The 144,179-nt window shown below is 35.9% G+C and overlaps 11 protein-coding genes, 1 long non-coding RNA gene and 1 other non-coding gene across 19 annotated transcripts; 9 read left to right on the forward strand and 4 right to left on the reverse strand.

The window, feature by feature from the left end:
* Nucleotides 1-18,455: 18,455 nt before the first annotated feature.
* On the forward strand, nucleotides 18,456-20,816 carry LOC110802041 (probable inorganic phosphate transporter 1-3). Its single transcript, XM_022007477.2, has 2 exons — nucleotides 18,456-18,633; nucleotides 18,744-20,816. Exon 2 carries the CDS (start codon nucleotides 18,811-18,813, stop codon nucleotides 20,404-20,406), a length of 1,596 nt encoding a protein of 531 aa, XP_021863169.1. The 5' UTR covers nucleotides 18,456-18,633; nucleotides 18,744-18,810; the 3' UTR covers nucleotides 20,407-20,816.
* A 10,297-nt stretch (nucleotides 20,817-31,113) lies between these two features.
* LOC110802026 (uncharacterized) lies at nucleotides 31,114-32,022 on the forward strand. Its single transcript, XM_056838800.1, has 2 exons — nucleotides 31,114-31,351; nucleotides 31,433-32,022. The coding sequence occupies exons 1-2, from the start codon at nucleotides 31,114-31,116 to the stop codon at nucleotides 32,020-32,022; spliced, it is 828 nt and encodes a 275-aa protein (XP_056694778.1).
* A 9,284-nt stretch (nucleotides 32,023-41,306) lies between these two features.
* LOC110802038 (probable inorganic phosphate transporter 1-3) lies at nucleotides 41,307-44,511 on the forward strand. The gene is made up of 3 exons (XM_022007473.2): nucleotides 41,307-41,403; nucleotides 42,063-42,813; nucleotides 43,368-44,511. Exons 2-3 carry the CDS (start codon nucleotides 42,089-42,091, stop codon nucleotides 44,248-44,250), a joined length of 1,608 nt encoding a protein of 535 aa, XP_021863165.1. The 5' UTR covers nucleotides 41,307-41,403; nucleotides 42,063-42,088; the 3' UTR covers nucleotides 44,251-44,511.
* Nucleotides 44,512-48,652: 4,141 nt separating this feature from the next.
* Nucleotides 48,653-48,725, forward strand: TRNAR-CCU (transfer RNA arginine (anticodon CCU)). The gene has a single exon. It is a non-coding gene; the product is annotated as a tRNA-Arg (tRNA).
* A 2,225-nt stretch (nucleotides 48,726-50,950) lies between these two features.
* LOC110802036 (probable inorganic phosphate transporter 1-3) lies at nucleotides 50,951-53,653 on the forward strand. The gene is made up of 2 exons (XM_022007471.2): nucleotides 50,951-51,004; nucleotides 51,714-53,653. The coding sequence occupies exon 2, from the start codon at nucleotides 51,791-51,793 to the stop codon at nucleotides 53,387-53,389; it is 1,599 nt and encodes a 532-aa protein (XP_021863163.1). The 5' UTR covers nucleotides 50,951-51,004; nucleotides 51,714-51,790; the 3' UTR covers nucleotides 53,390-53,653.
* Nucleotides 53,654-54,592: 939 nt separating this feature from the next.
* On the forward strand, nucleotides 54,593-58,535 carry LOC110802035 (probable inorganic phosphate transporter 1-3). Its single transcript, XM_022007470.2, has 3 exons — nucleotides 54,593-54,717; nucleotides 56,567-58,236; nucleotides 58,320-58,535. The coding sequence occupies exons 2-3, from the start codon at nucleotides 56,625-56,627 to the stop codon at nucleotides 58,361-58,363; spliced, it is 1,656 nt and encodes a 551-aa protein (XP_021863162.2). The 5' UTR covers nucleotides 54,593-54,717; nucleotides 56,567-56,624; the 3' UTR covers nucleotides 58,364-58,535.
* A 7,345-nt stretch (nucleotides 58,536-65,880) lies between these two features.
* LOC130470657 (uncharacterized) lies at nucleotides 65,881-69,042 on the reverse strand. The gene is made up of 3 exons (XR_008931375.1): nucleotides 67,466-69,042; nucleotides 66,271-66,345; nucleotides 65,881-65,906 (listed from the first exon to the last, which is right to left on the reverse strand). It is a non-coding gene; the product is annotated as an uncharacterized lncRNA (long non-coding RNA).
* A 10,739-nt stretch (nucleotides 69,043-79,781) lies between these two features.
* On the forward strand, nucleotides 79,782-83,953 carry LOC110802002 (probable inorganic phosphate transporter 1-4). The gene is made up of 3 exons (XM_022007428.2): nucleotides 79,782-79,940; nucleotides 81,560-82,349; nucleotides 82,962-83,953. Exons 2-3 carry the CDS (start codon nucleotides 81,573-81,575, stop codon nucleotides 83,793-83,795), a joined length of 1,611 nt encoding a protein of 536 aa, XP_021863120.1. The 5' UTR covers nucleotides 79,782-79,940; nucleotides 81,560-81,572; the 3' UTR covers nucleotides 83,796-83,953.
* A 13,429-nt stretch (nucleotides 83,954-97,382) lies between these two features.
* Nucleotides 97,383-99,547, reverse strand: LOC110802014 (phosphoenolpyruvate carboxylase kinase 1). The gene is made up of 2 exons (XM_022007441.2): nucleotides 98,624-99,547; nucleotides 97,383-97,815 (listed from the first exon to the last, which is right to left on the reverse strand). Exons 1-2 carry the CDS (start codon nucleotides 99,414-99,416, stop codon nucleotides 97,742-97,744), a joined length of 867 nt encoding a protein of 288 aa, XP_021863133.1. The 5' UTR covers nucleotides 99,417-99,547; the 3' UTR covers nucleotides 97,383-97,741.
* A 2,413-nt stretch (nucleotides 99,548-101,960) lies between these two features.
* Nucleotides 101,961-102,877, forward strand: LOC130469466 (kxDL motif-containing protein LO9-177-like). Its single transcript, XM_056838801.1, is given in 4 exon segments — nucleotides 101,961-102,158; nucleotides 102,160-102,360; nucleotides 102,456-102,562; nucleotides 102,868-102,877. Coding segments are annotated over 4 exon segments (516 nt in total).
* Nucleotides 102,878-111,372: 8,495 nt separating this feature from the next.
* On the forward strand, nucleotides 111,373-117,015 carry LOC110781400 (uncharacterized). 5 transcript variants are annotated; one of them, XR_008929898.1, is made up of 6 exons: nucleotides 111,373-111,590; nucleotides 113,247-113,746; nucleotides 113,829-113,955; nucleotides 114,966-115,246; nucleotides 115,487-115,588; nucleotides 116,301-117,015. XR_008929898.1 is itself a non-coding variant. In XM_056838654.1 (6 exons), the coding sequence occupies exons 4-6, from the start codon at nucleotides 115,232-115,234 to the stop codon at nucleotides 116,673-116,675; spliced, it is 492 nt and encodes a 163-aa protein (XP_056694632.1). In that variant the 5' UTR covers nucleotides 111,373-111,657; nucleotides 113,247-113,746; nucleotides 113,829-113,955; nucleotides 114,966-115,231; the 3' UTR covers nucleotides 116,676-117,015. The 5 variants fall into 5 exon arrangements, 2 of the variants coding, with proteins under 2 accessions (XP_056694632.1, XP_056694633.1); XM_056838654.1 differs by having other exon boundaries at nucleotides 111,373-111,657; XR_008929896.1 differs by having other exon boundaries at nucleotides 111,375-111,657.
* A 10,465-nt stretch (nucleotides 117,016-127,480) lies between these two features.
* On the reverse strand, nucleotides 127,481-132,147 carry LOC110787388 (cryptochrome-1). Of its 3 annotated transcripts, none has more exons than XM_056838657.1 (5): nucleotides 131,991-132,147; nucleotides 131,218-131,578; nucleotides 130,306-130,527; nucleotides 129,128-129,834; nucleotides 127,481-128,455 (listed from the first exon to the last, which is right to left on the reverse strand). In XM_056838657.1, the coding sequence occupies exons 2-5, from the start codon at nucleotides 131,528-131,530 to the stop codon at nucleotides 127,745-127,747; spliced, it is 1,953 nt and encodes a 650-aa protein (XP_056694635.1). In that variant the 5' UTR covers nucleotides 131,531-131,578; nucleotides 131,991-132,147; the 3' UTR covers nucleotides 127,481-127,744. The 3 variants fall into 3 exon arrangements, with proteins under 3 accessions (XP_056694635.1, XP_056694636.1, XP_056694634.1); XM_056838658.1 differs by having other exon boundaries at nucleotides 131,218-131,532; nucleotides 131,991-132,136; XM_056838656.1 differs by having other exon boundaries at nucleotides 131,218-132,099.
* A 7,953-nt stretch (nucleotides 132,148-140,100) lies between these two features.
* On the reverse strand, nucleotides 140,101-143,090 carry LOC110787387 (actin-depolymerizing factor). The gene is made up of 3 exons (XM_021992011.2): nucleotides 142,930-143,090; nucleotides 141,429-141,694; nucleotides 140,101-140,607 (listed from the first exon to the last, which is right to left on the reverse strand). The coding sequence occupies exons 1-3, from the start codon at nucleotides 142,942-142,944 to the stop codon at nucleotides 140,457-140,459; spliced, it is 432 nt and encodes a 143-aa protein (XP_021847703.1). The 5' UTR covers nucleotides 142,945-143,090; the 3' UTR covers nucleotides 140,101-140,456.
* Nucleotides 143,091-144,179: the final 1,089 nt, after the last annotated feature.

A 144,179-nucleotide genomic window follows, 5' to 3' on the forward strand; every position in this document is an offset into this window, starting at 1 on the left:
AAGAACATGCGATATAATATTTCACTTTTTTGTTACAAAAATTGTTTCTGCGAAGAAAATGCTTAAGTATGAAAATAGGGGAAGCCTCGTCAACCAGGCTGTTGTTTCCCTCCAATCGGTCGCGGTTTGTCCTACAAAAACGAAAACGTAAACTGGCTCGGGGGGGTTCCCGAGAAAACCCTCTCCGACGCTCAAGTCAGTCCTTGTAGAGAGAGAAAACAGTGAGAGAGTCAGTGTGAGAATAATTGCATACCTGAATAATGATTAGGTGAGACATATTTATAGTAATGCAGGATGTCATTATTAGTAAATATGGGCAAGTGTAGGGGTGTGAAATCTTGGACCTGTAGGAGGCTGAGATATGGGCCCTTAAGTTCTGATCTGAGCCCATCAAGAGGTTTGTGTTTGAGGGAATTTGAGTAATTTTCCTTAGGAGGGGTATTTTGGTAATTTATGTAAAAGTGGGTCCCATAGGGGGCCCGAACATTAGCCCCACGCTAAATATACGAGACAGGTCGTTCGAGGCTTGTGTGTTTGGCGGAGTTAAATATAGTATCTGATTTTGTAAAACGTGGCTGATATAAATATAGTGCTTTGTTATACCATGTGTTTGGTGATGTCATACTATAGCTTGACAAAGTGGACAAGGAATATTGTTTAATTTGATGGCGTGAAATTGCTAAGTATATAAGTGGCGAGTAGTTTGTTTTTATTGGCGAGTAGTTACCTTGTAGTCTTGGCGGTTACTTCAGCGCATTTAGGCGGTTGTTATTCACAAGCAACATATGGCAAGTGATGTATGGGTCTGAACGTTAAGTCATCAATGCATACGGCATACCCACCGTAAATAAACGCCCAGTGCCCACATTCAAGGAAATCCCACCATTCCCACGTGGCTGCCATTTCTTGGATGTGCACCTTTTTGCTTGAGTGGAAATCTTGGTTGGCCAGTAATTCTTGGCCAATCATTTGGCTGGGCTGTCGAAATCGTAAGCGCGTGATGTTGGGCGATTAAAACCAACATTTGCATTTTTGGTCGGGTATTATTGGCGTTGGGCTGCTATTCCTCGCACAGGTCGTGTGGGACATGGCGCGCCAGGGCTGTTGTTCATCGCACATAATGTGCAGGACGTCGGCACGCTTGGGCTGCAACTTGTTGTACACGGGGTGCGCTGGCGATTGTCTATCGCACATAGGGGGCGTTGGCTGTTGTTTATCACCTTTAGGGGCGCGCTTGAAAACGACTAATGCAAGGACGGATCAGGCCCAAAGTTGGGCGATTGATATGCGGTTGGGCTGTCATTCGGAGCTCGCGCACGTGGCTATTGATTAGCGTACATGGGCTGTTAGTTTGCGCACATAGTGCGCTTGTCGCTTGCGGATTGTTGGACAAGCTAGGCCCAATTGCTTACGCGAGGCTCGCATGGTTGGCATGCACTTGAAGGTAGTAAACTCGTGGGCGGCTGATGTGCATCATTGCAGTCCGCGTGGGCGGGGCTGCTAATACCCGCATAGCTATGGCTGGGCATTGGTGCTTGGCGAAGGGCGCACGCACGTTATGCGTTGATCAATCTGTTGATGCGCGCTAGTGATTCATGTACATCATGAGTGCCTTGTTGGGCGTTTGGTTGTGGTCAATCTTACGGTGATGGTTGGTGTTTATCGCGCAGGAAGGCGTGCTGAACCCTAGCTTATGAGGTTGGTTTGCGTGCGAGGTAAGAGCAGGCCAAGGCCAAGGCTAGGTGGCTTCTACTTGTTGCACAGGATGGTGTCATGGCTTCTACTTGCTGCATATGATGGTGCCATGGCTTCTACTTTCCGCACATGATTGTGCCATGGTTTCTACTTGCCGCACATGATGCATGGTTCCATGGCTTCTACTTGCCGCACATGATGGTGCGATGGCTTCTACTTGCTGCACATGATGGTGCCATGGCTTCTACTTTTCGCACATGATGGTGCCATGGCTTCTACTTGCAGCACATGATGGTGCAATGGTTTCTACTTGTTGTACATGATGGTGCCATGGCTTCTACTCGCCGCACATGATGGTGCCATGGCTTCTACTCGCCGCATATGATGGTGCCATGGCTTCTACTTGCCGCACATGATGGTGCAAGGGCTTCTACTTGCCGCACATGACTTAGATAATTTTGCTAAGTATGGGAATGGGCTTCTGTTTTACAAAGGGACTAATGAGCCCCATGTTTGTGCGAACGATGATGCACCATTCTTGAAAATGACTTAGATATTTGGCTAAGTATGGGAATTGGTTGTTGTTCTCCAAAGGAGCTAATGAGCCCCATGTTTGGGCGAACGATGATGCACCATTCTTGAAAATGACTTAGATTATTTTGCTAAGTATGTGAATGGGCTTCTGTTCTCCAAAGGGATTAATGAGCCCCATGCTTGGGCGAACGACGATGCGCCTTTCTTGAAAATGACTTAGATATTTTTGCTAAGTATGGGAATGGGCTGTTATTCTCCAAAGGGACTAATGAGCCCCATTCTTGGGCGAACGAGGATGCACCATTCTTAAAAATGACTTAGATATTTTTGCTAAGTATAGGAAAGGGCTGCTGTTCTCCAAAGGGACTAATGAGCCACATGCTTGGGAGAACGAAGAGGCGTCATGCTTGGATAGACTTAGATAATTTTGCTAAGTATGGGAATGGGCTTCTGTTCTCCAAAGGGACTAACGAGCCCCATGTTTGGGCGAACGATGATGCACCATTCTTGAAATGACTTAGGTATTTTTGCTAAGTATGGGAATGGGCTGTTGTTCTCCAAAGGGACTAATGAGCCCCATGCTTGGGCGAACGATGATGCACCATTCTTAAAAATGACTTAGATAATTTTGTTAAGTATGGGAATGGGCTTCTGTTCTCCAAAGGGACTAACGAGCCCCATGTTTGGGCGAACGATGATGCGCCATTCTTGAAAATGACTTAGATTATTTTGCTAAGTATGGGAATGGGCTGATGTTCTCCAAAGGAGCTAATGAGCCCCATGCTTGGGCGAACGATGATGCACCATTCTTGAAAATGACTTAGATTATTTTGCTAAGTATGGGAATGGGTTGTTGTTCTCCAAAGGGACTAATGAGCCCCATGTTTGGGCGAACGATGATGCACCATTCTTGAAAGTGACTTAGATGATTTTGTTAAGTATGGGAATGGGCTGTTGTTCTCCAAAGGGACTAATGAGCCCCATGCTTGAGCGAACAATGAAGCACCATTCTGGAAAATGACTTGGATTATTTTGCTAAGTATAAGAGTGAGTTCATGTGTTTGAACTTGGCTTGTCTTTTCCTTTTGATGTATGCTGAACTTGCTTGGCCAATGTTTGGCTTCTACTTTACAACATTCTAAAAAGACAAAAAAATTCTTAAGTAATATCCGTCGAGCTCTTTACTATTGCCTTGAAACATTGAAAATTCGTTTACAATGATGGAATGTTATTTAGCCTATGGCGGGCTTACATATATCTTACCCCCACTTTCATCATTGAAAATTATGGCTGTGAGCTATAAAGCTAAGTACTTTGGAGAAAGGGAGAAATTCTTAGGAGATTGAACATAAAACCTTTTAAGGTTGTCGGCGTTCCATGGGAGAGGGAGGGGCTTGCCTTTAGGAGTTTCGAGTCCCTTCTGGCTTGGCTTTCTTGGCCAGTGGTTGAGGGGTACTTGTCCCTCTCTTGAGGCTGTTAACATAGCATCGCCTGCCCACTTGTTGATCCCCAAAGATTTTTTCCACGAAGCCATCTTCCAACTCAAACTGCATGAGAAGTTGGTACACAGAGATTGCGGCTTTTATTTTTCTTAGTAGAGGTCGGCCTAAGATGATGTTGTATGGTAGAGAGATGTCCACGACAAGAAAGTCTACCAACAACCGTCTTCCCTTGTTTTTAGGACCCAACCTCCAAATCCAATGAGTGGCTGGGAGATGGTTTTCAGATCATCTTTGGAATACTTGAGCCCTTCTAGACACTTTAGAGTAATGATTGTTAGGTTATGATTCATATGACAGTTCATAAATCATGCGGAAAAACCATAAAGCCAGGAAACATATTATTTACACATAATCATTTAGCATAGTTTAGATGCATACTCTTTGTTGCGTGCCTTCCCTAGCTGCGCCCGAACCGAACAAGAACAAGTCTTTAGGACTCCAAGTGTCGTCCCTCCGTAGATAGTCCACAGCACGTCCGGATCCGCCTTAAGATTGACCAACTAGAATCGCCCTTAAGGTTCTAATATTTTCGGTTAGGTAGGCAAGAATATTGGCTGATTTTTCTGCTTAAAAATCTTAGTTTTGAATACTTAAAACTTGTTATATAAATAATGACCCCTAGGCCTTTATTTATAGAGTTATGGAAAAGGAATCGTAATCCTAGTAGGATACGAATTAATTGAAATTAGAATCCTACATGAATTCTATTTAATTAATTTATCCAATTAGGAATAGAAATTTAATCATACACTGACTCTTGTAGATTTAGGAATCACGCATGAGCACAAACTCACACACACACGGCAGCCACAAGGGCTGCCCATGCGCGTGCGAGCAGCAGCCCACGCAGCGCGGCCCACGCATCCGTGGCCTTGGCGCGCGCTGGGCCTGCCTTGCGGTAGGCCTGGGCGCTGCCTTGGCTGGGCTTGTGGCGCACGTGCTTGCTGGGCGATGGCCCGGCTTCGTGCTGGGCCTTCGTCCGGCAGGCCTCGTCCGATGCTAATTCGTACGATACGCTTCCGATTAAATTTCCAGTTCCGGAATTTATTTCCGATACGAACAATATTTAATATTTCCGATTCCGGAATTAATTTCCGTTTCGAACAAATATTTAATATTTCCGTTTCCGGAATTATTTTCCGATTCCGGTAATATTTCCGATTCTGACAATATTTCCGTTTCCGGCAATATTTCCGATTCTGGTAATATTTCCATTTCCAATAATATTTTCCGATACGTACCATGTTTCCGTTTCCGGCAACATCTACGACTTGGATAATATTCATATTTCCGATACGATCCATATTTCCGTTTCCGGCAATATCATCGTTTCCGGAGTATTCATTTCTTGCCTGTGACGATCTTAGCTCCCACTGAAACCAAGATCCGTCGGTTCCGAATATTCATAGATGGAGTATTTAATGCCATTAAATACTTGATCCGTTTACGTACTATTTGTGTGACCCTACGGGTTCAGTCAAGAGTAAGCTGTGGATTAATATCATTAATTCCACTTGAACTGAAGCGGCCTCTAGCTAGGCATTCAGCTCACTTGATCTCACTGAATTATTAACTTGTTAATTAATACTGAACCGCATTTATTAGACTTAACATAGAATGCATACTTGGACCAAGGGCATTATTTCCTTCAGTCTCCCACTTGTCCTTAGGGACAAGTGTGCATTTCCTAATTCCTTTGTCGCTCGATGCTTGCTCTTGAACATAAGGTAAGAGTTGTCATCCTTATTATGTCCAGAGGCGTTCCTCGGTTTCAGAGTTCAACTGATCAAATAAACAGATAATCATAGCCTATGATTCATCCGAGCACGGCCATGCGTTTCACAGTTTCTAGCTCTCCGAGTGGCCTTGTACAACTTTTAAGCATCTCATCCCGATTTATGGGAGGACAATCCCAATCTTGCGATCTTGAGATTAGACTTCGTTTGATAGGTGATTACCTGAGCGTTGCCTTTATAGCCTCCTTTTACGGTGCGACGGTTGGTCAACGTCAAAGCAACCAGTTTTCAAACAAGTAATCTCAAATCACTCAGGTATTGAGGATTTAGTGTCTAATAATTTAATGAAATTTACTCATGACAGATTTTCATCTCTTACAGTAAAGTTTCATAGGTCTTGTCCGATACTAGTCTTCCCAAAGTAAGTATCTATGCAAATGATTATAACATTGCCATGTCCACATAGTTCAAGAAACAGAACTACTAGTCATCTTGCATTCTAATCGTCTAATGTTTTCTATGCGTCCAATTTTATAGAAAACTCCGATTAGGGACCATTTTCAACCTTTGACATTCAAGTTCACTTGATAGACATTTCTTAGTCACAGGACTGGTCCTGACAGTCTATCTTGAATATATCGTCAAATTTGAAGGGACTCATCATTTAATACTAAACCAAGATTAAATGGAATATGAAAATACATTTCATATATGATAAATGTTCAACCCCAATGTTTTACAAGCATGGGCCTCAAACCCATCTTCTAAAACAGTTCATGGAATTCAAAGCTATGCTTGATTTCCAGTGCTACAATGTGAGTGTTGCTTCTCACTTGTTGCATAGGTTTAGTTATCATGCTTTGCCAATCTTTAATATCCTTTTCATCGAATGTTCTTCGAGATATGATAATAAGATCTTTTCGAGTTTGTTTATTATGTGATCTAGTCTTTCTTACTTCGATGGTGGTTTTACTCATTTTGCAATGAAGAACCATCAAGTTAGCAGACGTTTTTCTTGCTTCAAGAGTGGTTCTACGCATTTTTCAATGAAGAATCATCAAGCCAGCAGATAGGTGATCTACCCAAGTTCAGTGAAGAACTTTAAACAACCCTGTTTTATTGCTTCTTAGGCAATAATTACTTTTACTTCAACTGTATAGGTTGCTAGTGATGCTTTGTTTGGATTTACCTATCCAAGCCGTTCATAGATATGTGGAAGACTCTCCAACTATATCTTAGAACATATAAATTAATATTTTAATTTCCCACGCAACAACTCATGGTCTCCAACCCATGTTGCCATTTCAAAACACGATGCTCTATAGCTCGTCCTTGTCAATGGTTAACTCCAAAGGGGTCTTGCTTGATCCTTTGCCAGTGTTTCTGCGTGTAGCATCAATATTTAGCATATCTTTATTTCCTTGAATCAAGAACTATTCCTATGTACCTTTTCAAGTACCATAAGTATTCTTGATCTCAATCTAGTTGATCTTCACTTAGATCAATAGAGATTGGTATATGTTCGTCATGGCTAAAGTCATACGATACATTTTTGGCGATCCTCATATTATATCATACATGATAAATTCTTTTGCAGAATAATTCCCAATTGAATTCTATTCATGTAACTTTAGCTTATTCAATTTCAGCAGATACTGAATCCAGCTAAATTCTTTGACATATAATATAGGTTAAGAATCTCATTTAGACTCTTTGATGTTTAACTTAGTAAATGCTTATACATAGTTCAAACATCCTTTACTTAGATTTATTCACATGGGTCGAATATCTCCAATGGAGACTTTCGTGTTTGATTTAGTAAATGCCATTACTTAATCCAAAACAATATCATAAGATTTTTGTAAATAGATCTTAATACCCAGTATGTACTAAGTTTCGCCATGGTCCATCATTGATGAATAATTTCAAATCTAAGTCATTAGCATTTGAATGTTATTTCACAATAGAGAGATATGTGTGTAATACACATAGGACCAATTAAGTTTTAAGTACTCCCACTAAACTTCTTATATATCTATAAGAATCATGTATATTTTATGAAACTAAAATACTTATTAGCTTCACTAAAATACAGTTCTAATTCCCAATTGCTTGCTTAAATCTGGACTTAGATTTCATAAGCTAGCTTTCCTTTTCAAGCATTTATTTGGATCCACAAATCCTATGACATACCATGTACATAGTTTATTCCAACATTTGATTGAGGAATACGTTTTGTCATCCAATTGCCATATGTACCAATATGCAATCATTGCTTGAATTATAGACTTAAGCATTACGATTTTGCATGAGGTTTCAACACAATCCATGCCATGAATTTGCTTGCAACCTTTAGCAACTAATCTAGCTTTGTGTGTGAACACAATTCCATGTTTGATGGTTTTTATCCTTAAAACAAACTTGCAACCAATAGGTGTGAAACTATTCTTGCAAATCAACAAAATTTCAATTTTGTCATCAAAACATTGAGTATGTTTTATGGCCTCTAACCATTTAAAACATTTGAGTCTATATATGGCCTCTAACCATTTTAGGGAATCTAGGTTTCGTCATAGCTTTCTTTACAAGTCATAAACTCATTAATCTACATGATAATAGTTTGACTGCAAGTTGTAGGTTTCTTCACTATCGAATAGAAGAATCTCATAGTTTCATTGACCAGAACTCTATGTTTCCTTACTATCTAATAGAAGAATCTCATAGTTCCAGTGACTTGAACTCTATGCCTACTTGGGTATAGAACATCAAACAATAGAATATCAACAGGCACTTTGAGAGTCCTTTGAATATTCTATTCTCCTTGAAGCACTTGTAAAGTCTTCTAAGAGATGTCTATTCTTTAAAAGCTACTTCTAAAGTCCTTTCAGAATAAGTTCGGATTTTCTGAAGCACTTTGAAAAGCCTCCGGAATGTCCGTTTATGTTTGTTGTTCGCCTCGAAAACTTTCGAGGTCTATTTTCTCCCACTTGTCATTTTGGAAACGAATCTCCAAAAGGACATTATTTCGAGCAAACAAACATTATGTTCTCAAAAATTCGTGGTAGAAACAATACCCTTGTGTCTCATTTGAATAAATCATAATGAAACATATATCTAGACTTGGGCCTTAGTTTGTTGAATAACAAACACTAAGCTCCCACTGAGTTTAGCAACTTTCTAGATATGAAAAGTTATTCTGAAATTACTTTTCAATAGCTTTGACGAATTTGGTTTAGTTTGGTGGTAGTTGAGCATTTTGTTTTAGAAATTATAGGAAAAGTCTTTATGATCCATCATTGATCGAATCAAGTACTAATTGACTTCGATTATTCCAACTAAGATATGCCATATCTTATGGACCTAGATTGTGAAATTACAACACACAATCATTGATGATCATATTTGGTCTCAAGTAATCATCAACATGATCTAACCTAGATCTTTATGATTTCTTGCCAAGTGGATTTTATACTTCTGAATCTTTGAACTAGCCAAACAGATTCAACTTATATCACTTTTGAGTAAATAAACCTATATTCACTCATATCCATGTGAAATAATAAAGTCATAAAATCTTTCTTTAGCTTTGAACTCTATTGTCTAGGCGTTCTAACAATAGTTCATATCTTTTGTTACTTTCAACAAGTAAGACTAGTTGTCTTAAAATGATCTAGAAATCAATCAACTTTCAAAAGTCCATCAAAATAGAGCTTTTGAATGTTAACTTGTTGATATGGTCTAAGCAACAATGCCAAAGATTAGTGGAACTCAAATCAAGGGGTTGATTTGAACCTAGTGAAGTTCTTTAAAGAGTTGTTTGTTTTAATCAAGCATATTGACTCAACCTGTAATTGACCATTTCATTCAAATAAACAAACAAACATTGTTTTTGTTTTTCTTGAATGTGAGTCTTTCTGTGTTTGAAAACAGAAATTTAGGTATGTTGATTATGGAACAAAATAGCCATTAAGTTCCAGCCTTTGAAAGGACTTAAAACAAACTTAGATGACCCTACAATTAATGTAGCATTGCCATGCTTCATTTCCCACTTGTAGGTCATTAGTGTATCCTAGCTTCCATTGTTTGAGTTATTACCGAAGTAAGAACCTCAAGCGGTATATGATACCAAGGAAGTTTGATTGCTAGGTCACTTCTCTTTAAACTTATAGGTAGAACCGGAATCGTAAATTCCTTTCATTGTCCTTTGTTTTCCTATTTCTTGTACCCTTTCTTATAGTCTTAAGAATTGAATTCTTTAGTGTTGACTTTTATACTTTGTTAGACATGTCCAATGTCACCCCAACAAGGTTCTTTACCATTTATGTTGAATATTTTGTTTCAACTAGATGATCTTACCAGAAGCTTCTAAAGTTCTCTAAGCATCGATCTATTCGAATGTCTAGGGACTAGACTCATTCGAGAATTAAATGGAAAAAGATATTAGGTTGTTAACCATTGGTAAAGCTGAGCGTGTTAAACTCAATGCTTCATGATCTCAAAACTACAGTGTATTTTGAATTCACAAGCACCAATTGGTTTGCCATTCGATTTTGATATTCGAAAACAACCATAAAAGTCGCTATAAGAAACGTACATTTTAAATTGCTCACTTTCTCTCATTTCCGTGAATCGTTCTTGGATTCACTACCAATCGAGGAAATTTACTGTTACCTTTCTAAAAGGATTTATTGCAGTGCAAGATATTTAATTATAAACAATAATTAAAACATACATTGAAGCATGCAAAGTCTAAACATTTATCATGAATAATAACTTGAAATTAAAGCAACCATGCAATTCAAACAAGTTATTAGCATTTTATTCGATTTTATTGTTCCGGCAGGTGTGAATAAAATGATTCCAAGATCCTAAAATCATTGAAGAACTAAGCACAGTTTGTCGACTTAATCCTAGAACATTTTAGGTAAGCAAAAGCCTTTTGCTAATAGTCTAGAAACTATTCTTGGTTGATAGGTACGTCTAAGAACTTATTAGGTAAACCTATCGAATTTGCCACGACATAAAAGGACTCCTTACTTATATCGTTGAGTTTCACCAAAACTAACATGAAGTCACAATTATTTGTGTACCTTGCCCCTTTAGGACCAATAAGTAACACCTCGCTGAGCGAAAACTATTACTAGATTGATGTAAAGGATATCCAAGCAAGTGTATATTTTGGCATGGCACCTTTTAACTCAATTTTTAAGTTTGGAACTTAAGGCTCTTACTATGTTGGTTAGATTTTAAGTGAACTAAAATCCGTAATCATGCAACATAATCAAGCTTTTGATCTCATGCATTTTAAGACATATTTAAAACAATAAATAACTTAAAACATGCATAAGATAAATGTGATCTAGTATGGCCCGACTTCATCTTGAAGCTTTGACTTCAAAGTCCGTCTTGAAAATCTCCGTGGGAGGCACCATTTTCTTCAAATAGGATAAGTTATAACTAATTACAACTATTTGATGGTTCGCAGACCATATTTGAATTGAAAAATAACTTTGGTACTTTAGACCAATTACATTCAAATTAATGGTACGCAGACCATATTTTCTATCCTATTTGGGCCATACTAGTCACTTCATAACCTGCAAAACAGTACATATACAATATATACCATTCACCCATTCATTATCATGAATGGCCCACATAGCTGGTTAGTAAAACACATTATGCATCACGTAAACATTTGCAGCAATTAATCAAGGGCACCAATAATCTACCAATTATTCAGTCCTTATTAATTCTAATCAAGTTGTTTTAACCTTAAGGATTTGTAGACCTAATCAAGAGTTTATGACTAAAAAGCGCTCCCACTTAAACCAATAAATTCATATGCTTTACCAATTTTAAACATAAAAATGTATTTCTAGTCTAACCGGAAACATACAAATTTAATTAAAATTTAAAGCTCATATCAATTTATAATTGAATCCAAAAATTTAATTCAATTTCAGTCGTATTTAAATTAATTCATGATTTTAATTTTAGTAAAATAATTAGAATAAATAACATTTATTATAATTATAATATTCAAAATTAAAATCCAAGAAAATAATTCAAATTATTAATTTTAAAATTAATTAAAATTACGTGAACTGAAATTTTCAAATTAAACATTCAAAACGATCTAATCGTAACGCAAACACCCTACGCGTTGCACGCCCATGGGCCGTACGCACACAGCCATTGCTGGCCATGTGCGCGCAGCCCATGCGCTCGTCGCATAGCTGCTGCTTCCCTATCGCAAGCCTCCGCACGCACTGATGCTCGCTGCGCGCGCCAGCGCTCATCGCACGCGAGCTATCGCTCGCAGTGCGTTCGCGCGACATCGCTCGCTGGGCGCGCGACATCGCTCGCTGGGCGCGCGACATCGCTCGCTGGGCGCGCGAGCCATCGCTCGCTGCGCGCGCGACATCGCTCGCTGCGCGCGCGAGCCATCGCTCGCTGGGGCGCGACATCGCTCGCTGCGCGCGCGAGCCATCGCTCGCTGGGGCGCGACATCGCTCGCTGGGCGGGCGACATCGCGCGCTGTGCGCGCGAGTAATGCTGGGCGCAGCGCTCGTGGCACGCGAGCTTGCGCTCGCTGCGCGCGAGGCTGCGCGCCCTTGTGCGAGGCAGCGCGCGTTGTGGCGCAGCTCGCTTGCTGCCCACACGCGACTGCCTTGGCTCGCCCTTCGCCCATGCCCATTCGTTCATTGCTTGTGGCACACGACACAAGGCAGGGCTGCTGCCTTGTGCTCGTGCACTACGCCCTTGCTCATTGCATTCGTGCCGCACGGGCGACGAGCTCCCTTGCTCGTCGTCGCATGCCCGCATTATACAACACCCCTTAAGGGTAACACGAAGCGTCCATTGCTTCGTGCGTGCAAGTTTTATGAACGAATCGCATAAAATTTTAAAATTTATATTTAAAATTAATGACAAATTAATAAATAATATTAATTTCATAATTTTAGGGCGAAAAATCGAAAATTTATTATCCAATTGATTTCCGATTGTTATGGATTCAAGTCTAGGTCATAAAAATTTAAAATTTATCGTAAATTTACAATTTTTATGGTGGTTTTTAATCATAGGTTTCTAATTAAATTACAATTAATTATGAAAATCAAATTAATTCTAAATTATTCTAATTTTCAACAAATTAATCATAATTACAAATTAGATTGCATAATTAACAAGACTAGGCATTCAAACTTGTTAAACATATGCAGTAGGTCAATCAAAAATTCAAGATTTATCAACAAGAATCGCAAATATTTAATTTAACATCTTAAATTTACGAAATTTTGCATTCGAAAAACTAAAACCTTCGAAAAGTCATAGTTAGGCTTCGAATTTGAGAATTCTGGGTTCGGCAGAAAAATACTAGTTTTGTCAAAATTTTAGAATGCCTTTTACATGCGGAATTGACACAAAAATCACTCAATTCGGATGAGTAACGAAGAAACTGCCGAAAAACTGCGTACGTATAATTAAATAAACGCAATTTGCAATTAATTAACAATTACGAAAATTAATCACCCCTTTTAATTCTTGCAAATTTGTAATTTTTAACCATGTTCATGCAATTTAGATTATGAAAATAATAAGGGGCTCGTGATACCACTGTTAGGTTATGATTCATATGACAGTTCATAAATCATGCGGAAAAACCATAAAGCCAGGAAACATATTATTTACACATAATCATTTAGCATAGTTTAGATGCATACTCTTTGTTGCGTGCCTTCCCTAGCTGCGCCCGAACCGAACAAGAACAAGTCTTTAGGACTCCAAGTGTCGTCCCTCCGTAGATAGTCCACAGCACGTCCGGATCCGCCTTAAGATTGACCAACTAGAATCGCCCTTAAGGTTCTAATATTTTCGGTTAGGTAGGCAAGAATATTGGCTGATTTTTCTGCTTAAAAATCTTAGTTTTGAATACTTAAAACTTGTTATATAAATAATGACCCCTAGGCCTTTATTTATAGAGTTATGGAAAAGGAATCGTAATCCTAGTAGGATACGAATTAATTGAAATTAGAATCCTACATGAATTCTATTTAATTAATTTATCCAATTAGGAATAGAAATTTAATCATACACTGACTCTTGTAGATTTAGGAATCACGCATGAGCACAAACTCACACACACACGGCAGCCACAAGGGCTGCCCATGCGCGTGCGAGCAGCAGCCCACGCAGCGCGGCCCACGCATCCGTGGCCTTGGCGCGCGCTGGGCCTGCCTTGCGGTAGGCCTGGGCGCTGCCTTGGCTGGGCTTGTGGCGCACGTGCTTGCTGGGCGATGGCCCGGCTTCGTGCTGGGCCTTCGTCCGGCAGGCCTCGTCCGATGCTAATTCGTACGATACGCTTCCGATTAAATTTCCAGTTCCGGAATTTATTTCCGATACGAACAATATTTAATATTTCCGATTCCGGAATTAATTTCCGTTTCGAACAAATATTTAATATTTCCGTTTCCGGAATTATTTTCCGATTCCGGTAATATTTCCGATTCTGACAATATTTCCGTTTCCGGCAATATTTCCGATTCTGGTAATATTTCCATTTCCAATAATATTTTCCGATACGTACCATGTTTCCGTTTCCGGCAACATCTACGACTTGGATAATATTCATATTTCCGATACGATCCATATTTCCGTTTCCGGCAATATCATCGTTTCCGGAGTATTCATTTCTTGCCTGTGACGATCTTAGCTCCCACTGAAACCAAGATCCGTCGGTTCCGAATATTCATAGATGGAGTATTTAATGCCATTAAATACTTGATCCGTTTACGTACTATTTGTGTGACCCTACGGGTTCAGTCAAGAGTAAGCTGTGGATTAATATCATTAATTCCACTTGAACTGAAGCGGCCTCTAGCTAGGCATTCAGCTCACTTGATCTCACTGAATTATTAACTTGTTAATTAATACTGAACCGCATTTATTAGACTTAACATAGAATGCATACTTGGACCAAGGGCATTATTTCCTTCAATGATGTCGGCGGATGATCCACTATCCACTAACACTCGCCCTACCGTTGAGTTAGCGACTTTCATCTCGATGACCAGCGGATTGTCATGGGACTCTTGAATTGGATGGCTAGTGTTCCCACCAAATGTCATCACCGGGGCTGTTTGAGAAGCCGATGCCACTTTTAGGACTTGATGTTCCAGTGCCCATAAGCTATCCTTCGCCTTGCTCACAAACCCGCCTGTTGCCAAGCCTCCGGCTATCACTCCAATGTAGTCTCCCGTATCATCACTAAGGGACTCCTTTTATTTGGCTTTTGCTTTTGGGGGAGGATTCTTCCTTAAGTAATTATTCAGCTTGCCCTTGTCAGCCAAGTGATCCAGTGCCTTTTTCATCTCCCTACAGTTCTTTGTGGTGTGCCCGCACTCGTGGTGAAACTCACACCAAAGTGACTTGTCTCGCTTTGCTTCGGGCGTACGGATTGCAGGTGGCTTAGGGATGATGTCTTTTCCTTTGAGATCAAGGTAAATCTCCCGCCTATTGCGGTTGTACCTCGGATCCTCACCATGGTCATCAACCATAACTGACTTTTTGAGGGAGGGCTGAGTTTGGTCGTGGCTGCCGTTTGGTCTTGGCTTTTGTTTTTGCCTTGTTCCACTCTCACCACCCCAATTGATCTTACAAATATCTGTGGCTTGAATGTGCATTTGGGCCTTCTCCATTGCTTCCTCGAGGTTGGACACCCCGGACTTGATCAATTCAAACTTGAAGTCATCTGGCTGAAGACCTGCCAAGAGGGCTGCGAACTTGGTTTCGTCCTTGAGATTGTGTATCTTTAGGACTTCTTCATTGAATCTCTTAATATAATCGCGAAGGGTCTCCGTTTCTCCCTGTCTGACTGCCATTAAGTTGACACTTGTCTTTTGGTGCCTCCGACCCGCCGCGAATTGGCTGATGAAAACCTTTTCAAGCTCACTGTAGCTCTTGATGCTTCCCTTTGGTACGTGCTTGTTGAACCATATAAGGGCAAGACCCTTCAAGGTGGTTGGAAAGTACCTGCACCAAGTAGCTCCGCGTCCAGTCTGAACGTTCATTTGAGCCGCATAGGCGGCCATGTGTTCTTCTGCATCCGTAGTTCCATCGAAAGGCTCGATGGTAGGGACCTTCACTTTGTCTCGGCGAGGGGTGTTCATTATTTCTTGGGAGAAGGGAGTGAGAGCCTCTTGCAATGAGCAGGTATGCCTGTGCCTATCAGTTCTTGGTGGAGGGGAGTCCCATCTTCCCCTTGGGGAGGTATGCCTACCTCTACTCTCTAGGAGAGGCGAGTATGTTCGCTCACGGCGTGGAGGGCTCCTTCCTATTCTTAAGAGTGAACGATACCTAGGGCGATGAGAGGATGAATGAGCCCCTGGCTGTTGATCGGGGAGTAAAACCCTTGTCTTGGGGGAATGGCCTCTATCCCGGCTAGGGGGTGAGTGACGTCTCCTTGTGGGAGAAGGTGAGTGCCTCCTGAGAGATGTCCTTCGGGAGCTGACCTCGATCGGTCCGATTGGCTTTGAAGGAGTGGGGTGGTCTCGTGCGGAGGCTGTAGTCTTGACATTAGAGGGGGGTAGACCTCGGATGATCCTATCATTCCTTATGGCTTCTCTGGCTTGTTTGAGGCGCCTCCTGTGCAAGAGGTCTCGAACATCAAGGTCTCCTCTGTGCAGCTGTCGATCTTCAATTACCCGGCGTGCATCTTGACTGGCCCTTGATTGGCGAGGGCGAGGTTGTGCCCCATCCCTGTCACCTAGCCTGTCCATCACACTTCGAGGCTGTGCCCTGTTGATGGTATGAGATGTTGTGCTCACCTTTGAGCTGGTAGGGTGGTTGGATGTTTCCTTGAAGGTCCTTCTCCCATTCCTTGGAGGTTGTGGATAGCCTCATTGACTTGAGCAGCCAAATGCTCTAGATCCTTTCGGGTGACCAAGTTCTCAGGGTGACCTTCAACATGAGGTTGTTGATTCTCATGGTCCTGATCACCATCGTGATCATCTCCGTTCCTCGAAGTAGGCATCAACACGTAATTGGGATGGGACTCTGATCGATGGGAGGAGGAGTGTTGCCTGGTTCGTCGAGTGTTAACCATGGCTTGTAGTTGACTTCCCCACAGACGGCGCCAACTGTTTCTGCGAAGAAAATGCTTAAGTATGAAAATAGGGGAAGCCTCGTCAACCAGGCTGTTGTTTCCCTCCAATCGGTCGCGGTTTGTCCTACAAAAACGCAAACGTAAACTGGCTCGGGGGGGTTCCCGAGAAAACCCTCTCCGACGCTCAAGTCAGTCCTTGTAGAGAGAGAAAACAGTGAGAGAGTCAGTGTGAGAATAATTGCATACCTGAATAATGATTAGGTGAGACATATTTATAGTAATGCAGGATGTCATTATTAGTAAATATGGGCAAGTGTAGGGGTGTGAAATCTTGGGTCTGTATGAGGCTGAGATATGGGCCCCTAAGTTCTGATCTGAGCCCATCAAGAGGTTTGTGTTTGACGGAATTTGAGTAATTTTCCTTAGGAGGGGTATTTTGGTAATTTATGTAAAAGTGGGTCCCATAAGGGGCCCGAACAAAAATAATATATTATTTTACTATTTATTAAAAACCTAAATAATAGGTGGACCATGCTCTGTGTGCATCATGGTCCACCTTCTAAATTGCGGTAAGTTATCCACCGTCTCCCCATAGCAATTGCAAGTTCGGTTCGAAAGACAGTTATTTGGTGCAGACGTGGTTGCAAGAGATTCAAGTGCTTTTCCTAGATACTGAAGGCCAGTTGTATGCTACAGACGTGTTATCGGCAAGTAGCCAAGTAAACTACTCCAACAACAAATGGTTGACTTGTTTTGTGATTAGAGTATTATAAAGTGGATTTAACGTGATAACATGATTTTTAATTAGAGTTAGGACTAATTAAGCCTAATTATTATTTAATCAATATGCTTACCAACTGGCTTAATGACCAAAACTTTTGCAGTATTTTTTCTCTTTTGCAGTCTTGCGTCATACGAATTGAAGTATGAAGTACTTTTATTTCTTCATTGTAGCATATTTCCTTCTTTATCGCAAATGAATTTATTCATAAGGTATTCAAAATCTCCGATCAAATCTATTCGTAACAATAACCTTAAATTTATGACATTTCCATCTATTGATATATGGTCTATACCCAAAACAAATTACTATTGAGATAGAATTCAAATTACATCTTTGATATTTAATTAACGAAAATGATAAAGGTCGCAACATGCGACCTTTAAGTCGTGTCACAATGATGACATGGCATGCTTATGTGTCATGGTTTAAATAGGAAATTAAAATAATTTACTTATATAACATATTATATATGTTATAAAAAACTGTAGGAAAATCTTAATATTCTAATTTGTTTCCTTCTTTATATCGACTACCTTATTTACAAATTTTCATAGTAAAAATATTGAATTGATAGTAAAAATATTTCTCTGACGCATAACCTACATGGCGCATATATGTACCAATTAAACTACGACACGTACGATTGCGACAACTAAATGTTGTCGCAACTTGCGACCTTTATCATCACCCTTTAATTAATTCACTATAAAAAAATTAAAAAAAAAAAAAAAACTATATTCATATCGTTTTATGTTTTCAGTTTCTTGTTTTTTAGAAAAATAAACGAAAATATGAAAATCACAAAAATAGTCACTGAAAATTGGGTAGTGATACCGAATGAGCCCATAATTTTTAGTTTTGTGTTGTCAGTTTTCAAGATTAAGATGACTATTATTATATGAATTACAAATTTCGTGTTCATAATTCAACCTGCATATATTGATCATATGACTTTAAAAATCATAAAACCAAAAACTAAAACGGACAAAAATCTGATTAAAAAAATTGTTATTATGTTAGTCCTATTTAATTTCTTAAATTTTAAACTGTTAACCCTTTGATATATCCAACAGTTAGCTAGGTTCTTTCAGTTTTTTTTGTCCTTTTCATTTAACTAAATAATTCCTAGCTAATTAATTAAGGTCTAAAGCATTGACCTAAAATATAGCAGAACAAGCATTGCCATCCCAATTTCTTCAATCCCTGATCAACTTCTTTCTTCTTCTGTTCTTCTTTAATTGATGAACTACAATCGATCTTGATACTTTAACACAGGTTATTTCTTACCTCTTTCTCTCGTCGATTTCGCCACGTCATTATAGAAATTGCGTGTTTGAATTAAGTTCATCACCAACCAGACTGTTAATTAGATTTCATTATTGCAGGGAAGATATTATGTACGGTCAAAAAATTAAATTAGGAGATTAATTAGTGAAAATTAACACGTACAAGATGTTAAGAACACAACTGGAAGTTCTTAATGCGCTTGATGTGGCCAAAACACAATGGTACCATTTCAAAGCCATTGCGATTGCTGGAATGGGATTCTTCACAGATGCCTACGACTTATTCTGCATCTCCATGGTAGCGAGGCTGCTCGGGCGTCTGTACTACACCCTTCCTGGCGCGGAGAAGCCCGGGACTTTGCCTATCAATGTTGCAGCTGCTGTCAATGGTGCCGCACTTTGTGGAACCTTACTTGGCCAGCTTTTCTTTGGTTGGCTCGGAGATCGTATGGGGCGAAAGAAAGTGTACGGTATCACCTTGATTATAATGATCTTCTCATCTTTCGCCTCGGGACTCACCTTTGGTAAAACAGCAAAGGGGGTGATGACTTCACTTTGCTTCTTTCGGTTCTGGCTTGGGTTTGGTGTTGGAGGAGAATACCCTCTTTCAGCCACCATCATGTGTGAGTATGCTAACAAGAAGACTCGCGGGACATTCATTGCCGCGGTCTTTGCTATGCAAGGGATGGGTATCTTGGCGGGTGGTATAGTGGCCTTATTGGTTTCGGCCACTTTTGAAAATAAATTCAAACCTCCTCCCTTTAATGTGGACCCAATAGCCTCTATACCCCGGGAAGCTGACTACATCTGGCGTATTGTCTTCATGTTCGGGGCTTTCCCTGCTGCTCTGACGTACTACTGGCGCATGCAGATGCCTGAGACTGCTAGGTACACCGCTCTAGTGGCTAAAAACCCTAGACAGGCGGCTCAAGACATGTCAAAAGTCCTCAACGTTACTCTAGACGCGGAGGAAGATAGGGTTACGAGATATGTGTTAAGTGAAAGGCACCAGTTTGGGCTATTCTCGCGTGAATTTGCTCGCCGGTATGGTATCCACCTCCTAGGAACCACCAGTACGTGGTTCTTACTCGACATTGCTTTCTACAGTCAAAACCTTTTCCAAAAGGATCTATACTTCTCCGTAGGGTGGATCCCACCCTCGGGTGAGATGAGTGCTATCAGGGAGGTATATATGATAGCTAGATTCTCAACCCTGATCGCTCTTTGTGGGACTGTCCCTGGATACTGGTTTACTGTCGCCTTCATAGACGTAATTGGACGTTGGTGGATCCAAATGATGGGATTCTTTTTCATGACGATATTCATGTTTGCCATTGCCTTACCCTATGAGCATTGGAAAACAAAGGATCATCGTATTGGTTTCCTTATATTGTACGGTCTTACCTTCTTCTTTGCCAACTTTGGCCCTAATGCTACCACCTTCGTCGTTCCGGCTGAGATCTTCCCGGCTAGGCTCAGGTCTACTTGCCATGGTATATCAGCCGCGTCAGGGAAGGCCGGGGCTATAATTGGGGCGTTCGGGTTTCTCTACGCCTCCCAAGAGAAAGACCCGGCTAATAGAGGTCATAATTATCCAGTAGGTATTGGGAAGAAGAAGTCCCTGATAGTTCTTGGTGTCATAAACTTTCTTGGAATGCTTTGCACATTCTTGATTCCGGAACCAATGGGGAAATCTCTTGAAGAATTGGCTGGAGAAGTTGATATTGATGATGCTGAATATGACCGAAAAGTTTTTGCTTGATTAATTAATATAATTACCACTTACTATATCTCCGTTTCATAATTTTCTTAACGTTTTCCGGTTTGTTCAATTTCAAAACGTTAAAAACATTATGAAACAGAGGTAGTATAAGTGATGATCCACTAGGCTTTGTTGGCTTGTTTAATTACATCTTAACATATAACTCAAAATTAATTGGTTTTTATATATTTTTTGGGATTTATTCTCTCTTAAATTGATTTAATTTGTTGTAAATCTTAGCTTGGTTTTGTTGTTTGTATTGAGACTCAACCGAGCTTTGGATCACATTGATATAATTAATAAGGTATTTGGGAAAATCAAAATACCTTGTATTCCCTTGTACTTCATTGTAAATATACAAACTCAAAATTTTGTGTGATATGGATAAATTTTAGTTAATTGGAGGTTGTGTGTTACGTATTTGCCTATTACAGTTCTTATTTGTTTTTCTACCAAAGGTAGTTGATTGATTATACATGTACTAATTATTATACAAGCAAACCACACATACCCACAATTTGTGTACTATTTGTGTGTCACTTTTTTTCATTGGTTAATATTAAGTGCACTTTTAGATATGTGAATAAAAGTTTAACACCGGTTAAATCATTGTTAAACATCAACTTTTTTAGGTAAGAAACAACGTATTGAGATTTGAGACTATTATTGAGTAATGTTGCTAATTAATTTACATTCTCAAACCCCCAAACTTCAACTATACTTCTCTGTTTATCTAAATTCTTCAAGAAGATGGTGAAACTATTTTGAAAATGTACATTGAGGCAAAGTCCATAACATTTTATGACGACCTAATTACTCATTAACTACTTTGATTTCATTTGTTTGCTCTAAACTCAATGGACCAGATAATTTACAACTTAAAGTATAATTACTTTAATTTAGGGTTGAACTTTAATTCATGAAACATTTTGGTTTTGGAATTCAAGAAAGAACTTGAAAAAGACGGATTTTAGTATTGTTTGTACTATTTGTCATTACCACAAGAAAGAACTTGAAAGAAGTTGAGTTTTCTTGATACTGAATTGCAGTATTGTTTGTTTGTGCAAGATAGTTGGATTTTAATAAGTTGGAAAATTAATGTAGTTCATATTTTAACAAAAATAAATTTTAATGAGATAACAACTAATCAGTTTAATAATATCGGGACGATTGTATACTACGACGGCGTTTTCGTGTTACTTTTAACGTGGGGGTACGCGGTAAAAGAATTATTTATTGAAAAACTTAGCAGTTGAGTTTGAGGAATATGTAGGCTGGAAGATGGAAATAACAAGAGTGATTATAAACAGAGATGATCTGGAGAAAGAAATTATCTTAGTTTCTTGTGCTGCAAATCCATTCCTGGTAGGATTAGATAAAGTCTGATATTTGGAGATGTAAATTATGTCTTACATTAAGACTTATATATGATATCTCATATTGGCAGATATGATCGAAAACATATGTCCAATGAATATTACATTCTTACGAGCTACATGGTAAAGATCAAAAACTTAACAATGTAACGTCTCAGTGGAATGTGATCTCGATGCGGCCTTGAGCAGGTTGCTTCGAGGTCATCCTTGTTGACCAAGAATGTAAAATAGTTGTTTTTTTCCGGTTCGAAAAACGTTCCCTTCAAGAACACATAACTTAAGATGGACTTGAAATTTTTTTAATCAACTCATGGTGTACGACTCGTTATTCCTATCGAGATAATATTTGAGATACTCTTAAATTTATATGGAAAAAAAATTAGGAGGAGCTGAGAAATCTCAATTCGTTGAATATTAGTGATGCTATGAAAGATATTGCAAGTACAGTAGTTTATTCTTCGTATTCATCCACCACTCTTGCATACGAACAACCTTAATCGTCACACGATTAAAGCGTTTCAGAAAAATTTTAGTTATACTTCCATAAAACAATCATGGTGTTTTATTTCTACATGCAATCCCAATGAATATGTATATCTACATCTCAAATCATTGTTAACATTTTACAATTTGACTTATAAACTTAGTAAAAAATTGTTGGTGTGATGTTTTTAATTTTTTTTTTTTAATTGTGGTAATGATAAATTTTTTCCAATCCCTTTTAAAATAATACTACAATTTGTTGAATTAAAAATGATTCATGTAACAATATATTTCATCACTTTGTATCTTGTAAATAATTTAATATAATTTGTTTTTTTTAATTTTCATCCTGCAAACGAATTCATTTAAATGAAAATTTTAACAAAAAGGCGTAGTTTAAACAATAAACTTTTACCCCATGTCCGCACGTTAAAAATAATATGAGAATGTCATTGTTGTATACAATTGTCCCGACACTACCAATCTGATCAGTTTCTATCTTTTTTAAAATTTTCTTGTTAAAATATGAATTACATTCTTTTCCAACTTACTAAAATTCATCTATATTCTACAAACAAATAGTACTGCAATTCAGCTTCAAGAAAAAACACAACGTCACCCCTCTTTTAAATTCTCTTTTGAAACTCAAACCCAAAATGTATCATAAATTAAAGTTAAAATTCAACTATTCTACTTTTTTCAAAAAAATTGACTTTTTTTCCCCGATTTGAAGATTTTTGCTAGTGTCAATTATCATGAATGAAATATGATAGTATATTTACACTACGTAATTCTTATATAGATTACTATAATTTTACCTATAAATTTATAATCTTGATTTTATAGCTATCAAAAACTTTCTAACATTAAATGAATTCGTTAAAGAGTGAAAATTTAAAAACAACAAATTACACTAAATTATTTACGAGATACAAATTGATATAGATAATTATATATTTATGAAATTGAAAATAACAGGATGACTTGAAACTATTTACGAAATTATAATAAGAAAAAAAAATCATTAATAAAATACCGATTATAAGAAATCATTCACGGAATAAAAATAATACGTGTCCTAGATTATTTTCTTTAAAATACAACCATAAGTGTTTTTTATTTTATAATCAAAGAATTTATTATTGTTTGTTATTGCAGGATAAATGGATTTTAGTAAGTTGGAAAATAACGTAGTTCGTAATTAGATAGGAATTGATGAGTTCAGAAGCACCGGGACGATTGTATACGACGATGGCGTTCTCATGTTAATTTTAACGTACAGAATCGCGGTAAAAAATTATAAGAATTTCAACTCAAATGACCTGCGATGAAACTCTCTACGTAGTGAAAGTTTTTCAGCCTTCTTTTTCAGAAGATCCAACATAAATGATGTGTGCTATTTCAGGTACTTTTATTATCTTGTATATAGTTTTTTTTTTGTATTTGTAATTGATGTACAAATGACACAACACAAACTGAAGATGGATTCGAAATTTTTTGCATTGAATATGGATTACATATTTCTACCTATAAATTTATAGTCTTGATTTTATATATATTAGAAAACTTTCTATTATTAAATTAATTCGTTTACATATTGAAAATTTAGAAATAACAAATTACATTAAATTATTTACGTGATACAAATTCATAATATTGATAATTATATATTTATATGAAACATTTTTCAAATTAAAAAATTACGTGAAAACATTTATGAAATTGAAAATTAAATGATGACTTGAAACTATTTACGAAACTATAATAAGAGAAAACCATTATTAAAATACCGATTATAAGAAATCATTCACGGATTAAAAATAATATACTACAGAAAGCCAAAGTGTCTAGAATTATATTTTTTTAAAATACAAACATAAGTGTTTTTTATAATCAAATAATTTATTATTGTTTGTTATCGTAGGATAAATGCATTTTAGTATGTTGGAAAATAATGTAATTCGTAATTAGATATGAATTGATGAGTTCAAAAGCACCGGGACGATTATATACGACAATGGCGTTGTCATGTTAATTTTAACGTGCAGACACGCGGTAAAAAAATTATATGAATTTCTACACAAATGACACGAGAGATTGTCACAAAACCTGGATGTTTAAAGAAACAATTTTTTTCCCGACAAAGATGTTAGGATACGACTTTTGTTTAATCAAAAAAAGATGGGTAAACTAACAATATTGACCGAATATAGATTCTTTTTAGACTATTTGACTTACGAACTACTAATTTGCTTTTGAAATTAGGGAACAAAATTTTTGAGAAATTTGGTACATTCGAAGTGACTCGTGATGAAATTCTCTATGTAGTGAAAGTTTTTCAAACTTCTTTTTTAGAAGATGCAACACAAATGATGTATGTTATTTCAAGTAATTTTATTATCTTGTATATAGTTTTTTATATCTACAGAAGAAAACTGAAGATGGATTCGAAATCTTTTTTCATTAACAAATTCATTTAATAGATTCTTTACATTATCACTTTTTAACATTAAATGATTTCGTTTACAGAGTGAAATTTAAAAACAAAACAAATTATATTAAATTATTTACGAGATACAAAGTGATAAAATATATTTTTACATGAAACATTTTTGAATTAACAAATTGTAGTACTCCTTCCGTCCCGAAATAATCGAAACGCTTTCTTTATATGGTCATCTCGGATTATTTGCAACGTTTCTAAAAATGAATTTTTTTATTAATATTATATCAATTTCTCACTTTTTCAAGGACCCACATACATCCTTACTCCCTAAAAAAACATTAAAAGTTCCTCTACCCCAACCCCACCCCTACCCCTTTAATACACATCTCATTACCTATATTAAAAAAATACCCCACTACCAACTAATATCTAATTAAATAATAAGTCAATTACAATGCATTAAACTCTATGCCGGTCAAACCGTTTCAAGTATTCCGAGACGGAATGAGTATTATTTTCTAGATCTGATGAAGTGTCTATTGCTCTTATTTATCAAGCCTTTTTGAAATTCTGTATTGTTTTTGGGTTGGAAGCAAATTTGGAAAAGAGTTGTGCATACTTTAGTGAGATTGAATCTTCATTGCAAGATCCATATTGCTCTATGTTACATATGAGTAAAGGGGCTCTACCGTTTAGATTTTTGGGTGCTCCCAGGCGTGCTAACGAGACAGGCAGACAGCAGCTGAGATTTGGATGACCTGGCTAGGGGTTGCCATGGCTCTGGGTTGAGGCGTTTCTTTTTGCAGTCCGACACTTTGGGGCATGCCGAATTGAGGTATTGTGGTGGGTCTTTGGTTGTTTTTGGAAGTAGGTGGTTCTATTTGCTGGATTACCAGCTCACTTGACTCTGTCATTGTGTGAGGGGTTGGGTGTTTTCAAAGAACGAGGCCTGGAGGTCCCCTCCTTCTAGCGCCACTTGTTCCGAGTGTGGAACCGCGGAGATACTCTTGGTGGAGACGCTGTCCTGTCAGACAGAACAAACGTAGGCTAACCTCGGGGGTTTAACCGAGGAAACCCCCTCCGATGCCTAAGTCAGCAAGTAAACTAATATTCTTAGAGAGAGAAAGTAGAGAGGGTTAAGAATTGTACTTGTATTAAACGTGTCCGCAAATGAATGGGGACGATAGTATTTATAGGCGTACTATTTAGTACTTTTGCCTATTCAGATGTTGCCGCGTGTACGTTGGCGATGTTCTTGTTATTTGTCCTTTTGCTTAACGACATGCCTCTGTTGTCGTCTAGCAGATCGTTGTCCCGCATACCTATGGGTCCGCGCGGTCCTTTAAGTGTTTGTATTGCTTTCACCAACTACCTTTGCGGCTGCTCCGCTAGGAGGTTTGCCAAGCGGTTCACTTTCTCTGCTAGGAGTTGAATGGTCTGGTAGGTTATTTTTACTCTCGTACAAGATGGAATTCTTTGAGATAACATATGTTCCTCCCCTCCTCGTTCAGGGCCAGGGTAACAAACGTAGTACGTATCAGGGGCCATGTAGCGGGCAACTGGCCTGCCATGTTCATATATACGGAGTATATCTTAAATTATAAACAGCTAGATAACTGTTGTTAGAATCCTATCCTATAAAGTCAACTAATAAGTATACACTCTCGGGTACACATTGTTAACAATGAATAATTATCTCACACTTGAATCATTCAAACAATGATCAAATAATTTATCAATAACCATAAATTAAGTTAGTTGCACTCATGTAGTTAAGTTAATTAGTTCCTTGTCGTGGAAACATTATACTCCGTATTATTATTAGTCTACCAAGTATATAAAGTCAACTCTAAAAACAATTGCCGTTGACTGGTTTAGTGACAGTATATGCTTAAATAGATGCCGGAAAAGATTCCGGCACAAATTATAGTATATGCTTATTAGATGCCGGCGAAATTTCCGGCGGAATGTGTAATGATGAAATTCTTGTAAATATTTATGTTGCTTCACTCCATTACCTTCACTAGTTTCCAACTCCCTCCCATTTTTTTGGACCACCTTGAGATGCAACTCTTGCTCGTTTTAGACGGGTTAGATTTTCTCCCACCTCTCTCTCCATTTGGCATTTGTGTCCCCTGTTTTTCTTACAAAGTAACGGAGTGTTTCCTTAGTCCCATAATACATTTATGTATAGCATGTGATCTAGATCTGATACAGGTTAGTAGAGCTGGTGGGAACTCATTTTGTAACTTGGAGGTAACAAGATCGAGCCCTGACTCAAGCGAAAACCTGCGTGACTGAACTTATTAACATTTGATAGGTGTTGATTCAGTAAGGTTCTTTTTCTTTACCTAATAAAAAAATTATAATCGCGATCTTATTAGATTTGTCTTGATATACATACTTTAAAAAATATAAGTCAAAATTTTAATTTTTAATTTTGCGTATCAATTTTTTTTTTGAAACGAGTATTTTTATTATTTAATTAGAAATTAAACTACTCCCTCGTCCCTTAATACTCGACCTGTTTTGACTTTTTGCACTATTCATATAATTCTCTTTGACCCTATTTTATTTCTAGTATATGAAAACAAATTATATAATATATTGTTGGCTCATCTTAATATATATTTTCAAAATATTAATATTTTTATAAGTTTTTATAATATGTAGTTAAAGAAATAGATGGTCAAAGTTGTGCATCGACAAGCGTATCCGGTCAAAACAGGTCGAGTATTAAGAGACAGATGGAATATACAAAGTACAAGTACGTATATACATATAGAGACCAACATGCCTATATAAACTTTCTACTTCCTTTTATTTAAAAATAGCAATGTTTTAAGAAGGATCCGTTAACCTGGGTGGCTAGGTCTGTTCCTCATGGATTTTTTTTCATCCTTGTAATTGCATCGCTTTCATGTTACGTACTTACGCAGTGAATCCATTTGAATGTTTCGAAAGTGGCGTTACATTTTCTGTTGAAGAATGTTTTTTTATGTAGTGTTCAGAAATATATACTACCTCCGTTTCAGAAAGTTCTTTACGCTTTGGAAAATGTGTCCAAAGTATAAAAACTTTGACCTTAAATTCGCACCATTATATACATCAAAACGTTACATGTAAGATCTAGTTAGATTGGTATTAGGATGTATTTTCAGAATATCAATTTTTATAATTTTTTCACATACGAAATTGGACATATTAAATAGTTAAATATTGCATTGGAGTTCGTGCAAATAGTAACTGTAAAGATTTTTTTGAAACGGAGGTAGTAAATGGTAGAGAATGCGTGGCAACGTCCGTAGTGCAAACTGCAAAGCCTCAAAGTTGCGGCGGACAACTCCGATCCGACTAGTATGTCTCCGAGGCTCTGCTACTTGTTGCACGCTTATGTTGAAATGTCATGAGGAAGAAGACATGCCATGTACTTACGGTACGTGGTCTAGAAGCGAAGAATCATGGATATAATGCATGCATGTAACATGACCAACATCACAACATCTGTCATGCACCGGCCTAGTTGTATAAGATGTACTCTCTCACATTTTCCTACTCACACACTGCATGTACATATGAACACATGGGTTTTTTTTAATGCATGCACTGATCGATGCACATGTGATGATGTGAAAGGTGCATCGTATTTCGGTTGCAAATATAAGAAGCTTCACACCAACATAGCCTCATAAAAACATCAATTAAGGGTTTTTTCTATAAAAACAACACAATATATAAATCACGTACACAAGGAGTCAAGGATAATTATTACGTAGTAATTGAGAATACAATGCAAGTCATGCCAATTTAACGTTACAAAGTTTTGGAAGAAATGTGGCATATAAATGATACTGGTTTTCGGCCGTAAAATCTACTTTGGCCCTATATATTGTGCAAGTTAACGTGTGGTCTGACAGGGCCGGTCCTGACTTTTTTGTGGCCTATGGGCGAAAAAAAAATTGAGGCCCTTTTAATGATACGTGAAAAAAAAATCTCATAAACGTGTTGTACTTTATGATTGAAAAAATGTATGTAAATAATTGACATTTCACTTTTTAAGACTTAATACTACTCTATTCTAATTAAACTCGCCAAGAAAAATTTACTCTAATTACGAAATATAAAGGCTTGAATATTTTCGAACTTGTGCCTTAAACATGAATTATATTCTAATATTTCAAACATTTAAGGTAACATAAGACAAAGTCTACAACAACTTGACCTCTTCAAATTTCAAAATTGGATGAAATAAATATTTTGAATAACTAAAGGATAATGAAACTTAAAATTGAAAACTACAATGATTTAGTAATTAACAGACCATTCAGCAAGTCGGTAATAATTTTTGAAGTACAATAAACTAAAAATCAATTATTTTTTTCTAAACTCCAAAGTAAAACAAAGAGTGTGATTAGATTAACAAAAGAAGAAGAAAATATTATGATTATAAGGATTGTATATGGCTCTACTTTGTGGTGTTAGCAAATGAGAAATAACAAAAAATGGGAAAAAAAAATAAAGCCTAGTAGGGATCGAACTTGGGTGGACATACCGAAATCATTTGTACACAAACAACTGGGCTGCGTCTCCTAATGTAAACAAATGGGCATGAAATATTATACATACACACTTAGATTAGATTAACTGATATTGGGCTTTTTTCCTGGGGCCCAGGGCGACGGCCCCTTATGCCCTGCCCCAGGGCCGGCCTTGGGTCTGAGTTGTGCATGAGTCGGCCATATGAAATTCGTGGCATGACATTGCATATTTCTTAGGCCGAGACTAGCAAACCTAGACATATAGACTCGACCTAAAACACAGAAGCACAATCCTATGCCATATTTAAGATACGTACTCAAATTATGGAAATTTATAAAGAGTAATGATTTTAAAAGGGGTCATAATCAGTATCCATATATTTATTTTGTTCTCTGTACAGCTGTACTTATCTAGAATAAATATAGATTTTTTTTCTAGAGGGAACGAATTTAGTTTATCTGATAACATGTCTACCATTTAAAATTTCATCAACTACGTGACCTCACGTCATACACCTGAGGATGACAGGAATAAAATAATCGACGTAATTATTATTATTATTATTATTATTATTATTATTATTATTATTATTATTATTATTATATTATTATTATTATTATTATTAATGAAAAATGGTAAATTTGACTTTCGAGGGAGATCCCGTCAAGTTCATGGAGTAATTAATATTACAGCCATGCATATATGCAATACAGATGATTATGGAGACATGAGTAATTTATACGTACTTCTTCCATTTTGTTATTTTTCTTTTTGATTCATTTTTCTTTTGATTGGTATTTAATTAGTGATGCATTGATTATGGTCGTTGCTCTTTTCTACACGAAGGAACACAAATGAGCCAAGATGTTCGCTAATAGCTCGCGGACAAGCTCTGTCAAAGTTCCTTCATTAAGCAATTGAACGAGCTCGAGAAAATATTTAAGGCTCGTTTACTAAGTGAGCTTTACTGATTGGAAAACATCACGTTCAACTCGTTAGTGTTCACAAACAACTCATTTATAATTCGTTAATAGCTTATAAATATTTTAATAGAATACTATAAAAAAAATTGTAATTTAATTATAGAATATACGTACATTATGTATTAGTATAATGGTAAAATCCAAGTTTTGTGTGGTAAAATATATAAATTTTACCTATTAAATAGGTCTTTATCTTCATTAAAAGGTTGAGTTGCAAATCTCGTTGGATTCGAGCTAACTTGGAACACAAACGAGAAAGCTCAGGCCGATTCGGACAAATATTTTATTAAACAAGCCCAGCTCAAACAATTTTTTTTTTTTTCTAAAAAAAATAGCTCGTTCAAGCTCGAGCATGCTCGAACATGCTCAAACACGTTGACTCATTTACATTCTTAACAAGCTTAACTCGATAACACTATTACTCGACTTGACTTGACTCATTTACATTCTTACTTGCATGCCAACTTCATCCCACAACTTGGACGTTGCGACTTGTGTTCGTTAGGTTGACTTAGTTTGTAATGTGGCTAGATCTACTTCGTAAGTTTCATGTAGTTTTCCATTCCATGCACTAGCTAGTTGTAAACTCCGCCTGTGAGTGTCGCGTATGCGACATTCACTTGTGAGTGTCGCGTATGCGGCATTCACTGCCGGTCCCAAGTCCGGAGAAAGGAGGAGGGTGCGGTAGGTTGGTGGCGGCCAGCATTAAAACTAAGCCACATATCATGACATGAATCGACAATGGAATATCGTGGGGGCGTCCCCTTCTCAGCGACGCGCTACACCTCTTAAGCCCGGGTGTAGTGAAAAATATTTGAGGGTTGCTAGGTCGTCGCCCAGAAGCGGCGCGCCACCCCTACACCTGGGGGTGGTGTCAAATATGCAAGGGTGCGCTACACTTCCTAGGCCCGGGTGTAGTGGAAAATATGCAAGGGTTGCTAGGCCGTCGCCCGGAAGCGGTGCGCCACCCGAGGGTGGTGTTAACTATCCAAGGTTTCATGGTAAGGGCAGGGGTAAGGGTAGTAGGATGCGTTTTGGGACTTGGAACGTTGGCTCTTTGACGGGGAGATTAGTCGAAGTAGTAGAGGTTATGAGAAGGAGGAGAATTAACATATTATGTTAATTTGCAAGAGACTAAGTGGGTTGGAAACAAGGCAAGAGAAATAGCTCCATGGGGTTATAAGCTTTGGTATTCGTAGGTATCCTTATTGACAGATATTATATTGATGATGTAGTGGACGTGTCCCGAAAGAGTGATCGAATTATGAGTATTAAGCTTGTGTTAGGGGATGAAGTTGTAAATATTGTGAGTGCCTATGCACCACAAGCAGGACTAGATGCATCAACTAGACAAGAATTTTGGGAGGATTTAGAAGAAGTGGTGCAACGTGTCCCTAGAAGTGAGAAACTGATCATTGGTGGGGATCTCAACGGACATGTAGGCTCAAGTCGCGATGGATTTGAAAGCATTCATGGTGGTTTTTGGTATGGGGAGCGGAATGAAGCGGGAAATGCTATTTTGGATTTTGCATTGGCATATGACTTGGGTATAATGAACACTTGGTTTGAGAAAAGAGAATCTCACCTAGTAACCTATAGGAGTGGAGATAATGCGAGTCAGATTGGCTTGTTTTTAGTAAGGAATGCTTTGAGACAGTGCTACACCAATTGTAAGGTGATTCCGGGTGAGAGTACAGCAACCCAACATAGACTTGTGGTACTTGATTTTCGAGGTAGAAGTTATATAAGAAGGAGAAGACCACTAGTGGAGCCTAGGATCAAGTGGTGAAAGTTCAAGGGGAGCAACAACTAAAATTCGTGGAAAAGGTGGCAAGTGAAGGTATTTGGGCCGGGGATATGAATTTGGATATAGACTCATTATGGACAAGAATGGAGCACACCATAAAGGGAGTGGCGAAAGAGGTCCTAGGGGAATCTAAAGGAATCATGCCACCAAGTAAGGACACATCTTGGTGGAACGAAGTTGTGCAACAAGCTATAAAGACTAAACGAGAATTCTATAAAGAGTTGGGAAAATGTAGAAGTGATGAGAACTACGAGAAGTACAAGGAGGCTAAAAGGGAAGCAAAGAAGGCCGTAAGAGAGGCTAGAGCAAAGGTGAATCAGGATCTTTACGTAAGATTGGATACAAAGGAAGGTGAAAAAGACATCTATAGACTTGCTCGAATGAGAGATAGAAAGACGCGAGACATCGGGAGGATTAAATGTGTGAAAGATGTTGATCAAAAAGTTTTGGTGGGAGATAAGGAAATCAAGGATAGATGGAGGTTCTACTTTGATAGCTTGTTCAACGGGGATCAAGGGCGCGATATTGGGGATACAAATATCCCTAGGGATATGGTTAACCTAGACTTTATGAGAAGAATTCAAAAGGGAGAAGTCGAAATGGCACTGAAAAAGATGGGACGCAAGAGGGCAGTGGGGCCCGATGGTATACCTATCGAAGTCTGGAGATGCTTGGGAGAGAGAGGGGTTGTATGGTTAACAACTCTTTTCAACAAGATTTGGGGAAGTAATAAGATGCCATTAGAGTGGAGGAAGAGTACCATCATCCCCTTGTACAAGAATAAGGGTGATGTCCAGGATTGTGCCAACTATCGAGGAATCAAACTAATGAGTCATACTATGAAACTTTGGGAGCGGATTATTGAGCAAAGACTGAGGAAAACTGTGAAAATTTCGGAGAACCAGTTTGGATTTATGCCTGGGAGATCGACTATGGAGGCCATTCATCTTATAAGGCAACTAATGGAGAATTATCGAGATAAGAAGAAGGACTTACATCTGGTTTTCATAGATTTGGAGAAGGCGTATGATAAGGTACCAAGGGAAATCCTTTGGTGGGCATTAAGTAAGAAAGGAATTCCGAGGAAGTATATTGATATCATCAAGGACATGTATGAGGGAGTTAGCACGAGTGTGAGAACTAGTGTCGGTAAGACCGAAGAATTCCCCATTACGATTGGAGTACATCAAGGTTCCGCACTTAGCCCGTTTCTTTTTGCTATAGTCATGGACGAATTGACGAGGTCAATCCAAGATGGTATTCCCTGGTGCATGATGTTTGCAGATGATATTGTGTTGATTGATGAAACAAAAGAAGGAGTGGAAAGTAAGTTGGAGTTATGGAGACAAACTTTGGAATCTCGGGGTTTTAGGCTGAATAGAAACAAGACGGAATATATGGAGTGTAAGTTTAGTGGAGTTCAAGGTAGAGGGACAGGGGAGATTACCTTGGATGGGAAAATTGTCCAAGGCTCTGAAACGTTCCGTTATTTAGGATCTATTATCCAAAAGGATGGAGAATTGGATGGCGATGTGGCCCATAGAATTAAAGCAGGTTGGTTGAAGTGGAAAGATGCCACGGGGTTCCTATGTGATTCAGGCATGCCCCAAAGATTGAAGGGAAAATTTTACCGCACGGCAATTCGACCGGCTTTGTTATACGGCACAGAATGCTGGGCAGTGAAACATTGTCACGTGCACAAGATGAATGTGGCGGAGATGCGCATGTTACGTTGGATGTGTGGGCATACAAGAAAGGATCGTTTGAGGAATGAAATTATTAGGAAGAAAGTAGGGGTTGCACCGATTGAGTTTAAGATGATGGAAAATCGTTTAAGATGGTTTGGACATGTAAGCAGAAGATCAAGTGATGCCCCGGTTAGGAGGATAGAAGGGTGGCAAAGTGATAGAACTACAAGGGGTAGGGGAAGACCTAAGAAAACTTGGAGGAAGGTGATTGAGTACGATATGAGCTTTCTTGGGATTGAGGAAAATATGGCGTTGGATAGGACAGTGTGGAGGGAGAGAATATACATTGATGACTTCAGTTGATTTATACAGCTTTCATTTTTCTGTTTGTTTCTTTTTTTTATTTATTTATTTTTAGAATTCTTTTAATTTTTTTAATTTACATGCTATTTTGAAATATACTTATTTTACTTATTCATTTATTTTAAACTTTACTTATTTTTTATTATCTCTTACAATATTTCTTCTATAATATACATACATTTTTCCCTTTCTTACTTTCATTAATTCCACTTTCTCTTCCTTGTTTTTCTTATTACTTCTTGCTCCTTTTTTGTTTGATTGGTGACAATGACGATATTCTACGACGATTCATGTTAGCCGACCCCAAATCATTTTGGGACTAAGGCTTTGTTGTTGTTGTTTGCACTAGCTAGTTGTAATTGTATAGTTTTCTCTCAATAAGATCAAATATTTATATGTATATATTTGTTGTATTTTCGCTCGTATTTTAAGTTTAATATATTTGGATTAATTAATAATGGTAACAAGATGGATGCTATCTATATCTACAAGCCTACAACCATGCATGGTTTCATTGACAAAGATTTCGTTGAGACGATTGATGACATAATCAAGAGCTAATTATTGATATTTAATTCGATACATACTAGTAACACTATTAAACTACTACTAAATGTTATTAACAAAGGTTAGTGTCATCCTTAATTAGTCCATTTAATTAGTTTCGTTTAATTATTGTGGCTAATATGATAATCCATTTATCGCTATTTTTGGTTAGAACATACCATCCCTTTTGGATTATTTGGAACTAATTAATTATAGTAACGTGCACCTTTTGCATTGACTTTATATCATACCCAACCCCAACAATTGGCAACAAAACTATTAAAAGTCAACTAATTAAGCGAATCCCCTAATATGGCCGACAAAGTTTGGGAGGGGATGATTAGTTGTCAAATATTGTGTAATCTCGTATCATTCTCATTAATAACACACGTATATATAGTACAACTCAGTTACCTAAACCCTAGGTACACATTAGGTAACTTACCATAGTTAGGACTCTACAGAATATTCACAGAATAATATCTAATATCTTAACATATCTTAACATCCCCCTCAAGGTGGAGCATGTAGATCTCGAATGCCCATCTTGTTCAAAAAAAACTCAAATTGCGCCTTCCCCAACGCTTTGGTGAAGATATCTGCTAACTGAACCTTCGTCGACACGTACGACGGACTGATGATCCCTTCCTTGATTGCATCTCGAATGAAATGACAATCTGACTCGATGTGTTTTGTCCTTTCATGGAACACCGGATTCTGTGCAATATGCAACGCAGACTGACTGTCGCAATACATCCTCATGCCTTGGTCGTGTGTCACCCCCAAGTCGCGTAGTAGTTGTTTCAACCACTTCAACTCACACGTCAGAGCTGCCATCGATCGATATTCTGCCTCAGCAGACGACCGAGAAACAGTATGCTGTTTCTTGGTCTTCCAAGAAACTGGCGACATACCAAGTGACACAAACCATCCAGTCACCGACCGACGCGTCATTGGACACCCTGCCCAATCCGAGTCGCACCACCCCTCCAACTGCAACGCACTGTCCGACCGAAGTAGTATACCTTGACCCGGACACTTCTTCAAATATCTCACTACTCGCAAAGCTGCTTCCCAATGTGCCTCCTTTGGTGCTTGCATAAATTGAGATAGGACATGTACAGAGTAGGCAACGTCTGGTCGCGTGACAGCCAAATAAACCAGACGTCCGATCAGACGCCTATACTGCTCACCGTCCGACAGGTCTGGCCCGTCTGCCAATGCCAACTTATGATTCTGTTCCATGGGAAAGTCCACAGGCTTTGCTCCCAACAATCCGGCCTCTGAGATGATGTCGAGGGCATATTTTCTCTGACATACATAGAACCCTTGACTACTTCGTGCCACCTCTAACCCAAGGAAGTACTTCAGAGCCCCGAGGTCTTTCATTTTAAAACACTCCTTCAAGTATGCCTTAAAACTCTCAAGCGCAAACTTGTTATTGCCTGCGATAATCATGTCGTCCACATAAATGAGCACACTCAGCTGCAACGTACCTTTAGACAGAGTAAAGAGCGAATAATCGGACAGCGACTGTCGAAATCCATAGTGCGTCAATAACGTCGACAACTTCTGTAACCAACATCTAGGTGCTTGTTTCAACCCATACAACGACTTTCTCATTCGACACACTTTGTCAAAGTGATTCTTCTGGAATCCAGGAGGAATCTTCATATAGATCTCTTCCTCCAAGTCACCGTGCAAGAACGCATTGTGGACGTCCATCTGATGCACGTCCCACTGTTTGACAGCTGCGACAGCTAGGAAAGTTCGAACTGTCTCCATCTTCGCGACGGGAGCAAATGTCTCATTATAATCTAACCCTTCCTCCTGATGATTCCCTAAACATACCAATCGAGCCTTCAGTCTCAACAAATTCCCATCCTCATCACGCTTCTCAGTATACACCCATTTACTCCCCAGTGCTTTCTTCCCTTCCGGTAAATTTTCCAACGTCCATGTCCCCTGTTCCTCCAACGCGTCGATTTCAGCAGCCATTGCCTGACGCCACCCCTCATGCTGCATCGCTTGTTTAAAACTCTTAGGAACTTGCCCTTCTTGCAATGCTGCTATATAATGCCTGTGCTTTGACGAAAAACGCTCATAATTAACAAAATATGTGATAGGATAAGGAGTACCTGAGAGTGATGACGCCGTAGGTGTTTTGTCGGAAGTACTATATTTTTCCCGTATTGTATGTATCACACAGTCTTTCAGCTTTGTCGACGGAAACTTCGCACGCTTCCCCCTTCCTAACTCCGTATCCTCCACACACTGCCTTGTCTCACTCTCGTCACTACCCGTCGTCTCCTCTACACCTGTCTGTGAGGAGACGACGTCTGAATCCACTCGACTAGGTGTTTCATGTTGTTGTTCCTCCCTCACAGGCGACGACACTCCCCTGTCGTCGCCACTGGTCAATGACACCCCCTCATCAGCTCCCGGATGCGACAACACTCCCTCAGTATCACCTGTAGGCGGCGACACCCCAGCAGTATCACCTGCAGGCGACGACACGGTCTCAGGACCCGTAGTCCCACTCTCATCCAAACTCCAATGGTCAATCCCCCCATGACCATCATGCACCAGTGGCAACACATCCGATTCATCTACAAAAGGAAACGTCCCTTCATGAAACTTGACATCCCGTGAGACGAAGAACTCATGTGTCTCTAGATCATAAAGTTGCCATCCCTTCCTGCCAAACGGATAACCCAAAAACACACATCGGCGACTCCGAGACTCAAACTTATCCCCTTTACACCGGAGATTATATGCATAACACAGACACCCAAACACGCGGATAGGCACATACGATGGTGGTTTACCAAACAACATCTCATAAGGTGTTTTATTGTCAAGGATCGGGGTAGGTGTACGGTTTATCAAGTAACAGGCGGCCAAAATACATTCCCCCCAAAATGTTATTGGAAGATTTCCTTGAAAACGTAACGCCCTCCCAACATTCAAAATATGTTGGTGTTTTCTCTCGACTCTCCCATTTTGTTGAGGCGTCCCAACACACGACGACTCAAACAGAATCCCATGTTGACGAAAATAATTTTGTAAGCAATTGAATTCAGTACCATTATCACTGCGTACTACTCGAAGGGATCTATTAAACTGACACTTAATCATGGCAACAAAATTAAGAAATGTCGATGCAACTTCCATTTTATTACTCAGTAAATAAATCCACACACCTCTAGAATAATCGTCAACAATGGTAAAAAAATACTTTGCCCCACAAGACGAGGGAGTCTTGTAGGGTCCCCATAAATCAAGATGAACCAATTCAAATGTGCGACTAGCACGACTAACACTAACTGGAAAACTCTCCTTACATTGTCTCGCCCGCGGACATACATCACAAATTGTTTTATTCTTCCTAATCTTATGACTCACATGAGGAAGTAACTGCAACACTTTTTCCGACGGATGCCCCATCCGTTGATGCCACAAGTCGACCACACACTCCACTGCTAGCACACGAACCTTTGGAGCCCCACGGAAAAAATATAGTCCTTCCTGTCGATCACCTACGCCAATCACCATCCTCGTCGAGCGGTCCTGAAGAACACACATTTTGTTAGTAAATTGAGCAGCACAATGTAATTCGTCACTTAATTGAGTTACAGAAATTAAATTGCAGTTCAATTTAGGCACAAATAGAACATTATCGAGCACAAAACCATCCTCCAAGACCACCGAACCATATTGGTTTGAATTTGCAGGTTGACCGTCCGGCAACACAACCTGTTGATTTCTTGATGTCTTGATATTTCTCAGGATTGAAATATCACCCGTCACATGACGTGATGCCCCACTGTCTACAATCCATCGTAAATCAAGATTACCTTGCAACTTGTTTGAAGGTCGTGACAAGATGTCAACTATTTGCTGGACTTGCTCCTTCGTCACCCCAACAAGCTCATGATTGGTTGTCGTCACTGCACCCTGCGATCCGTCTCCACTCGTCACAGTGGTTGTCGCCCCTCCTGTGGCATTGCTCACGGCATTGGCACGAGCGACACCACTGGTCGACGACGCTGCCCCACGAGCTACTCTGCCTCCTCTAATCGACGTCCTGCCTCCTCGACCAGGCCCTCGTCCACCTCGTTTCTTCTCATCCCACCATTCAGGAAATCCAATCAGCTGATAACAAGTTTCTTCCTCATGACCCTCACGATTGCAATGACCACAAAATCTGCCACTGACATCTCCCGACCTCGACCGAGCCTTAGTCTCGACCTTGAACGCCATGACACTCTCCGGACCTCTCGCAGCCTTGGCGCGCATGGTCTCGGTATTCATAACCGTCTGGTACGCCTCGTCGAGTCCTGGCAACGGCGATCGTGCTAACAGTTGTGCACGAATGGCTTCATAGTGATCATCCAGGCCAATTAGGAAATAGTGCAGACGATCTTCATCGTGAATGTCCCCCACCTGCTTCGCTATATTACACGTACAACCCGCACATACACACCTGGGAACTCGTGCATACTGTACGTACTCCTTCCATACCTTCGACAAGCGGCCATAGTACTCCATGACGCCCTCAAACGTGCCCTGCTTGCAACCACTCAGAGCCATCTTAATATGGCAGACCCTGGTGCCCGACACGACGCAGTACCGCGTCCTCAAATGACTCCACAACTCGTGAGCAATATCAAAGTCCTCCAGATTCGAACGCAAACTCTCGTCAATGGTGTTTGTGATCCAAGACACCACCATCGAATTGACCGCAATCCAATGTTTCATCTTCGTCTCGTCCGTAATGGGCTCCTTCACAGACCCATCAAGAAAACCAAATTTGAATTTTGAAATCATCGAGCGACGAACCGCTTTGGCCCACTCATCGTAGTTCGACGCTCCTCGAAGTTTTACAGGGGTGATGACAATACCGGGGCCGTCACCTGACCCAAGATAGTAGTCCAGATCGACGGCGGCGGCGATTGTCTTTTGTGGTGGCTCCTCGTCATTACCCATTGTTATGCCCTAGGAATTTGTAACTCCTCAGAACGCAGTACTCAACAAGCGAAGGAATTCGCTGTTCTCAAACTCTCTCAAACTCGTGCGGAAAAAAATCTAGGGTTTTTAACCTAGGCTCTTGATACCATGTCAAATATTGTGTAATCTCGTATCATTCTCATTAATAACACACGTATATATAGTACAACTCAGTTACCTAAACCCTAGGTACACATTAGGTAACTTACCATAGTTAGGACTCTACAAGATATTCACAGAATAATATCTAATATCTTAACATATCTTAACATTAGTTGATATAATTAAGTGCAATACTTATTAAATTGATGATAAGTAACCGATGACAAACACCCTTTTACTAAGGCTTTAATTTTATATAAAAGGTCTTGCCCATACAAGGTGTACGTACATTAAATTTATTGTACACTAAGGTCATGTTCTGTTCACCTAATTTCCACTTATTTCAGAAAAAATAAGTTCAAATAAGTTCAAATAAATCCAGATAAGAAAAGTTCAGGAAAATAAGGGTTGGCCAAATATAATTTATAACTAAAATAAGTTTTGATAAGTTTGAATAAGTTCAGATAAGTTCAGTTAAGTTCAGATAAGTTCAGATAAGATAAGTTTAGAAAAAATAAGGGAAAATCAGGTGAATAGAATGCACCCTAACATAATTTTTAACCAGATTTTTATAACTTTTACCTAATTTTCTTATAACTTTTAATATGTTTTGATTAACTTTTATATTATAAAAATAAAAGTTGCTAGATAAATATTGTAAAGGTTTAAATAATTAATTTTATACGTAGTACATTATTAGTGATTTTGAATAAATAATTTTTATTAAATTGAAAAAAATTATCACTAAAAGAAGATAATATATATAAGGGTGACTTTTAAGCATTTTGAGTTAATTTACTTTGGTGTACAATATTTATTACACCACTTGTAAATAAGAATTTGTGAATTTAATGACTTTTTCTCAAAAACAGCTTAATTGTTGAATCACTACTTAGCATTTCTTGTTTAACAAATTTATCTCGTTTATAGATGAATCGTATGAATAAATTGATGCGTCGTGGAATACCACTGTCCTAAAAGACGATCATGCGCTACCTCCCAGTATAAAACGGAAGCGGGCACGTTCCTTGATTAGCACATCTCCGAATTCGTGTGCATTTACAAATCCGAATGGAGTCAGACTATTTGTGGACTTATAGAGAAATATCGGATTTTTGGTGTACAACCCCACAAAAAATGTTTAACGAATAATGATACATACATCGTTCAATTTCATGTTTTGGGTATCATCGATCAGTGAAATTTTAATTTGATTTTTCCAAAACTATTTGACATATCGCAGAGACTAGAAAAATGAGGAGTAAATTATAATGATCATTAGATCAATAATAGCACAATAGACAAGAAAAAAAGAATGTTGACTTGCACATTAAAAAAAAATGTGGATCGGCCCTAATTAAGCTTGCCCACAGTATAAGAAAAGGCCATGTAAGGACTTTACAGATTTCAGAAACGACAGCTTAGCAAGCAAATACAACTACAAATATAATTTTTATAATAATACAAAATAATTTAATTATTTAATTAATGCCACGAAAATTAAGCTGGCATCATATTCATGCATATAAATACTTTGCATCTTCCCCCGTTATTTCCCACATTACTTAGCTTCATCTCAAACATTCTTCTTCTCTAAGTTTAAGGAGCTTCACAAGCTCCTTTCCCCATTCTTCTCATTCGATCAATTCATCAGGTTTGTCTTAATAATTAGTACATTTTGTCGTTAAACACTATACCTCTGTTTTTTTTTTTTCTACTCGCTCACTTTCAATTAATTACTCTTTATATTTCTTATTGATCTTCCTGCTTTGATTGTGCACATTTGTCTATGCACGTTTTTTACCATCAAATTTTTTAATTTGGTGTTTGAATAAATTATTAAATGGTATTTTTAAAACACCCATATTGAGGTGAATCAAGTAATACCTCACTTGACTATGTCTTTTTTTAATTATATGAGAATAAATTAATATAAATTATTTCGAATTCTATATAGTTGCAGAATTCAAACATAACGATAATTAAGAAACGGAGGAAGTAGTATATTAACTTTTTATTTTTTCCTTCATTGTTTGGAAATGAGACATTACATTTTGTCTACTACTAATTGAAGATGTATATAAGTATATTACATATATATATTCATAGTTCTTGGTTATGTGCTAGCTATATTAGTTCTAACTCGAGACAGCCTGCATTTTAACCTAGCTTCTAGTATAATGGTTAAAAGAATTGAAATAGCATGTATTGTAGTTGTTGAGGACGGCCTTGTAGTATTATATAAGCGTTACATTAGCAACCATACAATAAAATTATAGCTGACATTATTTTATTTTATTTTCTTCCCTGTAGAAAACAACGATAAAGGTAACGTACCAATGGCGAAAAACCAACAATTGGAAGTGCTTAATGCACTCGACGTGGCAAAGACACAATGGTATCATTTCACGGCAATTATCATCGCCGGTATGGGCTTCTTCACCGACGCCTATGATCTTTTCTCCATTTCTTTGGTAACAAAACTCTTGGGTCGACTCTATTACACCCAACCAAACCCTACACACCCGGGATCCCTCCCCATCAACGTCTCTGCCGCGGTTAATGGTGTGGCCTTGTGCGGTACTCTTGCCGGCCAACTCTTCTTTGGGTGGTTAGGTGACAAACTAGGAAGGAAAAAAGTATATGGTCTTACCTTAGTCATGATGGTTGGCGCTTCCCTAGCATGTGGCCTCTCCTTTGGCAGCAGTGCTAAAAGTGTCATGACTACCCTTTGCTTCTTTCGGTTCTGGCTTGGTTTTGGTATTGGAGGGGACTACCCACTCTCCGCCACTATCATGTCCGAGTATGCTAATAAAAAGACTCGTGGAGCTTTCATCGCGGCTGTCTTTGCTATGCAAGGTGTCGGGATTTTAGTAAGTGGTGTTGTTTCCCTCATCGTGTCAGCTGCCTTTGAGAATAAGTTCAAGCCGCCTTCCTTTGAGGAAGATGCTATTAGATCACTTACCCCGGAAGCTGATTACATCTGGCGAGTTATCTTGATGTTTGGTGCCTTCCCTGCCGGTATGACCTACTATTACCGTATGCAGATGCCTGAGACGGCTAGGTACATCTCTCATAACCCTTATAAATTTGATATTTTATCGAACTTTTATGTATGTCTGTTGTCAGATGGTCTGACCAAAACTGCTTGATTTCTAATTAACTTCACCATTTCTATTTTTTTTGTTCAAAAATAATAAAGGCCTTAACATGCGACCTTTAAGCCGTGTCACAATGATGACATGACATGCTTATGAGTCAGGATTTAAATTGGAAACTAAAATATTTAACTTATATAACCTATTATACATGTTTTAAAAAAAAAAAGTTAGAAAAAGCTTAATATTCTATTTTGTTTTCTTCTTTATATCGACTACCTTATTTACATATTTTTAAAAATATTCTGATGACACATAACCTACGTGGCGCCTATGTGTACCAATTAAACTCCAACACGTAAGATTGTGACAACTAAATGTTTTAGCAACTTGCGACCTTTATTATCAACTTTCTTTTTAAACTACTTATACTTGGTCTGACAAATTAGAATCAGTTAGACCATCTTTTACGAGAGTTTCCTAACACTATATGCTAATCAACTAAATTTTCTTCCAAAAGGTACACTGCCTTGGTTGCACAGAATGCTAAGCAAGCAGCCGCGGACATGTCTAGAGTCCTACAGACAGACATTAATGCTGAGGAGGCTAAGTTAGCAATCATGATGAACGACAAGAAGAAACAATTCGGGTTATTCTCCAAGGAGTTTGCAAGAATATACGGTGTACGCTTGATAGGAACCACAACTACTTGGTTCTTACTCGACATTGCTTTCTATAGCCAAAATCTCTTCCAAAAAGACATCTTCACCTCCATTGGCTGGATCCCTAGCGCAAGCAAGATGAGCGCCATAAGGGAGGTCTACAAGGTGGCTCGAGCACAAACATTAATAGCCCTTTGTGGAACCGTTCCTGGATACTGGTTCACTGTCGCCTTCATTGATATTATAGGTCGATGGATTATTCAAGTTGTAGGGTTCCTTATGATGACTATCTTCATGTTTGCCATCGCTTTCCCTTACGATTATTGGAGTCAGAGGGAGCATCGTATAGGGTTCATCATTATGTACGGACTTACATTCTTTTTCGCAAACTTTGGACCTAATGCTACTACTTTTGTTGTTCCTGCCGAGGTCTTCCCGGCTAGGTTGAGGTCGACTTGTCATGGTATATCAGCCGCGGCAGGGAAGGCTGGGGCTATTGTTGGAGCCTTCGGTTTTGTGTACGCTTCCCAAGAGAAGGACCCGGCGAAGAGGGACCCTGGCTACCCAGCTGGTATTGGAAAGAAGAACTCTCTAATTGTGCTTGGTGTGATCAACTTCATCGGTATGCTTTTTACATTTTTGGTTCCGGAAGCTAAGGGTTTGTCATTAGAAGAGGCAGCTAATGAGACAACCGAAGATCAAGAAGAAACTAATGTCGAGGAGAATATTTCTTCAGTATGATTTTGTTGAGCATAAAAAAAACTTGCTCTTTTTTTTTTTTTAGAAAAAGAAGAAGAAACGACCCTACTATGGAGGTTAGACTCTTAAGAAAATGAGATAAGGATAACCCTGATCCCCAAGAACCATAACCGTTTGAGAATGAACCCATTACCTTAAGGTCGTGAGGTGAAACCGTGTCTTTGTATTGCCAATAATATTAACTGTATATTTGTATTTTGTATTTTGTCTTTTGTCTTTTTGATTGTATAACGCATATTCAAATGTGTTTTTTTGTTCGTCTGAAAATAATATTTAACTTGTACAATATAAATTAGGATAAATTATTTTTTACCACCTAAAAAAATCGAAAATTTATTTTTTATCACCTATAAAACTAAAACTTGTATTTTACCACCTAAAAAAAATTTAAAAGTTGTTTTTACCACCTAAAAATGGAAAATTAGATGAAAATGTTATGTAGGGGATCACAATAACAATAATACTTCTAATATGTCTTATTTTTCTACGATTTCACGTATTTAACTCTATTTTTGACTAGCTTTTTTCTAACTATAATTGCAATTTATGTACAATATAAGTAGATTTATCCATTTGTGATGGGGAATATTAATTTATTTTTGACTAGCTTTTTTCTGACTATAATTGCAATTTCTTTTTTTGAGGCTGGGCCACTACGTACTCACTTGTAAAATTACATAAGCCCATTAACTTTAAGGCTTTTAGCCTAAGCTTATTTCTTGATTTCCGTCCTCTGATACTGGACATCATCTTGTGGGTTTTCGGCCCAATAATGTGATGGGCTTATGCTAAGCCAAAATCCAATCCAAATATTTTTGGACTTGGATATTTGAGTCCGAGTATGATCCAATTTTTTTTTGAGTTCGATCTAGTCCAATACATTAAAAAAAAAAAAAAAAACATAAAAGTCCGAATCTAGTCTGATCCTAATCTTTTTTAGAAAAATAAACTTATTTTTTTAAAAGTTACAAATGTATATAATATTGTTATCGGCTAACTTTCGGGCACATAAAATAAAATATATAACTATTAAATATTGGGTATGAAATATTTTAACACCTATAGTTACATGTCTCTCTTCCATTAAGGGAAAATAAATAGCCAGTAATCAATAGATATAATTGCAAATAACAATATGTCTTGCACATCTAAATACTTAGCCAAAAAAAGTTCTAGTTCTTAAAAAAACAAAATTTTAAAATATATTAGAGCTCAATAATCAAACATTACAACCGATAGCGAAAGAGAAAAAGGTTGGTAGAATTTTTTTGATTATGGATTTTATATGGAGTGTAATGTTTGGTTGTTTTCTGTTGCACATAGTAAATAAAGGCCCAAAATCACATATTTCACAATAGTTTTTAAATTACATATGTTTATCTATAAATAAAATCTTAAAACTTTGGACTTAATTGGATTTTTGGACTCCAAAAGGTTGAGTCCAAGTCCAGTCCAAAAATAACTAGACTTGGTAGTAGTTCGGGTCCGATCCAAATGTTTTCAAGTCCGATCCAGTCCGACAATTTTACACTGAGCTGGATTGAACTTTGGACTTATCTCAATTATCTTACACCCCTAACCTGTAAGGATTAATCTTTTGTGGACCTGCTCTACAATAATATTATTGTGGACCAAAGCCAACAGTTTATTCTGGCATCATTTTACATATATACATAGTGACATTTATCGTTCACATAGTGACTCTAATAAATTAAACACCAATTTTCTAGATATGGTGACCATTTTCTGAATCAAAGTAACCCTATATTTATAAAAGAGAATTGTGACTTTAAATCACATTTTTCAAGCACGACATGTACTAAAGACAGCAATTTGATATTGTGTATAATATTTTTAATAAATACGTTAAAATAAATTAGAATCAGAATGTAAACTTTTCTTTTTAGGCATGGTACACAATAAATTTAGTGTGTACCAAGTCCATTTAAGAATTAATGAACATGTAAGTGATGTAGAAATTGCCTAGGGGCTACCACCAACTAGAGCTGTCAAAAATTGACCCGACCTGAAGACCCGACCGAACCTGTAACCTACCATGAGTCGAAATTTTGGTATAACAAGTTACCCAAAACCCGACCCGAAAAACCGATAACCAACTTTAACCCAATGTTGTATGAGCCGAACCCGAACCCGACACCGACCGAAAGATAACCGAAACCGAACTGACCCGGATGAATAATGATCCGAACCCGATTCGATTCGCGACAATGACCTTAACCCGATTTTTACCACATAACATGTTATGATTTGACCTGTGAAATAAATATTTTACGCTTGAATATTTTAAGATGACTAAATCAGATATTGATCGATCTTAACTTGTATCCGAGAGTGAATCCGGCCTGAATTTTAACCTACCCAAAATATCCGATCCGAACTTGATCCCAAACCCGAGATTAACTGATTCAAACCCGACTATATAAGACCCAAACCCAAAATTGACCCCGACCCGAACATGACTTGACCCGAACCCGACTTGTACTCGAAATGAGAAAAAAAAAACCCGACATTACCCGATCGAACCTGACCTGCACCCTAGTGATAAAGTGACCCACCACGACCAGAACTTATCATGACCCAGACCGGACCCAGACCCAGACCCGACCCGACCCGGTGACCTGCTTTGACAACTCTACCACCAATCATTAGGTTGACGGTAAGTCCTTTTTTTCTTGTTTTATTTCTACCTTTTGATTTTATGTTTGGAATAAGAACTCCATTCTCTATTGGAGAGTTTCGTTACTCATTTATTGAGTTCTATCTATCTCCTTATGAAAGTATGAGATTATGATTTTAATTTCGCATAAAAAGTAGATTTATTGATGAAAATTTGTGCAGTGTTACAACATAGTACAACATTTTCGATTACTTAGTATATGTAAATGATTGGTATAATTGGTGCAAAATCAAACCCTAATTAAAGTGCGATTTCCTTCAATATTGCATAAAGATCCAATAATTCCCTAAATACGTTACTTTCTAAGTTATTTTCCACCATACCGTCCACGTAAGCAAGGGAGAAAGAGAATTAATTTTTTTTTTCCGGTTCAGCATTGAACCGCCATATGAGATAGCAGTTTCGTTTTAAAGCAAGCCGCCATCTCAGATGGCGGTTCAATGTTACAAACCGCTATCTGAGATAGCGGTTTGCTTTAAAACAAAACCGCTATCTCAAATGGCGGTTTGCTTAGTTGTAAATTATTTTCAACATGAATTACAGTTTAAATAGAAATATAACTTAGGCCTTGTTCTTTTGGACTTTTTTGCAGTTCCATTAAGTTCAGTTCAGTTCAGTTCAGCTCCATTAAGTTCAGTTCAGTTCAGCTCCATTAAGTTCAGTTCAGTTCAGTTCAGCTCCATTAAGTTCATTTCAGTTCAGTTCAGTTCAGCTTCATTTAGTTCAATTCAGTTCAGTTCAAAAGAACGGATTCATCTTTCTTTGTAATTATTTTTATTCTTGATATTGCAATTAAAATTGACATTTATTACTTATATATAATAATTATTATTATCGTTATTATTACTTAATTATTACTATTATTATATTAATATTATATGTAATTATTGTTGTTAATAAATAATTATGATTATTGTAGTTATTATTTATTATTATGAGTATTGTTATACATATTAACATTATATTAATTATTAATTATTAATTATTTTATTATTTATTATTTATTATTTATTATTTATTATTTATTATTTATTATTTATTATTTATTATTTATTATTTATTATTTATTATTTATTATTTATTATTATTATTATTTATTATTTATTATTTATTATTTATTATTATTATTTATTATTTATTATTTATTATTTATTATTTATTATTTATTATTTATTATTTATTATTTATTATTTATTATTTATTATTTATTATTTATTATTTATTATTATTATTTATTATTTATTATTTATTATTTATTATTTATTATTTATTATTTATTATTTATTATTTATTATTTATTATTTATTATTTATTGTTTATTGTTTATTGTTTATTGCTTATTGCTTATTGCTTATTGTTTATTGTTTATTGTTTATTATTTATTATTTAAGTTCCATTAAGTTCAATTCAGTTCAGTTCAGTTCAGCTCCATTAAGTTTAGTTCAGTTCGGTTCAGTTCAGTTCAGCTCCATTAAGTTCAATTCAGTTCAGCGAAATAAAGTTCAGAAGAACAAGGCCTTAGAAGTAACCTCTTGTGACATCAATTGTGTTTGTAGCTCAGTGGTGGATAGAGCGTGCTTCTAAGTAGAAGGTCGTGGGTTCGACCCCTACCTGACGCGCTTATTTCTTTTTTACCATTTCTTAATATTAATTATAAACATTACCAAATTTAACTTATTAACATCAGCGTCTGTAGCTCAGTGGATAGAGCGTCTGTTTCCTAAGCAGAAGGTCGTAGGTTTGACCCCTACCTGACGCGCTTATTTCTTTTTTACCATTTATAAATAGTGATTATAAACCGCTCGCTTCGTTAAAAAAAAAAGACCGATTTAATGATTCATACCACTGTTAGGTTATGATTCATATGACAATTCATAAATCATGCGGAAAAACCATTTAGCCAGGAATACATATTATTTACACATAATCATATAGCATAGTTTAGATGCATACTCTTTGTTGCGTGCCTTCCCTAGCTGCGCCCGAACCGAACAAGAACAAGTCTTTAGGACTCCAAGTGTCGTCCCTCCGTAGATAGTCCACAGCACGTCCGGATCCGCCTTAAGATTGACCAACTAGAATCGCCTTTAAGGTACTAATAATTTCGGCACTTTTAGGCAAGGTATGTGACTGAATTTTTCTCTCAAAAACTCACTTTGAATACTTGAAAACACTCATTATAAATTGTGAACCCAGGCCACTCGCTATCCGTGGACGGTATAGTGGGAATTAAGTTAAAAATTGGCACATTTTGAAAATTTGACGTTCAACAATATTGAAGAAAATCGCTCCTAATTAAAGGAAATACTTCGTTTATCATTTTGTGTTGCGTTGACAATACAAAAGCGGAAAGTATGAAGTATAAAACTTATGTTATACTCCATTACTCCACATAGTAGTACACGTTCATTGAACCAATTGCAGGCTTAGCTTGCATCATTTAACAATATCACTATTTGCTTCCATGTTTTTTCAAAAAAAAAATTTGGCGTTAGCACTTGTTTTATCTTTAGGGCTAATTCAGATTATGGGCGAGTTCTAAGTCGATAGGTTTCAATCCTCTCCTAATAGTTGTTACGGGGGATCGAATACGGGTCCTCCCTACCAATTCCAACCTTAATCACCACTGAACCAACAAACAATTGGTATATTTTTTAATATCATTGCGAGTCGATCTTTGAAATTATCAATGATGTGAAAAATAAATATTTAGTTATATTTTGGACATAAGGAAACAATAACTTCTTTTTTTTTTAATGTAAAATCAATTCATTAATAAAAAGTCCTACGACTTCTACAAAAGAAATCGAATTTAACAAATACATAACAAATTGAATCAAAAAGAGGTATTCCTTCATCAAAACTACCATCATTGGGAAGATCTTGCACTGTGGGACATCTGTCGCACATATTGCTAGAACATACAACCTTTTCAGAGAGACGGTCTAACGATTTGTTGTAGCCTCGGGGACGGTTTCCATCCGATTCATCTAAGTCAATTTGAAATTTTGATAACTGGTTCAATCTCGTATAATTCTTTATCAACGAACCGAATTCACGACGATACTCCACCAAAACTATACTAATACTAAAACCCAAATACTCAACTAATCCCACCATACAGGGAACTTACTAAACTCACTAATCCCACAATAGGGGAACTTACTACACGCAAACGATGTAGTTTTATTGAATCTGAAGACAAACACTTGAATAATTAAACCAAAAGGGACGGAAATAGCCAAATTTCCGAAGAAATTTGACTATTTCCGGCCTAAAAACCTTTGAAATTTGTAAACCCACGATAGAAAAAAAAAGGCAACAATAACTGATGTTGACTTTAAAGAGTTAAACTTCAATCAAATGAACGAAAAAAATCCTCAAACCTAAACAATATTTTGTGAAAATTCACCTCGTTAAGTTGTTTTACATCGAATGAAATAATAAAAAAAATCCTCAAACCCAAAGAATTGTTGGGTATATATCCGTAGTATGTTATGATATGTAGTTGACTTGTACGGGCAGTGGCGGACCTTGAACGATTTTATGAGGGGGGCCGGTAGAAAAAAAATTAAGCAATATGCTATTTAATTATACAATTATGCACAAATTTTAGGGGGGCCGTAACTAAAATACACTACAAAATTTTTCGGCGGGGGGCCAGGCCCACCCCAGCCATACCTAAGATCCGCCGTTGTGTACGGGGTATATAATTAATTAGTTAGTTTAACGTAAGATACCAATCTTGATTTGTTCAGAACATGAAGAACAGTAATGTTGATTACAAATGTCAGGTAAGAGAGAAAAGGACATGTATAATTGCAGGACAAATTCATGCAAACATGTAATTAAACACAAAAAAAAATATAATTGACTTATTAAGTGAAAGTATATCCCTACTATGCCGGAGATTATTCCGGAAGAATGTTAAACATGATTTCAATTTAAATAGTTGTACTTCTTCCCTCCGTTACCTTCACCACATCTCTACTCCCCTTTCTTTCTTTTTATTTCGGGTGCAAGTCCTGCCTTAGACAGGTTAGTCTCTCTCTCTCCTCTTTTCTTTCCGATCGGATAAAGGTAATGATGAAATATAAATATTAAATAAATTACGCGCAATCTGTTTTGTTTACTTTCATTGTACACTTTGTAGACGCAATGTACCTTATAAAACTATACTTTATGTATTGTTAGTATCATGTTAGATACGGAATATGTTCTTGGTTCACTTAGAGATACATAATGGGTACATATTAGAGTTATTTTTTTTTTGGTGTAAATGAGCCACAAGGGCGGGGATGGGAATCGATCCCAGGATCACCTGGAACCGGGATGGAAGCTCTAACCAACTGAGCTATCCATCACTCTCACATATTAGAGTTATGGTATATCTAACAGTAAACATCAAATTTGTAGTTGTAGACTTGTAGTAGTGTAGCAATGACCATTTGAACGCCTAAGGATCTAAAACTCAATGTATTCAGCAAAAAAAACTTGGTCCTGCTGATTTGGTAGCTAGTGGTGGTTAGTAAAAAAAATTATTAATTCAATAAATATAGAATTTCCAAAAATATTTATAAGCATGTTAAATTGGTAGGTAAGTTGTTATCTCCTATTTGAAATACTTCATAGATACAATTTATCAGCATGCTAGTTTAGTCGATGAGCTTTCTGACAGTTGTAATAATGTAATTCAAGAATCAAATTAGTTAATCTAATAATACTAACAACGTGCTTTAATTTGCAGGGCGTTTATGAAAAAGGAAAATCAAAGGTGAGTTAGAGGACTAAAAAAATAAAAATAAAAATACACAATTGTTGATCATGGTGCAGGGACAACAGTTAGAAGTGCTAAAAGCACTTGATGTCGCGAAAACCCAATGGTACCATTTCACGGCAATTGTGATTGCTGGTATGGGTTTCTTCACAGATGCATACGATCTGTTTTGCATCTCCTTGTTGACCAAGCTTCTTGGTCGCATTTACTATAATGTTCCTGGATCGAGTAAGCCCGGTGCATTACCTATTAATGTCGCTGCTGCTGTAAGTGGAGTAGCACTTTGCGGTACTCTAGCAGGCCAACTCTTCTTTGGTTGGCTCGGAGACAAGATGGGGAGGAAGAAGGTGTACGGTATCACCTTGGTTATGATGGTTTGCATGTCCATCGCTTCTGGTCTTTCCTTTGGAAAAAGTGCAAAGGCTGTCATGACAACCCTTTGCTTCTTCCGTTTTTGGCTTGGGTTTGGTGTTGGAGGAGATTACCCTCTATCCGCCACCATCATGTCTGAGTATGCTAACAAGAAGACTCGTGGAAGTTTCATCGCCGCTGTCTTTGCCATGCAAGGCATGGGTATCTTGGCTGGTGGGATTGTTTCCTTGATAGTTGCATCCGCATTTGAGGCCAAATTCAAGCCTCCCCCATTCAAAGTCAATGCGGTTGCCTCCCTCCCACCGGAATCTGACTTTATCTGGCGTATTGTCCTGATGTTCGGAGCCTTTCCTGCTGCTACAACATACTATTGGCGTATGCAGATGCCTGAGACTGCTCGGTACACCGCCCTTGTAGCCAAGAATGCCAAGCAGGCTGCCGCAGACATGTCCAAAGTCCTCAAAACTGAAATAGAAGCTGAGGAGGAGATGGTTGAAAAAATAGGTAAAACTCAACAGAACCAATTTGGGCTATTCACAAAAGAATTTGCTCGCCAATATGGTGTTCGCCTCTTGGGAACCACCAGTACTTGGTTCTTACTCGACATTGCATTTTACAGTCAAAATCTTTTCCAAAAGGATCTTTTTACCTCTGTTGGTTGGATTCCACCAGCAGCAGAAATGAATGCTATCAGGGAGGTGTATATGGTTGCAAGGGCTCAAACCTTGATCGCTCTTTGTGGAACAGTCCCGGGATACTGGTTCACTGTTGCTTTCATAGACGTAATTGGAAGATGGTGGATTCAAATGATGGGATTCTTTTTCATGACTGTTTTCATGTTTGCCATTGCATTCCCCTATAATTACTGGAGTAAGAAGGAGAATCGTATTGGATTTATCATAATGTACGGGCTCACATTCTTCTTTGCCAACTTTGGTCCAAATGCCACCACTTTCGTGGTGCCAGCTGAGGTTTTCCCAGCTAGGTTGAGGTCTACTTGCCATGGTATATCTGCGGCAACTGGAAAAGCTGGGGCTATAGTAGGAGCCTTCGGGTTTGTGTACGCCTCACAAGATCCTGATCCGGCAAAGAGAGATCACGGATATCCGGCGGGTATCGGAAAGAGTAAGTCTCTTATCGTGCTCGGTGTTATCAACTTCATTGGTATGCTCTGCACATTGATGGTGCCCGAATCAATGGGTAAGTCTCTTGAAGAATTAGCCGGTGAGGTCGACGTAGAAGACGTTGAGGATGAACACAAGGGATCTGCTTGATCACTAGCTACAAAAGTGGCCAGTGAGTAAATGTGTGTTTACTCATATATTACTAACTTACTAAGTACTTTTATTAAGATTGGTTATGTTTTTTATTCTTTCATTTAATACGGTGTGGTTTTTCAAAATTCTGCTTGGTCATTTAATGACATGACATTTGCTGTACTCTTTGATTCTTTTTAATTATGCTGGTGATGAACCAAAGAAACTCAACAGAGGTTGATTTTATTATTTTCTAATGAAGTTGTGTACTCGTTTCTTATTCATCTGGTTGTTTTTGTTGTGCAAATTTGCAAATGCATATTTTTAGCGTAATATTTTAATTTCATATTACTCTGTAGCAAAAATTAAAAACTTATTAAGATTTGACATTTTTAGAGTACTCACCTCATTGAAACGAATCAAATAAAACTCTACATTGCTATATTTTTTCTTATGTCCTGAAAATGAATAAGTGATTCCATGAAATTCTAAATAAGTGCAAGCTAGGTTCCAACAGAAAAAACATCAAGAAACAAAAGGAGTAACATTTATCTTTTCTTTCATGATAACATTAGCGTATAAACCAAATAAAATAACTCGATGTATAGGAGCGCATTATTTTTTTGTATTGTTCGTATCATTCAATGTCTCTTTTGAGACTGTCGTACGCATAACACCGTTGATGTTATCATTAAAAATATACGTACCTATACAATAATAAAATACTTGGTATAACTATTTTATTGTTTATAATTTACTGAACATAGCTACTTGATCACAGTAACTATTTGATTAGTAAAGTATAAATATGTATAAAACTGCCATATAAATTAAGTTTGATACATGGGTTATATGATCGAAAGTACCTTAATCAACAACTAAGCTATAGCTAAATATCAGTCTTAATGCGTTAAATGACTTGTTATTTAATTAAGTCTTTTCTTACATTAAAGCACATGCATGATCTATGTGATGATGGGAAAGAATAGATGGATGGTATATTGAAGATAACTTCTCCAAGTTATATTTCCTTACAATAATTGCATTTTCTAATTAATTTACCTTGTACAAGATTAACGGCAATAAAATTAAGTTATATAACTATAGACTGAGAAGTAGCGTAATTAGGCCAATTATCCAATAATCTAGAAATTAAATTTTGAATGTTGACTAAAATAAATGTATTAAAACATAAGAAATGGGTGACTCGTTTGAGGCCGGAGAGCATATGCCTTAAGATTCCTCGGCTAATTGCATATAAATATTCTTGTAATTTTACTCCATTTCATTCAACTCAGATATTGCTTTCAAATTATCTTCCATTGCATTGCAACTCCTCTAATCAGGTTCGTTTCTTTCTTTCGATGACTAAAATTCTTAATTTTAAACTTATTTTGTTTTAAGCCCGTACTATGGACATGTCACATATGTACACGATGTTTATAGTGCATCAAAGTAACATTAGTGCATGTATAAAATTATAAGATATGTTACTTATATTTCTATCATTCCTATAAAAAGAATATATCTCAAGTTCATTTAATAATATAACAACATGTTCTTGTTCATTTAATATAATAACATGTTCTTTTAATATGCACTTATGTTCTTTTGGTACACGCTAAGTACGTAAATCAAATAAAAAATACCTAGATATAGGCAATATATCCTCGATCAAGATCTAAGGATAAAGTTACATGTAGTCCTTCCCGTAAGTAAGCATTTAATTATTTATTTCCAAAATTCAAATTAACTTAGGAGTACACTCCAAAATCACAAATCTATCAGTGTAACTATTGTTTAGTCTCAGTTAATATGTTCATTTTACCTTCTTATACGTACCTAAGGACTATATATCATTTTCCTACCCTTAGGCATACGACTATTTTGTTCAGTAAGATATACGGAGTACTCCCTATTACCATCTAATTCAATAGCTTTTTTTTGGTAATTTAATCCTAACTTCATGTAAAAATATAATTAAAATAGGGGCTTACTGATTACCTCCCTACGATAACTAACGGTTGAGGGATGTTAATTAATGAGTCTAAAGGGTTCTTGAACTATTTGGGCTCGTCTCGAAATTTTCATTAGCTAGCTTTTCATGAGCTGAGCACAACAAAGTTCAACTCAAGAGGATTTGCATATCACTTGTCACCACCTTATTAGGACAAATTTATTTAACTATTTTATTCTGCATATCCATCTTAGTATCTAAAATAAGAGGATTTGCATATCACTTGTCACAACCTTAAAATCTCTTTTATTATTATTATATATTTTAACTTATTTTGTACCACTATCCCTAAATATTTAATTTGAAAAACTTTTAACATTCTTATAACTCTCAGTTAATCAATGCTTGATTACTTAGTTCATTGCCTCTTCAACTTTTGTATCAACAACATTATTTAATTTGATATAAAATTTATATATCGTGCATATCACAGGCCAATTGGCCTGTAATATGCACGATATATAAATTTTTGCAAAAACTAGTTATTCTATATAACACATCCAACTCAAATTAATACTCTCTAGTAAAACTTTAAACAATGCGTAGTTTTTTTTTTATTTTTGTTTATAAATCAAAGTAGATTTATACTACGTACTCCGTTATTATTTTGAACTTGAATTGAGTTTTATGATAAGTTGAACTTAAAATATAAATTGCTCAAAAAAATTCAAACCTCGGCTCAAGTTTGAATGCAATTGTAATGATTCGAGTTTGAGCTAAGCAAACTCGTTAAAAATCGAGCGATTAACACCCCCGTCTTGAATGCAATTTTTTCGGATTTTTTTATCTTATATTTTAATCTATTTTATACTCCGAATTGATTTTTCACGCACATAATTTTAGAGTGTGTTAAATTCATGGTTGATTTTGCCAATCAAATTCACTTAACAATTAATTCACTTATCTGAGTAAATTATCAATATCGGCAACAACGGTTCAGCTAATTGCCTTATATTTTTAATTGTTGCTAGGAGATTATGAGGGTAAGCAAATTGGTTCACTATTAAAAAAAGAAATTAGAGCGGTTCATTTTTTTTACTTCAAAGTCAAAATAGTAGCTAGTTTGAAAAATACAATTTAAAAATAGTCATTTTGATAAATAAAATATGGAAAATAGCTAATTTGGTAAAAGATCCTTGGATTCCAGTATATTAACCACGTTTGCAAATATTTGGCAGGAAGTTACACCCACAAGGAAGCTTTACAAAGAAAAATAACTAATTAATCAAACATATAATGGCAAAAGAACAACAGTTGCACGTTCTTAAGGCACTTGATGTAGCTAAAACACAATGGTATCACTTCACTGCGATTATCATTGCCGGTATGGGATTTTTCACAGACGCCTATGATCTTTTCAGCATTTCCATAGTCACAAAACTCCTCGGACGTATATACTACACTACTCCGAACCCAACAAGGCCCGGATCTTTACCCATCAATGTCAGTGCTGCTGTCAATGGTGTAGCCTTTTGTGGCACCCTTGCAGGGCAACTATTCTTTGGGTGGCTTGGTGACAAGATGGGTAGGAAGTCGGTTTATGGCATCACCTTACTTTTAATGACCTTTTGTTCCATCGCCTCTGGCCTATCCTTCGGTAGCACACCAAAAGGTGTCATGACAACTCTTTGTTTCTTTAGATTCTGGCTTGGGTTCGGCATTGGTGGGGACTATCCACTATCTGCCACAATCATGTCTGAGTATGCTAACAAAAAGACACGCGGAGCATTCATCGCAGCGGTTTTTGCTATGCAAGGGGTAGGGATCTTAACCGGAGGTATTGTGGCACTTATTGTGTCAGCAGGGTTCGAGAGCAAATACCACCCACCTTCATTTGAAGAAGATCCAGCTCGATCACTTACACCTGAAGCTGACTACATTTGGCGAGTTGTGTTGATGTTTGGAGCAATTCCTGCTGCCATGACTTACTATTGGCGTATGCAAATGCCTGAGACTGCTAGGTACACTGCACTGGTAGCCAAAAACGCTAATAAAGCTGCTGAGGATATGTCCAAGGTGTTAAACGTTGAAATCGAAGGTGAGGATGACAAGCTTCAGAGAATAGTCCAAGATGAAAGGAACACCTTTGGACTCTTCTCTGCACAATTCGCTCGACAGTACGGCTTACGTCTTCTTGGTACTACTAGTACATGGTTCTTACTTGACATCGCGTTTTACAGTCAAAACCTTTTCCAAAGCAACATATTTAGCTCTATTGGATGGCTTCCTGACGCGTCTAAGATGAGTGCCATCCGAGAAGTGTACAAGGTTGCTAGAGCACAGACCTTAATCGCGCTATGTGGAACAGTCCCAGGTTACTGGTTCACCGTTGGATTAATTGACATCATGGGAAGATTTGCTATCCAAATGATGGGTTTCTTCTTTATGACAGTGTTCATGTTTGCCATCGCTATCCCCTACGAACATTGGCAACAAAGGGCAAATAGGGTTGGATTTCTAGTCATGTATGGTCTCACTTTCTTTTTTGCCAACTTTGGGCCTAATTCAACCACATTCGTGGTACCGGCTGAAATATTCCCGGCTAGGTTGAGGTCTACTTGTCATGGTATATCAGCTGCGGCAGGCAAGGCTGGGGCAATTGTAGGTGCATTTGGTTTTTTGTATGCATCCCAGGATAAGAACCCGGCTAGGAGGAGTCAAGGTTACCCACCGGGAATTGGGCAGAAAAATTCACTAATTGTCCTTGGTGTGATAAATTTTTTAGGTATGGTTTTCACCTTGTTGGTCCCTGAGCCTAAGGGTATGTCGCTTGAAGAGGCGTCCGGCGAGGCTACAGCCGAATCCGACGATCATGATAATGAATTTGATATCCCAAAAAGGTTTGAAGGTGGGTTGAACTAGAATGGCTTTCTTGCTACTCTTCTTCTTTTGGTTCGTTCTTGTTTGTAGTTGACTTTTGTTTTTTTTTAGGGACGAATCGAAGCGACATAGGGATGGATCTTAGTGGATCGTGACAGCAAGGCCACTCTGCCGCTTACAATACCCGTCGCGTATTTAATTCAATGTAACATAAGTATATAATTTGTATATATATGCACATCACAATGTATGTATAATGTATGTACATCCATGCATGGAGTAACTATAAATATTGTGAATCTTGATATAGAATTGTGAATTAACTTCTCTTGGATTCTTGGGACATTTTGGAAGGATTAACATTATGAATTTAAGGCCAATAATGAATGGACTGCCTCAAATCATTGGAAATTAGGCCTGGGCCCATTCATATAACATAAAAATTATAGTGTATGAGCCCACGGAATTTAGAAACTGGCTAACTTCATTACCATTATATAAACATAAAATTAAATTTCATTAGTAAGGATGGATTCAATATACCTCAATTACATGCTGAGAAGTGGGAATAGAAGCTATCTATATTTCCACAATTTGGTAGTTTTAAAATGTTAATTTTGTTAGGGATTATTTTTAATTTGGTAGTAAGATTTTACTTCGAAAATATTGATTTTTTTTGTTATTGATTTTAATAAATATCCAGTGGCGTATTTTAGTGATGGCCTGGGAGGGACAGGCCTCCCCGGACGGAAAACTTAATAGTGTGTTAATTACGGCCCTCCCAAAATTTCGAGTATAATTGTGAACATACTACTTCCGTTTGATAAAGATTTTTACGGTTACTGTTTGCACAAATATTAAGATAAAGGTAGAAAAGTTGATTAATATAGTAAAATATGGATAAAGTAAGATAAATGTATAAAAAGATGGGTGGGTGTAAGAAAAAAAATGAATAAAGTACGAGAAAGTGAGTGAAAACTGGTAAATATTGTAAAGTAAGAAGGGTAAGGTAGTAAATTTTTATGTCCAATATAGAATAAAGCAAAGTGCAAAAACATTATGAAATGGACTAAAACGAAAAGGGTAAAGATGATTTTGAAACGGATGTAGTATTATACTATATTGCTTAATTCTTCTATTGCCCCCCACTTAAACAATTAAAGATACTTAAGGATCGAGTTCTATAAATATTTTTCTTATTTGCATTATTTTCCACATATTGGAAAAAGGTGAGATTATTATCTAAGAAACTACTACAGTACGTATCATTGTTTTTACATTCAACATGTTCAATTGCTCATACATTATAAGTTTATAATACTTTTGGTACGGAGTAACGAAACTTCTCCTGGTGGGGAACTTCATAAGTTCATAGTAGTAGTGTCAATTTTATAGCAAATTCGTTTAAGTTAAAGAATACAATAACGAGCTTGTAATTACATTAATAGGCCACGCAACAAGACATCTTAATTTTGTATTTGTCCTAATTTCTACCAATAGACTATAGGTTAACAAATAATTCAAGCTTGCATGTGGTGGAAATCAATATTGTATTCATGTGGTGAACCCTGATTAGCCAAGTTGTTGAGAGGAAAACGTAATTAATACAGTGGAAATGGAGAAAAAATACATAAAAAATACGGAGTAGTATTTTATGAACATGATGCGTGCGTGATATATTAACATTGTAATTTTACATTATTAAGTATAGAGTATATTGAAATGTTAAATATGAAGTATGAATTAACGGGCCGGGGTATTATAGATATTACACAGAAGGACTCCAAAAAGTCAACTGCATATATTCCCTGGCCTTATAAAATACAAAGTATATATAATATTATGAGCGTCTTATCTTCGCACGTACAAGTTTTTAGAAAAAAGTAGCAAGGTAGAATATCATAGTGTTTGTTATTTACTACTCCTACATAATATTTACTTAATCATAACATATAGCGAGGAAACTAGAGTTGCAATGTATCTTCTTCGTGTATATATCTTACAAGATACAACAATTAAGACTATTTTCTGTCATGTGCTCACAATGTACAAAAACATGGACAAAGAAAAAACGCCATTTCATTATGTGCGTTTACGTTTTAGATAAATTAAGTTTAATTGATACGTCAAACTCAAACAAAAAGCAATTATTAAATTCGATAACGTTGGAAATCAAGTTCTAGAAAAAGGTATTCCGTGGTGCTTTTCCTCCCTATTTTATTTGTTGTTAACTGCTCCTTACATCGTCATAATCATCATTTTTAGAATTTTAAGGTCTATGAGTTTTCGAGTTGGATGAGAATATGAAATGCCTATATATGATATTCTTCACGTACAATAAGATCGGGTACGTGCATGTACTTGGGTTTCTAATAAGAGGCTAATAATTATACCAAGTGATCGATAAGATACCTTGGAAGCTAGAATTGAACATCATTTTAATTTGTGAGCTTTTAAAGCCCATTCTTTTTATTGGAACATATGCTCATTCACCTAAAGGGACCTTATCATTATTCCCTTGAAGTTTTCCACTTATCTAGTTAGTATATGCTTTTTCTTTTTAATTTAAATGACATGTACGTTTTCATTTTTACACTCAATGTTCTTCAAAAGGCCGGTGAGAATTTTGTTACAATAATATAGGTCATGTTTTATTCACCAGAGTTTTGCTATCATGACTTTTGTTGATAGCACTATTGAATTACATGAAACTGATTAAGATTATTAAAAAATTAATAATGATTTTTTAATTTGTTATCTAGAAGTGATATGTCCTTCAACCATTGTAACGGTCACGCGTAGGGATGGGCATGGGCCAGATCTGGATCGGGTTTGGTGAGACCCAGACCCAGACCCATATTTTTTAGGTGGGCCCAGACCCGTCGCAGATCCTTTGGGTCTGAAAAATTTAGACCCATACCCAGATCCAATGGGTCTAATGGGTCTCGGGTCAAAAATGGGTCTAGTGTTATTTGTTTATTCTTAACATTTTTGTCTTATAAAATTTTTCCGCACCATTAATTTATCCCATTTACCATCACATATTCACATTCGAATAGTCACGTTATTTTCACTTATACTAGGTAGGTATACCTGAAGTTTCAAACTGAACATAATTGATGTTTCTAAACTTATCTGGATTTTACTGGACATATCTAAATTTAATAGAACTCGTATGTATCTATTTGAGCTTATTTTAGTTGTAACATGGATTGGCTTTATTATGAGGTAAGGTTCAATTTGAATTAGTTACCTAGGCCTTTATTGGTTCTTGGTAAATGTTAGGGGAGGAATGTTAAAGTTAGTTAATTGTTTTGTCTGTTTAGCTTTACTTTTGTATAAATAAGTTGCATTGTAAATTGTAATCTTCATTCAAGAATTAATACAAACATCTTCATCTTATTCTCTATTCTCTCTCTAAAGCATTCTAATTCTTCTTCTGTCTTATTCTCTCTCTCTCAATTCTGTTCAAACTATCTGAACACCATTATTGGTTGTTCAACAAGCAGTGAGCTTAGCCTCCTGCATCAGTAAAGCTCTATCTGTTGTTTAGGGATCCTCTCCATTTCCTAAGAGAATGAAATGGATGGCCCAATTTTTACATCAACGTTATTGAATGTACGAAGATGGAAAATAAGAGGATCTTGTGAGTTTTTTTTTCTTACGGGGAAAAAAAAACTTAGTGATTTATAGTCACATTATTTTCACAATCTTACAGAGTACTCCGTAGTAACAACTTTATGGTTTATTGTACATTGAAGATGATTACCATTATATACACCCGAATATATCTTTCCAGATTATAATTACAATTGCACTTTGACCGTTAAAAACTTAAAATCAAATGAGACTTATTTATTTACGTAGTATTCGTATTAATAACAAATAGAGTAGTAATTTTATTTCAAACGTATGCATGGACAGGCACGACGTCATATTGAGAATTTATGTACTCTACGAAAAGCCCTTCCCTAAATATATACTTCTTCCGTTCCGGAATTATTGCACCATGTTGACTTCACACTTCCCAATGCATGACTTTGACTTGTTATCTCTCGGATTATGTATAAGTAAAAATTATAAAAAATTTATATTTAGAAAGTATATATCAATACTAATCTAATAAGATCTTACACGATTACATTTGTTTTACGTATATTTTACAAAAGATGGTCAAAGACACAACGTGAATAGTGTAAAAGTCAATAAGATGCAATAATTCCGGAAAGGAGGAAGGATAAATTCAGAAGTAAAAGTTGACCTTGACTTAGAAACTAAATTATGGAAGCTGAAAGCAAAGGCATAGCTGGATTTATAGACCGACGAACAATTTTGTTGACTTGAGCAATTATTTTCACTAAAGGTTGTGGAAAAGAGGAAGAGAAGGGTCCCATCAGTCGTCAGTTGCTTGATCTTTTGCCCAATTATTTCTTATCTTTGGCTAAAACTTTTGGAACACACAAGTTAAACAATCCCCAATTGAGACTCTCTTCTTTTTACCTTATTTTTACTTATTTTAGGTCGAATAAGATATGATAAAATAAGATAAAATAAGTTTAGATAAGAGAAGTTCATGGTCAATAAGATAAGATAAGATAATATAATATAAGATAAGTTCGGAGCCGATAAGATAAGATAAGTATTACATAAGGTAATACTATAAGTTTCAATAAGATAAGATAAGGATCAATAAGATAAGATAAGATAAGATAAGATAAGGGTCAATAAGTTCAGATAAGATAAGATAAATTCAGGAATAATAAGATAAGATAAGATAAAATAAGTGAAATTCAGGTGAAGAGAACACTACCTAAGGGCTAGGGCGTGTTCGGCGGTAGCTTTTGAGGTAGCGGGTAGCGTTTTGACCGAGTCAAGACGCTACTTGTAAAATTTGTAAGTGTCTGGCGAGGTAGCGGTTTAGGTAGCGGTTAGCGGTAGAGGTAGCGGTTGAGTAGCTTTTATCAAACGTTAAAATTAGTAGTGTTTAAGGTAGCGGGTAGCGTTTGACAAATTTATATTAAAGTTTTAAATAATATTTCAACTTTTATTTTATTTTATAATATCAACCGCTACTTTTACCGAACACTAATATCAGTTACCCGCTACTTTGACATTTAACCGTTACCCGCTACTATTGACCACTACCCGCTACTCCAACCGTTACCCGCTACCGCTACTTTTACCGAACAGGGCCCTAAGTGGCGGAACCAGAATTTTTAATAAGGGATTTATTATTAGATGGTTAATTTAAAATTCATAATATCAACCACAGTCTTCCTAATCTCTAACAAGTTATTTTACTTAGCATTTCCGTCTCTCTAATTAGCTAACATCCTCTCTAGTTAGCGCCCAACAACCACGTGAGTCTGGATTCAAACCTTAACTATAGTACATGAAAATAAACCTTCGATTTATAGCAAATCCGTGCACATGAATCTGGGTACAAAACTTGGAATAAACATTTTTTTTTAAAATAAAAATAAATGAAGACATCATTAAAATTACTATATTGTTGTACATCGAATGACTCGGGAGTCACAGAACATAGTAACATAGCTTACCATTGAGTTATAATAATATTTAAACGATATTAAAGAATACTTATTACATAAGTTATGTGTTAATTAATCAAGGAGTTTATGTTTTACTCGATCTCTAAATATATATGGGTAGGCCAATAAAAAATGCGGCTAACAGAAAATTATACTCCGTAGTCCAATATAATATAGTAATTGAAAGCATATTCAAGGTATATCCTACGTTAACAATATGAGTAATTGACTTAATTATGAGTAATGCATTGCAGCACTGCCAGCTTCAATATACACGCCATGTCGCCGTATTAGCAAAATTATTGTTACATTGCCCATTTGCCCGTCACTGACGACAAAAGTCGGAACATAAATGCCAGAACTTCAAAATTAGCTGCATTATGTATATAAGTATATTATATTGCTTCTTTTATTTTTAAAACTTTGGTCAATTTAGTACAGATCGAGTTTCTTATTTCTGTTGATAACTCCAAGAAAACTGTGTTGTGTGTTGTTATAGACTTTTAGGTCGAAGTTATTCCAGGATAAGTTTCAGAGAATTGAAATAGGTTTGGACAACTCACTAATATTTCTTTTTTTTACCTAGGCTTAATAAACGTTTACAACTACAAAAACAAGAGTACAAATCTGAAAGGGCAACAATCCCTTCTATGTTGGATTCTCGATTGTTGATATGACAACTCACTAATAAGTGGAGAAAACTTCGGCATATTTATAATTAAGTTCACGGAAGTTAACTAAAATTAATTAGTTGGAGTAACTCCTCAAGCTTAATTATAAATTGATATTTTCTCTATTTTTTCTCCAATGTGAGACAACTCATATGTGAGCATCATTGAATTTAACATCTAGCTCATAGGATATCATAAGTAATATAGTTATATTGTAACTAAAAATACATTTCTCGTATGTGTTTGTAATTTGTGAATGTACCACTTTTCAAGTTTCAGTTTTTTGTATTTACCATCTTATAAAATGTAATTTTATATTTACCATCTTAATTTTATAAAAGGTTTAAATTCACCACTTTTTAATGGTTTTCATCCAACTTTCGGTCCTTGTGAACCCTCTTTAACTAACTTTTTTAATTGGAAACCTAACAAAAGAGGAGGGAAATTAAAGAAGTTGGTTAAGTGAGGCTCATATGAATGAAAAATAAGATGAAATTCGTTAAAAAGTGGTAAATACAAAACTTTTCATAAAATTAAAGTGGTAAATACAAAAACATGATACTTAAAAGGTGGTAAATATAAAACTCAATTTTGTGGTAACGATTCAGAAATTAAAAGTAACTAAAATAAAAATAGCATATTCTTTTACTACGTATTAATTAAATATGTTTGTACTGTAAACATCGTGTACATGTTTTCTCGGTCTAGACATAAGCCAAATAAAAAATAAAAAATGTGAAGGCCTTACCTTGTAGGCTTCAAAAGGTTAGTTGATTGCATTTGTTTTTTCTCCTTAGATAACCTATCTTCCTACCTTAATCCAAAATAGAAGAAATTAATACTCATGAGAATAATATCATAGGACATATTTTTAAATAAATTTTAAGACCTAATCTTTGTGGAATTGACTAGGATATCACTAGTGGAAAAAATACCTGTTGAGGGGGGCATTTTGGGCTTATTGAGGCGAACAAGGTCCGCTTCGACAGACGTGGCTTCAACAGCTCACATAGCTGTTGAGGCGGGCTTTGTTCGCCTCAACAGGTAGTCTGTTGTGGGGGGCTTTCAAAAGCCCGCCTCAACAGCCCAAAACCAAAGCGAAAAATAAGGACCTGTTGTGGGGGGCTTTACAAAAGCCCGCCTCAACAGACACCTCTGTTGAGGCTCACTTCTTAAATGCCCCCCTCAACAGACCTGTATTTTTGCGTCAATACCTGTATTTTTGCGCCAATACCACCACTAATATTCTGCTTTAATTTTCTTTGTTAGGTAATAGAAGAACCATAATACTCATAAAATAGACAATTGTAAACAATAAATACTTCATTCACATTAATATTGAAATAATACTGTTTAATGTAATTTTACAATATAAATTCACACAAAAATAATCTTTGAATCTACAATTCTATTTTTACAAACTCGTGAAAAAAAGGGTCATCCTCTCTTCCTGGATTGTCCACATCTTCTTTCGCCTGCAAGGAAAGATGAATGACTACAATACCCACAACTTTCCCATGACATTGACAATTTATAAACATTTTAGATTGAGACTCCAACATGAAGAAAGTAAATCATGCACCGAATCAACATATGAAGATTTTAAACTTGTCACTTTATGATACACCTTAACGTGTATCGAAGGTTAAACCACGTCACGTGACAAGTTGGCCTCAATGGGACACAGCACATAAGACATACTTACAAGTCTTTTCTATGAATTCTATTAAAAACGGTTGGTTTACATTTACGTGGCCATATTACAGTAACAAGGTACAGTTCTCAGCCATCAAATAGAAGAAGATCGAAAAATTTCACAAAAACGAAAAGACAACTCACTTGCCGTAGTTGTGCATTGACTTCTGAAAGGAGACCTTCATCTAAAGAGTCTTCTTGCTCTCTTTGATTTAACTCCTGGTGAAACGTACAAAGCAAGTTAAGCAACTCAATATCTTCATACTAATCTCTTGAAAAATGCAAATAGTGGAATAAAAAACATAAAACCTCAAGAAACAAGAATAGCTAGATGGACCAGTCAAAAACATACTATAGATAATGCATAGAGTAAAATAAATAAACCCCAAACTCCCAGAGAAGATCTATGCATTATGTACATTTGATTGCAGATATTATGTAAATATGTTCCTAAATTTGAACAATTGAAAAATAAATTTTAGTCATTTACGCAGCTGTCAACCACACAATTCTATAAGAATACATCTGTTATATATAAGAATACTGTGATTTACAGTTGTGACACAGCCACACAATTCTATAAGAAATGAAGGAGCCTCAAGCAACTGGTTGGTCAAGTACTTGCAACGAAGAACATAGATAAGAAAAAGAGTATAGTGACAGTTGAGCCATTCCTGTGTATCAATTTAGTTACATATGCAGGACTATATATCAGTTGAAATTAGTTTATTACGGGAAAAAGAGAGTTTTGAAATGAACTTTTAATTTCTGCTTAAGCTCACGGATAACCTATAGTGCCTACAATTTATACACATTAAGCTAAGAACACAATTACATAAGCAAAAAGCACAAGACCATTCAAGACTAAGATAAAGCTGCAGTTCAGACTTCGGTAATCAAAAGGAAAAACTGAGGTACAAAACTGAACTAAAAGTTTGACAACAGAACAAGTCAAATTCATAAAACAAGAAAATGAAGCTTGTTCAGAGAGCATAAAATTGGGGCGGGCAAAATCTGAGGACAAAATAACCAAAGTAAATTTACGTAATGAGTACACGATAAATAACCAAAGTAAATTTACGTAATGAGTACATGAAATTCGACTAGATTTGGTCGTTACATGTTAAAAGGGTAAAAAAACAAAAAAAAAACGAAGACAAACACTGATCTATATCTGATATACTATCACTCGCTCTCTCATTTTTAGTGCACTGATAAAAACTATCTCGAAAGAACGTTATGAGTATATCCTGCATTCTGATTTTACAGCTCAACCAAATACCAAGAACCTAACTTCGAAGGGAAGATAATCAAGGGGGAAAAAGTTCAAGTCTCAAACCTTATCCGGAAAAAACCCATCTTAACTGAATTTGTATAAGGAGATGAAATCCCTGTTATTACCGTGTGCTGAATTTCCATATATGCCGAGATATATAAACGGGGGAATGTATAACTCACAATCTTATCACTTGGTTGGCTGGACCTTTCTGGATATTTCTAGCAATTATCATCTGTTGTTCAAATGACGTTTTCTATGCAGCAATACCAAAAAGAAGAACACCATAAGATTCATGTTTAATATTGCATGTTTAAATTCAGCCAAAAAGGATCAACTTAGGAACATCAGAGCAACTGTCACAATATCAAAATATAACCATGTCAATCACAAACAAGTTCTAATACAAGTTCACAATATCAAACCAACATTTGTTCAAGTGTTTTTAAGGTCTAACATCCAACAATTCACGAAACACTAGTGGAAAAAACATATCTTGCCCATTCAAAATCCTACATCAGCAAGGCCACACTATTTCGTGGTTTGGTGTTGAGAACATTATATACTGTAAAATGTTGGAGGCTAGGAGCTCTAATTCCTAGTTGCGGGACTTTAAGAATGTAATCAAAATTGGAAAGACTGTAAATAACAAAATTTGCATTATCCAAACCCAAAGTCTTTAAACATTAAGAAGTTTTTCCCATGATAAAGTAAGCGAATGTGTGATACATTAGACTTAGGCTCTAGCCTATTAATAAGAGCATAAACATGCATGATACAGCACCAGCACTTATATGGTGACCGGTTCCCAGAACAGTTTCACCATGACACAATCCAGAGTTAAGTTTTCTAAGTTAGAAATGCTAGCAACTAAAGACCAAAACACAGACAAACAGGACCAAACCAGAAGTAGTTACAAATTTTGTTTCACCACATCAATATATCCAGTACACTCTGACTTGAAATGTTCTTGTTGAGATTGAGTGAAGATTCTTAAAATGATTAACTCTAAGTACAGCAATCAACTTGGATTTTCTAATCCACCATAAAATGACTAGCACAGAACTCGTAATGTGTTGTTATATTGCCACTAAACATTGTCATGATCTCCATGTATTGCTAGCTTTTTAACACACACCAGACAAAGCGTAAGGAGAGAATAATCAAAGTACTAATAAGTTTAAAACCAACCCTGACAGCCTCAGAAAACATAATACCAAGTTGGCATTTGAATGATAATTAACTACAACAAGATTACAATATATAAGCTACGCTACTATATAATTTCTCAATACAGCTGAATAGCAGGATTTATCTTATAGGGTACACTAGTTGCAGGAACATCTATATGATAACGGCAAAAATTTCAATGCAATAATTTAAACACACATCTGTTATACATGACTGACAACTTACAGCCACAAGCAATCATATACGTTTTTTCCAAATATATTGGGGCCCAGTCCCCGGCCACCCCCCTTAATTACTTATTTTACTATAGTACTGGTAATTAACTAATTATCACATTGGGGCCAAATTGTTGGGAAAAATGAGGTAGGCCCCACTTCCGTCAGGACAAAATTCCCGATTGGGCGATTACTGTTATTTCTCTATCACTGTTCCTATATGACCCACATCTATAGCGCTTCAACTTCTCATTTGGAATTTAACATCATTCTTCATTGTGGACACAAAGAACACGTCTTGATAAGTATTGAACGCGGTAAGGGGCACAGAGGCTGTCATAGTCTACTCACGTGGGTATGTACGTGTGAGGTGTTTGCTGCAGTACATGAACTAAGGATGGTTCATTTTACCTATGCAAGAAAACAGATGTCACCAAAGTAGTTTTAGCTTCCTTAAGAAGCCTTGTCCACCATATTATCCCTTGTCATGGCATGTTAGTTCACCTTATTTTAGGTCTTTATGACACAGATAGCTAACAGAGATAGCAGATGTTTACAACTTCTGGGTGCTTGCTTCTGTTAAAGATAGTCAAGGAATGCAAAATAACACGCAAAGAACTGAAGATTACTCTAAAAGCTTAATAGCAAGTGTGAGTTACTGAGTCCCTACTTCTCCTTACAGTCCTAAGCCTGAAAGTACCCAATTCAATTCCAGATACTATGATGTCGACTTATTATATTAATATGAATAACGAAGAAATTCAGTATGCAAATTAGAAGCGTAAAAGAGGAAAATTATTGAAATAAACCTTAATTGCGATTATTGCAAATATCGAAACCCCTAACTTAATAAATTTCAAATACAGATCTTCACATTATGCATCGAGGCATCAAAAATTATATTTAACCAATTAAAAACAACATAACATCATATATCTACACTATATACCGAAATGCGGCATCAAAAGTTCAAATTGAACAAATTCAACACTCATAACATCAATTTTTTGCAATAACAACATAAAATTAAGAAAAAAGAAAGCAGAAACGATAGATCTAGAGAGAAGAAAAGAGGTTATACCTGAATACCATGCTCGAGACAGTAAAGCTACCAGCAAGAATTTTCGACCTGGATATCAGCTTGACCGGTGTGGATTGAAATTCCTTCATTTTCGCTTGAAATTTTTAGATCTAACACGAAGATAAAATGTTGAAAGAGGAGAGAAAAAGAGAACGAAATCGAGGGTGTTTATGAAGACACCTTCTTTGAAATTGTAGAGAATGAGGGAGAGGGAGAGGGAGAGAAGATATACCTCCCATGGAAAGGGGCGGATGGTTTGAGGAGTTTTGAACCGGGAGAGAGGAGAGGAGAGGAGAGAGAGAAATGACTCTTTCACGCTAACAGAAGAAATGAGGAGGAGAGAGAATTAAAAGTTGGAGTATATGCGATTATTATCTGTTGAAGCGAACATTTAATGCCCCCTTCAACAATTGCTTTTGAAGCGAACAAAAAAAATGTTCGCTTCAACAACCCTTTATGATGTTTGACCCGCGTTGACCGATTGGTTATTGAAGCGTATTTTTCTATGCCCCCTTCAACAAGGGGGCTGCAATAAAGGTTTTTTCTACTAGTGATGATCATTGCTTAATCATTCACAATATGCAGATTCAGGTAGTGTTCTCTTCACCTGAATTTCACTTATCTTATCTTATCTTATCTTATTGGCTCTGAACTTATCTTATCTTATCTTATCTTATCTTATCTTATTGATCCTTATCTTATCTTATCTTATCTTATCTGAACTTATATATTGACCCTTATCTTATCTTATCTTATTGACCCTTATCTTATCTTATTGACCCTTATCTTATCTTATTGACCCTTATCTTATTGAAACTTATAGTATAACCTTATGTAATATTTACCTTATCTTATCTTATCTTATTGGCCCTGAACTTATCTTATCTTATCTTATCTTATCTTATTGACCCTAAACTTATCTTATCTTATTGACCCTGAACTTATCTTATCTTATCTTATCTTATCAGACCTGAAATAAGTGAAAATAAGGTGAAGAGAACAGAGCCTCAATCAATTGTTAGCCACGTACGTACAAACAGAAAGGCCCTTATTAAAATCAATATTTTCCTGATCAAACAATTGTCATATCAATAATTAGACTATTGTATATAATTATTAACTTTAATGTTTAACACTTTTGACCTATATTTTAAGTTTATTTTGGGCTTACTAATTACTGCCACATATTACTCATAACCGCTCTATTTATTTACCCATACACTCTCCCATATGTACTTCCCTCATTTACCTTCTTTCACCTCTAACCTTTCCATCACATTTCTGACCACCACCACCTTCGGTTGCCACCTCCAGTCACCGCCACCTCTGCGTGTCAATCCGGCCACCGCGTATTGTTACATGTCCGGGTCTACCGGCGGAACCTCGACGATTTCACAAGAGGTTTTTTTTTGTCCCGGAAAAAATTAACAAACTTCTGCATTAAGTCTTTACCATGGTCGAAGCTCAAAGTTCATAAGTCTCTAAAATAAAAAATCTTGGTAAATTAATTCAAATTAAACCATTAAATAACATAGACTTATGCATATTAAGCTCACATGTACCGTGGTGTAGACTTTATGCATTTTAAGCTTCTGCTATGGTACGAGCTTAAAGCTCATGGGTTTATACCATGGTTGAAGATCAAAATTCATAAGTCTGTACCATGGTACAAGCTTAAAATTCATAAGTTTGTAACATGGTACAAGCTTAAAATAAATAAGACTGTGAATTTTTTCTGGATTAAAAAAAACCGGTGGAGGTCGTTTCTCCGGACAAATGCGCGCGTGACAATTGGTGGTGGTTGGTTGGTGAAGCGCCGATGAAGGTCTTTTCTCCAATAATGGGAGAGGTGAAAGTTGGGGGAGAGAGAAATGGAAAGTTAGGATAAGGGTATTAATGTAAAATATTGGGTCAACTGTTAAAATCCGGTCAAATTCTGGTCAACTGCTAAAATCCGGCCAAAGGTCCCGATCAACAAATTTTTTTATGTTTTAGGTCCCAAGTCACCACTTTCGTTATAAAAGGTCATTTCTAGCAAAAAAAATTTGCTTATAAAAGGTCATTTCTAACAAAAAAAACCCTTTGTGTAATTAGTATTCACATAAAATTAGGATTGTAAGATTATACACCTATAAATATTGATTAATGAGAATACCCAAATCAGAGAGAATTACACTACTCTACACGAGCCTTTTTGGATATCGAGAGTGGAATCAAGGGAACAACCATGACCCCTAGATGTCAATTGACATGTTCGGCGGTAGCGTTTAAGGTATCAGATAACGTTTGACCTATTCAAAACACTACTTGTAAAATTTATAAGTGTTATATGACAGTTTGGGTAGCGGTTCGAAGTCGAGGTAGCGGTTGCCGGTTGACTCTTGATTTTATCATATTTTAAGGTTTTGTTTTTTAATTATTCAATACACAACCCAACCAAAAATTAGAGCTAAAGAGACGCAATGAAAAGAGCTAATTTGGCACTTATGTTAAATTAACTTTAACTAGGAAAATATAATACTTTGTGCAAGTCGAAAAGTGAAATAGAGGGATTTATCATTTAATCTAGCGTAAGAGGTAATGAGGTATCAATAATACTGACTGATCTGTCATAATGCGTACATAATAGCGTTATTACTTGTTATCCTTCTGAGTTCTGAAACAATAATACTCGTAAATAATTATAAACATATTTAAGTTTGTGTGGTTTGACCTCGTGATAAAGGACGAGATGAACTAATTAAACAATTAAATATTTAATAATCAAATGTAAGGGTTGTTATCAATGTTGGGATCTCTCGCAACATCCCAGTTAAACAATTATTAGCCACTGTATTTTTATATTATAATAAATCAAACTAACTCCAAAAAGAACCAAAGTTGACCACGTATTGTTAAACTCTGCCCTGAAATTTCACGGCCAAGCCCGTTGATCGAAATTCGAGCCTAAAAAATGTGTTTAGAGCCCTAAACACGGTTTATCGCAAAAACAAATCCGCCAAACTAATACTCTTTCTGCTCTAAAATGTTAGTCTCTCTTGAAATTTAATGCGTAGTATAATTTACTATAAAGACCTTTTTCACACGAAGTTCAAAGGAATCTAGCTCATATGCGTAAAAAAGATAAATAGTTGAGGAGTTTAATATGGGATAAACATTTATTTGGAATTAAATAAGTGAATCGTTTTGATATTATAAGAGAATAATGAAAATAAATTTAGCACAGAATAAGAAATGATTCCAAAGGAGACTACAAAAAATAACTCAATACGGAAAGAAGACTGACATTCAAGAATAGGGAGATGGAGTTCCATTTTCCGGGTTAACTCATTTTGATTAGTAGAATTGGGCACATGTCACTACTACAAAAATGGGCAAAGAGACCCGTCCAAAAAGGCATAAGAGACCTCCTCTGAGGGGGTCTCTAGATAGGGGGGTCTCTTTTTAAAAGAGACCCCCTCTTAGAAATGGGGTCTGTTTGTTAAAAGTTGGAGACCCTTCATGTAAGAAAAGGGGTCTCTTACGTAGCCTGATTATTAAAAATATTCAGACCCCATATGTAAGATATGGGGTCTCTTTGATTCTTTTATTAATTTATTTATTAATAAGCTCAGACCCCATATATAAGATATGGGGTCTCTTTGATTTTTTTTATTAATTTCGTTTCTAATAAGCTCAGACCCCATATGTAAGATATGGGGTCTCTTTGAACTTTTTAGTATTATGCCTAGAGAGCCCTTTTTACGAATAACGGGTCTCTTTTCATGTATGTTTTTTTTTTTTTTAAACATTAATTCAGTAAACCTGCTGCTGTAATATTTTTTTTATAATTTAACAATTGTAATTTTTACATGCTAAACCTGCTGTAATCTTTACATGCTAATAACCTGTACTTTTTTCATTCACCGATTGTATCAAACCACCTGCTGCTGTAATATTTTATAATAACTCAATAAACATTCCATAATAGTCCATATTACCAAAAAATATATTTACCAAAAATAATGTACAAAACGCAACTTTACATTAATTGTAATTTCCAAAAACGTAAAATAAAAAGTACGTTCTAAAATCTAATCATATATTCACACCGATTTGCCAATCAAAACTCATGGAGTTATTTCCATACCGTCATCTTTGTTTTCTTCATTTGATTCTTGCTTGAGAAAATACTCGAACCACATGTCTCTAACCTCATCAAACATTTTCTGTAAATAGGTTTCGTGAGAAACTGTAAATAAGTAACATAATTAGTATTTTAGTAAACGCATAGTTCTAGCAAATGCATAGTTCATTATAGGAAAGCATTTTGCACTTATGAGATTTGCCTTCTATCAGAAATGACATTTGCAATATCATCTATACTTGCAGCCAATCAAATCAAGTTTCGGAGTCGATGCCTAGAATATTGTATGAAACTGTGAAGCTACAAAGATAGATACAAGAAGTCATGCAGTCACTGTACACATGCAGTCATGCAGCTCAGAACGAAGCATACTATGTGCAACTGTGATAGGCCTGGGGGATAGCACAATTTCAACATCTTCAAGTCTACCACAGTTGCATTTCACAATTTCCAAGCACCCGACCAACTAACACTGATCTGCTTATCGTCCCACACCAGATTATAAAGGGCCTTACTTTGATTCCTTATTGTCCTTTCAAATCATCAAATCATCAAATTATCAAACCATAAACCTGAATCTGTTTATGCTCCTAAGACCACATAAAGAATCTTATATTATCCTAAAAAAAAGAAAACAAGAGCATCTACACCATCAAGGACAACTCATGTCCAACATCTTACTCTAAACAGAAAAACAGGAGCATCTACGAAAGAAAAACAATAATCCAGAATCAACCTATTAATAAGATCCTATGACATAAGGCAAGCAACACAATCAACCAACAACAAGAATAACCTCCAGCTAATATGAATCTGCTGCTGCTATGACAAAAAAGGTTGTGGCTTTAGACGAGTGGTAGCTGCTGTTGTCCGTAAGATAAGTGCAAGATGGGAGGTTGAGCTAGCAGAAGCTGCTGCTGCTGTACGGTACGGCCTGATGATTGCTAAAGGGTTGAGCTTGAACAACATCATGGTGGAATGTGATGCATCAAATGTAGTCAGGAGTTTGAAGAGCAGGTCTGAGGGACTATCACCACTTATGTTAGTCCATGATGATAATAATCGGTTGAGGGATGATTTTGAGTCTTTTTCTTGTTTTCATAGGATAAGGATTGCAATAAAAATTTAGAGTTGACTCCTCGGGGCAAGACTGTCTATTTCTTCTTCTAGGACGTCTTATGACAAATGATAAGTCAGCCAGCACATGTTTCACAGCTTTTGTAATATAAACCAATATGGACTAAACCTAAACTAAAACATAGGATAAGGATTGCATTGTAGGGAAGTTTACTGTTTAAAACACATTTAAGAACTTACACACGAGTTGGCTCGTTAAACCTTTGCTCATCGTGCAAATTTGAGATCTAAGCACTACATTAGGTAATACAATCAATTCATGAGGACCCTTTCAAAAACTATGCACACACTAGCAACTTGTAAAGGGAGGTAAATTTATTAATACTAAAATGGTGGTTTAAGTGGATCAAATAGGGAAAAAAGGTTTTGTACCTGATGCAAGACAAATTGACAAGTGAAGAGTTTTTATGCTCAAGCACATTGAATATTTAGTCCAGTTTAAGTTCCCTAATGAATAGCATATCAAGTCTGGAAATACTTGGCATGAAATTTAGAATATATATCAAAAATATTTCTTGACACGAGTTCAAAACCTAATTTTGGCTTACATGTCGAAGATCCAAAATAAAAGTACCAAAAATTCGATCTCCAAGTTCAAAAGAAGTTGGGAACCTTATGTAAATACAAACTATAAGGACACGCTTTTATTACTCTACCATATGATCCCAGTAAATATTCAACTAATATGGAACCTTTGCAATGAAAGGCGGATTGTTTATAGAGAAATCACAAATTGTATATGGATTGCCATTTTCAACCAGTCATCATTTGCAACTTAGATTCCTAAAGATGATTCTATTGAGATATTTACTCTTTTACAATTCGTGATTGGAGTACACTTTCATACAACTAATTAGTCAAAGTTCAACCTCTACATTGCAAAAATAAGATAACCTGGTAACATATAAACAAATAAGTGACCAGGACTCATAACTCCACTGCCACTATTTAATTAAACCACAACGTACTGCATTCAAGCATTATCCTCTACTTTTAAGACAATAATCCACGGAGGGAAAAACAATGAGAAACAGGGACAAAAACCGGCATTCTCTATAACAACTCAGGTGTCAAGGTCAGAATCTATCAAGATCCCAAATGGGAAACAGAAGATGTCATAACAATAGGTACTATGCAAGAGAAAATCGGTAAAATGTTATATGTGTCACGGCCAAGGGTTTTATAGCAAAGTCATAAGAAAACTTAGAGAATTAGCATCTATATCTAATCATGGTCATGATCACGGAAGATGCAGAATTGAGAGGTGTACGGTGATTCCAATTTCTTAACTAAGTCCTAAATGAGTAATAAATCAAGAATCATTTCATTTTAGGAGACCTTTGTAATAGTATAATAAATCTATGTTCCCTATCCTGCGAAAATGAACAGAGTATGAATCCTTCAAGTGGCATTTGTGCTACACTATTCTCTCCCCCAACCCCACAAACAGAAACCAATGTGGAATAAGTACCAAGCAACAAGTTCCATAGCAGCACATAGTCTATCATTATGATTTGCGTCACATGAACATACATAATGGATCACAGCCAATTGAAAGAGCATTGGTATTAACCTTTTTTAGCAAGGCAGTGTTGTCCGCCTTCGTCTTCCTTTGGTATCCTGGTGGAGGGCAAAACTTCCAAGGGCAAGAATTTGTCACCCCTTGCAAGCGCAAATACTTGGACTAGTAAGCTAGTGCTAGGGAAATCCCCATCCTCCATTCTGCAATTAGACACAAGGATATCATCAATAGTGAATGAATTAAACTAACTTCTTTTTTACAGAATTAAACTGTTTCATGACCCAAAATACAGCAATAGAAGATAAATAGAGTGTGATGTTGTAGACCACGAATGTCCCAAACTGCAGAAGTCCCAAACTGCTTATATGTCAAAAAGAAACACGAAGCACATAAGATGATAAGACAGTTAAATATCATAAAATTCACGATGATAAAGGATTGACAAAAAGTTCAAATAATTTTCAGAATACTGATGAAAAACTTGATAATGTTGGACAACTTTCTGAATATGGTGGGGACGGTTCTGAGACCGCTTCCGAATTGAACTCATCTAGCCGTTGTTCTGGTGGCACTAATTCTGAAGCCGACGTTGTGTCTGGTATTAGGTCCCAAGATGACGGAAAAAAATAGAAAGAGAACAATATCTCTGAGAGAGTTGAGGAGCCAAAGGATTTGACTGACGAGCAAAATAAATCACGCTCAGCTGCTGATTCACCTGCAGATAAAAATGAAGTAACATCACCACCCATATCTGACAGTGTTTGAACTTAGCAATGCCAAAATGTCTTCCCGACACATTCCAACAGAAAAACACGGTACCAAACAACTAAACAAAAATCATACAACACATTTTAACCAATTAGATAAAAATGGACAAGGAATTGCATCTCAACAATGAGCACATATTTTTGGCCATTGCCACAACAAAAGACTATCACATCATCTCAAAGAAGACAAATGAAAGTCAAAGCTCAATATTGTAAAAAAAAGAGAAAATAAAAGAAGGAGGACAAGCACACCAGCAACTTATTCAGTCTATCCAAAGCCAATACTCTTTCTCATTCGACTCTTTTTTTCATCTTATTGGGGAGGGTGGGGAAAGGAGAAGAGGAACAGATCAAGCCTTCTGCAGTCTGTACAACAAATAACATATTCCCCAGAAACATATTGCTAATCTACTTCCATTTTAACCGATTACCATTTACAACAACCTTGGGGGAAAAAATGTCCCCGTATAGAACAAGTGTGCAAACATGACAAGGTCAAATTCATACTTTCCCGTGAAACTGGAAAACGTAACCAAAAACTGCAATTACATGAACATTAACACAAAATTGCAGCAACTGAAATTTCAGAAATTCAGAGGGGGAAACCTAAATTCGTAGTTGAAAATGAAGTAGAAAATTTCAGAAGAAAAAAGCCCTAACTTGTAGCAGAAATCAAAAATTGAAATCAAAAATCGAATAAACCCACAAGATATTCAGAAATTCAAAACAAAAATTAAAGAGAAGAAGAGAGTGCTGAGAAAAAAAAACCCTAAATCTGTAGTTCGTTAGGAACAATGGTGAGGTCGCCAATGGTAGCGTGGTTGTCCGATGGTAGTACAATTCGCCGGTGGTGGTGAGTTTGTCCATGAGTTCGCCAATGGTTTCATTGCCCTGAAACCTAGATTGAATCGAGAGAAGAAGGTTTGGCCGTTTTGGGGGACAAATGACAAATGAAAGTAGAGACCCGTTGTGTAAAACGACGGATCTTTCGGTATCTTTTTTTCTTTATTTTGTATGAGAGGGAGCCGGAAGGTGGGTCCTGTGATATATAAGAGACCCCTTTAGTTAAATGAAGGGTCTCTCGTATTTTTTATTTTATTTTAACGGAAAAAAAGTGGCCTTTTTTATACACTAGAGACCCTTTAATTAAGATAACGGGTCTCTTGTCTTTTTCCCTCTAACTTGAAATGGGTCTTTTGACTCATAAGAGACCCGTTATCTATCATATTAGATCTCCTAAATCAAAGAGAGCCGTTATATTGACCAACGGGTCTTTTGCTAAGGGTCTCTTTGCCCATTTTTGTAGTAGTGTGTTGGGCCAGGGTGTCTCGTGTTACAACCGGTCGTGTCAAAATCCGGCCGAGGAGAAGTTGTGACTTGTCGGGCTCGTTCCCGTCTTTCATAAACGAGGTTTGTGCACGACCCACTCGTTGGGTCATGGCGTGCCAACTGACCCGTTAATAATTATTACTTTTTTATTTCTTGGTATCCAATATGCGCGCATGCTGGCCCATCGTGCTCATGCCGATGTTACGCTAATGTACTAAAACAATGTTCATAGAGGACCTATGGCCCATCAACATGTCTCTCATAAAGCTTGCATCGGGCTTACATTGGGCTCATGTCATCTTAGGCCAATTTCATAATGGGCTTGGACGACCGACATCCTAGATTGGCTCATACACAATTCTTATGGTGCATTTTATTCACTTAATTTTCATTTATTGTTCCCAAAGTTAATTGAATTTATTTAAATTTATCAAAATTTATTTTAGATGTAAAACAGGATAACCCTTATCTTTCACGAATTTACTTTTTTTTAACTTATCTAACTTCACCAAAAAAAAAAAAGAAAAAAAACTTATCTGAACATTTTTTTTTTTTTCTTCTAAGGTGTTCCAAGTACACAACAATACATTAATACAACATGACTTGATAATCACAAGACCTAAAATCGGCCGATTGCATTGAGAAGTAAAGAGGTGGGTAAGTAGAAAGAGATAATTACTCCATACTATTGCGGCATGCGCTGACTCTGTAAATCAAAAAGATAAAGAAACAAATAAAATTCAATAAAAAGGAGCTGAAAAAGTAGAATTTAGAATTTTAGATTAACTGAATTAAATTAACGAAACAAGAAAGAAACACAACAAAAAGAACATAATTTAGAATATACTCTTTTTTCTACCCAAAGATACCTTCCCTGATTAACTGAAACTACTCTCTAATTTGTTTAACCAAACGGTAAATAATTTAGAATCAGGATTGATTAGTGTGAGCGTGTGAAAGTCAAAGATTAAATTATGAAAAAGTGGGACCCACACTACTAGCATAGCATCCCCCTTCTTCGATTGCAGTTAAATACGGCACCTTCATTCACCTCTCTTCCTCACTCTCATTCTTTCTCTCTCCTACTCTCCATTCTTTCTCTCTCCAAACATTCATCTGAAGAACAATATCGATTAGAGTTACCAGTGAAATTAAATCAATAAACTCGAGGTATGTTATGTTATCATTTACGGGGTCGACTACATATTTTCGATATTCGTCACTAAAGATAGAAATAGCATTTAAGATTTATTTATATTTATATGATTACGAATTTATTAATGCAATTTGTTCATCATTTTACGCTATTATTAGTAATTTGGGAGTCAAGATTATGATTTTATTATGATTTATGGAGTCGTAATTGATGTTAAATCTTCAAATTAGTTTGCATTCTTTTTTCCTGGTTGAATTTAGGGATTGCATCACTCGTCACATGCTGCGTTGAATATTCTTTCATAATATAATCTTGATTTTATTTTTATTTTTTTTGAAAGGGGAAAATTGTGTGAGATTTTATAGTTAACCTAATTAATTAATGGAAGAATTATTGGAAGATTACGGGAAAACCCAGATGGATAATGACAAGAAAAAACCCTGTAATTATCTTTTTGTTGTTTTCTGAGTTTTGTGTTTTTAGTGGTTTAGCAGATTTCTGAGTTACTCCGTATTATTTAATTTAGAAATTTAAAAAAAATGGAAAAAAAACAAAATCTGGATGTTTTAGAGTGAATGATCTTTTGCATGGGATTGGAAAGTGTCAAAAAGTTGTTTGCGAGGTTTCCTCGGACTTCCATTCCATTATTTGTGGAACTCGTTGGTGGGGTTGGATCACAAAATTTCCCCTTTTTACTTTTTGTGTTTCTTTTTACAGATTCTCTTTTTAATTTATTATACTTCATTTTTATTAATTTATTAATCTTCGTAATTTCAATTTCAATTTCAATTTGTAAAATTCAGTTCATCACTTGCTGTAATTCCTAAAGATTTTCTCATGGGGTGTATTTTTGTGATCGAATCTCATCTGCACCATTATGTTTGCAGTTTTATTTAGACGGATTATTTCCTTTTGTTTTGGCCTTTAATTATGATGCACTTGCTTCTTAATTAGGAAAATTAATACTCTATGTTTCTAAAATAGCTTATTTAATTTTGCCATATCATATAGCACCCTTTTATAGTTCTACTCTTTAGGCCCTGTTCTGTTCAAAATTTATAACTAAAATAAGTTCGGTTAAGTTCAGATAAGTTCAGGAAAAATAGGTGAAAATCAGGTAAATAGAACGCAGCATTAGTCTTTGCTAACCAAATGTAGTAACAATTTTAATTTGATTTGGTTACACTATATAGTCTCTTTGACTAAAATAAGTTGCCATCTTATTGGCTATTTTTTGCAAGGCTTTATAAATTGTTTGACCATTTGTATCGTCCCAAACACATGATTTAAGTAGCTGCACTTAAAAAAAAAAATCAGTTCACATGACTTTGGAATTACTCATCACAACAACAATAACAAAAAGTCACCATCTTTGAATATTCAGCTTCATGACTCCAGTATTCAACCTGTTTTGAATATCTTTCATTTTGAAGTGGACCTGTTTGAATAATTTGTCCTTAATTTTGTCAATCTACGAATAAATAATTGAATAATCCAACTAACATGTTGCATCATACTACTTAGTTGGCTTGTTCAGATTAATTACTATTACTTAAACATATATAGTTCTTATTAAATAAATGTTACTAATTTAATAAGGGTCTCCCTCCCCTGTTTTTGTCCTCTGTTTCAGGCTTGACTTAAAAATGCCACAAGAACAGCTAAAAGTGCTGAATGCACTTGATGTAGCAAAAACACAATGGTATCACTTCACTGCAATCGTCATTGCTGGAATGGGTTTCTTCACAGATGCCTATGATCTATTCAGCATTTCCTTAGTCACGAAACTCCTCGGTCGAATTTACTACACTCATCCTGGTTCACTTAAACCAGGGACATTACCTCCTAATGTCTCAGCTGCTGTCAATGGTGTCGCCTTCTGCGGGACTCTCTCAGGACAGCTCTTCTTCGGGTGGCTCGGTGACAAAATGGGTCGGAAAAAGGTATATGGTATGACCCTAATGATGATGGTTGTATGTTCATTAGCTTCAGGTCTTTCCTTTGGGAATGAGCCTAAAAGTGTAATGGCAACCCTTTGCTTCTTTCGGTTTTGGCTCGGGTTTGGTATTGGTGGAGATTACCCACTTTCTGCAACGATTATGTCTGAGTATTCGAATAAGAAGACCCGTGGAGCGTTTATTGCTGCAGTTTTTGCTATGCAAGGGTTTGGAAACTTGACTGGTGGTATTTTTGCTCTTATTGTTGCGAGTGCCTTTAAGGCTGCATTCCCTGCTCCCTCCTATGAGGTTAATGCAGCTGCTTCATTGGTTCCACAAGCTGACTATGTGTGGAGGATTATCCTCATGTTTGGTGCCATTCCTGCTGTTATGACTTACTATTGGCGTATGAAGATGCCTGAAACTGCTCGTTACACTGCTCTTGTTGCCAATAATGCTAAACAGGCCGCCGCAGACATGTCCAAGGTAATAAATACATGGCTCATTCATTCTTTCACTATAAGTTATTTAAGTATAATAGATTTACACATGACTAGACCCCATTAAAGGTGTGCCGGGTTCGGGGCGGGCCAGGCCAGGACCTTAAAATATGCCCATTATGTCGGTATGGGCCAGCTTTGGGCCAATTTCGTGTGCCAAAACCCGCTATTTCGGGTCAAAATAGTGGGTTTTTCAGGCTATTTTACGCGGTCCAAATTTATTACTAAAAGTTAGTTTTGCGTGTTTTAAAAAATTTTGGACCGGGCCTAAACATTCTGCCAAAACCCCGTTGATTAGGGCTGGGACCGGCCTTAAATATCATTATATCGGGCTGGTTTGGGCCGATTTTGTGTGCCCAAAACCTGTTTTTTTGGGGTCATTTAGGGTCGGGCCAAATTTATAATTAAAAGTATAGTTTTATGTTGCCCAAAATCCGCCAATTTTTTAAAATTCGGGCCGGGTGCTAAATATTTTGCCCAAACCCCGCTAAATTTTGGGTTGGGGCGGGCCGGCTAATGTTGATTTCAGCTCTACATTACATGTGACTATATGAGCAAGTCTAACACTAATTTTCTTGGTTTTGTTTTTGTTTGAAAGGTATTACAAGTAGAAATCCAGGAAGACCAAGAAAAAGCAGTAGTGGAAAAGAAAAAGAACCAATTTGGTTTATTCTCAAAGCAATTCATGAAGAGACATGGACTTCACTTGTTAGGAACAGCCCTCTGCTGGTTCTTACTAGACATCGCATTCTACAGCAACAATCTCTTCCAAAAAGACATCTTCACCGCAGTAGGATGGCTACCAAAAGCTCAGACAATGAGCGCAGTTCAGGAAGTCTACATGGTGGCTAGAGCCCAAACATTAGTCTCCCTTTGTGGAACTGTCCCAGGTTACTGGTTCACTGTCGCATTCATCGACATCTTAGGTCGTTTCTTCATTCAATTGATGGGATTCCTCTTTATGACTGGGTTCATGTTTGGCCTTGCCATCCCTTACAACCACTGGACCAAACCAGGAAACCATATTGGGTTTGTTGTCATGTATGCTTTCACTTTCTTTTTCGCCAACTTCGGGCCCAATGCTACAACTTTCGTGGTACCTGCTGAGATCTTCCCAGCCCGGTTGAGGTCCACTTGCCATGGAATATCAGCTGCAGCAGGGAAAGCCGGTGCTATTATCGGGGCATTCGGGTTCTTGTACTTGGCCCAGTCACCTGATGCAACAAAGACTGATGCAGGGTACCCTCCTGGTATTGGAGTTAAGAATTCTCTGATGATATTGGGTGGAATTTGTGCACTTGGATTCTTTGCTACCTTCCTTGTGCCTGAAGCTAATGGAATTTCATTAGAAGAAATGTCTGGCGAGAATGAGGATCAGTCTGAAGACGAGTATCAGACTGCTGGAGTTGATAACAGAACTGTTCCAGTTTAAGAATGATTTTGTTGCATTTTTATTTTTATTATTTTTTTTGGTTATAGAAACTTGGTATAAATAGTGTATTTTTCTCCCCCGTTTTGAGATTCTAATGCTAGGAAAAAGAGGTTGCACTCTGAAGTGTGTTTGCATTATAAATAAGCATTTTTAGGTGATGTTGCTGCTATTGGCTACCGCGAAAATCACAAGTTTTAAATTTTCGTATACTGCATTCAGTTGAGGAGATGTTAGGCTACTCTTGGAGTAATTTTACCAATGTAACGCTAATTATATATTGTGCAGTTCAGTTTTCTGAAGTGTCATGTGTTAAGTACTTAAGTGCTAAACCTTGCTGATATCATCCTGGTATGGTACTACAAGTCTTAAACTTGCGCTGACCAAAATTATAGGAAAAAAATGGTGTTAAATTTTATAGGAATGTGGTAGAAAAGGAAAACAAATAAGACATGGAAGTCAAATAGAGCAAAAATGGAAATGTGAGTTTCAAGTTCATATATGTCATAAAGTCTTTATCTGTTCGTAATTATCATGGTTCTTGATTGTCTTAATATCTACTGCATTCATATATCCCATATTTGTAATCATCTTAATGCAACCTAATTAAGTTTGCGTTTGTCGTAAACAAATTGGTTGTTTACCTTGGTTTCTTCACTTCCTTGTAGTTAGGCAACAATCTTAAGTTTTGTGTGAAAATGAACGAGAACATAAAACACCGAGAAATGATAGGGAGATCCGCAAATTCTTATATGCATATAGGTGCACCTAAAAGAGTAAAAGTATTTTTGTGCGAAACATATCAAATAAGTGCACCTGGAGACCTAGTTCTAACTTCTAAGTCCACTTGGGTGCATAATAGCCGGAGGAAACATGAGTTTCAAGTTCATATGTCAATTATGTCACTTCAACTCGTCTATCTTTTCATAATTATCACGGTTCTTAATCATCTTAATGCAACTTAATTAAGTTTGCGTCAGCTTCGACCCTGGGCCTAGGCAAGGGGGCCCAGAATTTATATTGCCCGCAAATTAATGAACATAAGAAGTCATCAAATGCATCAAAAAAAAATGCAATACAACCCAACGGTAAATTGTGCATTATGAGCTCCTCAATTTGAGGGTAGTGCGTCATTCGATCCTCCTTGACCCCTTGTAATAGACTAAGGCCCTGTTCTTTAAAGCTGAACTGAACTGAACTGAACTGAACTGAACTGAACTGAATGCTCCTGAACTGAACTGAACTGAACTGAACTGAACTTAACTTAACTGAATTGAACTGAACTTTACTTAACAGAATATATTACCGAAATAAATAATAAATAATAAATAATAAATAATAAATAATGAATAATGAATAATGAATAATGAATAATAAATAATAAATAAAAAATAATAAAAATAAAAATAATAAATAAAAATAATAAATAATAAATAATAAATAATAAATAATAAATAATAAATAATAAATAATAAATAATAAATAATAAATAATAAATAATAATAAATAATAAATAATAAATAATAAATAATAAATAATAAATAATAAATAATAATAAATAATAAATAATAAATAATAAATAATAAATAATAAATAATAAATAATAAATAATAAATAATAAATAATAAATAATAAATAATAAATAATAAATAATAAATAATAAATAATAAATAAATAATAAATAATAAATAATAAATAATAAATAATAAATAATAAATAATAAATAATAAATAATAAATAATAAATAATAAATAATAAATAATAAATAATAAATAATAAATAATAAATAATAAATAATAAATAATAAATAATAAATAATAAATAATAAATAATAAATAATAAATAATAAATAATAAATAATAAATAATAAATAATAAATAATAAATAATAAATAATAAATAATAAATAATAATAATAAATAATAATAATAAATAATAAATAATAAATAATAAATAATAAATAATAAATAATAAATAATAAATAATAAATAATAAATAATAAATAATAAATAATAAATAATAAATAATAAATAATAAATAATAAATAATAAATAATAAATAATAAATAATAAATAATAAATAATAAATAATAAATAATAAATAATAAATAATAAATAATAAATAATAAATAATAAATAATAAATAATAAATAATACTAATTAATAAAAATAATAATAAATTATATTAATTATTAATAAATATTTAGTTATAAATAATAATAATAATAATAATAATAATAATAATAAGTAATATAATAATATAAGTATAAATAATAAGTAATATAATACTACGTAATATAATAATATAAATATAAATAATAAGTAATACAATAATGTAAATAATAATATAATTAATATTAATATTAATAATAATATAATTAATAATAATAATAATATATCATAATAATAATTTATTATTAAAATAAATTAAATTAAATTAAATTAAAATGAATTGAATTGAATTAAACTGAACTGAATTTAATGCTCCTGAACTGAACTGAACTGAACTGAACTGAACTGAATGCTCCTGAACTGAACTGAACTGAACTGAACTGAACTGCCAAATAAGTCTTGAAGCTGAAATTAAGCCAAAAAGAACAGGGCCTAACAGACATGTTTTTGTCTTTACTTTTTTTCAAGTATCATTCATTTTATTTTAAAATGTACTCCTTCCGTCCGTTAATACTCGCACCGCTTTCCTTTTCGGGTCGTCCCTTAATACTTGCACCGCTTCTATAAATGTAAATTTTACCAATATTATATTATTTTTCACACTTACATACTAACCCACTTACACCCCTATTCCTACAAAAAAATCATTTAAAAATTCAACCCTTCCCCATTCACCACTCCCCAACCCTTACACATTTCCCACTAACTATATTGAAAAAATACTCCACTATAAACTAACACCCATTAAATTAATAAGTCAACTCAAATGTCTTAAACTCCGCAATGGTCAAACCGGTACAAGTATTAAAGGCAGAGAACATATTTCCTATTACGTATATTTGTTTTTGACATCTTTATACCTCTTTATCTCTTTTACACTCGCATATTGGTGGAATTTTCTTTCACTTTTGTAATTATTTTATATTTTATTCATTTCTCATATTCATAAAAATGTTTATTTTATTTGCACTTCGTTACCATGAAGGTAATTAACTAAACTAAGTCTCATAGTGATGGTGGGTATATGAGGGCGGAGAGGCCCATATCAGATATGTGCCTCCAAACACATATCTGAGGACAAGTGGTAATTGTACCATTATTTTGAAAACTTTTGAGTACCATATTTGAGAAATGAACACCATTTTTGAACTTTTTCGTACAATTTTTGAACTTATAAGTACCATTTTTTAACTTCTAGGACCATTTTGAACTTTTGAGTAACATTTTTGAACTTATGAGTACCATTTTTTAATATATTTTGGCCTGATATATTTTTGTCAAAATATATCTAAGATTGGAATATAGTTCCTCGTAGATATATGAACTTAAGAGGTAAAAAGTGAAAACTTTTAGTGCTATGAAGTAGTATAGGAAGTACTTCATATGTCAATCATGTCACCTCAACTCGTCTTCAAAATTATCACGGTTCTTAATCATCTTAATGCAACTTAATTAAGTTTGCGCCAGCTTCGGCCCTGGCCCTAAACGGAGAGTGTGGCGGCCGGGCGCGCGGGAAGGGCGCCGATATTTATACTGCCTGCAAATTGATGAACGAACATAAGAAGTCATCAAATGCAATACAACCGCCGTCAAAAAAATGCAATACAACCCACCGGTAAAATTGTGCATTATGAGCTCCTCAATTTGAGGGTAGTGTGTGATTCGATCCTCCTTAACCCCTTGTTTTTTTTGGTTTTAGTATGAGGAGTTCTACTATTTTTGGATAGTGGACTAATCTCCCGTCGAAGTTTGCATGGGTATCTCAATTGGCAGCATCCTTATCAATTGAGAATGAAAATTCATTCTCAATTCTCGAATCCGAGACCTTGATTAAGGAGCAAAAGACCCTTAATCACTTATGTCACCCTCAATTAATTCCTTGACCCCTTGTAACATACTAACATACATGTTTTGTCTTTACTCTTTTTCATTTATCATTCAATTTTTTTTTAAATGTATTTCCTACTACGTATATTTGTTTTTGACATCTTTATGCCTCTCTATCTCTTTTCAACTCACATATTGGTGGAATTTTCTTTCACTTTTGTAATTATTTTATATTGTATTTATTTCTCATATTCATAAAAATGTTTATTTTACACCATGTACAATTGGGACAGATCCAGCTCTATTTTCCTAGCATTGTTTTTGCAGGTTGATGGATCATGGGAGAAGAACTCAAAACAAGATGGCACAGGATGGGCTATTAACCATAGTAACAACAATGGTAACTTGGATGGTGGAGGTTTGCATGGGTTGGCGGAAGCCAATGCCTACATGCTCTTCAATGGTGCATTAGCAAAGGAAGGGACGAAATCACAGTGCTTACGGACTCAACAACACTGATCAACAATCTATCGGACTCGAGAGCTAAGGATACTCCTATCTGGTGGACAGTTCAGGACATTAAGACTTTGGCTTCTAAATTCAAATGTTGTGTGATCATCAAGGTAGATCGAGAGCAGGTGAATAGGGCACATGATATTGCAAATAAGTGTCGTTTATTATGTTTTTCTTTTAGCACATAAGCAGGCCCGGCCCTGGGGGTTGAATTGAGGGGCGGCCGCCCAGGGCCCCCGACGACAAAGGGCCCCAAAATATACAACTGTCTTATACGTTAAATAAATTATAAACACAAATATTAACCATAGAATGCTAGTGGCTAGTTGGTTGAATCCTATTAAATGTCTCCCAAACAACAGGGGTTCGAAACCCAATAGCTGAAATTTTGTTAACATTTTTTGGACGTTTTGATTTTCTCTGTTTATTTTGATATTAATCCTCTTCTTCTTTAAATGGACTTATTTTTATGGGTTATCTAAACAAAATATTTATGTGCAATTTTTTTAAAACATTGTGTCATTAAGAAATACGTAGTACGTGCAAATTTTTAAACATTGTGTCACTAAGAAATACGTAGTACGTAGTAAGTATTATTTGTATACTTTATTTTGCATAACTAATTGTTTTATGGCATTGTATATTCATATATGTTGTTAAATATGGTTCAAATATTTAAAGGAGAAATAAATATACTCGAAATGCCATATGTAATATGTACATACGGTGGATATTTTAAGACCTCGCACCATATATAAGGGCCCCCTTGAGACCCCCTTAGCGTGATTCCCCCTGGACCCTTAAAATGTCAGGACCGGCCCTGCACATAAGCTATTTTAGGGTTTAGCTATTGTAAAAAAAAAATTGTTTATTTTATGTGCACTTTGTAACCATGAAGGTAACTAACTACATTTAGTCACATTACACATAGTGATAGTGGGTATATGAACTTAAGAGGTAAAAATTGAAAACCTTTAGTGCTATGAAGTAGTATAGGAACTTAGGAAGTAGTTCATACTAACATTTCTGTTCTTCTTCGTTTTTACCTTTTTTTTTATAAAAAAAAAGATGATTTCTTCTCTTTTATCTTAGAAAACATACAAAACACTCCGTATATATTTGAGATTTTACAAGATTGAATAGATTATATAATAGTAAATTATATAAATTACTTCGTTATAAGAGGCCCGAAGAGGCCCGAATGCCCGATCTCTTATTTTGCCTATAGGCTATAGCCAATAAATGGTAAGGAACGGGGTTGGTTTGCGCGTCAAAGACTTGAAGTCATCTAGAAGACGTCCCCATGTTGTCTCTACGTACATTTCTAGACAATTAAGAAAAGGGAAGAGAAAATATAATGGAATTGAAGGGGGTAATGATATTTTGCAGGGTAAGGCCATACGTACCCTATTGAATTGATTGCAACTCTGTACCATTTAGCGACGACCTTGACTTGCAGAACTGAATTATCAAAGGATCAACCATTTTGGGACCTTGAGATTATGACATCCACTGTGTTTTTATTTTCATGTCTTTATGTCCAAAGTCCAACATGGGTTACAATTGGACTTGTTGGGAAGCTTCTTCTTTATGCATCAATTTGATACGGAGCAAGAAATACTCTATCCGTTTGAAATAATGATTACGACTTACGAGTACACTTTTATTTTTTACTCTCCCGTTTCCTTTTGTTCTTCTCATTTAGAATTGGGGAGGGATTCCTCATCGAATTGCTAAGAATTTCCTATTTAGATAGTGATTTTGATTGATTTTTTCTTAGTGATTAATTAAGAAAATTGGTATCTTGTAATGATTGGGTGTAAGTGAAATTATTAAAGTAAGAAGATTCTACTTTATGAATAAATGAAAGAGAGAGAAATGAATAAAACAGGAAAGTAAGTAGAGATATTTGATTAAAAAATTATAAAATAAGGTGGGTGATGAATTGGAGGTGTGAATTAATTATGGGAGGTACTAAATACAGGTAGTATTTTACCTAAATGCATAATCACTTAATATTATTTAAATATTATTTTTCCAATATTGCCCTTGTTCTAATCTATACTCCGTATGTTTTTCCATCCGAAAGCTGGCTATATCATCACTCTTATATACTCCGAAGTACAAACCAGTTGGATGTTCTCTTTGCTCGATTTTTTCGCATGACTCATATTGTGGGTAGAATTATACTCCGTATATAGTAAAAAGAAACACATTATACATATGGAACCTGAAACACCTCTAGTTGTTTAGTCAATCATTTTCCCTGCCTTTTTCAATTGTTTTCAAAATGAGAGAGAGGAGTATAGGGGTTTTTGACTCACATTTACCACCACTCCGCCTTAATAATATAGATTTATGAGTTCGTCCAAATTAAAAGGATAATCAACTACGGAGTACTAATTAATTATTGTGAACATGATTTAATAAAATATCCGCCTAACGTTTACTTAAAAAAAATTGTGAACAAAATAATAAATACCACAAAAAAAGTCTAAATTAATTCAATTCCGTTGCTTGAAAGCTAGTCTACATGATATATCTAAATAAGATGTTTGGTCGAATTCTAAATCATTGGAGCTCTTGTCTTTTTAAAAAAAAAAATCATTTCATTGAAAAACAACAAATATTCCGCAGATTATGTTGAAAATAATCTATGATGCGAAAGGCAATATCATTTGAATTTACGTAAATCAAATATTTAGCAAACTTGTTGAACATAGAATCAAGACCCCGTTCCCACCTTTGGAATCTCATTTGCTCATGAACCCTAAATGAAAAAAAAAAAGTTTTATGTCTAATAAGTTCATATAAGTTCAAATCGGGTCCAGTATGTTTCAATCAAATTCAATAAGTTTATTCTCTTGTAATCATGTAGGATCATGTCCATTAAGTTTCAATTAGGTTCAATAATTTCAAGTAAATTCATATAAAAAAACGCACCTAAAGTTAGAAAATTCAGATAGGTTCAGATAAAGAGGATCCACCTAAAATTGAAACTTAAGGGTTATGATTTATGAGCAACTCAACTTCCTAGTGTTCATCCAATCGAATTCAAGGTGATGGTGATGGTGATAGTGATGGTGATGGTGATGGTGATGGTGATGGAAGTTTAAATAGAGGTAACTAAATCAGGAGGATGATTGAATTAAACACATTTTCTTGCGCGGAGCAATATTCTTTGCTTTTACATATATATCAACAAATAAAGAAGGTCGTAGTTTAAAGGAGTGAAACTTGAACTAATATGAAAAATAACTTGTTAGGAAGTACTCAAAATGTTGATCTAAACTATCTAATTAAATAAAATTCATAATATGATGATTAAATAAGAAGAAATCAAAATGTGAATACAAGATGAAGTATAAGTTACACTTTTATAATTGATCAACTTGCAAAATAGCATTGACATTGGACCAATCTGAACTCCCTAAACAAAATAAACACATCTTGTCTCCTTTCGGCTACATCACCAACTTGACTAGCTTGTACACACCCTCCTCTCCACATCACTCACTCTCACTCGACTCTTGTTATTTCTATGCCCTCTAATTTATTCTACTAGTCATCAACTTTAAATAGTTACGTTTTGTTCATCAATACATTTGAAAATCGGGTGGGTTACTATATAATATGAGTTCTTTGTAGAAAATTATCTCACACAATTAGTAAACTGTTAGACCACATATCACGACCTTCACCTTCTAATCTTCCACCTAGCATTTGATAAACGATAAAAATATGATCTAACAGTTAAATAAATGTCAGACAGTATAATAGAATACGAGCTGGAAATTGAACTTTTAAATAATACTACATAATGTGAATTCTAATGTAGGACCAATAATTGGATACACACCAACATTTTTTCCCCATAGTATGTTTTCGTTTAAACGGAGCTTGATTTAGTTTGTTGATACCTACATGTATCCACAAGCGAGTCGTCTTCTAATCTTGTAGCCCGGGCGATACCCCTCTTGTTACATTGAATAATTAAAGTTCGAGATTCTTCTCCACCTTAATCTTTGATTAAAATACATGTAGTCAATAAAACTGGCAAGATTCATTTATTTCATCAACTAAACATGTATATTACGTCATTCATCATGCTAAGTAATTTTTAAAGATCATCGTATAATTCGTTTAATTTATTGCTAATGGAACTAAGTGCTTCAAAGTAATAAACACGAAATTAGATATATGCAGGACATTTCTAGAGTTGAGGGTTATGAGACTTATGATACCATGTTTAATTCATGGTTTTCCTAATATTTTAATTGTTATTTTCATTCCAATATAGTGTATACGAAATAAAAAGGTAACATAAAGATTTAGTTGTTTTAAACATTATGCTAACATGTATTTATAAATTAATGTGCATCAATAAACACCAATTAGGGGTTGGTTAAGAGGGTAATGAGAGTATTCTCCAAACTTGAGGTCTTGTGTTCGAACCTTATTGTATTGTTTTTTGGTTGTTAATAACATCATATAACATTGGTAAGGGGATGACGTAGAATAAACATGAGAGTTTCTACGTGGCACATATACTTTTTTCGCAACGTCTTTTATTATATTAGTATAGATTGGAGAAAGAAGGACAAAAAACACCAACTTATATGTTCTCTTCACTTTCTTCTTATTGTTTTTTACGGAGTACTTAATTTGGTTCAAATTAGATTAGATCGGAAAAGTCAAAAAATACTCACAGAAAACATCCAGACAATACCAGACCAGACCAGGAAGAATCATATCAGATCAAAATTAAAAAAATTAGATCATACCAGATGAAGATGACAAGCCTTATCAACTACAGGAGTTACTCGACTTACTCCTATTATTATTATCAATCGATTTTAGTGCGCGACTTCCTTTAAAGTTTAGACTTATTGATGGACATAACTCTCCTCCTCCTTATTTTATCGCCGATCTAATGTTCGGCCCAACATCTTATATTTGTGGTTGTAAAGTTGTAATTCATGTTAAACTTCATACTTCGTATATGAGCCATAATAAGTGGGCAATTTCATTATGGTGAAGTAGATAATCCTGGTCCATGTCTACTGGGCCAAAAAGGAAATAAATAAATTTGGGCCAGCAGGCCCAGAATAATAAATTCTTGCAAATATGCTCAATAAAAATACTTCATAGAGATGGGTCGATATCCAATCCAAGTACTTAATACATGTCCTGATGTCCTAAAGCCCTAACTTGCTTGTTATGGACTTTGTTTATTCAAATTTAAACCCAAAAAGTTAACAAATGTATCGCGAAAGGCGAAAAGCTCGCCCCCAGGCCCTCACTGCATTTAACAAATGGGTTTAACCGCTAAATTAGGTAGATTAGAAACAAGAAATAGGATTTACCATCAACCAGAAGGTTAGTAATAGCTCTTAAATCTTTTTTACTCAAGCCGACGACATTATATTAATCACATACTAAAATGTACATAGGGTTTACCCCTGCATAGCAAGGGTAAAACTATCAAAGTTGCAAATAAAAAAAAAAGGCTTCACCTCCATGATTGGAGCAACCCCAAAGAACCAAAAACTTGCCAAAAAGGGGCATAAAAACTTAACAAACCATAGCCTTGGTAGTCTTACGAAAATTAATAAAACATAGTTGTAGTAAAGAAGCATCAAGCAAAGGAAGCATGAATCTCCATATGATCTGCAAAATCTTCCACCAAAAAGCTTGATCATCCTGCTGAAAAATACACACTTCAGTTGTTGGTAATCTCCCCTTCCTCTACTTCAACATTTTCAATAGCAGTATCCATTGTTGAACCACCAACAACAAAAGGAGTGAAAGCTGTCCCTTTACCCTTATCTTGATTCCTGTTATCAGCATTTTTCAACTTGTCTCTAGCTTCCTTGATGTCAGTAACAATTGAACCAAACACCAGCTGCGCCGCTCCCCCTGATGTCCCCCCCTGATTCAAAGTGACTGCATTATCAATTGAAGGATTAGCACCCACAATTGAGTTTGCTTCATCCCTTGCCTTTCTTCTAATTATTTCAACATATTCTGGATTTGCGTTTTCAAAATCAGCTTCATAATCACTTTTTGCACAGGAAGGGATAATGTAATGCAGTTTGCTTCCTACTGCCATGATGAGAGAATGAGCAGCTAGAGAATGAGCCACTTTGTTGCAAAATTTCGGAATGTGAGTGAGGTTTCCCACCCAAGACTGATTGAGTAGGTTGGCAACCTCCCTCAAAACAGGACCCAGCTCATGATGATCTTGTCCCTTAATCTTTCCCAAAAGCACTTTGAGGTTTAAAGCATCCGTTTCTATCTCCAACTTCTCAAACTTGAAATCTCTAGCAATAATTAGTCCCTCCCTTAAGGCATAAAGCTCTGCAGCAAGAGGAGAGCTAACTGTGAATTTACTGGAGAATCCAACAAACCAGGAGCCTGTTGACCTTCTGAAGACTCCTCCACCTCCTGCCACTGCATTTGACTTCCAAGCACCATCCACATTTAACTTCATCACTCCATCTTTTGGAGGAAACCAAGTTTTCTTAGTCAATCCTGGAACCTGATTTGCACCTAACTCCTTACCCTGTGAACAATTGTTAGCAGAAGTCCAATCTACATAGAAATCATTATAAAGCGAAAATGCAGATTTCATTTTGAGGTCAAAAACCACCCTATTCCTGGATAACCAAATCTTCCATATAGCTGTTATAAACAAACTTTTCCATTTAATAGAATTGTTTAGGTTAAAAGTGATCCATGCACTCCAATTAGAATTGTAAAAAGTATAAAAATCAAACTTAGAGTTAGACCAAACACGTTGAAAAATATAAGTCCATAAAATACTGGATTGGGGGCAATCCCTAAACAGATGCAAATGATTTTCAGAATTTAAACGGCATCTGGAGCAAGTAGGAGAGATTTGAGGTAAAAACTGATGTAAGCTCTCTGCTACAGGTAAAATCTGATGGGCACAGTTCCAAAGAAGCATTTTGTATTTATAAGGTCCTGGAATTTTCCAAATTTTGCGCCAAGAAACATTATTTAAAGTAGGGCAATGAATGGTACTGAATTGGCAATGATAAGCTGACTTGATGTTAAAGCAACCATTTTTAGAATAAATCCATCTTATAAAATCTAACTCCTTACAGTTATTAGAAAGAGGATAGGAAAGGATTAAGGATTTGATGTGGGATGGGATGAGATGCTCAATATCATTAAGATGCCAAGTTTTATTTCGAATAATATGGCTAACCAACCAGTGAGCCTTAGAATCAGGAATTGTAATCCTTCAGTTTTATACAATGGTTGAGTGCCAATCCAATGATGATACCAAAGAGAGGTAGTGTCACCATTCCCAATACCAATAATGATACCTTTTTCAAGAATAGGACGACCTTTGAGAATGTCTCTCCATAACGGAGATTGATTGTTATTTGGAACACAATTGAACAGGTTTGCATGTTTGAGATATTTTTCTTTTAAAACTTTCACCCACAATTTATCTGGGTTAGTTAAAACCGCCCAACCCAATTTGGCCATAAAAGCAAGGTTCCATTCCTTCAATCTCCTAATTCCCAACCCACCCTCATTGATTGGTCTTGTAATCTTGTCCCAAGAAAGCCTAGACATATACCTACTTCTTTCTACCTTATTCCATAAAAATTTCCTAAAACATTTTTCCAAGGCATGGGTGATGGAAGCAGAATAACTCTTAAATCAACAAAGCTTTTTTAGGGGTTTGAAAAAGGAAGAGAGGAGAAGTCGTGTTATGAGTCAAGTCATATGCTCAAAATCGGTCACTTTTTTATAATAAACTATTGTCTATGTAGAGAGAGTAACAAAAGGCATGACAACAAATGATGTAAACGAAATTCGGTTTCATATCTTACATTCCACTAAAGATGGCCATGGGCGGGGCGAGTTGGGCTTCGGGTCGTGTGCCTAACCGGGTCGGCCCCACAACAGTCCCATGTTACATCGGGTCGGGCCGAAAAGATCAAAACCATGGCCCAAGACACCGGGCTTCGTGCCGGGTCGACCCGTTCGTGTCTAAGGCAATTTTACTAAATTAAATGTGCTTTGTTATGCTTTTTCCAAAAAATCAAGGCGCGGGCCCGTTCCACGCCCCACAACTTCGTGCCTGTGACGGGCCTTATTATTTTTGTGCTCTGGTCGGGTTGGGCTTTTTTCGTGCCGGATCGGGTCGAGCTTCGGGTCGACCCGGCCCACAGCTATATTTAGATACCACAACTCAAGGAGTCAAGGCTTTACCAACTAAATAAGTTGGCATTCACACAAACTTGTTATTGATCCGACAAAAATCAAATCACTTATTATTCGAATAACCTGAATTGAGGTGATCCTAACTAAAGCCTCTCGTGGATATCCATTTAATCATCCACCTTTGGGTTTTAAAGCCTTGAGTTCAATGTTTACCGCGAGACATAATCAAGACTCCTCAAATCCTTCCCAAATACAGATTGTAATCCCTCTTGTGGCTCTCACAGAAATCATCTCTAATTCTCTCCAGTTCCTATCATAATCCTATCTACGATTCTTATAAATTTATAATAATCCATTATTATTATTATTTTTTTAATCCTTTTCGCATTCACAAAGTCATGTGAAACAACATAGTGTTGGGCCCAAATCGGTTTCTCTACTTTGGACCCATTTGCCTCCTTTATGATCGAATGAGGCCCGCAGCCCAAGAGGCAAAGAAGGGATTCTAAACTACCAACAGGCCCAGCTTTCAAGCGGATAGCTGGGCTTAATGATTAATATTAAGTTTTGTCTACAGTAAATCACAGATTTTAAATTCCTCATTCCTATTTATAATTTGTAGGGTTCTTGTAGCTTATTTGCATTGGAATAAACCGTGAGAATCAAACTTTGTTTGTGGAATTAGCCTCTACCAACCCATTAATTTCAAAATGGCGATTATATTGGTGTGATGAGATGATCATTAACATTGTAATTTTGAGGTTTACAAATTGTCTAATACCAAGTACAAACTTTGCTCTTATCGTACTCTTAAATCAGGTTAGAAAACTCAATTTATCAAAATCAAGAGCGAGACAATCAACAAGATATACAAGTATAAGAAAGCAAAGTATTTGACATTAGTAATATGTACAATATATTCCGATGTGAACTGCTGAATTGCTCATGCTTTTAAGCCTTTCACAGAACACACACTAAAGAACAAACCCGAGAAAAAGCCACACAATTAGTTAAAGGAAAACGGGGCTTACGATCCTCGAACCTTCATTCATACTACTCCTTACTATATTATATACTAACTAATACTCCACCATCACCACACCTTACTTCATTTACATTACTTCCACACAAAGCCAAAAACAGAAAATAATACTCTTATTACTTGGCTTTGTTAGTTTGTTACTATCATATTCATTCCGTACTGTATTTACAACTCAAATGTTTCTTCGATCTTCTAATTATAAAGATTCAGGTCACTGTCGTAGGTTGCCCCCTCCACTTGCGGACTTTCCGTGAACCAAGGGTGTCCTACAACGCATATTCAAATGACCCACATTAGTAAATTATGCATTCAGGAATATTTAATACGATAACTGTACGAGTTTTACATCTTTAATTAAGCACAACAAGTACTACAAACTCGGCTATTTTAAAGAGAATTTTACATGTTTTTGTTCCAAAATGTAAAGGAAAGAATCCGCACATAAGAAGTTAAAAAATCAAGAGTTCGAGAAACCGCTCTAATACGAACATCTTAATTTAGTGTACTAATAGAGTTATTTATGTAATTATATTAATGGGCTCCAGGTATAAATTTAAACAACAATATCTCCACAAATCCATACAAGTTTATGATGCAGTACAGTCAAAGAGAAGAATATTCATGTACTATTCGTACTTTTTTGTTCTTTCTCAAACCATTTTTTTGTTAACTAAAAAAATAGAAAAAACAGGGGAAGGAAAAAAAACAGAGGAAATTGTATGAGTTTTAAATTAAATTTAAATCTACAAAAAGAATTCAGATTAAATCAATCAAGCCCACCCCGTGAAACAGGAAATAGAAATTAATCCATTAGAAAAGAAATAAAGCATTTAATCAAATTTAGTACAAAAATAATTCAATGCATGCAATCCCGTCAAATATTTTGAAGATGCATTTGTTTCGATATTTTAGATTTTTTTTATTCGAAATAAATTGAATGTAATACCGTCAAAAAGAATCTAAAAAAACTAATGAATAAACCCATAATTATTTTTACAGAAACAGAGGCAAGAACAAATTAACCGAAATTCAACAAAATTAGGTGAAGAAAAGGCCATGCAATAATGTACTTACGGAGAGCTTCTTGAGCGGAGAGTCTTCTGGAAACGTCTTTACAGATCATCTTTCTCAAAAGATCTTTAACAGAAGGTGAGAAATTCCCAAAAACCCTGAAAGGAAACCTCAAATTACCCTTCAATACTTTATCAAAAATCTCTTCCACTCTCTCTCCACAAAACGGCGGAAACCCTGCAAGAGTAATATATAAAACGACACCCGCACTCCAAACATCCACCTTCTCACAGTACTCCTTCCCTTCTAGAATCTCCGGCGCCACGTAATACGGCGTCCCCACAACCTCACTCATTGTCGCTCCACCTTCGTTAACAAACCCAGCCGACCCGAAATCGCACAATTTGACCCGTTTATTAACCGGATCGAACATGATATTATCCGGCTTGATATCGCGGTGAACGACGCCGTTTTGATGGCAATGTAGGACAGCCTGAAGGAGAGAGAATCCAATGGACTTAGATTCAGGCTCGGGGATACGGTGGCGGAGAGAAACGACGTCGTATAAAGAAGGAAAAGGGGAGTAATCGAGAACGAGATGGAGGTGAGAGGGGGTATCATAGGTAGAGTGAAGGCGTGTAACGTATGATGATGAGGTGGAGGAGAGAGAAAGAAGAAGGAGAGCTTTGGGTTCGTCGATGAGGGATTGTTTATCGGTTGCATCGCCGGAAACTAACGATTTGTCGACTGATTTCACGGCGAAGATTTCTCCAGTTGATCGGGATTTACACTTGAAAACGACGCCGAATCGTCCTCTTCCGATCTCCTCGATGACGTCGTAGTCTCTTGTGAACATTGTTAATGGAGGAGGAGAGAGAAAGTGAGTGCAGTTGGAAGAGAGAGAGAGAGAGAGAGAGAGAGAGAGAGAGAGAGAGAGAGAGGGTGGGCCGTGGGGGAGTGTTAATGAGAGTGTTTGAACGAGGGTGAATATTGAGGAGGGATTTAGGAATATTCGGATTTATTTAAAGGAGTGGAAGGAGGGCAAATGGTTTGATCCAACGGTGGATAAGGGTATCCTAACTGAAATTTTGGACTTGTGTGGAATTTTGGGGGTATTTTATATTGGGATGGTTGTTGGGGTGTAGAATTAGGACGTCTCTACTATGAGTATCGACTAGAGAGTGTCCGTACACTTTCGGTCTTCTTTTGGTAAACAAGGCGAAAGTGACCTGGTTTTAATTGACCTATCTAAATAATTTTAGATACAACATTAAGAATTAAACTAACGATTTTATTTGAATTTTATATTATATTTTAACTTATTAAATTGGAAATAAGATAAAATTAGGTGCGTGTATTATACCATCATAAGAAGGTGTGTTACATTAGGAAGCTAGATTTGGAGAAGGATAAATGATGATTATTATTGCAATTATAAAATTTAAAGTCATGGAGTAATTGGAGCCCTATTGGTATTATTTTAAGGTAGTGTAGTCACTTAGGGAACGATGTGTTATAAGATGGATTTACGATCATGTTTAGAAATCGTATATTTTTATATGGAAATATATTAAAGTTTGACTCACAAACTAACATGACAAATAATATGTTTTTGCAAAATTCAAGAGCATCGAGAATGGTGCTCTTGTCAACATGTACGAGGTCGACACATGACACACATGCGTTATGTTAATTCGTTTTATGGTGCACTTGTCAGTCTTTGGGTACATGATACTTTGGACGTTCCATGATGGTGGTTAGGAACTCACTTCCCTTGATTTTTATATTAGGGCGCGCCCATTGTTTTGATCTTCATACTTACTGTGGTATGTAGTAATGTTACAAACTACAAATCTACAATACTACCATGAGTAATTAGGCATGATCCCATGCTCATCTTACAACCTTTAAAAGTGAGGAGTTGATTTATACTATTCATTCAATAGTGTAGTGACAGAACTGCCCTCTACTTCCTTCACAATTTCGTTTCTGCCCTCCTCAATGTTGAACCCTAATCTCGCGTTTCACTCTCCCTCAGTCCCTTGCCTCTCTTTCCTTGCCTCTCTCCATGAGTCCCTGATATTCAGATCTTTTCTCTCTCTCCTCATTCTTCTTCCTTTTTCATAATTCACTCCATGAACTACCACACCATTCTCACTCCTAACTATCAATTTCTAATCGAAATTTACAAAGTGGATGAACTTCTGAAGATTTTTGCAAATTAGGGTTTCAAAGTAAGGATGATCCGGGACTATGGATTTCGTTTCTTACCTCTCCTTCTCCAGCTCATAACTCGCGCTCATCAGGTTGACAAGGTCTCTCTACTCACTATCAATTCGTCCTATTTCTCCTCGTACGGTTTTCACCATTTTCTTCGATCTCTCTTCTCTGCAACAACAAGATGATTGTGATTCAAAAGATGGTGCTAAGCTTCTTGACTTGGTTCGCAAGGTAATTTTTCTCTCTTTTAATTTATTTTTTGTGTAAGAAATGGTTGGTAATTAGGGTTTTGTTGGTAATTAGTTTGAATTGTGTAGGTTAGGTTAATTTAATTTGGAGTGATTTTGTTGGTTTGTTTGATTAGGTACATACGGGTATACTCTGTTTGGAATAGTATCTATATCCGTCTTTAGTTTAGTGTAATCTGGAAAAAGTATCTCTGTTTTTGCAAGGGTAAAGTAGTGTGCTTTAACCTTCCTATCCAAACATTTTTATTGGTGTTGGTTTTAGAGGTCTTGGGGTAATATAAAAGTTGATCTGGGATTGAGCTATTTGAGCAAGTAGTTCAGAGTTCAGACTTCAGCCTATACATCAGAAGATGGTTAATGGCTCACTGTTCTGTTGTTAAAGGATCGTTTACTGTCATTTGATTATGGTACTGTATTTTTGTTTGACGATAGAGAAGATTGATCGAGTGTTGGGAATAATTCTTTGCTCCATCAGTTGATTACTATTGCATCATCTAAGTTCCCCAGGGGGTTGCATTGTGTAATCCTTTTCTCTATCTTATTGATTTGCATTGCATCATTTAAACCTTTTCCAAGGGGTTGTAATATGTGTTACAGTGTTTTTCATAATCAAGGTAGAAACGAAAAGTATAAAGCAATCAAGCAAAAATGAAGCTGACCACTGTGTTGTTTTCTTATTTGAACCAAATTTCTTACTGTTAGATTGATATTATTTGCTAGCGTCAGATTATCTACTAGGCACCAGTTTGGAAACACTGAAATAATGGCAATTCAACATAGAAGCTCCATACTCTTATCAAATATTGTGCTCCTAGGAGGCCAGAAACAACGATGCTTGACTTTTACGATTTTGTCTCTGATTTTATGTTTAATCACATATTAGTGTTATGCTGTAAGAATTTATTACAGCTTGCTTGTTGTTTCCTTTTGAAATGACGTATACTGACTATATCTTGTGCCTCTATTTACATATGAAAGTATCGGAGAGGACATCGATAAGGGCTGCATCTAAGGAGGTTTCTCATGAAGTGAAAACTCTGATGGATACAGAGGCTATAGATTCATTCAAGCAAACACAACACCTGCTATTAGGAAGGTTGCAAGATAGCAATGCAGTGCTTTCACATTTTGATCAATGAATACTTAGACAATTGCTAAGCAGATGTCATGACTGAGTTTTCAAAAAATACACGTCTTTTGAAATCAATGAAGAGTGACCTTGACTACATATTTCTCAAGTTGAGAAACATCAAGTCCAAGATTTTCGCCACTTATCCTGATGCGTTTCCAAATGAATCCTTGGAAGTTGTTGACACCAGACCAGACCTTGAGGTACCTGTGTATGATATGAGTTCGCAAGATCATGCAAGTCCGACAGAATCCCATCAACCAACATCTGTATAATAATACATCTTTCTGAAAATCAGTTCGAGTTTGTACTTTTAAACCTTGTTGAGCAAGAAACTGAGAACAGGCTTGTTCACCGTGGAAATATATATTGCTCAGTTCATCATGGCATCAATGACCACACTCGGTAAGCCATTTATTTTAAAAGTATTCCTTTTAAGTCTGAAACTATTCCTTTTGAGTCTGATATTGCTGTACAAAATAAAGGGCTTATCTATTTTAATCGGACTATTTTCCTACATGGTATACATATAGTATCTAGCTTCTTAGCATTTGGAAATGTGACACATCCCCTGTACTTATTCTATATTAATTGATAGGTGAGGGGTTATTCTTACTGTGTGAGAATAACTTCGATAAAATTTAATTGGATTAGCATTGTTTGAATGTTGAGCTTTTTTGACATAGATGTGGTGTCTCTATTATCTGCAGTTGGATGTAGTTTTGAGATTCTACACCATATATGCATTCGCGCTTTAATAATTTATTTGGTTCATTTATTTGCAACTGCGTCAAATATCTGATGCCAATGTATTGCTTCATATGGTGGTTATTGTTGTGGTCCAGCTGGTCTAGCTTAGGCAGCAGAATCGGCTAAACTTGGATTAAAAGTTGGCTTCTTGGTTAAATATCTAACTTAGAGCTCTATGCCGCTTATTAATGCTCTTTTCCCAAAACAAAGTAGGAAAGAAAGAAATTACAGGCATAACCACTACTACAAAAGTTGTATAAACCAACACAGGTTTTAACAACACCCTTAAATGGAACCGTGGTAATAACTACTCCCCCACTTTTTGGCTCCCTCCAACTCCTCAGTTGTCTTCCTGTCCAAAAAAATATAACTCCCAGATCTTGAAATCCCTCAAACGTCCTAATTACACACACGAAACTTCAGTTTTCACTTCAGTGTTTGGTAACTCGGAAAGCTTTGATCCACAATGGTTTCCAAAAATTTCAGTTACAAAAAGGCCTTCTCCATAAACCTGGATTTGATAGTCAATTGTCTTGTCAAGGTTAGAATCTTCTTTAACATCAGGCTTCACTTTGCTTGAAATTCACCGTAGAATCTTAGGGGATGGATAATTAACGAATTGAATCTCTTTTTAGCGTGGATGGTCAAACCAGAAGAAACTACAAATTGGGATTTGAGAGGGATTGGGACTGTATTTGGTTTAAGTAGATTAACATGCGTTAAGATTTAAGCAGGTTTTTTTAATATTAATATAGAGTCGTTGTATTTGTTTTAAGTATATTAAGGTTCAAGTGCGCTAGACTATAATCAATCAAGTGGGTTGGAATTATATTTACTGGGACTTTGGAGACCATTACACTAACCATTTGGCATAGATTAGTACAATTTATCATGTAGGAAATGGGGCATAGTTCATGCGATATTCATTTTCTTCACTTTTTAGATCAATTTTTCTCTTCGTATTAAGTTTCTCTCCAATTTCTGTATTTTTAGAACCTAATTGAGTATCTTTTTAGCTACATCAATTTCTTTGGTGTCATTAGTAATAAAAGCTTGTTCTCCTTTCTAACAAAAAATTTGAGTCCGACACTTCAACCCATACCCAAATCGAACACCTGTATACGAGTCCGAGCATCCTAGGAAGAAATGTAAGAGATCAAGAGTCCCATATTCAGTAATGTTCTGCAGGAACAGACTCCAATGGGCTTCCTGCCAACTATCACTTTTCAGTTTTCACATCTCAAAACCAAACCCAATTGGTGCCGAGATGGATACACCTGCTGCAACTTTGCTTTCAAAGCTACAGTCATTAGGTTATATACAAAAGACAGTCCTCGTGTCATCTCTACCCACAAAGTTCTAACCAGCACATCCACCCTGATCTAAAAAAGAGCAACAAAATAAATCTGCCTGTGACCGCGTGAGAGTTCCTCCGGCCTCCGCCACTCCTTGCTGGTCCCAAGCATGAACAAACTTTCATTTAAGAGTTATGTATGTGACAACCAGAGAAAACAGTCACATCCATGAGCAAGCAGTCACAACCAGAGCAAAATCCCTTGTATTTGACCATTGGACTGACTGCAGAAACCAAATTAATGTCACAGTGATTGTCAACCCTGTCCCCAGTTTTCCTACATTGCCCATGCCCTTCTCTTCCATTATCTCCACCATTTCCACTCATTTTACCGGTTCCAATTTTCAGGATAATCTATGAAGAGTTAGAACAACTAAGTAATGGTGGAGATGTGGAGTAGCCACCCTGCTGTAGTGGGGCTACTCCACTTACAGAGAATAGGTGGTAAGATGTTCTAACGTACAACATGGTGGAGATCAATTGATTGATGGAGATACAATAGGGCTTAGACTAGAACAACATTATGGTGTTATAAGTTAGGGTGTGAATAGGGAAGAGAGATAAAAATGGGTTGTGGAATTAATTTAAAATGATGCACTACACATAGAAGTAATAAAAGCCTGTTCTTTCTAACAAATAAAGTGGGGGGATGAACCTAATTGTGTTTCACTATTCATCCAATAGTGAAGTATCTGAAATTCCCTTCAATTTCTTCCAATTTATTGTTTTTGCCCTCTTTCTCAGATGTGGGCACGTCTTTGCATCTTGCTCCTCCACGTTGCTTCAGCCTTAGACCCTCTCTTTACGTTCAGCCCTGACCTAGGTCTTTCTTCCTCTTCCTTTTGCTTTCTCGAGCTTCCCGTTCTATTTCCTCCTGCTTCTCTTCTTGGTATAATCTCATCCCCCATCTCCTACTGATGATTCTCTGCCTTTGAATGGTATGCTCTTCAGATCTGAAATTGTTATCATTTTCAAATGTTTTAGAAGATTTACCAGTTTTTTCTTCGATATATTTGTTTAATTTGGTTTTGATTAAAGTGTTAATCTGAATTATGGTTTTTCTTCCTCTCGAGGTCTCTCTTTCTCTCTCCTCTTTTTGTTCTTCGTAATTGTAGTTGTTTTTCTCATTTCCGGAAATTTCTTGATGTTTCAAGGTAATGTTGTGTTTGCAATCTGATTGTGGATCTGTTGAGCTTGAATTTGATCTCGATTGCATTTTATAGGGTTTCTATTTCTAGATCTTTTGATTGGTTGATACGGCAGTGAAAGAAACGGAGCTTCAAGTTGCTTGAAGTTCAGTAGGATAAATTACGCGAATAAACCCTCGCTCCCCCAAGCCAAGGTTTCTCTCCTTGACTCTCTCCCTTTCTTCTTTAATTTGCAGATTACCTTTTTTAGGGTTTATGATATCAATTTTGAAGCTAGGGTTTTGTTTGATTGGGTATTTGAGTTGGCATAGAAAAACATTTTCGAATTTAATAATGTACATGTGTGTAATTGGCGATGTAAGCACTCTAATTGACAGAATTAGACAATTATCCATTGAAGAAAATTGAAGAATTATGTTGTTGAAATATGCAGAAATTGATTGAAGCATATCTTAAGCAACAGAAAATGCTACAGGAGATGGCAATGCATGTTCCTTCTCACACAACCGTGAAATCTATGTTCTTCAGTACCTGACTTCAATTACCATTGAGTCAATACTTTACTTTAATATCCCTTCCCTCCACCAACTAACGACAGATGAAGAAATTCCTGCAAATTTGAGTAACTTTGTAGTCTTCATTCAGAAGAATATAGTTGATTTATTTGCTTAAAACTTTCGCTTTATCACAGTGAGAAGGCTATTGTCTCTTCAAAGAGCTTAATGAATTATTTTGTGATTTCCAAAGCTTGTGTTGCCTCAAATAATATGTTTTATTTTAACTTTTGACCCTGACAATGTTATGTTTGTGCATCAGCTTCCTGAACTGCACCAGTTGATGATTTAGGCTGCTGAAATATTGAATGTTGAGGCTCCTAATTTGTACATTCGCCAGAGCCCAACACCAAATGCATATAGTTTAGCCATCAACGGTAAAAGACCATTTGTTGTTTTCCACACAAGTCTTATTGAGCTTTTGTCTCGAAAGTTGCAGACCGGTATCAATACCATATTATCCTTTCTTCTCTTGCCTCATTTCCCCTCAGTTAGCTCAATAGAAGTGTTTGGGTGTTGTTATTGACTTATTGTGGTATGGCTAATGAGTAAGAGACATCCTTCAGTTTAAATTTACAGGTATCTTTCCTGACATCTTCGTCTGAAAATGTCAACAAGCTGTCATGGCCCACGAGTTGGGTCATCTGAAATGCGACCATTGATTGTGGCTGACATATGCAAATATCGTTGCTCTTGGGGCACATACAATACCTGGCAAGTTTTACTTTGCATTTCTACATGGATATACATACATAAGACAATTTGCTTAGTTTCTTACTTAATAAGGATAGATATCAAATATATAAGACAATTTACTTAGTTTCTGTCTTAATAAGGATAGATATCAAATACATAAGACAATTTACTTAGTTTCTGACTTAATAGGATAGATATCAAATACATAAGACAATTTACTTAGTTTTTGACTTAATAAGGATAGATATCAAAATAGGATGGCTTGTCTTACATGCATACGTGTGGTATTTTTCCCTGTTTGGTCTCATATGCTTCGATTGTACATTGTGGTAACATTTTCCAGCGTATCATATTGTCATAGAATGATTGGAATATGGACTTGTAAGAATTATGGCCTTCTGTCCCGTATATGTAAAACCTGGAAGAGTGAACTATCAACTGATATACTACGAGCTTAATCTTGCGTGAGTGTACCTTTGGTATTTACCATGATGTTATCGGCTTCTTAGCTTCACGGTACATTCTCTGGACTAAATGATTCAGTTCCCTTCTGTCGTAGTGTCATGTACCTTACACTGCGTTTCTGCAGGACTGAGAAAAGTTTGACTTCAGAACATCTGAGGGAAATTTCAGAAAGAATTGAAACAGATGGTTTCGATACATTTTTCCCTCTTTTGACATGAACAAAGCCCACAAACATGTTTCCCACAAACATCTGAATACATCAATCAGTAGAAGCTACTTGTAACCGGTGTCATTTTGTATATTTTTAAACCTTCTAAAAGCACATTTTTACGTATTTACTAATTTAAAACACATTTTTATAAACAATAAAACACAATCTGTTTTAGAATCATATTGATAAGTACTCCCTCCGATTTAGGTTTATGGGTTATTTAGATGTTTATGGTCATTTTCATTTATGTTCCTGATTTTAGGTTTATGGTCATTTAGGTTTAATAGCGAGTTCATTCTGCTATTTCTAATCCGGTAGTTTTAGGTTTATGGTCATTTAGATGTTTGGTTTCAATTTCAAATGGTCGTCATCTAAATGCTCGATTTCAGTTTTTGTGGCATCTAAATGCTTGGTTTCAGTTTTTGTCCTGTTTTTGTGGAGCCTATTCTGTTAACTCAAACTTGATTTGTCATTTAAATGCTCGGTTACAGTTTAAAATGAATGTCCCCCTTTACATGGTTGGTTCAAACTGAAATGCTCGGTGTCATCTAAATGCTCTGCTATTCCCGATTTTGTTAGATTTTTATGGTCATTTATGTTGAATACCGAGTTCATTTTTCTATTTCTATGCTCGTAGTTTTAGGCTTATGGTCATTTAGATATTTGGTTTCGATTTCAGATGGTTGTCATCTAAATGTTCGGTTTCAGTTTTCGTGGCATCTAAATGCTCGGTTTTAGTTTTTAGATGACCCCGAGCATTTAGATAGCGTCTAAAACTGAAATGCTCGGTGTCATCTAGATGCTTGGTTTTAGTTTTTCCCCTGTTTTTGTGTAGCATATGATTTTAAGTCAAACTTATTGGTCATTTTTTAAAATGAATGTCGCCCTTTTCATGGTTGGTTCAAACTGAAATGTTCGGTGTCATCTAAATGCTCTGCTATTCCTGATTTTGTTAGATTTACATTTCTGTTCCTGATTTTAGGTTTATGGTTATCTAGGTTTATACTGAGTTCATTCTGCTTTTTTTATGCTCGTGGTTTTAGGTCTATGGTCATTCAGATGTTTGGTCTCGATTTCAGATGGTCGTCATCTAAATGCCCGGTTTCAGTTTTGTGGCATCTAAATCCTCAGTTACAGGTTTCTTTTACTGTTTTAGTGGAGCCTATTCTTTTAAGTCAAACTGAAAATGAACGTTGCCCTTTACATGGTTGCCTTTTTATTTATTTGTCCGTTTTTTGTGGAGCCTATTTTTTTATTTAAACTACTTGCGCCCACCCCTGTTCTCATTGAGTGTACCCCTGATATAGCTCTGAGGCAATGCTCGGTTTTAACCCCGTCCTCAATCTGCTCAGGCTAGATGCTCAGTTTCAGCTTGAGGTAATTGGTCATTTAAATGCTTGGTTTCAATTTTTAATGTTAGGTTTTATTTGGAGTCTTGTCATTTAAATGCTTGGTTACTTTTTCTCTCCTAAGGTGGTTATTTCAACTCATTGTTTGATATTATAGTTGATTTCCAGGGTATATGATTGTAATTATGTGAAATAAATGTTGCTGATGAATTGACATGGATTGGAATTTTTTGAGGGATTTGTGTGTGGTTAGGTAATGCTTTGGAGCTTGATTAATGACTGCAAAGGTTTTATGTCTGTGATCTATTTTTTAAGCGTCGAATTCATCGTCGATTGATTAATGATTAAACCCGTATTATCTGCGATAGATAGTGCTTGCATAAACTGTTGAAGAAAATATGTTGTTTGAATTTGTTGTTCTCATTTGCCGTTTATATCTCTGATTTATTTATTGATTTTAGTACTTCAGTTCCCCATATCTGAATTCATTATTTTGTAATTCGGGAACTTAATTTCTTCATTGTTTCCACTGCCAATGTCTTCATTTGTTCGTCTTTTGGTGAAATCATACAGTGATTTGAACAGAGTATTAAATTAAAATATGCAGTCTAGAAATTAGATGTAGTATACTGGGAAGGGGTCTATATATTCTTCTTATTTGGCTTTTCGAGGAACATAGAAATGGTTATACATTTATAAAGTGTCTTTTCGTTGATCTTCTTTATGCTCGGGTTTTTTTGGAAACTGATTATGGTGTTTTAGAATACTTGATTGTATATTTTGATCATAAATACTTCTCTCGCGATTTTTGGTTGGTTGGCCTGATAAATTTTTTTCTAATTTATTTTATTGTCTTACTGCAGAAATAGTTTTTTGTTTTTGGCAAAGTGAAGAATTGCAGTGTGCAGACTTGACATGGTGATCAAGCAGTTTGCAGACTTGATATGGTGATCAAGAAGCGCTGGTCCTTTTCTGTTCTTTTTAATCTTCTGTTTTATGTAATTGAATGTTGATGTTATATGAAGTTGCTAATTGTAATAATTTTTTTTTAATGAAAGCTAATTGTATTGATAGTAAGATCTTGTTTGTTCTTTTGCAATTAAAGTTAAAGCTACTTGCAGTGGAACATTAATGAAATATTCGTTGTCATATTATTATTATGGATATTGTTTATGATGGTTGAATAATTCTTAGTGCTTTTCAATAAACAAATGGCTAAATTAGTCTGAATACAAGTTCTGAAGATAAGCACATGATGAACCATATGCATAATATTACTCGTAAGTAAGACGCGAAGAGTGAGAAAGAGGAAGAGGAAGTAGTAGTTTTTAGTTTTGCTCAGCATCCTTCTATTTTAAGGATTGATTAAGTACTTGTTATTGAGTTCTAGCCCTTCAACAGAAGGCTTTGCTTCTATCCGTGAAAATATAAGATGGAACGTAAGTAGTGTGTTTCCCAAGATTAGGTAACTACAACTGTAGCTTATTGCGGCAAAGTTAATGATTGTATATTTCTTAGAACTTAGTCATTATTTATATACCTCTTATATTTGAATAATATTACTTTAACTTTATCATTTCGAATCCTCGTGAGTTATTATTATGTGTTGAACAAGATAACATATGCAATCTCGACAAATACAAGTGTTAGTAGTTCCTAAACTATATGTTTTTTTCTCCAAACAAACATTTATCAACCATAATTGAGATACTTTACTAAAAATAATTACACTATTAATTTTTGACTATCTTGGGGAACGGCGCGCGATAGCGCGTCTGCCAACAACTATAAAATAAACACGGAGTAGCTAGTACGGAGTACCATTCACAACAGTGGCACCACTGATCCGTACAGGACATGACCAAGTAATTGTACGGACCATGTGATTGTCTTCTTTATTAAAACAATAATAATTCAAAATTTACCAACTTTTGTATGTTTATGTGGGTCATTTTATTTTTGGATGATTAACAACATGGGGTGTGCATCGTTGTTGTTTCAGACTTTCAGTGCTCCAAAGACTAGATATACCCTATGTTCAACTCTTCATAACGCCTAAAGTCATTATTATTTTAACTAATTAGTTAGTTGTTTGGTTGACATGCACTCTCTCCGTTCCACAGTTATAGTCTCGTCTGACAAAAAATACGAATTTTGAGAAAAATTGAATATAGTACATGGAAAAGTGGAATAAAGTACAAATGATGATTGATTTGTATGGAGAAATGGAATAAAGTACATGGAAAACAGAAATATAGTACAAGAAAAAGTGGAATATAGGAGTATTTGTTTTAGTTTTGTTGTGTTTTCAATGCATTTTTTAATTAACATAGTACATGAGAAAGTGGAGACTTTAATAACCAAAATTAGAAACAAAATTATAATTTTAGGACGCCCGATTTCACTACAAAAATATAGGCTATATAGCAACGGATTGTTAGAGACGGAAATAAATCTGTTTCTAAACTAGAGACGGAAAAATATTATTCCCTCCCTAATTTAACTTAGAAACGGAAGTCAATTATCCCTAGCTAAAGTTAGAAACGGAAATCTATTTCCGTCCATAAGTCAGAGACGGGAACCTATATCCGTCCCTAATTCTAGAGACGGAAATACATCTCTGTTTCTAAAATTAGTTTAATTTTTTAAAAAATATTATTTTTAGAAAGGAGGACCCAAAATTTCATTTACGCGCTCAACATTTTCATTTCCCCGCTTGAACCTAAAAATTTCGGCTTTTGGTTTGCACTAACCTAAAAATGTCACTCTTCTTCCTCTTCCCTTCTTCAATCTAAGACTCACTGCACTCAAAAAATTCACCCAACTTCCAGATTCACCGACTACCGAGTAACTCTTCGCCTCCTCTCTCCTCGAACACCCACGGTTCCGGTGGGTTACTTCACGCCGTACGTCCACCTCTCTCCTCTGGGCTTAGAGTTAGGGTTTGGTGGTTCACTTTTTTTTCCTCTTCAGGTATGCCTCACTCTTTCTACTAAAGTGTGATTTGTTGGATGAATTCCTCATTTATGCAATCGATTACTTGTCATACTTACCTGTTGAAGTTTTTGATTTCACTGATTAATTGAATATTTTTAGATAAGTTTATCTTTTGATTTTTCCCCCCTTTGTTTTTAATTTCTCTGCGTTTTGGTTGCGAATTACTCCATTGAAACTCATACTGAATTTCCTTGATTTTTGATGATTTATTGGTTTGAGCAATTTATTTTGATGTTGTTTTGTTCATCTATGTTATTGAATGATTTTTTGTGGATAATTACTCCATTGAAAATCAGTACTCATATGGAGACTCAGCATCAGCTGGTTCAAACTTATTGAAGGTTTAACATTTTTTAGAAGCTTATTTGTGAATCATTAAGATTCACATTATAATATAGATTTATTGCGTTATTTTTATTTGTGTATGATAACAATATATCAACCTATTTCGACTTTTGTTCAATGTGCATCGAAATATTAAACTCTTGCAGTTTTGACTTACAGTTTTGATTGCTGTTGCGCAGTTTTGATTGTTGTCGCGCATTTCAGTTATTTGATTGTTGTTGCGCAGTTTTGATTGCTGTTTTGATTGTTGTTACGCATTTCAGTTATTTGATTGTTGTTGCACATTTCAGTTATTTGGGTATACTAACACTATATCAACCATTGCGTTTTATATTAAACGCTTTTAAAACTCAGTGTGCATCAGAAATATACTTGCAGTTATGAGCTCCAAATGGTTACTAGTACTTCTAGATTGATAACAGAACAGGACTTGTGTGTTAATATTAATGTTTGAGAATATGATGTTTGCGGAAAAATATGGGGGAAGTTGAAAATCAATGTCTGTGATTTGTGAATATTGCAAAAAGCATGGCATTTTGTAATTAAATCGGTAAAAAAAGTGGAAATAAAAAAGAAATGGAAAAAGGTGGATTAATTGAACAAAAGTTGAGATTAAATGAACTTTTAATGTGCTTTCCACTATGTTTTGAATGAAAACAACCTAGCTTAAACAAAGTTTAGTGAAAACTGAAAAGAAACCTTTTGCCTTGTCTGAATCTTGTTTCGGAAATTAAATAGTTACTATGTATTTGTTTTCATCTTAGAGTTTGTTGCCAAATGAAATAATCTCTAATGATTACTGAATATTGTTGCATCAGGTTATTTTATTCTTTGTACAAGTACAGAAGTACTACGTAGTTAATTCTGTGCTTAGTTGTTGGTTCATTCAACCATTCCTTGTTTGTTATTCCTAATTAGCGTGTGTCTACAGGGAAGGTCATACAGACAGTTGCACAACTTTACAATTAATCTTGTTAGATCGATCAATTAACAATTAACTTAATCGACCGGCACAATACTCATCTGTCATTTCTTATCTTTTCTATTTTTGATTCTGCTATTCTGATTTCTTGCTCAACTGTTCTGTTGTTCTTATCCATTCTATTTTTTTCATATGTTGTCTTTGTTGCTGCTAACCTGTTTAGTGATGTTGTTTTTATGGTATTGTAATATTTATTAACTTGTTTGCTTGTTATTATGTATGAAAAATTAACATACAGATGTCATATAGACGTAGAGGTGGCTTGAATGGGAGGGGTGCCATCATTCGACCTCCAGGATACCGGTCTAATGGCCTAACAAATACTCACAGTACGGGTGAAGATACTCCAGATCAGCTGCCAAATTATGGGCATGTGGCAGAAGAAACCACACTGAATCATGTGCGTAATTCAAGGTACCAGGCAGCAGCAAGCATGGTACACCATGTGCCTAATTCCTTGATACAGGCAGCAACAAACACCAGTCACCAAGAAGCAGCAAGCATCTGTCACACTTTTCACCAGGCAACAACAAACACGACAATGGAAGCAACTAACACAACTCGTCAGTTGCCAAACACAGTCCACCAGGTGCTCCGTCAAGTGCCCCATCAGGTGCCCCACACTATCCCCCTCCACAATGCTGATGTAGGAAATAATCATGAGACAATCACAAACATAACTGATGAGACAGGTAACCCTGAAAAGGACGAACATGTGCTGCACCCTGATGGGTTATGGTGAGTTGTATTAAATTGTCTATAAATAATAAATTGTTGTATTCATTATATATTATTATTTTAAGATTTTCTCTTCTAACAGGTTCCCCCATCGTGCTGTGGTTAATAAGGTTTCAGCGACATCTTATAAGTCATATTTTAAGGGACCCTATTGCAATTGGAAGATGACTCCTCCACAAGTTCAACAGAGGTGGTGGAATGCTTTCAAGGTTTGTCTTTTTAAAGGTTTATGCTCTTGTTAGTTGTCATTTAATGCTGCCTGGTTTGTCTTTTTATTAATGCTGCCTGGTGTAACTGAAGAGTGTAATTGATAGAGTATTTTTTTTTGGCAAAAATGAACTTAATAAGCTGCCTATTAAGTTCTAGTTTCCCCATGAGTAAGTTAGCACAAAATAGAGATACTTTAATTATTACCGGCTTATTTTCCTTGATATCCCACGAGCGCAAAGTGCTATCAGTTGATGCAGAAGCAAGCTCGTTGGCAGAGAATATATGAACATATGAAACAGTTTTTTTATGACCAGAAAACACATGAGCAGGCTAGCTAATGTTTCTCAACTCTCAAGTCATAGTAGTGAACATTATGATCTGCAGATCCACCTGTATAATACCAGCCAGCATCCAAGGGTAAAACTGACAAATAGAATAATCCTAAAGAAAACGTTGAAATAAACTCGAAGTACCAGCACTCTTTTCCTGTTTGGTGCCCCAAACTTTAACTTGTTGACTAGTTAAGTATCTTTTTTTTTTGTTTTGAGGAATGAGTAGTAGAGTATCTTGGTGAGTAATGTGTTTCTTTTTGGATATGCCTTAAATTCTCGAAACCATGTGACTAGCTGGCAGCCTTCTCAAAATCCTTGCTGCATGAAAATTTCAATTTATTTTGGTTAGAGTCGAGGGAAGGATTGAACAATAAAGAACTCGGCTTTGTTACAAGCCATATCAACCATTTAAGTGAATCCAAATCCTGCCAATTCAACACCATAAGAACTCGCATCATATATAGTGCTTTCAAACTTCAACTCATTTATTGGTTGACCGTCTAATCATTCATGGAACAGGGTATTAATTTCTGTATGAACTCTTTTAATGCCAATGGGTTTCTTTTAGGCCATGACTCGATTTTTTGAAAATATTTAACGGGATTTTCTTTTAGTTATGTTCATCTTTATCAAAATATTACTTCCTAATTGTTTCATCCTTGCATACTCAAATGAAGCACGAGTTCTCTTGGGATCCATCAGTAGCTAAACTTGTTAAGAAGGGATGGAAATCGAAGGTCAGGCCTTACTGGTATAGTGTCAAAGGTATGCAATGAACCTAGCTACCAAGCTGAATGGTGTCCTCCTACCGTAAGGGAAGAAATGATTCAGATTAGATCAGAAGAGGAGAACAAAAAAAAAAGCAGAGCAATGTAAGAAAAATCGGGATGGAAATGGAGACCAAAAGATTCGCCATCGCCAAGGATCCATATCTACAGAACAAATGAGGCTAAAATTGGTAATTTTTTCTTTCCAAGAAGCATAGTGCATCTTTCTTTAATTTCCATAAGATTGGTTCTGTTCAGGTTTGATCTTTCTATTCTAGTTTTGCAGTTTTGTTCAGGTTATATTGTTTATGTTTTAGTTACGTATTGTTCTGGTTTTTATTTATTATGATGGTTTTAGTTGTGCCAGGTTTCAGTAGTTATTTCTACCTTGCTTTTTGCCACGTTGATGTATTTTATGTACAAATGAATAGGAAAAGAAGCTGGGATATCAACCATCTCCATCTGAGGTCTACTATGAAACTCATGCGGATAGTGGTGGCTGCTTTGTTAATGCTAAGGCAGAAGCTGTGTGGGTAAGTATCATGGAACACAACTCTAAGATACCACTTCTAAGTTATATAGTACAAATGTAATCCTATCGTCGTAGCTTTGGATTTACTTCATAAGCTGTGATAACACCCTGGTGATGATTATTGGATATTGGATGGTGAATCTATTGAAATGTTGGAAATTGAAACAGGTTAAAGTTGACGTAATTACCTAAATTAAATTTTAGGTTGTCCATATTTAAGGGAAGTGCTGCCGAAATTTTCAGCCATCACTTGTTCTTTAGTCTCACTTGTGAACCACATACTCAAACATCATAAATTTTAGGTGTTATGTTGAAACTACAATCACCTAGCCAAGTTTTTCCATCAATTTAAAGGCTTAAGCTAATTAAACGAATGAACTGAATCACATAACCGAGGTTATTGTCATTATTAGCAGTTCTAATCATAACATAAATTTGAAGCCAAGAACCTAAATACAACAATGTTAAGTTTTAATTTTCTGTTTGTATCTGTTAATGCTGAAATCAGAGTAAGGAGCACTGGGAACAACGTCTGACATACCTACAAAAAATGAACAGTGAGGGAAATTCAGTGAATACAATTTATGCACCATTCAGTTACAATACAGTACATATATATTTGAATCACACACTTAATCACTTAATCATATATATATGTTACAAATATTGAATCAGGCACTTAATCATGTTTTGGTGTTTGTGTTTTTTGGCAGAAAGATTTCATAGGTAGAAAAACCGCAAATCTACAATGTGAAGTTGAGAATCGAAAGACAGAAGATGAGTTGTTCCTTGAAGCTACGGGTGGGTGGAGTGAAAAGGGAAGGATATTTGGTTTGGGGGCAGCTACTAACTCTTTCTATGAGAGACCCGGAGATAGGAGGACCAAAAAATCACGAACAAATTATGTAATGGAGCAAAAGAGAGAGCTTGATGAAACTAAGGAGAACCTTGCTGAAACTCAAGAGAACCTTGCTGAAACTCAAAAAAGACTTGCCGAAACTCAAAGAATTCTGGAGGATCTTCATGAACAATTTCGACTTATTGTGCAAGCCAACAATCTCTCGACCACTCCTACTTCTACGTCGTAGATGGATGACCGCAACCTTAGACTGAAGATTGCTTTTTGGAATGAAGGTGGTTTTTTTGTACATGCTGTGAAGCCTGATGTTATTTTATTTAGCATGCATAGTACTTCTAAAATAGGCCTCAAGGTATTATATTTGTGATTAAAGGTACTAATTATTAACCTTAGTTAATTAGAGGGGCTGCCTTTGTATAGTGGTACAAGCTCCTCCACTTGTTGGCTACTTTTTAAGCTTGGTTAATTAGAAAAAATACTAAGTACAGGGGCAACTTTTGTGGTACATGATGTTACCTTTGACATACTTTAAAAATTTCTATTAATATTTAACAATTATCATTTTGTGAGCTTCTTTTGTTTTAGTTTTAATATTTAAAGTTTAGGTAATTTAAGCTTGTGATTCATTAAAATATATTTCCTTAAAACAAATATTTGATATTATAATTTCTGAATTACAGCGACAGAAAACTATAAATCCGTAGCTAAAGATGAAAATCTCATATTATAAAACCAGAGATGGAAAAATAAATTCCGTAGCTAAAATCAGAGACGGAAAAAGAATTTCTGTTCCTGAATTTAGAGACGGATTTACATAAACCGTCTCTAGATTCTGCTACGGATAATCTTTTCTGTTTCTAAACCTAGAGACGGAATAATATAATTCTGTTCCTACATCTTCGCAACAGACTTTGAAACGGATTGTTTTCCGTCGCTCCTCCAGGGACGGATTCCTGGCCATCCGTCCCTATATCCATTTAGCGACAGGCTTTTTACCAACGGACGTGTTCCGTCTCTGTTTCCGTCTCTAACCTTATTCAGCTACGGATTTGTTATTTTAGAGACGGAATTTTTCTGTCGCTATATCGGTGTTTTTTTGTAGTGTTTTGGAGAACATGACTATAATTTTGGGACGGAGGGAGTAATTAATTACATACGTTAAGTTGAATATTCTAGATGTATGAACATGTTAGCTATGCAGGATAAGAAAAATAAATCCCCACCTCAAAGATCAGTAAATTGTTGAAAGGCGTGATAGCAAAATTGATATAATTGGTGGTGAAACAGAAAATTATTGAAAGGCGTGATAGCTTAATGGGTTAGTGCTAATATATAATTTAGGGGCCTCATTTGAGATTAAGATACCTAATCAAAAGTAAGAAATGATTACTTAACTAGTAAAGCACCAAAATTTGGATAAGATCGTCTCAGTATTAATATATATAGAATCCTATTCTGATAATTAAGTACACAATTGATCTACTCCATAGTTGTTTATCCCACAGAATGTGTATGAATTAGATGTGAACCTCTCTTTTGTTCATGGATTCTTTGGTTGTGGAACCCAATCTGAAAAAGATCCAGTTTATGCTTAGGTATATACTCAATTACGGATTATTCATCTTCTTTTCGCATAATCATCTTTCCAACAACAACAACAAAAAAATCCTCCGTTCTAAAACAAATGCTCCATTCTACATTTATATTATTTACGCACTCTCCATTAATTATGTTTTGTGATTTGTACATGTGGAAAAGTATAGTTACACACTTATATGAGTTCATTTGTTAGTATAAAATTGTCGATAATTAAAGACATTAATGGTTAAAGTTACACTGATTACACAAAAGAAGATTATTTTACAGTAGAATACAAGAACCACACATGGAACAATTTCTCTGAAATAAGACAAGAGTAATGAAAAACCCATGTGAATGAGTGAATCCCTTGATTTGCAAGATACGTAGTAGTACGGAGTACATCACAAGATTCAAGTGAGGAAATGAGAGAGCAAGGGACCAACAAAATTTGGGGTTGTCCCTAGAAAGACTTGATAGAAATATCAACTTCACTGACTTTTCCAGAAAGTCAAGAGACCAGGCAGAAGTTATAGCAGCAAAAAATAAGGCAAATATGAAAAGTTAACATCCAAATGATGTGGAAGCTGCTACAGCCTACATGTACTAACAAGTGAACTCGTATAACTATATAGTTCAGGACCTAGTATTTCCGGGTCGGGTTCGGGTCAGTTTTCGGATCGGGTCGATTTTTGACAGGTCTACACCTATGGTATCAAATAGTAATTTACTCTGCGTTCTCATTGGTTGTTGTCATATAAGCAACCTCACATGGGATTGAAATTTAAATCGAAAATTTTACATGGTATTTGAATTTGAAAATTTAGACCAATCACAGCCAAGCGTATGAAAATATTTCATACCCCGAGGCCTGAGGGTACATGTAGCCTTTTTGAAATGATGTTCACTTTACAAGACAAGGAAAGGCACATACTCTGTATGACATATCTGTAAGAGTGAATTCAGAAATTGTACTTAGTAACATCCCTAATGTCCATGCCAAATCTTTATGATGCCTTAATCGAGCAGCCCTACTTATAGAGTTATAGTTATGGAAGTTTCAGAAAATGTCATTACTGAAAACATTAGAGAGATGACATAGAAAGTAGACCATACATAACACCGCGTGGGATTATTAACTAGCGGACAGTATGGCGTCGTCACGGGAAGAGGCAACACGTAAACAGACGGCAAACAAAAACTATTTCCTGATAGTATCATATAATGAACTACCACTGCTACATAAGACAACAGAAGAAATTTCATGATGGTCTGAAAGTGATTAACAGATATATAAACCGAAGTTTCTCATACTTCCTTGGACTCACTATGCTGTGAAATTGCTGTCAGTATCAGATCAGAAATCTGAGCACATTTTGTTATTCAGAAACATATATGATCACTGAGTTTCGCGGAAACTGTCTGTACACCTAATCTAAATTAATTATTGGGAAGATTATGGGAATAATAATCTACTTTTAAATGTATATTTGATGACAATCGTTTGGCTAAATCAGCGAGACAAAATGTTCGGTAATCTACTCAACCATATCTGTATTAAACAACTAATCAAAGTGCACTGTTAGGAGAATGTTGTCTTCAGACATTTGAGCCACTCACTAATAAAGTTTAGTTTCTACTCTAATAAACTACTCTAGATTGATTCTGCAGTTAGCTAGCTACCTGAATACAATAATCCTGCAGACGAATGTCCAATAGTTCGACATCATATACGTGTTGTACTGTTAAGCATGGAAAAAGGCAGCAATTTCAACGAGGTTTATGACCAAAGATGTGATTATGTGTACTCCTAACTTATTAATCTAAGGTGAAACCCAAGCTATCACTACCTATACATATAAAAACTGTAACAAATTGATCTCCTTAAACAGAGTACTTGTTAATCTCAACTAATGCTTTTTGTCCACAGAAAACCCCCTCTATCGCAGCTGTTTACGAGAAACCTACAGATTCTTCGCAAAACAAACTTTAGTTTTAACTTTCATTAGTTGAGTTATTTCTTATGTAATAAGAACTCTTTATTTCACCATACAGGTACCAAAACTACCAATGCATGACACTATCAACATTGTAATGAATATATTGACCTTCTTCTTTCTGTAAGAACATCCCAATTGTATCATATCAATTCAACATAGCTCGATTAGTATCAAGTTATCAACATGATTCTGGTAATTCAGGGTTCTTGCAAACCACACTACAAGAATTTGTATCTTTAACGACAACCTAATGACAACGGGTTAAAAATCCCATCGCAAAAGCTTTTTGCAACGAGGCTAACAACCAAAGAAAGACGGGAACTACCGTCGCAAATGTATTTTATGACGCGTTGACGACGTGATTTTCCATTAACAACGATCCCTTCTTATGACGGGTTCACGACAGGAAATCCCGTCATTATTCAACGATTATTGACCTTTAGCGACGGGATTCCCGTCGTTAATGGTACAATATTGTGTAGTGCCACTAGCAATCAAGCCGATCCTATTAAGCAAATAAACCTACAGCCTAGGATGAACCCATGCCCCCAAACTTGAAATTTCTTCACTAATTCCAAATTTCCAACTATGTTATTGTTAGGGTTAAGCACAAGAAAATTACCAATTGAAGCTCTTTTAACACCTTCATTCCCTACTCCCTACCCTGTTTCGGAATATATTTATTGACAACATGAATGAAAGATCATGAACACATAGCAGTAAAATTCTCACAAGAGACCATAATGGTGATAATGAATGTCTATGGTAGATCACACTAACCTTTTTGTCTGGGAAATTATCAGACAAACAGACAAATTCAAAAGAAGAATGCTTTTCATTGATGGAATCCATTAGTGTACAAGAGAAAAGTGGTTTAAGTACGTTTGTAGCTTTTCGAGTACGGCAAAGGACCAAACCGATTAACTAACAGTCTTAACTGCTCGATTATTAGCCATTAACAAGTTGTTTATGCTTACCACAACCACAACACACTAACTACATACTCACATCTGATATATACTCCCTTCTCCTGCAAATTAAGCCTAAACCCGTGGATCTACACTTAGACCCTGTTTTTTTTTTTTGAATTTCAGTTCCTTTTAGTTCAGATCAGTTCAGTTCAGTAAAATCTGTTGGAAATCCTAGTGAGAATACAAAAGAAAATGAGTGGGAAAATGTGGAATATGAAAAGTCCCACATGGGAAAAACACAAACCATATTCAATGTTTATACTTGGGGGTTTGAGAGAAACATTTGTTTAAAGCATGTGAGTGGCATGGGTGGTCACAACACACACATGGCGCGCCGGGCCGGGCTCGGGCGAGGGCCGTGGGGCCTTGGTTGGTACTTGGCGAATGCGTATTCTTTTTGGTCAAGGGCGGTTTGATTAAGTCAGAAGACTTAATCAACCCACTAACCCACTATAAATTCATCGTTCATTTCCACAAAATATACAGAAACTTACAATCAATCTCGAAATTACGCAATCGGTTCAGTTCGTATTACGCAATATCCAGTTAAGTCGTTCCAATTACTTATTTAGCTAACAATCTAAAAGGCAATTATTCTGTTATGGCTATGAATATGTCGAAATTTCTTATTCCTGATATGTCGAAATTGGAACCTCTTGATGGGAAAAATTATAAACGTTGGGCTGTTAGGATGAGATTTTATTTGGAGCAAATAGATGTTGTGTATGTTATTTCTGATGTTGTGAAACCTGTTAATGATGATGAATTGCATGATTTTGAGGTTAAGTTTGCTAAGGATGATAGAACCTGTAAGGGAATGTTGTTGCATCATATGTCGAATGTTTTGCTTGACATTTACATGGGCTATAATCATGCTAGGGATATTTGGGATGGTTTAGAGAAAAAGTATGGAACTGATGATGCCGGTACGAAACGTTATTGTGTTAGTAAATGGTTAGGTTTTCAAGTTGAATATGATAAACCTATTATTGATCAGATTCATGCATATGAGAATATCTGTATTGCTATGGCTGCCGAGGGTTTGAGTATATGTGATATAACTCTTGCTATTGTTTTAATTGAGAAACTGCCACCCTCATGGAAATATTTTAGAAACCAGTTAATGCATAAGAAGAAAGACCTTACCCTAGAGGAACTCGTAGGTCACCTAAAAATTGAGGAGGAGAACCGCATTAAGGATAAGGGTCAATCTGTATTTTCTGGGTCTGCTAAAGCTAATCTGGTTGAACCTAAGGGCAATTTCTATTCTGATAAGTTTAAGGGGAAGGGCAGTCAGTTCAAGCCTCAAGGGAAAATTCAGAAATATAAGTTTAAGGGTAACTGTTTTGAATGTGGGAAGGTTGGTCACAAGTCCAGGGATTGCAGGGTCAAGAAGAAGCCAGATCAGAATCAAGCTCACCTTGTTGAAGCAGTTGCTGATCCTAACAATTTTATTGCTGTTGTTTCAGAAGCTAATCTGGCAGGTGATGTTGCTGAGTGGATAGTTGATACAGGAGCAACCAGGCACATTTGCACCAACAAAGAAATGTTCACTTCCTACGAGAAGACTGATGGTGAAAATGTATTCATGGGTAACTCTGCTTCTGCAACTGTTCAAGGCAAAGGGAAGATCGCTCTCACTTTCACCTCTGGAAAAATACTCACTTTAACTAATGTTTTGCATGTTCCAGAAATGCGTAGGAATTTAATTTCCGGTAGTTTACTTATGAAAGCTGGTTTGAAGTTGTCCTTTGATTCTGATAGGCTAGTTGTTACTCACAATGGGGAATTTGTGGGAAAGGGTTTTTGTAATGGGGGGTTGTTTACTCTTGATGTTTCCATTGAAATTATGAATAAGAAAGCTAGTACTTCTTCTGCTTATATTGCTGAGTCTATTGATTTATGGCATGCTAGATTATGTTAATATTGCTTCAATTAAAAGACTCAAACAAATGAACATGATTCCAAGCTTTTCTAAAACTGATTTTGCAAAATGTGAAGTATGTGTTGAAGCAAAATTTGCAAAGAAACCCTTTAAATCAATAGATAGACAGATAGAAGTACTAGAACTTGTTCATAGTGACTTGGGGGATTTTAAAAACTATGAAAGCAGGGGCGGTAAAAGATATTACATTACTTTTGTTGATGACTGCTCTAGATTCACCATGGTTTATCTTCTCAGGTCTAAGGATGAGGCTGAGGAGATGTTCCTCAAGTACAAGGCTGAAGTTGAAAACCAGCTAGACAGGAAAATCAAGAGACTTAGGAGTGATAGGGGGGTGAGTATGACCCTAACACTCTTAAGGCGTTTTGTGAACAGAATGGTATAGTTCACGAAATAACAGCTCCTTACACACCCGAACAAAACGGGATTGTTGAAAGGAAAAATAGAACTTTAAAAAATATGATGAATTCAATGCTTATTAGTTCTGGGCTTCCTGATAATATGTGGGGGGAAGCTATTCTTTCTGCTTGTCATGTTTTGAACAGGGTGCCTCACAAGAAGCTGGACAAGACCCCATATGAGCTATGGAAAGGTCGAGCACCAAGCCTGAAATACTTGAAAGTGTGGGGGTGCTTAGCAAAGGTTGCCTTACCTAGTTTCAAAAGGGACAAGATTGGTCCCAAAACGGTTGATTCTATCTTTATTGGTTATGCTTATCAAAGTTCTGCTTATCGTTTTTTAGTTAAGGGTCCTAACAACTCTTATGCAAGTGGTAACATTATTGAAGCAAGAGATGCTGAGTTTTTTTAAAACACTTTTCCTTTAAAGATCTCTTGCATTAGTAATGATGTACCATCCTCTAACGCCTCTAATGCTTTACCCATTGCTCCTTGTTCCACTACTAATAATGATTCTGATTTAGAACCAAGGAGAAGCAAAAGGGCAAGAAAGGAAACAAGTTATGGTGATGATTTTGTTACTGCTTTCCTAACTGAACCTTTCTTGATTACTGATGATTTTGTGTATGTATTTATCCTAGAAGACGACCCTAGAACCTATGAAGAGGCAATGAGGTCGGTTGATGCAGTTTTCTGGAAAGAGGCCATTGATAGCGAGCTTCGGTCAATCCTAAGTAATAATACTTGGGAATTGGTTGATCTGCCTAGAGGTTGTAAACCCATCACCTGTAAGTTGATTTTTAGGAAAAAGTTGAAATCATGTGGGTCCATTGATAAATATAAGGCCAGGATTGTGGTAAGGGGTTTTACTCAAAAACATGCCATTGATTATTTTGATACATACTCTCCTGTAACTAAGATTGCAACCATTAGAACCTTAATTGCTTTTGCATGCATTCATGATCTTGTTGTGCATCAAATGGATGTGAAAACTGCATTCTTGAATGGTGATTTAGATGAAGAGATTTATATGGTTCAACCTGAAGGTTTTGTTGTTCCAGGTCAAGAAAACAAAGTTTGTAAACTGGTCAAGTCATTGTATGGGCTTAAGCAAGCGCCTAAGCAATGGCATGACAAGTTTGACAAGACAATGACTAGTAATGGCTATCATGTAAATGAAGGTGATTCTTGCGTTTATTATAAACATGATTCTTCTGGTTGTGTGATTATTTGTCTTTATGTGGAAGACATGCTAATTTTTGGTACTGATTTGGATCGAGTGAATGAAACAAAAGAATTTTTGAGTTCAAAATTTGAAATGAAAGATATGGGTGAGGCAGATGTGATTTTGGGAGTGAAAATTATTAGAACTCCAAATGGCATCTGTCTCAGCCAAGCTCACTATGTTGAAAAGCTTCTTAAAAAGTTTGATTCATTTGATGTCGATCCAATCAAGACCCCTTATGATATAAGCATTCATTTAAAGAAAAACAACGGTGATCCTGTTTGTCAATCTGAGTATGCTAAAATTATTGGTAGTGTCATGTTTCTCATGAACTATACTAGACCTGACATTGCCTATTCTGTAAGTAGATTGAGCAGGTACACCCATAACCCAATCAATGAGCATTGGGGTGCGTTAAGGCGATTGCTTAGGTACCTAAGGGGTACCATGGATTGGGGATTGCACTACTCCAAGTTTCCAGGAGCATTGGAGGGTTATTGTGATGCCAACTGGGTATCCGGAAATGATGAAGTCAACTCCACTAGTGGTTATGTCTTCACCCTAGGGGGTGGAGCTGTCTCTTGGAAATCCTGTAAGCAATCTTGTACTGCTATCTCTACTATGGAATCTGAGTTTATTGCTCTTGAATTGGCAGGTCATGAGGCAGAATGGTTGAGGAACGTGCTTGCAGATATTCCACTGTGGGGGAAGCCAGCTCCTTCAGTTGCACTTCATTGTGATTCGCAATCTGCTATTGCCGTGGCAAACAACCAAGCCTACAATGGAAAGAAAAGACACATTCGTTTGAGGCACAAGGCTGTCAAAGAATTGTTGTCAAGTGGAGTGATATCACTGGACTATGTCAAGTCCGAAAAGAACATCGCGGATCCGTTAACGAAAGGCCTATGTAAGAAACTAGTTTTGGAAACGTCGGAGGGGATGGGCTTGAGGCCCATTGGATGAATTGTAAGGTAATGAACTCCTACTCACCATGAGTTCAAAGGGGAACATTATGTAATAATTCAAAAGCACAAATTTTATTTTTTGTCCATCCCTTAGATGTTTATGATGTGCTTGCTATTATTGAACGAGGTTGAGCATACGGCTCTTAATGAACCCATATCCATATTTTTGGTGGTGTGATGTAGCTCACACTTGATGGGATTCACCTACTTAGGTGTGGAAGTGAGGCCGCTTCCTATGAGAATTGCATGGGCTATTCTCTAGAGCACCTATGAGCATCCAAGTTATGGACGTATGGCCAGTATAATGCGTCACTTTTATTGGCGGAGATTCAGAATATCATACATGTTCAATTGTGTGCTTTGAGTAATGAGTTTCTAACCCCCTATTAAGTTCAATACGAAAGTCACTTGGTTGGAAAGAGATTCTAGCTTGAATGTCACTAAGTGTCAATTCAAGTCGCAAGACATTGACACCTATTCAATTGTTTGTTTTGCCCAGAAATTCAATTCTTTTATTTCTTTCTTTTTCTTCTCATCTTCGGACCTGTGGGGGATTGTTGGAAATCCTAGTGAGAATACAAAAGAAAATGAGTGGGAAAATGTGGGAATATGAAAAGTCCCACATGGGAAAAACACAAACCATATTCAATGTTTATATTTGGGGGTTTGAGGGAAACATTTGTTTAAGAAAGCATGTGAGTGGCATGGGTGGTCACAACACACACACGCGCGTCGGGCCGGGCTTGGGCGAGGGCCGTGGGCCTTGGTACTTGGTACTTGGTACTTGCGGTTCGCGGCGTGGGGTGGGTTTTGTGGGCCGGGTTATTCTTTTTGGTCAAGGGCGGTTTGATTAAGTCAGAAGACTTAATCAACCCACTAACTTTGAAAACTGCTCCATTAATCACCCCATTACTCCCGTAACTTCTCCACTAGCCGTTTTTTGCTGTTACAGTTTCCCAAAAGCCTCACTATAAATTCATCTTTTATTTCCACAAAATATACAGAAACTTACAATCAATCTCTCTCTCAAATTCCTCTCTTTCTGGGCAAATATTCTGGTCTCCAATCGGGGATTGTGAGTGCACATAATTCTGGGTGTCGTGTAAACCCTGGAGGGCAACCGCAAGCGTTCTACTGCATCGGAGGTAGCGCGGAATTGTCTTTTAGAGCAGTGGTACGACCACGGCACGACAATCGGTTCAGTTCGTATTACGCAATATCCAGTTAAGTCGTTCCAATTACTTATTTAGCTAACAAAATCTAGTTTAAAAGAGCAGTGCCTTACAGTTTATGACCAGCCATAGAAATTGTATTTGTAGAAAATCAAATAAGAACTGTTAACTGTAAGCTAGATATTTCTAATTTCTTTGTATTTTTTCTCTCTAATACTCCGGAATGAATACTCTGTATAAACCAAATGTAACGGACAACGGGACAAGCAGTGTGTTTCAAACCTAAAATCATACGGGGTGCAATTATAAATGTAACTTGCCCCAGTACAGTACTAAGAAGCAATTTGACAAAAACATGGTGATTTTAAAGGTGGCATGCAGGTCGTTCATGTGAAATACAGTACAAACAATCAGACGATGAGTCGTTGATTTGGATTCGGGTCAGTTTAAGTCTATTCAAGCTAAGTGATTACGGGGTCTGTTGTCGATTTATGTGTTTCAGGTCTATTCAATTCGGGTCACTCGGTCCAGGACATCGGGTACAACTTGATCTTGTAGTTTCATAGTACTGCTCTTTACTGATCTTGATCACATGAAGAACCCAAGACCTTGTTCGATTTTACTATAAGGAAGCTTGTGAAGTCATACAGTACTTCCTAACCGAGCATCAAATGATTCAAATTCATGGAAACAGTCAGAACTTTCACAGATTTAATTAGCTTACACAAGCAATTGAACTGTAAAACCAAACCAGGAATCTATATTTACAGCCATTACAGGTCAAGAAAACAACAGAATTCGAATTCCTTTTATTAATGTCATACTCACAGTGCTAAGTTGTATGACACAAGTTGGTTCTGTTTATAATTATGTTATCTTACATAAAAAATTAGAAAACCATCTACAAAACACATTATGTATTCAGTAGAGAGGGAATAATATTACTGACCATCCTGACTCAAACGCTGTTTCTCCTTTGCTATTTGTACAGAATATCCCATTGCTGTTCTTGCAGCTGTTAAGATTGTCTAAGCTCTCTCCATTCTACTCCTCATCTACATGTTCTTTCCATGGTTGCTTCACTTCAGAAGATTCACAATCTAACGAGTCCTTTCCTTTCGATGATACAGAACAAGCACGTGGGACACAGAAGGAAAAACTGCTCGTTGCCTGCTTCTTAGCGGATGAAGATTCTGCTGTAGAACACAAGTCTGCTTCATGTTCTTGTACACTTAATGCTTCAGTATTGACATAGCAAGCGTTCACATTAGGGTCAGGTGCTCTATCTTCCACCGAGATTCTCGGCCTCTTCCCATTTTGCAGAAGATTGTTGCTAAAATGTTGCATCGAAGGGACACGTTGATCACGAGATGATCCGGTAATGCAACTAGGTTTTCCATTCAAGACAACCTCTGGTATAGATGGTTCCCTGAAACTTTCAGGGTTATTAAACCTTGCACTTTCTGTGTTACCTCCCTTTTCAGAGCTATCGACTACGACTTCACTTATACAATTTGTTTCTTCAGCTCCGGCTTTCCCTTGCATTAAACAAATAGCCTCGGTTAGGTTATCTCTAGCCGTTTCTATCTCGATGATTGGTTTTGGATAATTGGATCCCAACTCCACTCCTGCAGCTTTTAGGACTGAGACAGGTGCATCCCATGGATGATGAATCCACTCGGTTGGCAATCTTGCCAGTTCCGGCAGCCACTGCCGAATATATTCCCCTTCTGGATCATACTTAGAACCTTGAAGCTGGTATGAACATAACGGATAGAAAATAAAATGATTAGACTGAAATGTATTTATATATATTTCGTACGAATTGTTAGAAAGGAATACAAAAAAACAAAGTTGATACTTGATAGCAAAACAAACCAATCAAAGATTCATGGGTTTGCTGATAAACATGTCCCGAACATCATGTTTGAGAAGTAGAGTATAAGTCTTTTTCATCTTAAAAAAAAATATACATTTCTCGTAAAACAAGTTCACATAAGGGTCAATAAGTTCAGATAAGAGATACCCAAGTTCAATTCAAAACTTTAATGTCAGTTGAATCAAGACAAGAGGCAAGTTTAGATAATAAGTTCAAAAAAGGGCCAATAAGTTCAGGTAACGGTTTTTCTGGTGAAAAGAGCAAAGCCGATCTCACTGCATACAGTGCATAAATAAGCTCAACATCAGTATCTGATCAGAAACAAAAACAAGCCCAAGAAAATAGACAAACTAAAAGAAATAGGTGACAGCAACTATTTAAACGTATATGACATGGGACATGTCTTTATATCATCGTAAGTTCGTAACTGCACACTAAGAGAACCCTAATGCAAGGAGGTTCAGTCATGTAACAAAAAGGACTAATCAAAACTATGGAGCACTAACGTGTTAAAAGTATCCAAAATGAAGCAGCTAAATTTAGTGTACCTCTGGGTCATCGAGACGATGAAGATCATGACCATCTGGCAAGCTCCCAGAGATATACTGCCAACCTAATATATCACACTCCAAATCGGCATCAAGAAGAGTATCCCAAAAGTATTTCATTCCCCATCTCCAATGAAGCAGAAGAACTTTCACACAGAAACTTGCAACTATCACTCTCATCCTGTTGTGAGTCCACCCAGTTGCCCAAAGCTCTCTCATTCCCGCATCAACCATTGGATATCCAGTTCGACCCTGTCTCCAAGCTTTGAAACGCTCCTGATCTGAATTCCAAGGGAAATACTTGAGGTTGCACAGCAAGGATCTTTCATGGGTGAAAGGGAAGTTAAAACAAATGTATCGAGAATATTCTCTGAATCCAATGGCCCTAAGGAACATAGTTACACTTTCACAACCACGAATGTTCCCTTCATTTGCCCATAACATCTGCTTCATCTGCACGCTATGGAAAACTTTTCTTACACTCAACTCCCCAAAATGAAGATAAGGGGACAACAGCGATGTTGAACTTCCTCCAACCGTAACCCTGCTTTGTTGGTAGTCAAGCAGATGCTGCTCCACAAACTCCATAAGTGCCTTGTTAGCATTGGTCCAACCTGGGGACCAAGCTCTTCTTAGCAAAGCGTTGCTCGGTTTTTCTGATTCATTCTCAAGACCCAAATCCCCAATTGAAAACTTCTTAAATGATCCTGTCAGACAACATGGAAGTTACAGATTAATAACACTTTTATGAAACAGTGCCACATCAGTAATGCATTGGTATCTTAGAGCAACTCCAATGGACAAAAAAAGAGAACATGTGAGCAGGTAGCCCACCATTGGTACAACAATGACATGAGCAACTATTAAAACCTTGTAGCTATTTTGGGCAGGTAGCTTAAAAAAAAAAAATAGCTCAAATAAATTAATTATTTAAATTAAATATTATAGGGAGCTACAAGGTATTGTAGCCAACAATGTGAAAATTTGTAGCTTAAATCAATTATAGCTAGAAATTTGATGTGGCAAACTTAGCCACACCACCTTGTAGCTCACCATTGGAGATGCTCTTAGACTGACATAAAATAGGACATGCACATTTTTGATGACAAATAATATGAAGTGTATGCGGGCCGGTCAGACAATAAGGAATTGAACGAATACATGATACAAATATGCACCTGTAGCTGGCACAAGGCGAAATGGAGTAGGAAGTGTAGAGGGTTCCATCTGCATGTTCAGGCACTTGTCCCAGAAAGCAGCGAACGTTGTAAAAGCATTCCCTTTTTCATCACACACATCCCATGGTTCGTACAACAAATCTCCATTGTAGCTATAGACAGAAATGTTTAGCTCTCCAAGTTTTTGTTTGATGATATGATCACGAACAAGTGAAACAGGATCTGCAAGAAAATTGCAATTTCATGGATGAAGTGTAAGACAATGTTAAAAAGTACTGAGTATTATGTGATGACAGGGTCAAATCATGAGATGAAAGCGCTTCTTGAGACAAAATGTTGTAAAAGTAAACTATATATCTTCGACACTTTTTCCTCCAAGAAGTCTGTTGTTCGACTAAAGCACAATTCAAACATAATATCCGAAGATTCCTATATCATTTTTGTCTTCTCTACTATAACATGACTGGTCTTTCTGCATCCCTATCATAAAAGAAAGAAACTCGATGAAGAACAAATCCTAGCTTCTCTCATGCACAAACAATACCTTAGCTGGCTTAAACTTTGCTTTGCATGACTAAGGTCCTCTAATAGCTAGTCAAATCTTGGTCAGCTAGAATTCCTACTCTTATCTTTATCTAAATTTCATCAATTATACATAAAATATAGTCTGAATTCTGTTTCCAAAATGGCAGGTAGGTTAGTCTCTTATATTGTTCCCTTTATTTGTCATTTACTTAATGTATAGTTCTGGTTAATTATACAACCATAATCCCGGCACTATAGAGCATAGACTATTGATCCTATGAACCTGTCAACAAATAATAGTACTCCGTAGCAAAATTTTAAGCAAGTGGAGTACAAAATACATGTCAAATAAGAAAATTTAAGCAGGAATTAGTAATCGAAACTCACCATAAAGACGATTAAACACCACCTTAGTCGCGCCAGTGGCACAGATGCATTCCAACAGGGCATCAAGGGTACTCTCCGCCCTAATAAACACCAGTTCGGCACCAAGTGACCTCAATGAATGATCCAAATGGGCTAAGGATTCCTTCATCCACCACCTCGAAACTCGGCCAGGGAAGAATTGTGCTTCTTCCTTTGGACACCATATGAAAACAGGCAATACACTACCATCCCTAGCTGCTGCTGCCAAAGCAGGATTGTCTTCTATCCTTAAATCCCTTCTAAACCAAACTATAGTCTTGGAGTTGCTCCCCATACCTATACTAATACTACTAGCTTAGTTCAGTGATTTCTGTATAATTTCCTACAAATTAGTACCCAACTGATTAGAAGATTGCCCAAAGAACCCCAAATGTGACTAATTGAGAAAACAATCAAAGATGAATAGAACTAAAGCTAGTATTCAAAACAACCTAAAATCAATACATCATTGACCTATTTTACATATTAAAAGATAATATTGCCTCCTTCATCAACATTATACCATTCAAGCTGACACAAGACCTACTATTATAACTATCTCTTGCTGGATTACGGAATTCTACCACAAACCCACTAATAATCACGAAACAAACATCAACCCAGAAAACCCCAATTCCTCAATTTAGACAAAGACACCAATTCTAAATCAAAATTCTCATGAAACCCATAAAATTCAAATAAGAACAGAACCCATTAGAGTAATTAAACTCATAATAAAAATCTAAAACGCAAACCTTTGAGTAATCAGCTTCAGCAATCATTCAAGAAGAGAGGAGAGAGAGAAAGACAGACGCATCCAAAAGAAGAAACTAGAGATCTGAGTGCAGGATTTATGTGAAGTGAGTAAAGAGAAAAGTCATACCCATTTTGGAAAATTGACATTTTTGTTTTTATTTAATTTAATACATGCAGCATGGGTCCGTAATTGTAAATTCATGCATGATAACACTGTTCTTTTTACTGAGTGGAATATTTATTTTTATTTATGTTATTATCCTCTCACCGGTCACCAGTCACCAGTCACCAGTCACCAGTCACCCGTCACCAATTTAATAATGTTTTGTCCATGAAATCAGAATTTATCCTCCCATCCAACATTTTGATATTATCATAATATCTTTGCATTTTGTATGCTTCTGCAAATAGAATTTTGAGGGTAATTCAGTAATCAATTCATAATATGTTTTGAATATCAGAGTTTATAAGATTTTTGAATCTTCACGTTTATTATTAAATGTTTGTTGCCTTGGTCGGTAAATGAAAGTTTATAAGTGATTAGGTGTTTTCTGGAATATAATATCTGGGATCTCGTTTCTTTATTGTCTCTTTCGTCTCGTGCTCTTTCTGCACCATGTTATAACAATATTTTACTACGCACAAAACACAACATAAATAGACAAGTACTACGGTAGTTTAATTATTATTAAGATTTACGACTAATGAAAAGTGTTTTATGATAATTGTTATCATCAATTAGTTTTACACTAGTGATTTTGATGAATGTGGTGAAAAAGGCATAAACTTTTTTCTTTGGTGATATACATAGTACGTATTTGTTACTATTATTATTATTATTATTATTATTATTATTATTATTATTATTATAATATCAAATGCTAACAAAGTCAAATAATTTACAAATACTCCATCCGAATCTAAATGTTATTCCCGTTTCCTTTTTTAGTGTCCCAAAATAATCTTCCTATTTCTTTTATTTCCTTTTTAATTTCTTCCTTGTAATTTTAACTTTGTAATTCTATTGGTTTATCAATAAAAAACCTTGTAATCTCATTGGTTGGTTTAAGTTTGGATGGATTAATGAGTTGGCATTTTTATTCCTTAAATTCTATTGGTTCAACTATTTTGTTTTCTTGTGAAAATGGAATAAAAAAGCAACAATTCCCCATAAAACTACATTAATAATAGTTTATCTTATAATGTTTCTTTTTCCTTAATAACCGCGTAAAATAACAAACGGGAATAACATTTAGGTTCGGAGGGAGTAGTTAGTTGGAAGCCGAGATATAATCTGGGCCCCACTCCTCTAGATATAGCAAAGCCTATCTTGGTGAAAATATGAGCAGCAGCACGAGCCCCAACGTCTTGAGTCCTAGAGAACTTCTAAATCCGCTTCAGCAACGCTACAACATCCTTATCCAGCTCCCCCAAAGAAGAGAAAGAGAACGGAAGAAAGCCATAACCAATGGCCCTGCAACGTGCTTCGTACTTGACCCGTTTCCGAATAGCCGCATCAGCCACAACCCGGTCCGGGACAAATCCAACCAACCCAAACTGTGATTATTATTATTATTATTATTATTATTATTATTATTATTGATATATTATATGATAGGCTTGCGTTTGCGTTGTGTATGAGTCGCATTTATAGTTGGAGTAGTAGGAAATGGGTAAAGGCACGAGCTTGAGATGTCAAAGTGACAAACCACGAAAAAATCATGAAATTTTTAGTTTAGACACTACTGAACAATACAACTCCGACCCACCATGAATTGTTTAACCTAGCATGACAAGTCAGACAACATGCCTATCCAGCTAATTAACCTATTGTCATGGATATATGACCCTAAACCGTCGTAATTAATTTTTGCTCCAAAGAAAAATACATACTCCGTAATAAATATTTATAAACTTTTACATAAGGCGATCTTACACAAAAAATCACATTAGTTAAGCTATGGAACTAATTAGTTAATTACTAAAACTAATTAGTTAAACACTATAACCAATTAGTTAAGCACTAAAAATAATTAGTCAAGCAATAGAACTAATTTGTTAGGCAATCAAAGTGGTCTTTTCGGTAAGGCGGTTATACACAAAAGTTGCCGATAAATATTTAGTTATATGGAAATCTATTTTGATTATCATAATTAGTATTGCGTATAAACTAGCTCTCGGGGACTTCGGAGTCCACTTCAAACACTTAACATGTCCTTACTTCTTATACTAATTCGTGTAACATTCTAAAATAGTTGTATACGAAGTATGGTTTTTGAAATTCATAACGCGTATTCTATACAATAAAATGAGTAGTATTTAGATAGAATCTCGATTACAAACTTACAAATTTATATAGATTTACATCCTTATCAAACTTTGTAACAAATGGACCGTTCATATAACTATATAAGTATGCATGGTAAGCATCTTTTAAAAGGAATCCTTTTAGGAAAAAATGTCAAGGGGAAAAAACCTAGTATTTGAAGATTAATTGAACATTAGTGAACCCTAATTAACCATCCAACGATAAAATCACAATACTCCAAACGGCAAGTCGGTATGCAAGTACTTGGTCCCAGCTAGATTGCTGCTTGCATAAACCCCACCCACGTTCCAATCACGTGATATTCCAACTTTTTTTTATCATCATGTCCTACGGAGGATCTATAATTTTATTACTTCCTCTGTTTTTTACAATTACGTCATTTTTTTTTGTCAATATACTATGTATGACTTTCTATCGTTAATACATTGTATCTTTTTTTGTGCAAATGAGCCATAATAGTATTATAAATTATAAGCGGGAGCGGGGTATTCGAACATGAGACCTATTGTACGCAGGCCCTTAATCTTAACCACTAGGCCAAGACATCATTGGTTTAATACATTGTATCTTTAATTGTGTTGTTTTAGTTAAAATTACGAAGTGTAAAGTTATTATGTTGAAAGTGTGGAGATGTACCTATCAATGTCACACATGCCTACATTTATTCTCACGTATAAATCATAAAAGAGGATCAAAACTTTAAAAGAGATAATTTGAATAAGGAAAATAAATGTAAAAGTCTAAATGATACTCCGTATAATTATAAGAAAAACAGAGGAAGTATATGTACTTTCCTTTTTACAATATTTCAGCAATATCTTCTTTAAAATAAGTTATTCTCCTATTAGATTGCAAATACTTAGCAAAATACATATGGCTATATGAGAAAGAATTGAATGGCGTAACCTATGTAGGATAATTAAATGTTAAACAATCTTTTATAAGCATTTGTACTCTGAAAAATATGAAGTAAAAAACATGTTGCATGTAAAATGGGATAAGGTCACAACTCACAAGGGAAATAAATTTGTTATGCAAAAAAAAAACAGTTGGGACAATTGAAAAAAAGGAAACAAAGGATAAAGGTTGTCAATTGAAAAACATGCATTGCTTCACCTTTTCATCAACCAACTCAAAAGTTGCCAGCAGTGAGCCAATTGTAAAACTACAATTATCACTAGAGAAATTCACACCTTTTCTCTTCTCTATAGGAGAAAACTTGAGGAAAGTGGGAGAGGGTAAGCATAAATTGTTGAGTGGCTATCAACTTGGGTACCTTAAACTCTTAAAGTGATGAGGTCGAGTTTTTACGTATGTGCGTTAAGTGTCGGAGTAAAATATAACAATTCTAACATCTCGAAGTTCCACTAAATTAAAATTAATAACTCGGAGTTCCTAATTTCGGGTTAATAGGCCCAAATTTGACAAGTCCCACTAACCTACTACTCCAGTATGTTTTTTTTTTTTTTGGTGCAAATGAGCCATAAGAGGCGGGGATGAGAATCGATCGCAGGATTACCTGGAAGAGGGGTCATATCTTATTTCATACTCAATCATGCGCCTCCCTATCATGCTCTCGTTGATTCTGTCATATCTTATCAATCGTCCACTACTGATGAAATCTTGTCATTGGAATTGATATGATTATTATTTGAAGAATTGAAAGGAAGATTATTCAATTATATTCTATCGGATAAAAATACAATTGAACACTCTGATCAATACTTTAATTGACTAATTGTCACCCAGGTGCAACCATTACTCTACTAATTCACGCATATAAGGTGAAAGAATGAGAGAAATTTTTGCCGAAATAATTTTCAAAGCGACTTGAAAAAGGTTCAAAGCGACTCGATAAAGGTCGCAAATTACGACAACGGTAACTTTTTCTTAGTTATTTGAGATTTCTAACATTTTCGTAGTTATTTGAGATTCTAACCTAATTTATTAGAATATAATTTGAAAGTTGCAAGAAATTAAATTCAATATGTTAATTGTACGTGTATCCTTACTATATAAAAAAGCCGAAACTCCAAAATGAGTTTTGCATCATTTTTTTGCCCATTATGCCCTTTATTTAGTTTATTAATTACAAAATTGCCATACTTGCAACCCAATATCTTCTTATATTGTAATTTTTTTTTCAATTTCACCCCTACACCCCTTTGTTTATTACAAGCTCTTTAATTAGCTATTTTTTTTTTAATTTGCATGATTGGCAAGCGTTGATTAAGAATAATGTTAAGTATTTTCCTCCGTTTCTTAACCATTACATCATGGTTAACTTTACACTTTTCAACACATGACTTTGACTCTTGAGGTCTCGAATTAAGTGTAAGAACATTTTTAAAAGTTGATATTCAGAAAATATATATTGATACTAAGCTAATAAGACCGCACATGACTACAATTTTTCATACATACTAATCACAAAAAATGACCAAATGTCTATTATGAATAGTGTAAAAATCTGAATGGTGCTAATTTATAGTGATGCATCTAAAAAGAAACGGAGATAATAGATACTTCCTCTATTCATAAGTACTCGCAACGTTTGGTATTTTATACTATTCACATATTCCACTTTTACTATTGTTGGTGATTTATATGTCAAATAAAACATAGTCATGTGAGATCTTGTTAGATTCGTCTCAATACGTATTTCAAAATATCAACTTTTTATAATTTTTGCTTGAAGAGAATTTAATATATTGACGATCTAAATTGTACATTGGTATGCGTGTCTTTTATGTTATAGAAAAAACCTTAATTAATTAATACGAGTAGTAAAAATTATAATTATACATCGAACCAACACGTGCATGGCAGTGCTTTTGACTAGTATAATAAAACATGAATATATTCAAGTTATTTATTTAACTTTTGACTTTTACGGCTTTAGTACATTAAAAAAATGTCAAAAATATTCTTTAGTTTTTTCTTGTACGGACCGGAAATGTCACAAACTTAACCCCTCAACTTGTATCATTTGTGCAATCAACCTCCTCTATTTTTTTTTTATTGTAGCAAATAAAATAAAATGAAATAAATTGAGGTAATACTAAATACTGCAAAAAAATTACTCCCTCCGTTTCTAAATAAGTGTCACATTTGGACTCCGGTGCGGTAATTAATAAAATTGTAAAGTGTGTAAGAGTTAATGATTGAAAATGTTTTTTTTGGGGAAAGGATAAAGTAGATAATTGTTTAATTGAATAAAGTACAAATAAAAGTGGATGTGGAGATTGAAAAGTGGAAAAGTGTATAATGTGTAAGTAAAAGTAATCATGATTTATAGAAAAGTGGGAAAAGTGTATGGGAAAGTGTGAAAAGTATATGTTCAAAAATAGAAATGTGACACTTATAAGGGAACGCCAAAAAAGGAAATGAGACACTTATTTAGGAACGGAGGGAATATCAAATTTGATACTCTCCCCGTGCTTGAATGTTAGTCTCATTTTCTTATTGGGTTGTTTTTTATTAGTATCTTTTGGAATCTTTGTTTATTTGTCCAACATTTATCCACCTTACACCCTTATAAATATCCAAAATGGCTCACTTGTTTATTCTCAAGTACATTTTATCCCTATTAAACCCCTTGATTATTTCTCTCTCATGCCCACATGAGTTAGATTCTATTGGAATTAAATTCGAGAACGGAGGTAGTGTTTTTCTTCATAGAGGAAAGTTGCGATAAAAAATTAAAATTAAATTGATTAATAATAATAGTATATCCAACATTTGATAAGAAATGTTGTTTAAATAGTTTCAACATTGATATTGAGTACCAAAATAAGTCTTCAAAATAAAATAGTACTCCCTCCATTCCTTTATGTTGTTCCCATAAGGAATGTTGGGGGGTTTTTAAGAAAAATGAATCTTTATTTGTATTGGGATATGAGTAATGATTGGGTGTAAGAATAATGATTATGTGTAAGAGATTATATATTTAAAATAAAGAAAGGAGAGAGAAAATATTAAAAAAAATAAGATAAATAGGAGATATTTTATTATTAATAACAAAAAAAACCAGTTTAATTCAAACACAAAAAATCAAGAAAAATCAAACCAAAACATTCAACAAACAATCAATAATTGGACCAAATCAACAATCAAGATTTCGAACAAAAAAACCAAGATTAAATTTGAACAAAAAAACCAAATTAAATTCGAACAAAAAAACCAGATTCGAAATCAACAAACAAAACAAACAATCAAGAAAATTTGACATAAATAAACCCAAAATTTCGGTACAATGAACCCAGAAGTTCAACATAAATAAACCCAGATGAAAATTACACCCAAAATTCATCCCAAAATTCAACCCAGAAATTCCAGATTAATTCAACCCAAAATTAAACCCAGAAATTTGACCAAAACAACCCAAAAATTCAAGAAAATCAACCCAAATTTTCGCCCAAATCAACCCAAAAATTCGAATTAATCAACCCAGACATTCGATAAGCAATTCAACCAAAATTAACCCAGAAATTCGACAACAACCAACCCAAAAATTCGACCAAAATCAACCCAAAAATCCGACCACAATCAACCCACAAAATTCGACCAAAATCAACCAAAAAAATTCGACAAAAATCCGACCACAATCAACCCAAAAAATCAACAAAATTCGACCAAAGGCAACCAAAAAAATTTCGACATAAATCAACCAAAAAATCCGACCAAAATCAACCCAAAAATTCAATAAAAAGTAACCCAGAAATTCGACTAAAAAACAGAAAATTAAACCTTGAAATTCGGAAAAATTATACCCAAAATCAACCATCAAATTTGACCAAATTTAACCCAAAAAATCAGCCAAAATAACGACCAAAATCAACCCAAATTTTCGACAAAAATCACCCAAAAATTCGACAAAAACACGCACAAAAATAAATTAATACTCACTTGATCCTTAGTATCACTCACGATTTTGAGGATTTAGAGGTCAAATTCGACCATGAAAACTCTAGATCTAGAGTTTTAGGGTCGAATTTCACCATCTAAAGCCATAATACATGCGGCGGAGGTTTGGTTGCGGTGGCGGCGGCGATCTCGTTTTTAGATCTGAAGAATGACGAGTTGTTTTGGAGGAGAGAGAGTGAAAAGCGTGAGAGGAGAGAAACGGATGAAGAGAGAGACTGAGAGATTAAGAAAATGAAGAGAGAATGAAGAGAGAGAGTAAGAAAATAAAGAGAGAGAGAGACATCCGAAAGAGGTGAGAGAGTGAAAGGGACGGGGAGTGGGTTTGGGTTATGGGGAATGATTAAATAATTAAATAAGGTTGGTGGGGAAAAAGAGGGTGGAAAAAGGGTAGAATCTTAGGGTTTTTTGGTAAATAGTGGGAAATCTTAGGGTAAATTGGTAAAAAAACTATGGCAAAAAATAGTAAAGATTCAGAATGGGAACAACAAAAAGAAACGCCAAAAAAGAAAATGGGAACAACAAAAAGGAATGGAGTACGTAGTTAAAAGTAAAACAAATAGTAAAAGGCTTATGACGTTCAAGTAAAAGCTCACCGTTAGTCATGCTCTCGTAGACGATAAATAAATGTAGTATTCCGTACGAAGTATAAGGGCTTTTTTAATTATCAAAATATATTTTTTGATTAAATTAGTATACTCTTTATATCAGCACTCATTTAACAAGTTCTCATAAGTAATCTCTAATCAATGAAATAACAAGTATTGTTCCACGACTTTCACTGGATTATTTTTACTTTCTTTTTTCCAACGAAAAGAAACACACAACAAACCAAACTACAACTACAAGTCTATAACTACAGAGAAATTAAGTCTTTGACAAGGGAATATCGTCAACGCGAATCCAAACATAGAGACCAACATATAAAGAGTCATACAAAAATGCAATAGAGATAACATACATGCTTCATTCAGGTTTGAAGAGAGTAGAATTCGATTTCAATAAACTGTATTAAGGAACCAGAACAACAGCAGAAACTGAAAGAACGACTAATCAGTAGTAATCAGCCTCCCGGGTTATGAAGTTGTTTATTAACCAAGCTAGGAAGGTATATGCATCTTTGTCTCACAAAACATGCAAATCAGTTTGCGTCACTAGATGAACAAAAAGGGCCCTTCATCGGTTATAATATATATGGAGCCTTTGAAATCGATCACTTAGCTCGGTCTTGAAGAGTCTCAAGATCCACTTCAGATGAATCAGTGGCCTGAATTTCATAATGGATTCCTTCCAACTCCCTCCTCAAGCTGTCCTTGGATGTTGCATAGAGCATCTTGGACCGAATACGGGACACAGATGGGGACCTGCAGGAAGATAACATAATAACATCAATTACAGCTCACAGTTGATAGCATGCAAGGCCAACATGTAAAAATCTTCTAAGCAAAGTAGTTCTGCGTCCCTTGGGATGAAGAAGAGTGGACCTGATCATCATGAGCCCGACCCGGTCCAAAATTCAGCGGTTTTTGGACAGAAAGTTTAGGCCCATTTTCGGGCCCGAAATTGGTTTTTAAAGGTTTTTGCCGGGTTTTGGGCGACGTAATACTACAGTTTTAATAATAAAATCGACCCGGCCCAAATGGCCAAAAAGTCCGCTACTCTTGGCCCGAAAAGCGGGGCATAAAGTTGGCCCGAAGCTTGGTCCGGCCCGGTCCGACATACCGGGCTGCTTTTTAGGCCGTGGTCTGGCACGGCCCGGCCTGCCTTTTGATCAGGTCTACAGAAGAGTAATACTGCTAGCTGACAGCAGCAACAATGACCTACACAACTCGCTAATCCGGCCACTCAACCAGCCAAAGTTCACTTGCATATCAAGACATACAACAAGTTGAAATGCATTGTTCAAAACTTCAAATGATATACAGAGCCACTAAAGATTAGTACGACTACTGGACCAAATAATGACTAACTAAATCCTGTTGTAACATAACGAAATGATAATACTGCGATTAAATATGCTCGGATCAGATCTTAGTATCTGTCTATCTGACATCAACATGCGACAACCTCCAATTACGTACTGAGGATAAACATATACGTATATTAGAAAGAGGAGTTCATTGAAAATTGAAAATTGAAAATTGAAAATCTACTAGCAGGACATAGTAGTGTAAAATAAACTAACCATGCAACAAAAAAGATTTTGCTCTTCTGGCAGTTCTCGGAGGTCACATAGTCGTAATCATAAACTGCATAGCGGCAATCATTCTCAGGCAACGATGCAAGAAAATCATCATAACTTTCTGAAGGTCCTCCGGTCTTTTCCACAACTACTTCCTTCTTTTTCTCATCAATCTTAAACACCACATAACGGTGCACCTTCTTCCTTTGCAATTCCGTAAATGTGTTTTTGGTGTGCTCACCAACTCCTATACCAGATTGTGCATTCCTCTGCAAGGTAAAACCAATTTGAAGTTATTCATTTTCTCATACAATTCTAGACAATGAATTACAATTAACCTCTACACTTATTCAAGCAATCATATCAGTGTTCGACATAGTATGTGTGTGAAATCTACGTAGTCATCGGTATAGAACATGAATAATGCGTGCTACGTATGACCTATATATGGAACCACTCTAAATCCAAATGGCAAAATAAGCTCCATCCAGGAGCACGAGCATTTATCCGGTGAATAGCTAGGAGTGGCGGATCTTAAACAGTTTTACTAGGGGTCAATAAAGAGTTAAGCAATATAGTATGTAATTTATACAACTTTACCCAAATTTTAGGGGGTGTAACTAAAAATAAACTACGGAAATTTCCGCTGGGGGGTCGGGGCCAACCAAGGCAAAGGGAAGATCCGCCATTTTAATATAAGGCCAAAAAATCATACCGTGTAATTCTCATAGCAAGATATATTGATTTGAATTCCATGTGGTGTAGCAAAAGATGACATTAACACTACAAGGAGTCAAATAGAACCCAAACCCGAAAAGCAAAGAATCATAATTGAAATGAGGGTCATAACTCATAATCTAAGGGATTGTAATAATGTAAACCATTCTAACTTCAACTATATCAAAACATATTATGCTTTTTAATAGTAACCCAATTAAGTTTTTAAATAACAAAGTGTTGTGAGTAAATCAAACTATATTTAGATGTTCCTATGGAGAATGTATTAGAGAACTACGAAGATCAAAATCTTTGACCAGGAATTCTCACGATACAGTCTCTATAGGAAAACCATACTCACGTAGTCATGTGAGATCTTGTAAGAATGGTCTCGAAATACAAAGATCAAAAACCTTTAACCACGAATTCTCACCAATTCACTCACTATAAGAAAAAACATAATCACATGGGCGTGTGCGATCTTGTAAGATTGGTCTCGAAATATCAACTGTTCATAGTTTTCACTAGTACGAACAAAGATATCACAGAGTGTAATTCTCCAACAAAAATTAAGAAATCCATTTCGCCATTTGAACAGTAAACTCATGCAAATCAAGACACCCATAGGAAAAAAACTCAGACTTTAAAATCAATCACAGAATAAATAACAATAAAGAAGCATGATTGATTGAATATAACAGTGATCAGATCACAAATTTGAAACATGCAGAGTATAATATATGCATAAATTTGAAAAGATAATTTAAAATTGGGAAAATAAGCATACCCCTCTGAAAGCCATAGTTGCTTAGTTTTGCAGCGAAGAGAAGTGGGTGAATATAATGTCGAAAGTACAAATTTCAAAATTTAAGGGGATGAGATTATGAGAGAGAGATAAGTTATGGAGCAAACGAAGAAGAAAAAGTAGTACACACAACAAAATTAAAGTGGGTCGGCAACAATTTGATTGAAATCGCATATGATTCTCTTTTGAGATGTGGACTTCACTCATTAATGGCACCTAGACGTATCATAACGGTTACTCGGGTCGGGTTCGGGTCGGATCACTCGGATCTCGAGTTATTAGGTCGGGTCGAATCGGTTTGTTATCTGGGTTCAGGTCGACTTTGGTCCGATTATTTATCGGTCAGGTCATGTCGGTTTATTTTTCTATCCGAGCACGGGGGGTTTGGGTCGAGTCATGTTCAGGTCGGTTTCAATTCCGAGTTCGGGTCTTATCTAGTGGGGTTTAAACCGATTTTGTAACAAGTAATTTCGATTTAAGGTCAAGTTTGGATCGGATAATTATTGGGTCGATCAAAATTTAGGTCTGGTTCACTCCCGAACACGGGTCAAGATCTAGTAAAATAACTCTCAGGTCTGGTCAAGTGTTTAACCTATGAATATTATTTTTTCTTATATTTTAAAAATTAATGTTCAATTCATATCAAAATTGTGTTTTATTCAAATCAGGTCATCGGGTGTTTTTGTCAAGTCAATACATATTGTAATACCCCGAATTTTTAAAACTCGATTAATTATGCTTAATTATTTTTATTTAGCTTAAAATCGTTTTAAATCCTAAATTGAACTTTGTTTTAATTAACGAGCTTTATTTCGCTTGAATTTTTAATAATTGCTACACGATTTATTATTTTCAGATTATATAATTTAATCTTTATCTTTACGTGCTTAAACGATCTTTTTAAATCTTAATTATTTTCGGATTTTTCATAATTTAATAACGTTCTTATTTTATTCGGAAACGAAATTTGTTTTTCGTTAACGACACTTTTATAAAAGATTATTTTGAGACTTAGTTTTAATTAAACATTTCCATTCTAATTAATTTTCTAAAAACAGAAATTGATTTTCTGAATTTTGCCTAACTTTGGGAAATGACTAAAATGCCCTTAGAAGAGCCAAAATCTCATTTCACCTCTTCTCTTTGCTCTCCACGTACCAGCAAGAAGGAAACCAATCCTTCCTTCTCCCTTTTCCCTCAATTCAGTCTTAATTCATTGCCTTGCTCCCCAA

This window comes from Spinacia oleracea, chromosome 3 (genome assembly GCF_020520425.1).
Source record: "Spinacia oleracea cultivar Varoflay chromosome 3, BTI_SOV_V1, whole genome shotgun sequence".
NCBI lineage: Eukaryota > Viridiplantae > Streptophyta > Magnoliopsida > Caryophyllales > Amaranthaceae > Spinacia > Spinacia oleracea.

Bases quoted from the DNA above. Each gene is read 5' to 3' on its own strand.
- LOC110802026 (XM_056838800.1), top strand. From the start codon at position 31,114: ATGCAAGGGTGCGCTACACTTCCTAGGCCCGGGTGTAGTGGAAAATAT. The intron at 31,352-31,432 runs GTTAATTTGCAA...TGGTATTCGTAG, and splicing joins GAGGAGAATTAACATATTAT to GTATCCTTATTGACAGATAT.
- LOC110802041 (XM_022007477.2), top strand. From the start codon at position 18,811: ATGTTAAGAACACAACTGGAAGTTCTTAATGCGCTTGATGTGGCCAAA.
- LOC110802035 (XM_022007470.2), top strand. From the start codon at position 56,625: ATGGCAAAAGAACAACAGTTGCACGTTCTTAAGGCACTTGATGTAGCT. The intron at 58,237-58,319 runs GTGGGTTGAACT...GTTTTTTTTTAG, and splicing joins TATCCCAAAAAGGTTTGAAG to GGACGAATCGAAGCGACATA.
- LOC110802038 (XM_022007473.2), top strand. From the start codon at position 42,089: ATGGCGAAAAACCAACAATTGGAAGTGCTTAATGCACTCGACGTGGCA. The intron at 42,814-43,367 runs GTACATCTCTCA...TTCTTCCAAAAG, and splicing joins CAGATGCCTGAGACGGCTAG to GTACACTGCCTTGGTTGCAC.
- LOC110787388 (XM_056838657.1), bottom strand. From the start codon at position 131,530: ATGGGGAGCAACTCCAAGACTATAGTTTGGTTTAGAAGGGATTTAAGG. The intron at 130,528-131,217 runs GTGAGTTTCGAT...ATTTTCTTGCAG, and splicing joins GGTGTTTAATCGTCTTTATG to ATCCTGTTTCACTTGTTCGT. The intron at 129,835-130,305 runs GTGCATATTTGT...GTTGTCTGACAG, and splicing joins TCGCCTTGTGCCAGCTACAG to GATCATTTAAGAAGTTTTCA.
- LOC110787387 (XM_021992011.2), bottom strand. The intron at 140,608-141,428 runs GTTAGTTTATTT...ATCTTCCTGCAG, and splicing joins AAAATCTTTTTTGTTGCATG to GTCCCCATCTGTGTCCCGTA.
- LOC110781400 (XM_056838654.1), top strand. The intron at 115,589-116,300 runs GTAAGTATCATG...GTTTTTTGGCAG, and splicing joins CTAAGGCAGAAGCTGTGTGG to AAAGATTTCATAGGTAGAAA.
- LOC110802002 (XM_022007428.2), top strand. From the start codon at position 81,573: ATGCCACAAGAACAGCTAAAAGTGCTGAATGCACTTGATGTAGCAAAA. The intron at 82,350-82,961 runs GTAATAAATACA...TTTGTTTGAAAG, and splicing joins CCGCCGCAGACATGTCCAAG to GTATTACAAGTAGAAATCCA.
- LOC110802014 (XM_022007441.2), bottom strand. From the start codon at position 99,416: ATGTTCACAAGAGACTACGACGTCATCGAGGAGATCGGAAGAGGACGA. The intron at 97,816-98,623 runs GTAAGTACATTA...TATGCGTTGTAG, and splicing joins CTCCGCTCAAGAAGCTCTCC to GACACCCTTGGTTCACGGAA.
- LOC110802036 (XM_022007471.2), top strand. From the start codon at position 51,791: ATGGTGCAGGGACAACAGTTAGAAGTGCTAAAAGCACTTGATGTCGCG.